The sequence below is a fragment of the Callithrix jacchus genome, chromosome 1 (assembly GCF_049354715.1).
Source record: "Callithrix jacchus isolate 240 chromosome 1, calJac240_pri, whole genome shotgun sequence".
Lineage (NCBI taxonomy): Eukaryota > Metazoa > Chordata > Mammalia > Primates > Cebidae > Callithrix > Callithrix jacchus.
Window position 1 is genome coordinate 92436686 of NC_133502.1, and position 123495 is coordinate 92560180.

General features: G+C 40.1%; 3 protein-coding genes and 1 pseudogene across 11 annotated transcripts; 2 read left to right on the forward strand and 2 right to left on the reverse strand.

The window, feature by feature from the left end:
• The first annotated feature begins 18005 nt into the window (after positions 1 to 18005).
• Positions 18006 to 38286, forward strand: LOC144578672 (uncharacterized). Its single transcript, XM_078345625.1, has 3 exons — positions 18006 to 18155; positions 36896 to 37281; positions 37554 to 38286. The coding sequence occupies exons 1-3, from the start codon at positions 18006 to 18008 to the stop codon at positions 37870 to 37872; spliced, it is 855 nt and encodes a 284-aa protein (XP_078201751.1). The 3' UTR covers positions 37873 to 38286.
• Positions 37774 to 48289, forward strand: ZFAND5 (zinc finger AN1-type containing 5). Of its 4 annotated transcripts, none has more exons than XM_017973033.4 (7): positions 37774 to 38286; positions 39375 to 39511; positions 42091 to 42250; positions 42662 to 42773; positions 43366 to 43469; positions 45694 to 45819; positions 46654 to 48289. In XM_017973033.4, exons 3-7 carry the CDS (start codon positions 42100 to 42102, stop codon positions 46800 to 46802), a joined length of 642 nt encoding a protein of 213 aa, XP_017828522.1. In that variant the 5' UTR covers positions 37774 to 38286; positions 39375 to 39511; positions 42091 to 42099; the 3' UTR covers positions 46803 to 48289. The 4 variants fall into 4 exon arrangements, with proteins under 4 accessions (XP_017828522.1, XP_017828528.1, XP_003732017.1 ...); XM_017973039.4 differs by having other exon boundaries at positions 39425 to 39511; XM_078366577.1 differs by lacking the exon at positions 37774 to 38286 and adding an exon at positions 38723 to 39137 and having other exon boundaries at positions 39425 to 39511.
• A 6880-nt stretch (positions 48290 to 55169) lies between these two features.
• On the reverse strand, positions 55170 to 111307 carry LOC144581763 (uncharacterized). 6 transcript variants are annotated; one of them, XR_013532980.1, is made up of 6 exons: positions 110804 to 111307; positions 110559 to 110650; positions 99473 to 99549; positions 93496 to 96323; positions 79019 to 79128; positions 55170 to 78647 (listed from the first exon to the last, which is right to left on the reverse strand). XR_013532980.1 is itself a non-coding variant. In XM_078366587.1 (4 exons), the coding sequence occupies exons 1-4, from the start codon at positions 110880 to 110882 to the stop codon at positions 59246 to 59248; spliced, it is 285 nt and encodes a 94-aa protein (XP_078222713.1). In that variant the 5' UTR covers positions 110883 to 111307; the 3' UTR covers positions 55170 to 59245. The 6 variants fall into 6 exon arrangements, 2 of the variants coding, with proteins under 2 accessions (XP_078222713.1, XP_078222709.1); XR_013532982.1 differs by having other exon boundaries at positions 110782 to 111307; XR_013532981.1 differs by lacking the exon at positions 93496 to 96323.
• Positions 111308 to 114343: 3036 nt separating this feature from the next.
• Positions 114344 to 117268, reverse strand: LOC100385392 (putative nucleoside diphosphate kinase pseudogene; annotated as a pseudogene).
• Between the last annotated feature and the right edge of the window lie 6227 nt (positions 117269 to 123495).

A 123495-nucleotide genomic window follows, 5' to 3' on the forward strand; every position in this document is an offset into this window, starting at 1 on the left:
GTCCTGCCTTGAACAACACTATTTCATTTGAAAGCTTAAAGAATATCATGTACTTTGTCATCCTTAATGTGCCCATTGTCTTCAAAAAGCTCAGCATCCAGCACAAGGAAGTGCTGAGATCAAGTCTAAACCCTACAAATGAGGAACTAAGCCAGAGAAGTGCCCAAAAGCCCAATAGCTAAATCTTATAAACACAATTTCTCTCATTTTGTGTCAATCATAGAAAGTTTCCTTGACCCCATCATAAGACTATTGTAGTACCCTGGAACTCCCACATGAAACCAAACTAAAATCATGTTGGAATGTATTGGCATCCCAGCCTGCATTGTATTCACAGAACTCTGGGGAGCATAATACTGGACTGGAGGAAGACCCAGACACACATCTGTGGTGCTGCACCTGGCAAAAATGGAGAGGTGGAGTGATGTCAGGGCGCTTAGAGGCACGCAGATTTAGGAGAAAGAAGCTTCTGCCTGTCATACACTGCCCAGGACTTAAAAAAAAAAAACATTAAAAATACTGATACTATACATTCACAGAGAGGTTCAGATGTGACATTGTGCAGCTGTTTGTTAATAAAGGGGTAACATTTGAAATAAAAGAAGGAAATGTAGGCTGGGCACTGTGGCTCACGTCTGTAATCCCAGCACGTTGGGTGGGCAAGGCAGGAGGATCACCTGAGGTCAGGAGATTGAGGCCAGCCTGACCAACATGGTGAAACCCCGTCTCTATTAAACATATAAAAATTAGCTGGGTGTGGTGGCACGTGCCTGTAATCCCAGCTACTCAGGAAGCTGAGGCAGGAGAATCACTTGAACCCGGGAGGCAGAGGTTGTGGTGAGCCAAGATCGTGCCACTGCACTCCAGCCTGGGCGACAGAGTGAGACTCCATCTCAAAAAAAAAAAAAAAAAAAGTAAATGCAATTCTGTAGTATATGAAGAACAGAGAACTTAAATGCAAGGCTTGGGTGAAGGAAAATATTCAGTCTAATATAATTAAAAAGGCTAATAGCTATAATTGATTGAGAACCTAGTACACATTTTACATAAACTATTGCCCCAAGTTTTCACCACAACCCACAAACCTTTGTTCTTCAATCAATATTGCTTCCCTATCAGGACAAGTCAGAGTGAAAAGCAAAGGCCTCAGACATCACATCACTGGAAGGCAATGGAGAAGAAAATGTTAAAGGGAAGGTTATTACTGTCAAGTGGTGCTCTGAAGCTTAGAAGGATGAAGACTGAAAAGCCATTGGATATGGTGTTTAGGACATTTTAAGTGTCCTTTCAGAGTTTTATTCTCCCTTTTGTCATGTTACCATGAAACCTGACCTGACTTGGCTAGCCAAATTTAATCACTGGGATTGAACTAAGCCTACAGTAAGTGTACTATTTTCTGGAAGCAAATGATTCATCTGTATGATGTAAAGGAAATTTTCCAGGAAAAAGAGTTGCTATTTAGCAAACGCTATTATACTTATTAGAGTATAGTAGTTATACTCATTTATTGACACATATTAACTCCTTCCTTTAGAGAAGCCAACTTGTAAGATCTATAAACATGCTTTGTAAATCATTCCCTGTTTCTTTCCCCTCTTCCATCCCTATCTTCTTGCCTAAATGAAGTACAGAAAGGCTTGGTTAAAAAGAATCAATCACCACAAACAAGGCATGACTCTGGCCTGTTTATCAGCAGACAGACTAGCTCTGAACTGCTTTTTGTCAATTGGAGGTTCATGTTCATATGTAGTTTGCAAACTTGTTGTTGTTATTCCCCTTCAAGTATTGTAGTCATTCCTATTTTCCTACCTTCTCTTATCTACTTAATATTTAAATTCCTGATGACACTCATTCTATTAAACCATTCTTATAATTGCAACATTTTCCACATCCATATAGAGATTATTCATTGCACATTTTCCCAAAGTGTACTCTCTTGCAATTAAGAGCCTAGATCAGTAGCATCCAATGGAAATAGAATACAAACCATATATGTAATTTAAAATGTTCTAGTTGCCACAGTAAAAATTTTTAAACAAGCAGGTAGGTCTGGGACCGTGGCTCATGCCTGTAATCCCAGCATTTTGGGGGGCCAAGGCAGGTGGATCGCTTGAGGTCAGGAGTTCGAGATCATCCTGGCCAACATGGTGAAAGAAACCCTATCTCTAATAAAAACACAAAATATAGCTGGGCATGGTGGCAGACACCTGTAATCCTAGCTACTCAGGAGGCTGAAGCATGAGAATTGCTTGAATCCGGGAGGCAGAGGTTGCAGTGAACCGGGATTGTGCCACTGCACTCCAACCTGGGTGATAGAGCAAGACCCCGTCTCAAAAAGAAAGCAGGTAAAATAAATTTTAATAATATGTTTTTTAAATCCAATATATCCAAAGAACTATTATTTTAGCATTTAACTAGTATCTTAAAATTGTTACAGATATATTTTAGATTTTTTGATACTATTTTAAAAATTCATTGTATATTTCACATTTATAGTAATCTCAATTCCAACAGTAGCCACATGTAGCTAGAGGCTGCCATATTGGGCAGCTTAGTTCTAGATCCTGAATAAAGGTGTTAAACAGGATCAGATTTTTAGCTGAGCCCTTTGCTAAGATTCTCTCTATTCTCATCTCCCTCATTTCCCCACCATCACCTCACTCCAGAAATATTGCTCAATATTGCTCTTTCTCAGGCCAATTTTTTCAACTAAATTTGTAGAAGCCATGTCTTAGACATTTCTACAATCTCTTTCCCACCTTAGACTTTTCCTTATCTCAACCCATTCATTTCATTAATGGGAAAACTGATGCTCAGAGATTGATAATTGGCCCTGGGTCACACAGTGGTTAGGAGCAATGATCTAAATTCAGTCTTACTCATGACCAGGTCAGAGCTCTTCTGATTACTTTAAGAACTGAAATCCTTTTCTTCCCCCTGTTCTTCCCTCAGGGCTTTAAGACTCTCCAACAAGAAAGAGTTGATCTTACCCTCCTACACAGACATTAAGTTTAACAGCCAGAACTAACTGATCTTTCAAGGACAACAGGTGGATTCAGGAATTGTTCACTGGTAGTTCATACCTGGCAACTTTTTATTTCCTTAAATATAAGGCTAATAATCCCTTCACCTAAGAAAAGAGGAAAGATCATTCACTAGCTAACTTATTCTGCTACAAGCATTCATTTATTGTAGTAATCTCCCCAGGTGCCACTGGTAATTTGCTAGTGTTATTTACTTGTGGAAATATGAAGGGCTTGCAATAAATTTAAGAACAAGTGCTTGGATTTTTTTTTATAATAAATACATGTATTTTAGTGCAAACAAATAATACATGTTGATAATAAATGAATGTGACTAATACATTTTATAAAGACACAGTCTGATCATCTACTCTGGTTTAATTCTCCCAGATCTCTTAATAGATGCCCTTTTTTTTTCTTAACCACTTTAGGTAATCATCAAAATATTTTCCAAAGGTAAAAATGAAGAGACAATGCAGTCTTGCACTTTGAGCCCCTACTATATAAAAATCACTTATTAATATAAAATGACCTAACAGTGACTCAGCTTGAGGACCCAGAGTACTCCACTTCGATTTCTATCAATGCAGAATGTGACAATACTTGATCAGTTTGGCAACGCTAAGAATAACTAACAATTTGTTGACTTGTCCTTCTTTCAGCTTAAAAAAAAAGTAAACAAGATGGCCTACAGTCAGATCCTAATATCATATGACTAAAGAAATTGGGAAGGAACATATTTCATGCATTTTTAATATAGGTAAATATATACATTATTTTGTCTTAGGTAACTTTAAAATCTTTTTATCAATCATTTCAACAGATTAAAAAAAGTAAGATTCCCACACATCTCATCAATCTGTCTTGAACAATTCATACTTCACCTTTCAATATACAATTGGCAATATGTTCACGTAGAGGTGGGAAAACAAGAACCATATATTTTCCTAAGAGTTTCAATTCACCTTCCACAGCATAAGAAAATGAAACCTGGGCAGGGCATGGTGGCTTATGGCTATAATCCCAGCACTTTGGGAGGCTGAGGTGGGTGGATCACGAGGTCAGGATCACGAGGTCGAAACTACCCTGACCAACATGGTGAAACCCTTTCTCTACTAAAAATACAAAACTTAGCCAGGTGTGGTGGTGCACACCTGTAATCCTAGCTACTCAGGAAGCGAGGCAGGTGAATTGCTTGAACCCAGGAGGTAGATGTTACAGTGAGCCAAGATCACACCACTGCACTCCAGCCTGGGTGACGGATGAGATTCTGTCTTCAAAGAAAAAGAAAAGAAAATGAAACCTGAATTTCCATAGCAGATCCTACTTATAATTTGTAATTTTTTTGGTAGAAATACACAGAGCTTTAAAATAGCTATGTTGATGTTTCAGTGAAATCAAATTTCATCACATTTTAAGTTCATTAATAGAGCTTACAATATAAAGGAATAAATGCTTTTACAATTAAAGTTGAAAAGACCAGGTTTACATTTTTATGTGTTCAGATGTCCATGTTATTTTTCTTTCAGTAGGGGAAAGAAACTTATGCCTATAGTTTGAAAGATACAGAAAAGATACCTAAAAAACATCCTTGCTAGCAATGGAATTTCAATAAACTGGTGTTTACAGGTGTATATTATGCTCTTTCTGTATCTCATAGAGGAAATATGAAGGGCTTGCAATAAATTTAAGAACAAGTGCTCCTGAGAAGAGGTTTTGGGGGCTCATCCAGTGCAACCCCCTTCTTCACTTTACAAAAAACAGCAAGCATTTTTATTTCAGTGCAGAATGACTGCCACATGACAGTATTCTGAAGTTTGCTAGGTGGTGAAAACTTAAGTCAATGCTTTTTTGTGGAAACCTATAAAATGCCGATATATTTATGTCTCCCCTGGAAATTAGAACTTTTACTAGCAGAAAATATTTTTCATATATATATATATATATACTCTACCTTAACTAAAAGGTTGTTAAACTAAATACAGTGAGTTATGTCAAATATTTTTCTATTAAAATTTGTATGCCATCTACTCATTTGATTTCTTGTGCTCAGGAAAAATCAAATTTGGGAGGCCGAGGCAGGTGGATCACCTAAGGTTAGGAGTTTGAGACCAGCCTAGCCAATGTGGAAAAACCCTGTTTCTACTAAAAACACAAAAACATTAGCCAGGCATGGTGGTGGGCGCCTGTAATCTCAGCTACTTGGGAGGCTGAGGCAGGAGAATTGCTTGAACTCGGGAGGCAGAAGTTGCAATGAGCCGAGATCGCACCATTGCACTCCAGCCTGGGTGACAGAGTGAGACTCTGTCTCAAAAAAAAAAGGAAAAGAAAAAGAAAAAATTAAAGGGAAGGTGAACCTTATGTAGAAATCCCAAGTTCTTTTATTTTTTTTCTAAAATTAAGATGATACCAACATCATTTCATATCAGCCGTCGCACCTCTGTGCTCCCTAGGAGCATAATTTGTTCTTTTCAAGAATGCTAAGTCCGTTCTTATTTGGTATAGGATAGATAAAACATTTGAGTAACTATTTTGGTTTTATTTTCAACCCATTGTGCCAAAATCATGTGGTTACTGCATGTATCTTATGTTCTTTAAAAGATGGTTTTAAATGAAGGTGTTTTGAGAATATATGCCTTTTTAAATGTTTTTGGACAACTACAACAATCAATGCTAATTTTGAAAAATACTCAATTAAAAAGCAATTCAATATGGGAAGCAATTTTCTTAAAGGCCATTTAAAAGTGGACATGTTGACTCTTCTTGATTTCAGAAGTGTTTTGTATGTAAAAGAATTATCCATGACATAATTCTGTGTGGGGGAAAAACACTTGCAGATTTTATTTCATATGCAAAATAAAGAAAAAAAGAGGTCTGAGGTAAAATCAAAGTTGTTAAGACAATTTACTCCAGGTGGTAAGAAAAGAACTTTCAGTTTTTATTTTATAGATTTCCATATCATTTCACTATTTTTCAACACGTTGGCACAACTTTTTCACTTGTTTTTTTTTGACACAGAGTATTTGCTCTGTCACCAGGCTGGAGTACTGTGGTGCTATCTCAGCTCACTTGCAACCTCCACCTCCCGGGTTCATGCAATTCTCTCCTGCCTCAGTCTCCCGAGTAACAGGAATTACAGGCATGTGCCACCATACCTGGCTAATTTTGTATTTTTAGTTGGCCAGAATGGTCTCAATCTCCTGGCCTCATGATCCATCCACCTGGGCCTCCCAAAGTGCTGGGATTACAAGCATGAGCCACCACACCTGGCCTTCACCTTTCAAACCTATAAATTTTAAGAAAATTTTTGCTGAATTTTTTGGGTCAGGTTAATTCACCACATGATTTACAAACGATTAATTTTTAAAAGTTAGGTGCCACATAAAACATTTGTTAACAAATAGAAAATTATACCCAGTCAATAAAAGTAAATCTTTGAAATTCACTTTTGATTCAACTGTTTGATATTCCCCCTTTAGATTTCTTTCTCCATATAATTGAACCTTTGCTTTGTATGTGGTACATGCTCAATAGTTCCTTATGAGATTGATCATTAGGTTGTCTTTTTTTTTTGGCCTATAAAAATAGCCATTTTAGGTTGGATGAGGTGGCTCAGGAATTTGAGATCAGCCTGGCCAACACGGTGAAACCCCATCTCTACTAAAAATACAAAAAAATTGGCTGGATGTGGTGGTGTACACCTATAATCCCAGCTACTCAGGAGGCTGAAGCAGGAGAATCATTTGAACCCAGGAGGCAGAGGTTGCAGTAAGCTGAGATCACACCATTGCACTCCAGCCTGGGTGACATAACGAGACTCTGTCCCAATAAATAAATTTTAAAAAATAGCTATTTTAGATGTCTAGCCTATTAGTAGCTACTCAGTGAATAAACGACAATGAGGAAAAGAACAATTGAACATGAAGAACCAGGATAGTAATGGCTGTGAACCATAAAGGCAGCACCTAAAATATTAAATGTCTCAACCAAAAGTAGATACAAGTTTGAGAACAAGCCAGACAGCTTCTTAAAATTACAGAGTATGAATTTCCAACTAAAAAACACTAGTTTTGAAATCTATGAAAGAAAAGATTTTCAAACCCCACCAGCTGAAGGAATCTAAATCTAGGCCAAATAACTGATTACAACAAAAAGAATGTTGGTTTTATATATCTATACATATATATGTGTGCGTGTGTATATTCTTTTCTACAAGGAAAAAACAAGAGGACCTATGCTAAATTTACAACATTACAAAAATTTTGTTTTTAGATTGTGAACCAAATAAGTTCTTGAAGAACAGATAGATTTTCAAGGAAAGTTGTGATTTTTTTTTTTTGACAGTGCTTTGAAAGTAAGACAAAAGTGCCTTTGTGTGTCATGGCTTAGGCACAGCCCTGCTTAGAAGCCAGCAGAAGAGATAACTGGTACTTTGAGGTTGTAGCTGCATTATGTGACAAGGAAGTTCAAGTGCATCCATGCTGATTTTTCCTTATGTAATCCAGTATTTTTTTTTTTTTTTTTTTTTTTGAGACGGAGTTTCGCTCTTGTTACCCAGGCTGGAGTGCAATGGCGTGATCTCGGCTCACCACAACCTCCGCCCCCTGGGTTCAGGCAATTCTCCTGTCTCAGCCTCCTGAGTAGCTGGGATTACAGGCACACGCCACCGTGCCCAGCTAATTTTTTGTAATTTTTAGTAGAGACGGGGTTTCACCATGTTGACCAGGATGGTCTCGATCTGCCTACCTCATGATCCACCCGCCTTGGCCTCCCAAAGTGCTGGGATTATAGGCTTGAGCCACCGCGCCCGGCCGTAATCCAGTATTTTTAAGTGAGACAGTCAGTGTCATTTTCACAAGCTTGAGCCACCCTATATGTAATCATCTCTATTATTATCAGTGCTCATAATTAAATCTAGAAAGAATGGTGGGGACACAACCTCTCAGAAGCATACACAATTGGACAGAGGATAAAGGTAAGAAGGGTTCCCTGGAAAATAAAAAGTGTTGGATTTTTTTTTTTTTTTTTTTTTTTTTTTTTTTTTTTTACCATTTCTGACATCTCAATAAGTTTCCAAGAAGAAAATGTATGAGGTAAACTCATAAGACATTCTGGTCTAGGTTTATTGATATAACACTAGGTTGACCTCTACAATAATAGTTATTAGAAATGTCATAATAATCATAGATATAATAACTGTTTAGAATGACAATTACAGGTTGGACCAGTGCATCCTACAGGCGCAGATTTTGGAGCAGCATGAGCCTCACTACAAGCTGACACCACATTTAACTGTTCAAATGGCTTGGAAACTTGGTTTTCAAAAGGCAATTTCAGGATCTAAAACTGTTTTCCTCCATTAAAAACAAAATGTGTTTGAGAGAGCCAATTAGAGATCTACTCACTAATCTATGTAGCTGCTATTTCCTTAAACATCTACTGGGTGCCTGGTATGGCATCCAGTGCAGAAACACAGAAATGAAAAAAACAAATATGGTTGGATGACTTATTTATGCCAGATCACATGTAAAACATATTATTTTTGTTTCTTCAACTTTTATTTTAAGTTCTGGGTTACACGTGCAGGATGTGCAAGTTTGTTACACAGTGTCATGTGCCAGGGTGGTTTGCTGCACAGATAAACCCATCACCAGGTATTAAGCCCAGCATCCATTAGCTATTCTTTCTGATGCTCTCCCTCCTCCCGCCACCCTCAACAGGCCCCAGTGTGTGTTGTTCCTCTCGGTATGTTCATGTTCTCCTTGTTTAGCTCACACTTATAAGTAAGAAGATGCGGTGTTTGGTTTTCTGTTCCTGCATTAGTTTGCTGAGGATAATATGGCTTCCAGCTCCATCCATGTCCCTGCAAAGGACATGATCTCATTCCTTTTTATGGCTGCATAGCATTCCATGGTGTATATGTATCACATTTTCTTTATCCAATCTATAATTGATGGGCATTTGGGTTGATTCCATGTCTTTGTTATTGTGAATAGTGTTATAAAGAAAATATGCATGCATGTGTCTTTATAATAATTTCTATTCCTTTGGGTATATAATCAGTAATGGGATTGCTGGGTCAAATGATATTTCTGCCTCTAGATCTTTGAGGAACTACCACACTGTCTTCCACAACAGTTGAACTAATTTACACTCCCACCAACAGTGTAAAAGTGTCCATTTTTCTCCACAACCTTGCTAGTATCTGTTGTATCTTGACTTTTTAATCACCATTCTGACTGGCGTGTGATGGTATACCATATCTCATTGTGGTTTTGATTTGCATTTCACTAATAATCAGTGATTTGTGCTTTTTTCTATAAGTTTGGAGGCCACATGAATGTCTTCTTTTGATAAGTGTCTGTTCATGTCCTTTGTGCACTTTTTAATGGAGTTGTTTGCATTTTTCTTGTAAATTTAAATGTCTTATAGACTGGATATTAGCCCTTTGTCAGATGGATAGGTTGCAAAAATTTTCTTTCATTCTATTGGTTGTCTGTTCACTCTAATGATAGTTTATTTTGCTGTGCAAAAGCTCTTTAGTTTAATTAGATCTCAGTTTTTAATTTTTACTTTTGTTGCTATTGCTTTGGGCATTTTCATCATGAATTCTTTGCCCATGCCTATGTCCTGAATCGTATTGCCTAAATTTTCTTCTAGGGTTTTTATAGTTTTGGGTTTTACATTTAAGTCTTTAATCTATCTTAAGTTAATTTTTGTATAAGGTGTAAAGAAGGGGTCCAGTTTCAATTTTCTGCATGTGGCTAGCCAGTTCTCATAACACCATTTATTAAATAGGGAATCCTTTCCCCATTGCTTGTTTTTGTCAGGTTTGTTGAATATCAGATGGGTGTAGGTGTTCAGTCTTATTTTTGAGTTCTCTATTCTAAAACATGTTCATTAATATGACACATTACATATGAAGTAATGCAAAATTTCTGCTTTGATCTAGCAGAAAGTACAGTTCTATACACACACACAAGTTCATAATGTATTTAATATGAGTGTAAGTAAAATATGGATATATTTTGGTCTTTCAAAGAGAAGTGTTATAATAATTATAATAATAATAATTATGTTAATTGAGCACATTATCAGACTTGTGTCTGATATTAACTCTCTCATCCTCAAAACAACCCTGAAAGTAGGTGTTACTTCCATTTTACAGAAGACTTGTCACAACATATGTGGTTCCATATTAACAACTGCCACCCATTCAAGGAGACAGGGTAACAGTGACCATTTACTGAATATCTATTATGTCCTTACATTGTGTCAGGCCCTTTATATTTATTTTTTCATTTAATTTTCACAACAACTTGCCAGGATAGGTAATAATGTCCCTATATTAAAGATGCAGAAACTGAGGTTCAGAGAGGTCAAGTAATGTATCCCAAATCACAGACCCAGTGAATGGCCACCTAGCTGGGTTATAACCTGAAGCTGCCTTACCCTCAAACACTTATCTCTTCTCTAAAATATTTCCCATAAACCAATGGCATCTATTTCTCCGTGCCTTTGTTCAAGCTGTACTCTCTTCTTAGGATGACTTCCCATGCCTAACCTCCACTCATTCTTCAAGGCCAAGGACAAATATTACTTCTTCAGTCCTAACCAGCCCAGGCAAAATTCATAATCTCGGCACAGGTTTTTGCCACTAGTCTAACACTTATGACAGAGTATTGTAATTATTTGTATGTATTTCTCTGCCATGAAAGGTTAAGAAGACCTTGAGAGCAAAAACTGTTTCTTATTCACTTTTTATCTTTTTTTTTTTTTTTAGACAGTCGCACTCTGTTGTCCAGGCTGGAGTACAGTAGCACAATCTAAGCTCACTGCAACCTCCACCTCCCAGGTTCTAGCAATTCTCCTGCCTCAGCATCCCAAGTAGCTGAGATTACAGGTGTCTGCCACCTCACCTGGCTAATTTTTTTTTTATTTTTAGTAGAGACAGGGTTTCACCATGCTGGCCAGGCTGGTCTTGAACCCTTGACTTCAAGTGATCTGCCTACCTCAGCCTCCCAAAGTGCTGGGATTATAGGCATGAGCCACTGCGCCTGGCCTCTTATTCACTTTTGAGTTCCCAATGCATAGTATGTAGCTTGGCATATATGTTGGCACTTCATATGCTAATTGGTGGCTCATGTAATAACCCATATCAGCATGTTATAAACTAAAAAGACCTCTAAAAAGTGACAAAACCAATTCCTTCTTCGTCTATTGGGGAATTACATTTTTGCTTATTTTTATTTTTCTATTTTTAAGACCCGCAGAAGAATGATTGCTACAACCTCTTCACCTTCTTTATTTCTGATTCTAGCCCCACTCATACATGTTTTCTCTCTCTGAGAAAATGCTCTTATATTTTCAAAAACATGAAATGCAATTTTCACAAAGTATGTCTTAACTTTGGCTGTTTCCTAGTTATCTGAACTCCACGTGGCACGAAAATTTATTTTTATCTCTGAATTCTCACCACAGATAGAGGGCTTTTTCTTGCCATAAAAAATGTGATGACCACAAGGGTGCACTTTGGTCTCATGAGGAAGGAGCAGATGAAGAGGATGCTTGGCTTGGTGTTTCAAACAGAACAAATGCATGTGCACTGATTCGTACCTTCTAATCAATTATCAATGTTTTATTTCTTTATAAGGAGAAAAGTACATAAATGCTTTGATTCTCATTTAACAGACTGGAAAACTAAGAAACAGAAAGAGTAAATGCTTTGACTCAAACTTTAATGTCCTAGAGTTTGAAATTCAATCCAAAATTTTCACCTTCCAGACTGCACTCAAATCCAAGGCCAGTTTTTCAGAAAATGGGTTGCAACTATATTTTCTTTATTAAGATAATCAGGTCATCCCTTTAAATAACTTCTTTCTGCTTTAGAAGTGACATTAATATACAATTATCCTGAAAACTTATATGCAAAATAGGCTAATAAAAAGATCTTTCTTTTTTAAGTCTTTACTGAATACAGATATTCACAGATAATTGGCAGTACTGTCTGGACAAAGAATTACAGCTTCGTAGTCTAAAAACATAGCCTACTTGTGCAAATTAGCTTAAGAAATTTCCCATTTCTAAGAGCATAGGCCAGCTGCCAGCTCTTTTAGAAAGAAAAACATACCCTCTTAGAACAGGAGTCATTAAATATTACATAAAAGGTACATGCACACACAAACACAGGCATTTTAAATAATTGCTCAACACTTTCCAAAACATCCCTTCTCCACACATAGGGTACATATTTTGTCAAGATTAAGTTTCACATTTTGTCAAGATCAAGTTGTTTTTTTCTTATGACTACCACTTACCAATATTATTGCTACATGAGAAGGCTAAAGATGTACTGTAAACAAAGTGCCAAACAGACAGAGCAGATGACTCAGACTGATTTTAAAATACAGTGTACACTTGTAGGTTGAACTTAGTGCCTGCAGCTGGTTACTTGTCAGCCCGGTTTTAAAAACAGATTGGCTGATCTTTATACCTATAGTTATTTTCTAAATCTCATACCTGAAATGCAACCTTTTAGAGAAAGAAGACTTAACCAGTGTTTTTAGCATAGGTGGACTAAAATGGCCATTCTTTGGAAATGTGGATTCAAAGGGTGAACAAGGAAAGAAGCAGCCCACCACACCAAAACACAAGACCAGAGGCAATGTCACTTGCCAGAACTGAGTGTGGACATGTGAGTGGCTCCTGTCCTGTCTGTGTCGTAAATGAGTGCAGTGGGTGTTCTTATTCTTTTTATCGTGAACACTCTACAAGCAGACAGATAGCTAACAATTGAAATAAGACCAAAATAGTTCCAAAATCTAAAGGCAAAGGAATTCAGATGTCTCAGCATACTTCCCTAAAAAGCAAGTTTAAAGTCTACAATAAAAAATAAAAAGAAAACTGCTTTGATTTACAAGAATAGTTGATGGATTTGCTTCTTAACTGCCTTGGGACAACAGATTCCTCAGAACAATGTCATATTTATTTTTCTAGGTTAGCCAGAAAAGTGAAAAAGAACTACTGAGTTGGAACAATAATTTTTCCCTTTATAAAATTTATGATTTCATCATAAATATTATGGTAACACTTTCCAAGAGTCTTAAAGTTTAATCCATCATATTTGTAGTAGTTGATTTAATAAAGTGGAACCTCAACTTTCAAATTCCTTTTATTTTATATTCGAAGAATATTTGCCTATTTCATACTACTTTTTTAAAGTTTTTTTTATTTTAACAAATCACTTTTGGACAGAAAATTTGCATATGTTTTTCAAGCTAAATCTACTTTTTAAAAACAAAAATGAATTTTAAGAAAGTAAATGCAGACAAGCAATTAAAAGACAGACACTTTTCCTTATTTGGAAAGCAACTTTTCTCTTGTATGGTTTATCAATGAGCTCAAATGGATCTAGATTCATAATTAAAATGATCTGTAGGTGTCTTGCCCTTGTTTTTTTATTTAAAACAAAAAAATTAAATTATTTATTTAATTTTAAAAGCCAAGTTAAAATGTGTTTCATATTAAAAGTTAAACTTCCACCTGAGTATAATGCACCATGAAATGGTGGGTGATGAAGACATTGTTTCCTTAGATTAATTCTTATGGAAGAAATCATACTGAGTTTTCGTAGAAGTATAGCAATTTCAGTTGGTTTATTTAGTTTTTGGGGGGTAATACGGGGCTGGGAGTGGGAGTGGTTTATGAAAGCTGTTTAACATTATGTTATTTATTAATAAAAATGCCTTTAAAATGCAATGGAGTCAGGAAAGGCAACATAAAAACTCTTCTATCACAGTTCTAAAAAACTGCACAATAAGTAAGATTTTGCTACTAAAACAAAAAAATTTTGCAATCTCCTATTTGGATGCTTCTCAACATTCTCACAAGTGATCTGAAAGTTACACAGAGAGAAGAGATAATTTTGGATATTTTATTGAATATATAAAATTGTTTCAATAAATATTTAGGGCACTACAAAACAACACAAAAAAAATAAAATCCCTCAAACTAAGTTAACTCAGCCAAAAAATTTGTTTCTAATCTGGTTGTTCAGTCATACAGATGTTTTAAAAATATAAAAATGTTAATATAACAGATTTTTTCTTGGTTATAAAATTAATAAGTATACATTATTTTAAAAAGGAAATTGCATAACATAGAACACTTTTACAGTTGGTTTTGGTTCTTATTTCATAATATGTGTATCAATTTGGAAATTTTCTTATTAACTTCCTGTGACTACAGTGAAGAAGTTAGCTTATTACATCGTTCTACATCTCTCAATTTTTAGCAGTTACAGCACTATTTTAGTTTCCTTATTGGTTACCTTTGTTATTTAAATAACTTTCTTAAAACACTAGTTCTTTTTATTTAAATCCTCTTTTCAGCTTGTGAAATAGGTCACATGGCAAAAAAACAAACAAACAAACAAACAAAAAACATAAAGGAGTCAGACCCCAGAAGGTTCCTGCATGTCTCTCCAAGGCATAACTCACTCCCTTTTCCTAAAACATAAAACTCTCCTGATTTCTGTACTAATAACTTCCTTGCTTTTCTTTATGTTTTTGCCATCCAGAGATGCATGACTCAACACTGTAGTTTCACTTGTTTTTTAATTTTAAGTAAACAGAATCATACACTATATATTCTTTTGTATTAGGCTTTTCTTAGCTCAATATTATATTCATGAGATTCACTCATATTGTAGCATTTAGCTGCAGTTGTTAATAATCACTGCTATATAGAATTCCATAATAGATCCTTACAATAATTTATTTATCCATACTCCCATGGATGAATATTTTGGTTGTTCCCAGGTTTAGGCTATTGTGAATAAAGCTATTATAAATTTTCTCATACATGTCTCCTGGCACACATGGACATATATTTCTTTTGGATATATACCTAAGAGAGAAATTGCTAGGCCATGAGATACGGTATCTTAATTTTCATAGATAATGCTGAACTGCTTTCCAAATTGGTTAAACTAGTTTCTCTTTTCACCAGCTGTAGATGAGAGTTCCAGGAGCAATCCTTGCTATTTTTCAGTCTTTTTAAATTTTAGCTATTCTAACAGGTGTGTAGTGATATCTCTTTACTGTTTTTATTTGCAGTTTTCAGCTGGCTGAGATTGAATATCTTATCGTATGTTTATTGATCAATTAATTATATGCTGTTTTGAAGTGGCTGTTTAGTCTGTTTGCTCATTTTTCTATTAAGATTTATTTTCTTATTGGGGTATATAAGTTCTTTATATACTCTAGATATGGGTCCTTTGTTGGCTATAGAAATATCTATTAAATATGTATTTAGATATTTTCAAGTCTGTGGCTTGCCTTTTTGCAACTTTTTTTTTTTTTTTTTTTTGAGAGGGGGTCTTGCTCTGTTACCCAGGCTGGAGTGCAATAGCACTATCTCGGCTCACTGCAACCTCCACTTTCTAGGTTCAAGCAGTTCTCCTACCTCAGCCTCCTGAGTAGCTGGGATTACAGGTATGTGCCACTATGACCAGCTAGTTTTTGTATACTTAGTAGAGATGGGGTTTCACCATGTTGGTCAGGCTGGTCTCGATCTCCTGACCTTGTGATCTACCTGCCTCAGCCTCCCACAGTGCTGGGATTACAGACTTGAGCCACAGCACCAGGCCAATTTTTCTTTTAACTTTAAGTTCTGGATACATGTGCACGTTTACGTAGGTATACGTGTGGCTTGCTACACCTATTGATCTATCCTGTAAGTTCCCTCCTATCGCCCCCCACCCACTGTTTTATTTTATTTATTTTATTTGTTAATTTATTTATTTTGAGATGGAGTCTCCCTCTCTCGCCCAGGCTAGAGTGCAGTGGTACGATCTCAGCTCACTGAAACCTTTGCCTTCTGGTGTCAAGCGATTTTCCTGCCTCAGTCTCCTGAGTAGCTGGAATTACAGGTGCAGCCATCAAACCTGGCTAATTTTTGTATTTTTAGTAGAGACGGGGTTTCACTATGTGAGTCATACTGGTCTTGAATTCCTGACCTTGTGATCCGCCCATCTAGGCCTCCCAAAGTGCTGGGATTACAGGCGTGAGCCACCATGCCCGGCCCCATTATTTTATTTTTAATATTCTAATTTCACTGTAATCAAATTCATCAATCTTTATCTTTAAGGTGGGGGCTTCTTAATGTTTAATATGTTTTAAAGTCATTCTCTCATATAGAAATCATGAATCTTTTTTTTTCTGTATTATCTTTTAAAGCCTTACTGTTTTGCCTTTGAAAGGGTCTATACTTTACCTGGAATCAATATTTTTGTTTACAGTGTGAAGTGGATTAAGTGTTTTCTATTTTTTCCAGAGAGAACATCCTCTTCTGCACTGCTCTCGGGATCATTTTTGTCATTACTATTTAATTTTTCCATCAATTTTCAACAGAATTCTCTTGATGCCTCATTTTATAAAATGAGAGTATTTGCATCCTTACTACTCCTTCCCTCTTCCCTATCTACTTTTCATCTTTTAAAGTCTGTCATCTGGAGCTTTACTTTAACATCGTCAAAGCTGAGAGTGTTTACATTCTGTTCTTAATCAGGATTAACTTCTCCATGCTTTGTGCAACGGTTTATTTTAAAAGCTGATAATCAATAAACAAATTTTACATTATTATGACTATTTATCACATTATTCATCACAGAGCCAGAGAGTGCTAATAATTACATTCCCTTGACTACATTTCTGATCCTATAATCATTGGGTCACTCAAAAGAAAATACACTAGCACCAAGGTTAAATAGATTATCCTCTCTAATATTTTAAGATTGCTGAAAAATATCATGTTTAAAATTATTTCATATTTGAAACATGACATTCTGGTAAATGTTTTGCTTTAGCTAGAGCTTCTGGCTATTCTTTTTTGCTTTGTTAAGACTCATAGGTTTTTTCCACCATATCCTAATATTTTGCAACTTTTCATTATCAATGGCTATTATCTGAAATATATTCCATTCATTTCCTTGAAAATAGACTTCTGTAAGTCTGGTGATCACTCTCCTAAATTGGACTAATTTTCTTCTTGGTCACACCACTGTTATACTTGAATGCTATTTTAATATTCCTCTAAGCTAGTACTGCCATTCATATAGCTTAAGACTTAAGACAATTGCAAAGTGAGAGGGAACACAGGCCACACAAGACCACCCCCAGGCCAGGTGCATAGCTCATACCTGTAATCCACACTTGAGAGGCGGACGTGGGAAGATCACTTGAGCCCAAGAGTTTGAGTCTTGCTTGAGCAATGTACTAAGACTCCATCTCTACAAAAGATAAAAAATTAGCTGGGTCTGGTGGCATGTGCCCGTAGTCCCTGCTACTCGGGAGGCTGAAGTAGGAGGATTGCCTAAGCCCAGGGATTTGAGACTGCAGTGAGCTATGATCCCACCACTACTGGACTCCAGCCTAAGTAACAGAGTGAGCCTCAGTCTCAAAAAAAAAAAAGACCACCCTCATTAAATTGCAAGTTTGAGGAGTTCTCCACACCACCTTTAGTTTCGATAATTTGCTAGGACTCACAGAACTTTTGAGTTATACTCACAGTTAAGATTTACCACAGAAAAAGGATATAGATTAAAATCAGTCAAAGGAGGAAGGGAATAGAGCAACGACAAGGGAAGAACCAAGTGCAGAGCTTCCATTGGCCTCTCCCCATGGACCAGGACACAGTACTTTTCCAGCATTGATGTATGACAGTAAGCACAGACTGTCATTAACCGGGGAAGCTCAGTAGAGCCTCTGTGTTCAGAGCTTTTATTGAGGCTCCATTACAAAGACATGATTGACAATTCACATGGCTAATTTTAGTTTCCAGTCTCCAGCCACTCAAGGTGTGACCCCAGGCTCTCATCCTAAATCATATTTTTGGCATGGATCAAAGCTCCACCCTAAATCACATTTGTTACTGTCTGGCTAGCCAAAGACCTCCAGGCAAACAAAGACACTCCTGTCCAACATGAGGAGGATCCAGGGGCTTAGAGATGACTCCCAGAAGCTCAAGGCAAAGGCCAGACTTCTTTTGGGACAGGTTAAAGTCATTACCACCAAACCATATGTCTTCTTCTTTCTTGGTTTTCACCCTCATTTTACAGACATACATCCACAAGTAAGGGTGAATGGATGTACACTTTCATTTTGAATCATTGGTGTTCTCAGGTTTCACAATGAGATCCCTAAATGTGGGTTTTATTCCCCCCTTTTTTTTAAACCCACATGGCTCTTGTGAATATTTTAATTTTTTTTTTTTTTTTAGACATTTTCTCAGTCTGTCACCTAGGCTACAGTACAGCGGTGCAATCTCAGCTTACTGCAACCTCTACCTCCTGGGTTCAAGCGATTTTCTTCCCTCAGTCACTCCAGTAGCTGAGATTACAGGCGTGCACCACTATACCCAGCTGATTTTTTTTTTTTCTGAGAAGGAGTTGTCCAGGCTGGAGTGCAGTGGCACAGTCTCAGCTTACTGCAATCTCTGTCTCCTGGGTTCAAGCAATTCTCCTGCCTTAGCCTCCCAAGTAGCTGGGATTACCAAACCCAGCTAATTTTTGTACTTTTAGTAGAGACAGGGCTTCACCATATTGGTCAGGTTGATCTCAAATCCTGGGATCAGGTGATCTGCCCACCTTGGCTTCCCAAAGTGCTGGGATTGCAGGCATGAACCATTGCACCTGACCAGGATCCTTTGATTTTGAAGATCTCCCTTTAGCTATGGCAGTGGTCTTTCTTTGACAGTTCCCTCCTCTCTGCCATGAGTGTTTTGTCTTTTCAGAACTCGTACTATGTTGCTATTGGACATCTTGGACTGAGGCTACAGCTCTGAGTCCAAAGCTTCTCCAGAGTTCTTCAGGGCAACTTGGTGACTTCTATCCTTATTGTTCCTTCTCTCATATTCTAGAGTGCAGGTGCCTCCCCTTCTTCCTGTCTGCTTTCTTATAAACCTCTTAAAGCATCTGTTTTCCCTCTTCTTATCTGCTCATTATCACCTGCAATTCTCTTCATTTCTATGGGCCATATCTTTTTTATTGTCCTGATATTATTTTAAATTAGTCCTGGGAGAGAGGAATAAATGAGTATGTTCATGTTGCTGTCTTGAACTAGGAGTCATCCCTAGTTCAAGGTATTTTAAAAGACATTTTAAAGACAGATGGCTTTTCCTATCAGAGTAGGTTTCCTGTGACTACATCAACTGGCACAGCAATGAATACATTCCCTGAGACTCAAAAACACAATTCAGGGTAAGAGCATCTTCGGAAAAATATACACATAGAGCCTTATATGAGACTCCTTCTTTAATCACATTATCTATACACAGTATCCAATTATGACACATTGAAAAGAAAAAAATAACCTAAGTGACTCAATTTTTTAAGTATATTTTCAGAGCTGTTCCTGCCTAAAGAGAAACAAAAGAAATAAAGTTAAAACTTTGCCAAGTTCCAACAGTTCTTAGAAGAAAGAACACTGGTTTTGGCATCCAGAGACCTGGGTTTGAGGCCTGGCTCTGTCTTTGTGGTCTCCAAAGCTTTGGTTGAGTCTCTAAACTTTTTTGAGTCAGAAGTTTCTCATTTACAAACAGAATAATAATACATGTGTCTCATTACTGCTGTGAGGTTGAAAAGAAATAACAGACAAAAACAGTACTTTGTAGATTAAAAAGTAAATAGAAAATAAAATACATTCTCCAAATGACTCCATTATCCAGGGAGATTTCGTGCAGAGTTTAACAGTATCCTTCAGGGGAAAGTTTATATCTCTATGACCATCTTTCCCAGAGAAGAAAAAAAAATTCACACAAAAATACCTGAATTTCCAATGGGCTCCACCAAATAGATTAACATGCCCATTGAAGATGACCATAAACATAGTTAGAGTATCTAGTTATAGCATCTAAAAAAGGTATTGCTATTGTTTGAATATTTGTCCCCTCCAAAACTAATGTTGAAATTTAATCCCCAATGTGGTAGTATTAAGATGTGGGGCCTTTAAGAGGTGACTTAGCCATGATGGCAGAGCCCTCTGGAATGGATTAATCCATTTGGGATTAATAAATTAATGGATTAATGGACTAACAAATTAATGGGTTATCATGGGAGTGGGAGTGGTGACTCTGTAACAAGAGGAAGAGAGGCCTGAGCTATCATGCCCATCTCCCTACCATGTGACTTCCTGTGCTGCTTGGGACTCAGCAGAGAATCCCTATAAGCAAGAACCCCTCAACCTTGGACTTTTCAGCCTCCATAACTATAAGAAATATATATATATATATATACACACACATATATATTATAGACAGAGTCTCACTCTTGTGCGGCTGGAGAGTAGTAGAACAATCTCAGCTCACTGCAACATCTGCCTTCAGGTTCAGGTGATGGTCCTGCCTCAGCCTCCCAAGTAGCTGGGATTACAGGTGTGTGCCACCATATCCAGCTAATTTTTGTATTTTTTTTTTTAGTAGAGACAGGGTTTCATCATGTTGGCCAGGCTGGTCTCGAACTCCTGACCTCCAATGATCCAATCACCTTGGCCTCCCAAAGTGCTGGGATTACAAGTGTGAGCCACGAGCCCAACCTAAATTTCCTTTCTTTATAAATTACCCAGTTTCAGGTATTCTGTTATAAGCAACAGAAAACAGATTAAGACAGGCATATAAAACAAATTTCTATTTCTGAGTTTGTTCATGTATTCTATCTGTTAGCCAATACACATTGAATGTCAAGGCTATTCAAAACACCTTAAAGAATCAAAGAAACATAGACCAGGCACAGTGGCTCATGCCTGTAATCCCATCACTTTGGGAGGCTGAAGCAGGTGGATTACCTAAGGTCAGGAGTTTGAGACCAGCCTGGCCAACATGGTGAAACCTTGTCTCTACTAAAAATACAACAATTAGCCAGGCCTGGTGGTGGGCACCTGTAATCCCAGCTACTTGTGAGGCTGAGGCAGGAGAATGGTTTGAGCCTGGGAGGCAGAGGCTGCAAGTGAGCAGAGAGTGCACCACTGCACTCCAGCCTGGGCAACAGGGTCAGACTCCGTCTCAAAAAAAACATTACAAAATATCAATTAGGCACAATGCTTTCACTTACTCAGAAAGCTTCCTGTTTGTAGGGAGATCATTCATGTACCCACATTTCCACAATACAGTATTGAGTATAACAAGTGACACATACCTGATACAAACTAATAAGAAATGGTACTTGAATTAAACCTTTAAAAATGAGTGGTTTCAATTTGGAAACCTAAATGAAAGGACATTCTAAGAAGAGGGAATTGCGTTCACATAGGTTATAGATATGTAAAAGTAATCCTTTCTTCAGGGGATTGTGAAATCTTGAACTATCTGAAGAATAGGTTTCATATAGAAGGTATGAGGAATGGGCCCTATTGCAGAGGACTTCTAACAGGCCATTGCATGTGGACTTTACTCTGTAGATAATCTTTACTATTGAGAGGGGTGCATAAGAAAATACAGCTTATACATTTTATTTTGTATAATCTTTACTGTTTACAAATTATTTTCACATACATGATCTCACTTGATCCCCAACACAATTCTATGGCGGTTGTGTTATTACTACAGATGGTCCCTGACTAACAATGGTTCTACTTAGGGTTTTCAGGCTTTATATGGTGCAAAAGCAATACACTTTCAATAGAAAGCAGTATGCTAAGTTATGCAATGCCAGGCAGTGCCAGAGAGCCAAAGCTCCCAGTCTGCCACATAATCACAAGAGTAAACAATCAATACTCAACAGTGTACTGTGTTGCCAGATGATTTTGTCCAACTGTAGACTAATTTAACAGTTCTGAACGCACTTAAGATAGGCTAGGTTAAGCAATGGTGTTTAGTAGCCATAGCTAGTTAGGTGTCTTAAATGTATCTTTCTTACTTTTTTATGTTGTTACATCAAATGCATCTTTGATATACAATATTTTCAACTCATGATGGGTTTATCAGGACATAACCCCACTGTAAGTCCAGGAACATTTGTATTTGTCAATAGATAAGCCTTAAATCAGACCTAGAGTCCACGTCTTCTTTTTTTTGAGTTGGAGTCTCACTCTGTCGCCCAGGCTGGAGTGCAGTGGCGCAATCTCGGCTCACTGCAACCTCTGCCAACCAGGTTCAAAGCAATTCTTCTGCCTCAGCCTCCTGAGTAGCTGGGACTACAGGCACATGCCACCACATCCAGCTAATTTTTGCTTTTTAGTAGAGACAGGGTTTCACCACATTGGCCAGGCTGGTCTCAAACTCCTGACCTCAAGTGATCCACCTGCTTTGGCCTCCCAAAGTGCAGGGATTACAGGCATGGGCCACTGCGCTCAGCTGGAGTGCAGGTCTTCTGACTCCAAATCCAATACTCTTCAAATTTACTTCTAGTGATTTGTTGAATATTTGTACAGAATACATAAAAATGAGTAGGTCCTGAAAACAACAGAGCAGCTCCTGAAGAACATAAAAACTACTAAGGCAGAGTTGGAGTTGAGGAGCCAGTATTTAGCAAAGTAATCCAAGAAATAAACAAACTTCTCTTATAGCAAATTTGACTGTACAAAGAAGGCAACAGGAATATATCTGATACTTCTTTAAAATCACCCCTCTCCCCAATGATGGTACTTAGCACTTGGTATGTTCAGAGAGTTCAGGTAGTAGATGCCAAGGACAGGGAGTACCTCTACTACTACAGTGCTCTGAACTTTACTAAATGCTCCCAATTGCCCAGTTCAAACCCAGGCTCACACTACCCTAACAGAATTAAATTAGATGCTTCTCCAAACATGACAAAGATATGTTTGTTTAAGTGACAACTGTAGGATTCCCCCAAGGACATGTAGACCATGTGAAAAGTATGAGCACAGAGCTCACAGCTGTTCACTTCAACAGTCAACAGTGGTAAGAAGCCAAACTGGTAAGAAGCCAAACAATTTTTTATTGTTTAAATCTTGGGTACTGTTGTTTTTCTAATAGCTTCCTTGCTAATGATGCCAGTTTGATCTCTAAACGTATTTTCAAGAAAGATCTTGAATATGTTAACAAGACTTGCATTTGATTCAACTTCTCTAATATTGAAATATAAAGTGATTAGAATGAAAATTTCCTAACTAAGTATTACCTTTAAAGGTTATTTTCTGAAATAGTTCAAACATAAACTCCTTCTTTCTTTTATGGTCCTCCTCAGATTCTATATTAGAGAAAGCTGAGTGTCTATGGCATCAGGGCTGACTCACTCACCTAGTTCAGACAGGTTACTTAGAAATAATAACAGAAGTAACAAAGCCAAGAATTAACTCCCTTTTCCCTAATTCTACCCCAAATACTGCTTTTCATTTTTCTGCTTTCTGGTATTTGGTTCCTGTTTCTAGCTTAGGAGACTATATCTTTTTTCTTTTTCTTTTTTTTTTTTTTTTTGATATGGAGCTTCGCTCTTGTTGCCCATGCTGGAGTACAATGGCGAGATCTCTGCTCAACACAACTTCTGCTTCCTGTGTTGAAGCAGCTCTCCTGCCTCAGCCTCCCGAGTAGCTGGGATTACGGGCATGCTCTACCAGGCCCGGCTAATTTTCTGTTTTTAGTAGAGATGAGGTTTCTGTATGTTGGTCAAGCTCGTCTTGAACTCCTGACCTCAGGTGATTTGTCCCCCTCAGCCTCCCAAAGTGCTGGGATTACAGGCATGAGCCACCACGCCAGGCCAGGGAACTATATCTTTACAAGAACTCTTGTGTAGAAGCCACTATATAAAACTGCTGTTAGGTGCAGGGTGGTTCATGCCTGTCATCCCAGCACTTTGGGAGATATAGGTGAACAGATCACATAAGCCCAGGAGTTCTAGACCACCCTGGGACAACATGGTGAAACCCCACCTCTACAAAATACAAAACTTAGTGGGGTGCAGTGTCAGGTGACTGTAGTCCCAGCTACTCAGGAGACTGAGGTGGGAGGATCACTTGAGTCCAGGAGTTTGAGGTTGCAGTGAGCAGTAATGGTGCCACTGTGCTCCAGCCTGGGCAACAGAGTAAGACCCTGTCAAAAACCAACAAACAAAAAACCCTGTTAAAAGCAGTTTGTAGTTGAAGGAGATGAGACTAAGAGAAGCAGGAGGGAAACGAAGACCTGATCATTTACCCTCACTCATGCTATGGCCATTTGCTGGACATAGAATGAAGCTTAACCTTGAGGATTCTGAGGGCACTTAGAATTTGATTCATGATCTTCAGGATTTAGGAACATAAAAATACTGAGTCAGACCAACCTTCCGTGAATAGTACAGCAGTCTATTTAGCCACTTCATTTCATTCATTCTTTCTACATTTATTCACTGAGTATCCATGAGATGCCAGATACTGTTCTACTCAGCAGGGATAGAGTAATAAACAATAAATTTTTGGAAACCCCGTATCTACCAAAAATACAAAAATTAGCCAGGAATGATGGCAGGTGCCTATAATCCTAGCTACATAGGAGGCTGAGGAGGGAGAATTGCTTGAACCCAGGAGGCGAAGGTTGCAGTGAGCTGAGATTGTGCCATTACACTCTAGCCTGAGCAAACGAGCAAGACTCTGTCTCAAAAAAAAAAAGAATGATATGAAGACAAGAAAAATAGTTTAAAAAAATATATAAAATATAATGAAAAGGTATATACACGTGGGTGTATGTGTATATGTGTTTATGCTTTTTTACATGGCTCTTAAAGAAGGTCTTCTTTGCAAAGGTGACCTTTAAGCAGGGAATAAATTAAGTGACATATGTGAGACAAGAGCTAGTCTGCAGAAAGAAACAGTAAGTTAAAAAGTTCTGGCCAGGCATGGTGGCTCACACCTGTAATCCTAACACTTTGGGAGGCCAAGGCTGGTAGATCAAAGGTCAGTAGTTCAAGACCAGCCTGGCCAATATGGTGAAACCTTGTCTCTACTAAAAATACAAAAATGAGCTGGGCATGGTGGCAGGTGACTATAGTCCCAGCTACTCTGGAGGCTGAGGCAGGAGAATTGCTTGAATCTGGGAAGCAGAGGTTGCAGTGAGCTGAAATCATGCCACTGCACTCCAGCCTGGGCAACAGAACAAGACTCTGTCAAAAAAAAAAAAAGAAAAAGAAAGGAAAGAGAAAGAAAGGAAGGAAGGGAAGAAGGGAGGGAGGGAGGGAGGAAGGGAGGGAGAAGAAAGAGAAAGAAAGAAAAAGTACTGAAGCAAGAGAGGGTTTGGCATGTTTGAGGATGCACAAAGAAGCCCAAATGGAAGGAATAAAGAGAGCAAGGGTGAGAGCAGTAGGAGGTCAATTCAGGAAGACATAAGCTCCTTTGGAGAAGAGGCCAGATCATTTTCAACCTTGGTCTCCAGGGTGCCCACAGCTAGTCCTGTTGTAGGTGTTCAATATGTACTGAAGAGAATCAGAAAGGCCATTGTTTCGGCAAACAAAAAGGCATCAAAGAGTACATCTAATTCCTTAGTTCTTTCATCAGAAAGTCTGAGGTGGTTAATTTTGCAATTTATTTGTCTGATTTTAGTTCAGAACATCCCCATCTCTTATGGAGAAGAACACTGTCTCTCTCCCCTGTGATCCTTGACTTGGAGACAATGTGTTTCCAGTGTTTTCAGGGCCACATCTCCCACAACATTCCCAATCAGTTTCTGATGTTCTTACTGCTCAGATTACATAGCATAACAACTTCCCAGAAAAATGCTGACTGGTAAAGGATGAACGTCATAATAGATTAGATCTCCTGGTGCGTAAAAATCACTTTTTTGTTTTAAATCAGAAAAGAAACAAATTGTTGCAAAATCAGTGGCCTTGCACTGTAGCCCTGAGCTTTGTAGGACTTCTGCCCTGTTGTTTTGGTCAATGATGTCACTTGCTCTGTCACTTCGTGCTATGTTAAGTGCAATATCAGAGCTAAACCAGTATTATAAGGTGAACACTGATTTACTCTTTGTATTTCAGAGAGCAAGGCATTTTTAACACCACTTCTTAGGTGGAACAATTTTCAAATGAGATCGTTTTTATGGCAGGCTTTATAAAATCTTAGTAAATAAACCTATGTCTTGTGCTTCCTTCTGTAAGGATGACCATGGTTCCACCCTTCCCACTCATGGCATCCACCATCTGCTAAGAAACATGACTGATTCCTGGTTTTCTGATCCCTTTACAATTTTTAACTTGAGTTGCTTTTTTTTTTTTAGTTGTTCTATTCACAACTCTATGTCAAGATTAGTCAGACAAAAATGCAATCTTTCCCTTTTAAAATTGTATCTTAAAGGGACATTTTGGCTGGGCACAGTGGCTCACATCTGTAATCCCAGCACTTTGGGAGGCCGAGGCGGGCAGATCACAAGGTCAGGAGTTCAAGCCTGGCCAACATAGTGAAACCTGGTCTTTACTAAAAATATAAGAATTAGTCAGGTGTGGTGGCACGTGCCTATAAGTCTCAGCTACTCAGGAGGCTGGGGCAGGAGAACTGCTTGAACCAACCAAGAGGCAGAGGTTGCAGTGAGCCGAGACCATGCCATTGCACTCCAGCCTGGGTGACAGAGTGAGATGCCATCTCAAAAAAAAGGGACATTTCATCTTTGGTGAAATGAGGTTAATTTCAGATCACTCACACACAAACACACAGGCATACACGACTTTAGATCGGTGCCAAGCTGATAATGCAGTAGCCTGGATTATTGACTAACTGAAACGTGGAAAGTCGGAGTATTTTGTAGGTCTATATATGCGGGACATTGCATTTAAATTATCTGATAATAAAAGCCAAAAAGGAAAGGTAGGAACTTTTGCTGTCATAAATTTTGTGAGATTAAAATAAATAAATAAATAAAACAGAGGAAAAAAGAAAGAAAAGCAGAAAAAAAGATCAAAAACAAAAGATAACAAAAAAGAAAAAACATTTGTGAGATTGCGTTCCTCTTCAGCACACTTAGCACCTCTGATATGTTAGAATGAAACCTAGGTATAGGTCTCATTTCCTTTTAATTTTTTCCTGTCTCACAGGGAGTATTCTAGTAATCCTGTGAAGGGAAGTCTGCAGCCTTGACAGTATTATTTATATGGATGGATTTATCAAAAGATATTCATTTTATTTTTTTTAATCTATTTATTTTTTTGAGACAGAGTCTCACTCTTTCTTGCCCAGGCTGGAGTGCAGTGGGGTGATCTCAGCTCACTGCAGCCTCCGCCTCCCAGGTTCAAGTGATTCTCCTGTCTCAGCTTCCCAAGCAGCTGGACCTACAGACATGTGCCACCACACCCAGCTAATTTTGTATTTCTCATAGAGATGGGGCTTCACCATGTTAGCCAGGCTGGTCTCAAACTCCTGACCTCAGATGATCTACCCACCTCAGTCTCTCAAAATGCTGGGATTAGAGGCATGACCCACTGCACCTGGCTGAAAAGATATTCACTTTAGTAAATGAAGGTCCTGTCAACTCTCTTTAATGACCATTAAATAGGGATACCACCCACCTGCTCCAGATAGGTTCCAACCCACCTTCCCTCAAAACAAACACTACTAGGACGGGTGCAGTGGCTCACACTTATAATTCCAGCAGGTGGGAACCCAAGGCAGGCGGATTACTTGAGGCCAGGAGTCTGAGACCAGCCTGGCCAACATGGCGAGGCCCTGTCTCTACTAAAAATACAAAAAAAAAAAAATTGCTGGGCATGGTGGTGAGCACCTGTAGTCCCAGCTGCTTGGAAGGCTGAGGCAGGACAACCACTTGAACCCCAGTGGTGGAGATTGCAGTGAGCAGAGATCATGCCATTGCACTCCAGCTGGGCAACAAGAATGAAACTCCATCTTGAAAAAAATAAACAAACACTACTTGGACTAGGATGATCAACCATCTTGGTTTGCCTGGGACTGAGAGGTTGACTGTGACATAGGACTTTGACTGCTAAAACTGGGAAAGTCCCAGGCAAAACAGAGGAGCTGATCACCCTAATTTGGACCCCCATAAGAATGGAGCAGTTCTTAATTGAGAAACATAGCTGCTGTGCCTTGATGGAGCTGCTCTGTTCCCTTTTATCACACAATGGGTAAGGCCTCAAGGTCCAGGCTTTTGAGGTATACCATATGAAGGTTCTTATAATTTCCAAATTAGCAAAATGGTGATAATAGATGCACCTACATCCTAATTATCTTTTGAAAATTGAATTTATATTAATATATAAAATGGTGACGACAAAGCCTGCCATATAATCAGTGCTTAGCAAATGTTACCTATTGCTATTTTATTTATTTATTTATTTTTGAGACAGAGTCTCACTCTGTCACCCAGGCTGGAGTGCAGTGGCACAATCTTGGGCCAGTGACCTCCACCAAGCCCAGCTAATTTTTTTGTATTTTTAGTAAAGATGGGTTTTTACCATGTTGGCCAGGCTAGTATTGAACTCCTCACCTCAAATAATCCACCCACCTCAGTCTCCCAGAGTGCTGGGATTATAGGCATGAGCCACCATGTCTGGTCACCTATTGTTAATAAAATCATTAGTTTATGGATAAGGAAGAAATGACACAGGACTTCACTCCTCTGTGGCTGATTCTCTTCTAGTTACTCTTGAATGTCTTGTATGTATTATATTTTCAAGAGTTAAATAAGAGAAAGAGAGAAAAAGAAAGAAAAGGAGGGAGAAAGGGTATAAGGGAAAGAGAGAAAGAAAAGAAAAGAAAGAGTGAGGCCGGGCTCAATGGCTCATGCTTGTAATTCCAGCACTTTGGGAGGCCAAGGCAGGCAGATTACTTGAGGCCAGGAGTTCAAGACCAGCCTGGCCAACATGGTGAAACCCTACTTCTACTAAAAATACAAAAATTAGCTGGGCATGGTGGCGCGTGTCTGTAATCCTAGCTACTCGGGAGGCTGAAGTATGAGAATCGCTTGAACCCAGGAGGTGGAGGTTGCAGTGAGCTGAGATGGCATCATTGCACTCCAGTCTGGTGACAGAGCGAGACTCCATTTCAAAAAAAAAAAGAAAAAAGAAATAGCAACACTGTTGAGCATGATCTCTCAGTAAGTCTTTTTAAAATAAAATTTATTCACTGTTTTTAACCAATGGTATCTTTTTTTTTGCTCATATAGCAACTATATGATTTTAAACATGTTACTTATCTCCTTGTGCCTCAGCTCTGCCTCTGTAAAAGAGGATGATCATCACTACTTCAAAGAATTATTTTAAGAATTAGAGATAAGGCATAGAAAACACAAAGTAAGCACAAAAGAAATACTAAACATTATGTGCACATAACTCATATAATTCCTTTAATCTTTACATAGTCACATTGCTTTATTGATTTTTATTTTCAAAATTAATTTACTGGCCAGGCATAGTGGCTCATGCCTGTAGTTTCAGCACTTTGGGAGGCTGAGGTGTGCAAATCATGAGGTCAAGAGATCAAGATCATCCTGATCAACATGGTGAAACCCCACCTCTACAAAAAATACAAAAACTAGCTGGGCGTGGTGGCACATGCCTGTAGTGTCAGCTACTCAGAAGGCTGAGGCAGGAGAATTGATTGAACCCAGGAGGCAGAGTTTGCAGTGAACCAAGATTGTGCCGCTGCACTACAGCCTGGCAACAGAGTGAGACTCTGTCTCAAAAAAAAAATATTTACTATAAAATGTTGTTTTTTTTTAACATATTTAAATATTCTAACTTAACTATAAGGTCAACTGACTATAAAAGAATGAAACTTTTTTAAAAAAAAACATTAAATTAACCATAAATTTGCCTATTTGAATAAGCACTGAAAGAAATCAGTCTTACAATAGCCAGGGACTTTAGAAGTCATCTGGCTGAATCTAACTCCTATTGCAGGAATCCTTTATTGCATTCTTTCCTCCTGAAGCCTGCTCAATCTCTTAGCTTCTAAACCTCTTGGCTAGAAAAGGGTGGAGGAAAAGAAATCTTTCTGAAAGCAAGGAACTGGACTAGAAGAGAAGCTCCAAGTGCACCTAGGGTGTCAGTGCCTCTTTCTATCAGACCCACTGCACAGGGTGGTCTTCATGTCTCCACAGGAAGCAATAAAGCAAACTTCTCTGCCTCTTTGATCTTGGGGAAAGCTGGAGGAGAGTGATATGGGCCATCCTTCTATATCCAGTGAAAAGTACAAGAGAGCATTGGATTTCAGGGAAGTTGTTTCCCCCAAAGGATCAATATTCTTCAAAAACAATGATAATGATGGATACTGAAGTCATTCTGAAGTTCCCCTGTGCCATTGTCAAGTACCTCATAGTCCACAGCTGTAGTCTAGCCCATAACCTAAGACTAATATTCTCGAATCTCTGAAATCTTCTGTGATGCCCATTGAACTCTACTCTTTAGTTCGCTGGACTCCTTCAATTGCATTCTTGAAGGCTTCAAAGACATCACCTTCTGCTATATAATTAGGAAGTTCAAGGAAGCATTCTCTCCAGCATCAAAAGCTTCAGGAAATCCCAATAATTTAGGCTTAGCCTTAGACACAGTTCAGCAATAGTATTATTAAGACCTAACAATCTGTGATTTTCTTTTCAAGTTTATATTATCCAAGCACTTAATAGACCTAATTTTTTTAAACTTTTTGTGGTGAAAATCAAAGCTTGTCTGAATCTGAGTGATCCCATTTATTTATTTATTTATTTATTTTTAATAATAGACTTTATTTTAAAGAGCCATTTTAGGTTCACAGCAAAATTGAGAGAAAGGTAGAGATTTCCCATATACACCTGCCCCCACACACGAATGGCCTTCCCCATTAACAACACCCTATAGAATGGTACATTTGTTACAACTGATGAACCTACACTGACCCATTATTATCACTCAAAGTCCATGGTTTAAAATAGGGTTCACTCTTGGTGCTGTACATTCTGTGATTTTGGATAAACTGATCATGACATGTAGCCACCATTATAGTATCACAGAGCAGTTTCTCTTCTATAAGAATCCTCTGTGCTCTGCATATTCATCCCTCTTTCCCCTCTATTCCCTGCCAATCACTTGATCTTTTTACTGTTTCCATAGTTTTGCCTTTATCAGGATGTCATATAGTTGAAATTAATAGTATGTACTTTTCAGACTGACTTGTTTCTGTTTTTTGTTTTTTTGTTTTGTGTGTGTGTGTGTGTTTTTTTTTGAGACAAGAGTTTTACTCTATTGCTAGGCGAGAGTGCAGTGGCACGATCTCAGCTCACTGCAACCTCCACCTCCCAGGTTTAAGTGATTCTCCTGCCTCAGCCTCCTGAGTAGCTGGGACTACAAGCACCTGCCACCACCTCCAGTTAATTTTTGTATTTTCAGTAGAGACGAGTTTTCACCATATTGGACAGGATGGTATGAATTTCTTGACCTCATGATCCACCCACCTCGGCCTCCCAAAGTGCTGGGATTACAGGCATGAGCCACCTTGACCGGCCCTCAGATTGGCTTCTTACACTTAGTAATATGCATTCGAATTTTCCGTGTCTTTTCATGGCTTAATAAATTCGTTTATTTTGGCACTGAATAATATTCTATTGTTTGGATGTACCACAGTTTATTTCTCCATTCACCTACTGAAGGACATTTTGGTTGCTTTCAAGTTTTGGCAGTTATGAATAAAGCTGCTATGAATATCTGTGAGCAGGTTTTTTTCTTTTTTTTTTGGACATGTCTTCAGGTCCTTTGGGTAAATACCAAGGAGTGTGATTGCTGGATCATATGGTAAGAATATGTTTAACTTTGTGAAAAATCAAACTACCTTCCAAAGTGGCTGTGTACCATTTTGTAGTTCTAACAACAATGAATGAGTTCCTGTTGCTCCACATCCTCACCAGTATTTGGTGTTGTTTGCATTCTGGATTTTGGCCATTCTAATAGGTACATAGTAGTATCTCATTGTTATTTTAATTTGCATTTCCCTGATGATATATAATGTGAAGCATCTTTCTATATGCTTATTTTCCATCTGTATATCTTCTTTGGGGAAACTAATGTTTTCATTTCTTTGTCCTGCTTCAGTTTATCACTTTTAATTTTTTAATAAAGAATTTCCCCTTACATATTTATATGCCTCACATTTAGAGTTGATCATGATGTTGTAAATTATAGTACAAAAACAACTTAAATCAGGTATATACCAGAAACTGAAGCACTGGCTCTGAAATTCTTAGGTTCAAACTTTATTTTGTTTACTCTAGAGCCATTGATTCACATGGAATTAATATAAATTCATATCTATTTCTAGATACTTATTCACTACTCCCACTTACTCACTACCTAACAATAATAGTGGTTAGCTACACATTTCTCTTCCAATGACAGTTGTTTTGCATAACTTCAGTATGCAAAAAAAAAAAAAGTTTTCTGGATTATGTTGAAAAATGTATGTAAAATTTTGAAAACAGATACATCTTTGTCAGCTGGCTCATGCCTGTAATCCCAGCACTTTGGAAGATTGAGGCGGGTGGATCACTTGAGGCCAGAAGTTCAAGAGTAGCTTGGCCAATGTAGTGAAACCTGGTCTCTACTAAAAATACAAAAATTAGCCAAGCATGGTGGTGCATGCCTATAATCCCAGCTACTGGGGAGGCTGAGGTATGAGAATCGCTTGAACCCGGGACAAGGAGGTTGGCTGCAGTAAGCTGAGACTGGTTGCAGTGAGCTGAGCCACTGCATTCCAGTCTGGATGACAGAATGAGACTCCGTCTCCAAATAAATAATAGCTACATCTTTGTAAGTGAAAAATTCATTAATAAATCATTTGTAAGCCAAGGAACGAGTACAGATACACATTCCTTTGGGAACTTAATTTGAATCTATGAAGGTGGGTAAAATCGCTCTGAGAGTATGAACAGTGAAAAAACAAGGAGTGCTCAGGACCTAGACCTAAAAAATTTCAACATTTAGGAGACAGACAGATAAGCTGGAGCTAGCAAAAGGGACAGCAGTTGCCTGTTAGCAAGTGCTGGGAGAGGTGAGCGATACAGATGAGAATGGTTAACTTTTTAGGCTGGGGGCAGTGGCTTACACCTGTAATCACACCAATCTAGATTGCTTGAGCTCAGGAGTTCAAGACCAGCCTGGGCAAAATGGTGAAACCCCATCTCTACCAAAAATACAAATAATTAGCTGGGCATGGTAGCATGTGTCTGTGTGGTCCCAGCTACTCCAGAGGCTAAGGTGGGAGGACTGCTTGAGCCTGGGAGGCAGAGGTTGCAGTGTGAGAGATCACACCACTGCACGCCAGCTTGGGTGACAAAGTGAGATTCCCTCTCAAAAAAAAAAAAAAGTTAGCATTCTAATGGGAAATATAATTTTGAAATAAATTTAAAGGGGGAAGTGATCCTGAAGAGGCAACAGAACACTGAGCTGAAGAACAGAAGGCTATACTCTCACTAGATATATGACAATGGACAGGATATATAACTTTGCCCTGAGCCTCAGTCAGTCAACCTCCAGCAAAAGGAGAGATGATAACACTTACCTCTATAGGCTGCTATGAGAATTTATCAAATTAAAGCATTTGAATATACATTGTAAGTGGAAAAACATTACACAAACTCATGAAACTTGCCTTGGCTCTCTGCTTAGAAATTACATTGCTCCAGGACAGAGGCCCAGCCCTACCTACCTTTCTCATGTTAGTCTGCTGCCTGAATCCTGACCTCCCTAACGGTTTCTACCTTTTTCTCTGCTGACTGATAGGGCCTTAGGGACAATTACCCACTGCCTAAGATTTATTCCAGCACAGTTGCTGGGTTCTAGCTGAATCACTGACACTATTCCTGTCGTCCTGGTAAGCCCCCACCCCCATGAACCCAGGTTATATGCTCCAAAGTATGATTTCTCTTTTTCTTTTCTTTTTTTTTTGAGTGAGAGTCTCGCTCTGTCACCCAGACTGGAGTGCAGTGGCACGCTCTCAGCTCACTGCAACCTATGCCTCCTAGGTTCAAGCGATTCTCATGCCTCAGCCTCCAGAGTTGGTGAAATTACAGGCACACACCACCACGCCCAGTTAATTTTATTTGTTTTGTTTTGTTTTGAAAGGGAGTCTTGCTCTGTCACCCAGGTTGGAGTGCAGTGGCATGATGTCAGCTCACTACAACCTCTGCCTCCCAGGTTCAAGCTATTCTCCTGCCTCAGTCTCCTAAGTAGCTGGGATTACAGGCACCCACCACCATGCCTGGCTAATTTTTGTTTGTTTGTTTTGAGACTGAGTCTCGCTCTGTTGCCAAGGCCGGAGTGCAGTGGCACAATTTCAGCTCACTGCAACCTCTGCCTCCTGAGTTCAAGCGATTCTTCTGCCTAAGCCTCCTGAATAACTGGGACAACAGGCACATGCCCGCACCTGGCTAATTTTTGCATTTTTAGTAGAGACAGGTGTCACCGTATTGTCCTGGTTTCAAACTCCTGACCTCGTGATCTGCCTGCCTCAGCCTCCCAAAGTGCTGGGGTTACACAGGCGTGAGCAACTGCACCCAGCCACACCAAAGTTTTTAAGAGCCTAGAAAAGGCTTTGTGCTTCACCAAGTTCTACTCAAGCACATACAGAAAATGAATAGTTATTCATGACAGAGTATTATAATAATGTCATAGAAGCAATTCTTGGCTCCATAATAGGAAGTTATATGTCAAGATAAAATAACTTCAGGTCTTTTATATTTTACATTGGACTAATAACTTATATTGCTTTTAAGGGATGTCAGTTTTCACTTTCTAAGAAATTTAATTACATTTGCTCTTCTCCCATCTTCAATCCCCTGTCCAGTCCAACCCTAGATTACAAAGAAAAATGTAAGTGAAACTGCAATGACTTTACCTAAGTTCTTAAGCAGACTACCAGGTAACCTACTTTAAGGAAATAGCCTGGCTCCTTTGGCCATGGGGATGGTTGGAACTCAGACCTGGATGAATTTACGGGATTCATTATGATGAGTTATATGCTCCCATAGCATTCTATACTTTTCTTTCAAAATATTTACCAGTTTATAACTATATATTATATTATAATATATTTCTCCCCACATGACAGCAAGATCCATGAGAACAGGGTAACATCTATTTTTCACACAAATGTATATCCCAGCACCAAGTTCAGTGGGTGCCTGGAAAGTAGCAAATATGCAAAACTTCCTTTTTTTTTTTTTTTTTTTTTGAGACAGTCTCTCTCTGTCATCCCAGGCTGGAGTGAAGTGGCACAATCTCCGCTCACTGCAACCTCCACCTCCCCAGCTCAACAATTCTTCTCCTCAGCCTCCCGAGTAGCTGGGATTACAGGCACCTGCCACCCACCAACTAATTTTTCTATTTTTAGTTGAGGTGGAGTTTCGCCATGTTTGCCAGGCTGGTCTTGAACTTCTGACCTCAGGTGACCCATCTGCCTGGGCCTCCCAAAGTGCTGGGATTACAGGTGTGAGCCACCACCTGTAATACCACATTTTGAGCACAACCAACTTTACTCATTATCTTTTTTACAGAGGTTTGTTTCAGGCCAAAATTGACCTTCTCTATTGACTAAAGAGTAAAGCCCTTTGGCATGTTATATTAGAAGCATTCTATTATATATTTTGTGTTTAACAATTCAGTTTGTCTTTGGAGTCCAAGTGAAAATTTGAAATATAAGAAAACAAAAACAAAAATCTTCTTAGAAGTATATCCCTTAATCTGTTACACCAGTAATATGAGACCATTTCTTTCTTTTCTTTTTTCTAAACCTTTCCCCTTCACAAGGTGTGAGCCATCTGAAAAAAAGAGGGGTCACCCCAATGCCATGGAAGGGGTAAATCAATGGTTTTCAATCTTGTGCATGCATCGGAATCACCTGGAGGATTATTAAACCACAGATGGCTGTGCTAACCCCCAGTTTGTGACTCCACAGGTTTGTTGTTGCGTCCTGAGAATTTGTATTTCTAGTAAGTTCCCAGGTGCTGCTGCTGCCGCTGGTCTGAAGACCACACTTTGAGAACCACTAGAAAATATCTGCTGAAAGGGAATCTTGCTATTTTTAGGTTCAATACCTGCAAGAGTCTTGGTTGAAACAGTCTCAGAGAAAATTATAAATGGGTAATAGAGAAGACGAATTATCAGAAGGTGACAAATTATGGAATACACTTCAGTAATGAGCTTGCCTTATTACCTTTAGACTTTTTTTCAATTCTAGAAGGCAAAAAAAAAAAAAAATTCAAGTTATTTTTGTTCTCAATAATAATCACCTTCATTGCCTCCCTGCCCTTCAGTGCCCTGAGCAAGCTCTTTAGTCATTGTTCCTTTATCTGCAGAATAGTACCTATCTCAGTGAATTGCTGTGAGGATTAAATGAGACTCTAAATGGAAAACAGTTGGCACTGAAAATGGCCTGTAAATAGGAGCTACTATGTTTTTTACTAATTTATCTACTAATTTAAGGAAATAAATTTTAATGATCGTGGGACCAAGGACCCAAACTACTTAAATCTCTAATACATTAATTGATCACATTAATAAGTCCGAATTTGTTCAAAATAAAAGGTTGTTATGCTCCAAGTACTCTGCTAACTGTGGCGGAGAACTGATTCGGCAATGTTGGTTCAAGGTATCAGCCTTCCCCCAAATACAGATTATAAACACGGGTCACCTGAAGCGCAACAAAAACCGTATCAAGGAGAGAGAGGCGTAGCAATCTTTAATCACCCAGTGATTTTTTTTGATTACGAACTTTGAGAAACACTAAAGGGACCTCTTCTCCATTCTATATGTGGCTAATATAAGCCCTAAAAGTCATTTCTATGTATTCGTTAGATCATTGTTTACTAGAAAATTTGGGAAGTCCTTTCGGACTTAGTAATTTCATTATTTTGAGTTGAACTGAAAGTCACTTGGATCAGTCAGTTGTAAATGGTTTGTGCTCTGAAACGGTTCCCAGTGTTTCGAGGTAAGTCATCCTTTCACCCAGGGGGGTACCGGTTCCTCGTGCCTGAACTGCCCGCCCAGTACCTCCCCCCTTGAACTTCCTCCCGCAAGCCTCCTCCTCCGCTTCATCTGGGCCTCAGGTCTAGCTTGTTTTGTCCCTTCGCTGCACTTGAGTAGAACATTTGGTGCTTTCCCAGGACACTACATTTTGCTGGAATGGTCAATTTCCAGGGATTTTACAGGCTGGCCAAAACAGTTTGTTCAGAACAGCGCCGCCGGGGCACTGGCAGCCCTAGGCACTAGTAGCCCTGAGAGGCAGCGCGTTTCCTCATCCGCACAGCCACTCGTGACCTTGGGCAAGCGAAGGCGCGCCGCCGGCCGCGTCAGGGCCACGCTCAGGTTGGACTTTGGAGCTGAAAATGGGGGTGGGGAGTGAGGAGGTTTCACAAACAGAAAAGACCCCAAAGCCATAAGGCGGTTCTCATTCTTTTTTGAGGGTTAATCCTTAAAATTCCTGGGGGAGGGAATGTCTACCCAGGGTTGGAGACAAAGCGTGAGAACCAGGATGGCGAAAAACGAGCCTGAATGAGAAAATCCGAAGGAGGGAGGCTGAGGGCGGACAATTGGGTTAAAAATAGAAACGCACCCTCCTCAGGACTCGCTCTTTCCAGCTCCACCCAGAGGCCGAACGCCCGGCCAGTGGCTGGCTCCGCGAGAACCGACAGCGACCCGGCTCAGCCCCGCCTCCCGGACCTACTGACTGAGCGCCGGGGGCGTGGCCTCGGGCCCTCGACGTCACCGCGGCCGCCGCTGTCGGGGTTTTCGCTGACGCACGGGTCCCGCCCCCTCCCCCTCTTTTCCCTCACAGCCCGGCCATCGGGCTGCGAGCCTGTTAGTCGGCCGGGAAGCGAAGCTGTGTGCATCCTCTACGCGGGCTTGTTTGCTCCCGGGAGCCGCGCAGCTTTCCCAGCAGTGGCAGAAGCGGCGTAGAGCGCCATCGACGGGCCCTTACGGCCCCAAGCCTCAGGGCGCGCGATTCGCTCCCCCTTGTCCGCCCAACGTGCCGTCTGTGGAGGCGTGAGGCGACGACGGGCGAGCGCCTAGTGAAGCGTTAGCCGCTGCGGCCTTCGGTCCTCCCTCTGCTCCTCTTCGCCCCCCCCGCTTCCCTCCTCCCACTTACCGAGCTCCGGCGTGTCCCGGCCACGCTCGTCGCCGCTGCAGGAACAAAAGAAGACCCCGCGGCGGCGGCGGCGGCGCCACCTCCGCCTGCGGCTCCGACCCGCTCCCGGCCCGCGGCGGCGGCGGCACCTGGGCGCCCGGCTCAGCCTTCCCGGAGGCCTCAGCCCGGCCTCACCGTGCCGGCTTCGCGCGCGAGCCCGGCTTTCGCATTTGGGGCCCCACAGGGTGAGTGGTACGGGGTTGGGGGCTGGAACCGGGTTCCTTAGGCCGTGCCGGGGGCGGGAGTGAGGGGACGGGCGGCGAACCCGGTGCAGGCCGCGGATGGCGGCGTCCGGGGGAGGGGAGCCCGCCCGCCAGCTCAGGAAGCACAAAGACGGAGGCGTCATCCTGTCGTCGTGGCCCGAGGCCTGGCTCCCCGCTTCCCTGGCTCGCTCCAGAGCGCTGTCGGGAAACAATGCCCGGCGTGCAGCCTCTGCGGGGCTGGTCTCTAGGCCGCTCGCCTCCCGCCCGGCCGCCCTCGGCGGCGGCGGCATCCGGCGTAGGCACCAGGACCCGGAGAAACAAAGAGGCCAAGGCGCCGGCCGCGCCCCCTGCCCGCTGCAAACCCCCCGTTCCCCCCCCCCCCCGCACCGGTTTTTTCTCTGAAGAGCCGTTCGGGGTCGGGGATCGGCGTGGGGCCTGCGGGCGAAGGGCGGGCCGGGCCTGCCGAGCTGCTGTTCTGCTGTTCTGCATGACTCAGTGGTTTTAGGAGAAGGCCCTACTGGGCTTTCCTGAGCGGGGCCTTTGCTTGGAGGGGGATGGGGGAGCAGTGGGACCCGAACTTATTCTAAAATCCATTGGAACATGGGGCCAGGGATTCTCGACGTCGCTGCATGTCTACCCTGAGATCCGTTTTCATGGAGGAAGTGGAGCACCTTCTCCTTTGTTTGATGCATTTAGGCTGGTGAACGTAAAAATTTTGATCGCTTTCCACGCACCTCGCGGAGCTGTGTTTTCGGGGAAGGGTCGGGCTATCTTTTATTGATTGAATGTCTATTAAAGATATAATTTATCATCCAATCCAAGGAGATACTAAGGTAAAGGAACATGTAGGTCACACATCCCGTTCTTAAACCTGGGATTTAGATACAGATTCCTAAAAACCTAAACGAATTCTATTTTATTCCTTATTAGGATTGTTTTTAAAGTAGGATTTCTTAACTCGGTAAAAATATTGCAATTTTATCTTTAAAGAGTTTTCTTAAAATGTTCCCCCACGCCTCCCTAAAAAATTAAGGATTCGTTGTAGTTCTCTCCTGTTTTCTATCTCCCAGGCCCTGAAAAGGAGCCTTTAAAAGTCAATCCTCCTCCATTTGACAAACAGGGAGCTGAAATCTGGAAAATAAGGACTTGCCCAAGGTCACTGGCTTAGTGGCAAACTAGAGACTTGAACTCAGTTCTCAATTCCCAGGTGAGTGGGAATTCATGCCGTCTCATAACGTCTTGTGCACCTGAAGTAACTATATTCCATGGGTGTAAAAGCTCTTTGTTCAGAATTGGAATTGATGAATTTTTCAGTTACACTCAGGTTTTTTTTTTAAGCTGTGAGTTAGAGGAAGCCATAAACTTTATAAAATAAGTGTTTTGGTTATACCTGATAGAGCTGACACGTGCATGCTTAAGTTTCTAATTACTTTAAAGGTGATAAATATAATGGTATTTTTTTTCTAAAATACTGACGAGAAGGGAAATGCAACCTGATGATAACACACATTCTCCACTTCATCCTCCAAATAATTGCCACTAAATGAGAATTCTTTCTTATACGCTCTCTCCACTGTGCTTAGTTTTTTTATAAACAACCTTGACCATTTTAGCTTTGAGTGATTTTTATGCCTTCATCTTCTAGATTGAGATTGTTCTGTAGTTCTTTCTCATTAGGAAAAAAACTAGCAGGCTCTTTTGTTTTCTTATGTTAGATATATGAACGCTGCATCCTTAGTTCTTGGGGTTGTGTAGGAGTTGGCAGGCTTTGAGATATAAATAGAAGCTGATTTCAGAGGCCCCTGTTGACTAGGCTTTATGTGAGAGCCTCCATCCAGCTCGGCTTGTCACATTGCAGCCTTGTGACAGGCTGAAGCGCCCTCCCATGTGATCTAAGCTTCTGAGAAATATTAAAGCAAGCTGTGCACATGTGATGGCATTTAAAAGCTGGCTTTCTAGGTGAAAAAAACCTAAAAGATGGGAACCCGTGTAGAAGACTCTCATGTCATGGTGCCCCTTGTGCGTCTCGCAGTTGAAGGTTATTTATAATGAAATGAAGGTAGACATCTTCTCTGAAGGGAAAGTGGAATACTTTATGTCAAAGTGTGTGAAATCTTTAAATGGAGTATCCTCCATTTTATTTATCTAAAAGATTTTAACAATCAGATTAAAATTACATATGTAGGTTGATTGCTTGGCCTTAAGCCAGTTTGTTTTTAAAGCCAACGTCAGATGACAGTGGACATTAGTGTAGAAAATGTGAGCTGGCATACTTAAACTGGTTTTAAGGAATGACCCAACTTTTATGCATAGGGCAAAGATTCACACATTTTGTGCATGGTGGGCATGCAAATATGTACATATTTATCTTTGAAAGCATTTTTTACCCCTGTCATACTCAACATTCAAAAACCCAGCTGAAAGTGTTTATTAATAAACTTCCTAAGTGATGTTGAAATGTTTACACTACCCTGCTCCAAAATGAGTCAGCTAAATTCCACTTACTATTTAAAGAGACAGTGTCACCTAAATTAATACTATTCAAAGTAAGTAATAACTCACTGAAAAGTGTATTCTAGTATGTAGTAGTTGGAAAAAATGACTGTGACCACAAGTCACAGCACACAAATTTCCCTTTAATCACATGCTCTCAAATATGCTTTTTGTACCCTTATACATATTTAAGATGATATGAAAACCCTCCACAACTTCATTGTAAAATAAATTTTCTTGAATATTTAATTTCTCTCATCCAGAGGAAAACTTAATAATTTAACACAGCATTTTAACAAGACTTTGAGAAAAGCAAACCCTTGCTTGCTTTCAAACAAATGCTTGCTATGTAAAGCTTTTTCTGGTAACCTAGCACTAATATTAACCTAGCAATACTAAAGAGTCGTGTGTTTATATTGCCTTACTTTACTATATTAAATTTGAGCTTGGAACGGTTTTATTATTTTCTGGTATGAGGAAGACAAGCACTTGTTAAAAATTAATAGTGCCTTTGGCTGAGAAATTTTGTTCATAATTTATACATTGCAGGTTCCTAGGCACTGGCTTTAAAGTACTCTGAAACAGATTTTCACACTTCAAATGGACAACATAAAAGGAGTTTCATAAACCAGCTGACCCTAAATTCTTAAACTTTACTTGTTGGTGCCAAGGTACCAGGAAGGGCTACCAGCTTTCTTTTCAGCCTTATATAAAGATGTTTCAGCATTTAAAAAGTACAGATGCCCTGCCTCAGCAGAAATGTCAAATTACTGATGAAGCCCAGATACGTATAGGTGTCAGTTTTAAGAATGCTTTATTTATCCAGTTTACAGAACTACCTATAAATATCAAGAGTCAGTGATAAATTGTGATTAGCCAAGTAAGTAAAAACATCATTTGAAATGGTCTACCTGTAGTGCAGGAGAGTCAAAAGTAACCAAAGAATAAAAGATACCAGTTTCCCAAATTGATTAAAACATAACCCTGAGAGCTAGCAGACCTTTTCATAAATTGAAATGAAGAATAGTGACAGGTAAAAATATCTTAATAATGATAGAATTGCTTTTAGGTTATTTGGTTTGGTTTGGTGTTTTTTGGTTTTTTGGGGCCCTAAAAAGTTTGCTTTTATAAAGGCAACAAAATATTGATAATTATCTCTGCCTACTCTTTTTAATGATTCACAGAATTTAGGCTTTTGTGAAACTTGTGTAGAAATAACAATGGTATACTGTTAATTATATCAGACTATATTCTGGTGATATGCTAATTTCTTAAATTTTGTTTCATCTATAGCAGAAAAATATGGCTCAGGAGACTAACCAGACCCCGGGGCCCATGCTGTGTAGCACAGGATGTGGCTTTTATGGAAATCCTAGGACAAATGGAATGTGTTCAGTTTGCTACAAAGAACATCTTCAGAGACAGCAGAATAGTGGCAGAATGAGCCCAATGGGTAAGTTGTTTTCAAGGAAAAACACATGTGAAGAACTGGAGGACAGAAAATATAGAACCAAAAATTGGGGCTGAGAATGCTGAAAGCCCATGGAGAGAACACTTAACAAGAGCTTGAAATTAAAGCAACAGCCCAAGTACTTGATGTGACTAATCAGGAATGAATATCTACAAGCATCTTCTAGCTTTTCAGTTTTCTTTTTTTGACGTTTTTCTGTTTCACACTTGTGTTCATTGGATATGACTTTTTAATATTTTGTGTTTGGATATTCAAGTGTAGGATTACAGCACAGTAAATGCTTATATCACTAACCTAATTAAATTGCAAGTATTCATTACTTACTAAGTCTTGATACTAAGTGAGTTTTTGTGTAGTGTTCATTGGTTCCTTACAAGTCCTTTTTTTAAATAGGGACAGCTAGTGGTTCCAACAGTCCTACCTCAGATTCTGCATCTGTACAAAGAGCAGACACTAGCTTAAACAACTGTGAAGGTGCTGCTGGCAGCACATCTGAAAAATCAAGGTAAGATTGAACATTTCAGAGTTTTTATATTATTACAAAGAGGAAACCAAGATGTCTGTACTAGTCCGATAATAAAAATGTTAATATGTCAGATATCCTTGGTTTTGCATTGTTGCATAATCGAGGATTTCAGTGTCTAACTTAAGTCATTGAGTAAAGATGTATATTAGAACAGACTCCCTACCCCCTCAAGGATTCTGTGTTGTAAATGCTGTGCTTTTTTATTTCTTTGTAATTGAGGTTCAGGGGTTGTCGAGTGAGACTATGGACTATATTATTGGACCAAACAAGGTATTTTGGCAGAGCTGCCCTTTTTGCCCTTAAACAAGTTACAGGCACAGCTAAAAATTCCTAGTTAGTTTTAGAATATGGCAACCTATACAAAATGCAGCCCCAAGTTGATGAGCCATTTATCAAACTTTTTTCTCAACCATTTATGCTGGGCATCCAATATTTCTTTAAATTTTAGGTTTTCTAGCTCCATTTGCTCATGTTGGAAATATTATATAATTTAAAGTTGAACTGACAACTATTCATTGTCTCAAGAAGTACCCTTAACACCTTTAAAAATTGTTTGCTTGAACTCAAATAGAAATGTGCCTGTGGCTGCCTTGCCTGTAACTCAGCAAATGACAGAAATGAGCATTTCAAGAGAGGACAAAATAACTACCCCGAAAACAGAGGTGTCAGAGCCAGGTATGCTTTTCATTTAATACTTGTTCAGTTCTGAATTAGATAGTGCAAGTAATGGTTGGTGGGGAGATTCTTTCCTTCCCATTGAAGGACCAAAGAGGAAGGAGAGCTATAAAATACAGGCCAAAGAACTGCTATCTTTAAAAGTTTCTTGACGTGTAAAATAGTCACTTTGTTTATTCTCAATTTCTTCTCTGCTCATCCCCTGCATTACCCTCATGTGCATAATGGGCAAAGTCTGTAATCTGGAGATGGGATGTCTTAAGAACTTGATGAAGTGAAGTTTCAAGGTCATAAAGAATAATTTTATGATCAAAAGCAGTAATACTCAGTTTTGATATTGTCAATGTTGTAGAAAACTTTAAAGCAAAACAACATACTGAACACTAAAACTTATTTGAAGAAGTGCAGTATTCCTATCCTATATTGTGTGGGAGTTTAAAACTCAGTGTGAAAAGTGTTTTTCATGACATTTGGTGAGTTTGGAGACTTTAGTTACTTACATAGCACAACCAGAAGTACCCTAATGGTGCAAGAAGACTGACTTGAATTACCTGTACTAGGCCCTAGAACAAAGATTTCTGTACTTTATGTTGTGTACATATTTGATCAATTTGTTCTTTTTTGGCAGAGTGCTAATTAAATGCAATATAAAACTTGTGAGAAAAGTGTCAGTGGTTATACAATCTGCTTTGGAGGCTTGCTTTTGCTAACAGCAGTCAAGTTTGTTTACTGTATTAATCTTACAACATTAAGGCCAAATTCTTAAGTTTGGCAGGTAAATCTATATTTGGTATTTTGAAATGAGCTCCATCCTTAAAACTGACCACATTAGTGTTCCCATGATGCCTTTTTTTTTTTTTTTTTAAATACTCTGACCTTGGAAAAATAGTCTTGGGTTAGAGCTGTAGCTAGTATGTATTTATTACTTAGTAGGCATTTTGTGGTTCACTGCTATTTGCCTTTTCTGTATAATTTTCTTCTTATTCCCTTGTCTCAGGAGCCACAGTTCATTTACAGGTGTGGCCAAAGAAATGACTGACATCCTATCTCTACCCCATACAACTATTCCCATAGATTATTCTTTATCCTCATGACATCCGAAAAAACAATAGTTTTGTCCCAGTAGCAGTAGGTAGAACTTTCTTCTTTTAGTCCAATTAATATTAGGCTATTTGTCCCAGTAGATACATTGCTAATGCAATTGAATTATAAATTGGCAGAGTTTTAGAGTAAATTGCCATTAAACCAATCAGCTTGCTGTAGGAGCTAATAGCATTGGTGCTGGCATAGTTGGGCAGTAATTTCAGCATTGGCATACATAAAGTTGCCATTTTTATGGTTTGGATTAATATTAAAACCCAAGTTTATAGCGTTTCAGGTGTAGTTATACTAAGTAAGTATATGTAAATTTTGGTATTTTGTTTTAAATAACTAGTGGCAATGTGGGCTTCAGTACAGTAATCTATTTTTTGTTCATTGTGAGAAATCTTATCGATGTCATGTACACTGAAACTTAAAGCCCTTTTAGGTGGAGAAATGGTGGTGGGACTGTTTGTAGATACTAACTCTAACTGTCCACTAAGATTCTTGTTCTGCCTGTGGAATCTTTGATAGTTTAAAATCAGAACTTCTCAAGTAGTTTCTAAAGACTGTGCTGATCTTTTTTAAAAACAAGCTTTTAAAAATCTTTTAAGTCTTCCTATAATGTTTAGTGCACCTTTGAAAATGGCAAAATGATTGTTTTGGAGTTTTTGGATCTGACATTGATTTAGGGATTAATGGTTTGGGTTATGTCAAAATTTGCTGTTTATCTCTACAGATTTTTTTTTTCTATAAGCAAAAAACTCAAAATGATTTATAGCTAACTGCTTCAAAGTCAGCTACTCTTATTTACTGAGATGTAATGAATTTGAACTGCCCTGATTGAGAGGTTTGCATTTAGGAAATTATAATGTGGAAAAACTGAGCATATGATTAACATCTCCCAGCTCTTTAAAACAGAATTAGGATTTTGTTTTTAGTACTAGTTAAGAGTGTTTTAAAGGAATTTCTTGAGTGAGTGATCATTTTACAGAATTAGAGAAGCAAAGTATGGTGATTGGCAGGAATTTTTCGATTTGAAAGGTTCTCATGTTAAAGTATTTTCAAGGAATGCTTCTTAAATACTTTTTTTTGACTTAAATGTTAGTGAATGCTTGACAAATTCTGTTTTTGTCCTTTTCAGTTGTCACTCAGCCCAGTCCATCAGTTTCTCAGCCCAGTACTTCTCAGAGTGAAGAAAAAGCTCCTGAATTGCCCAAACCAAAGAAAAACAGATGTTTCATGTGCAGAAAGAAAGTTGGTCTTACAGGTATTACAAAATATAAGACAATGTGTATTTTACTCCTGCAGTTAGGAAGGAGCTCTTGGTCACTCCCTAAGAGACCGATTGGTCTTACACATTTAAAAAAAAATGCCTGGCTAGCTGTAGTCTAGGAAAGGTGGGGGAGGTGGTATTGGAGTAAAAAGAAGTTGGATTTAATTTCCATCTATCTCCTAATAATATGAAATGTTTTAGCTCACACCCCCCTATTTTCTTTTATTAGATTGATAAAAAGTTTTTGTATACCTAGGGAAAATGTTGCTGATATTGCCACCGGCTTTGAGCTATGCACAGAATGTTCCAAGTGCTTTTTTTTCTTTTCCCTTTAAATCTCAGACCTTGATGGTTGTTGTCACTTGAGGAAACATTACCCACTTAACATAAGGTAGTACTATGTTTTGAATCCAGGTCAGCCTGACTCCAGAGCCTGTGTAAATTTTATTCTACTTCACATCTACAGGAGTTGATAGAGGGAGAGCACCTGGTAGAAATTAGCTGGCAGATAGCCCATTTTGTTTTCTCTATGTGGTTTGGCTTACCAGACACTTCCCTGTTGGCCCTTGCAAGGGAAGACTGAACATAGTTATTTGAATTTCTCACCATGTCAAAGGAAGTTAAAAGTTCCTTTTCCAGTGTAAAGTGATATAACTCTTTTGAAGAGTTGACTGTGTCTTATCACCAGAAAGTAGAAGAAAAGAGTTCACTGTCTTTTATGTTGCAAAGCAGTGAAAACCTGGTTCCCTTTCTATAGTGACTAAGCTTTTTTTTTTTTTTCTTTTAATTGCCTCAAGTTCTCAAGTGACTGCTTCTTTGTTTGTTCAGGGTTTGACTGCCGATGTGGAAATTTGTTTTGTGGACTTCACCGTTACTCTGACAAGCACAACTGTCCATATGATTACAAAGCAGAAGCTGCAGCAAAAATCAGAAAAGAGAATCCAGTTGTTGTGGCTGAAAAAATTCAGAGAATATAAATTACTACTTGTGAAGAGACTGAAACTTTGTTTTTATTTTAATATATCGTAGGAAAACATTAAAGAGCAGATGCATGGCCATTTTTCTTTGATGTTCTCCAGAGTTTTACTTTCCACTTGTCTGTCTTATAATTGATATTTTAGGATGTTTGAGTGTTTGTTACAGGCAGAATTGGATAGATACAGCCCTACAAAATGTATATGCCCTCCCCTGAATAAAATTGGATGAAAATCTGCACAGCAAAGTGAAATACACAGATAATAGGAACAAAATACAGTTCCCATGTGCCAAACAAAATAAATGAAATCTCTGCATGTTTGCAGCATATCTGCCTTTTGGGAATGTAATCAAGGTATAATCTTTGGCTAGTGTTATGTGCCTGTATTTTTTTAAAATGGTACACCAGAAAAGGACTGGCAGTCTACTTCTACCATAGTTAAACTTCACCCTCTTAATTTCACAACATGTTCTTTGGAAGCAGGAAGAAATGCTTATAAAGAGGATCAGACCTTCCCATGAAACCAGTATTTGGTGCCATATATAAGCCCAGTTAAATTGGTCATCTAAAGCTGTCAAATAAGACATTCTGTGAAAGGTAAACATCGAAACTGCTTATAAGTAAAACCATCAAGCCAACATCAGGGTCTTGAGATAATCTTTGAAGCTTATTGTGCTGGCCTGCACCAGAAGATGTCTGCATTACTCATTGCTAAAAATGTGTAGCACAGAACTGTACTAGGATTAATTTGTTTACAAGAAGAAATTTAAACTCTACGTTTGGTTTTCACATACAGCAGCTCTATTGAATAACATGCATCTGAATTTTAAGTTGCAAAGGTATCTGAATAATTTTTCATGTGCATCTTTTGTCGAATGTTTTGGTTCAAGAAAGAATGTTTAAAGCCTTTTAAAAGACTTCAGTTCTTAATGTAACTGTACCCTTCTGCATGGAAAATCATAACCAACATGGCTGCAGTAGACTTCTTAGTGGTATCCAGCACCACTTGCAGAGGGCTGCTTTATCATATTGTACTTGGGTGTAGGACTCTAGTGTTCTTGGGTGTATTGCATGGGCTGCATTATCTACAGCATTGTACAATAACAACTAGAAAAGGCAGTATACTTCACTGATGCTTGTCTGGTAATACCACTTCTGTGTTATAATGGAAGGTTTTTTGTGATGTATGAAACTTGTGTTTTTTATATATAAATGACTATAGTTAGTGTTGTGGTAATGCCTGTTTTCATCTGTAAATAGTTAAGTATGTACACGAGGCACTACTTCTGATTTATTGCAGTGTTCAGTCCTAGTTTTTACTTTTATTAAAGCATTCAGTTTTGCTTTCAATTTTATGTACCTTAGTTCTGAGTTAGACCTGCAGATGTGTACAGATAGTTCATATTTATGTATTGCACATAATCATGCTATTCAGCATTGATGCTATATTGTATTATGTAAATAATAAAAGCCATGTACAGAGGGAAACTTCACTTGTTCTTTGGGTTTTTAAGCCCCAGTTAGAATCTTAAAGGGGGGAAATGAGAAAATGTTATTTTGCATGGCTGTACTGTAATTTTTTCCTTTGCCATCCCTGAAGTTATTCAAGTGATAACCAAGAGATATTTGAAGCATTTTCAGGTATGATACCTGGTAAGGCAGTTTATTTTTTAAGAATTCAATAGGCACCTTTGGGATCAAAACGATTTTAAAATCTGAGGAGAAAAATGAAATTGGAACAATTATAGACTGTCCCCTTTCCCCATGTTGTAAAAGATGACTTTTTATAATTCTGAAGAAAGTAGGTATGACTTAGTTTACAAAAGTACGTGTTTCATTTCTGTTTTGGGTTTGGTTCTAATACAGAGATGCACCTGTGGTCTTTGCAAGAGTTTGCAAAACTTGGTCTTTGCAAAGTTTATGCCAGATCATGAAGAACAAGGGGTGACATGTACATGCTAACTTTGCCCGGGGTAAATAAATACCAGAGTGCAACCATTGCTTCTCTGTGATGCAGTTTGGGATGGAAATACCCTAGTTTTTATCTGTCAGTTCTTTGCATGCTGCTACTTTCACTTCAAGTTGGGGGTGGGGTTAACGTATATGTCAATGTTTCTATATTGACAGGGTATTTCCCTGAACATGAAAAAATCACAGTTGAGTTGGAAATTACAAGATTTTGAAGGGGAACTTAATTTTTTAAGTTAAAAATGAAATCAGTGATATACAGGAGCCCTCAGACTCCATCACTCTGAAGGTCTGAGTAGCAGCAAGAGATTGGTAGAGTTTTTTTGTTTTTTGACAGTTTCACTCATGTTTCCCAGGCTGGAGTGCAATGGCATGATCTGAGCACACCCAGATTCAAGCGATTCTCTTGCCTTCACCTCCTAAGTAGCTGGGATTACAGGCTTGTGCCTCCATGTCTGGCTAATTTTGTATTTTTAGTGGAGACGGGTTTCTCCATGTTAGGCTGGTCTGGAACTCCAGACCTGCCTCTACCTCCCAAAGTACTGCGATTAGGGGCATGATTCACATTTCCTGGCCAATTGGTAGTTTTTTACAAGAAATACTAATTTAGACCAGAACAAAGATTTGTCAGGGTTGTCCATTGATTGGGGAGAAAGGGATCTGTAAGGCACCTGAGAGGGTTCAATTCTAGATTCTTGCATTGAAACCTGAATGCAAGACCATGCAGTCCTTTAACTTGGAAATGCACTGACATAAGCACTTTAGTAATAAAACAGCCGGGTGCTCATGCTTACAATTTCAGCACTTTGGGAGGTCGAGGTGGGCGGATCACCTGAGGTCTGGAGTTTGAGACCAGCCTGGCTGACATGGTGAGAACCCGTATCTACTAAAAATAAAAAGCCAGGCATGGTGTAAGGTGCCCGTAGTCCCAGCTACTTGGGAGACTGCGGCAGAAGAATCACGAACCCGGAGAGGCAAAGATTGCAGTGAGTCAAGATTGCATCACTGCACTCCAGCCTGGGCAACAGAGTGAGAGACTCTGTCTCAAAACAAAAAGATTCCCTTACATAAGCAGACAAATCTTTACACCCCCACAACCTAAAGTTTTGTTAAGCTATGACCACATAAATTTGTGGAATAAATGGGTGAGTCCTTTTGAAAAACCTCATCTTCAGTGTGACTGATCTGTAAAACTAGAGCCTCAGGTTTGATCCTAGGTAGGCTTTCCACAACGTGGATTAGTTTACAAGAGAAAACTGTTTTTGAGCAGTATGGCATAGTCATTAAGATCAGGGACCCTGGAACCAGCCTGTGATTTGGGATCCACTTTGGGCTGCTTCGTCTGTTCAATGAGGACAGCAACCACCTACTTCAGGAGTGTGAAGCTGACAGCACTTAAAACTACCTGGCACATGATTTTTGCTATTAATGTCCTGGAGTAATGGTTTCCAGAACTTGGAAAGAAAACTCTTCGAGAACAAGATTGGTTACATCAAGTTGTATAGTGAAAAAATAAAGATCTGTTATTTAAACTTGCAGTTTAGAATGATTAGAATGATTCTTTTCAGTAGGCTTCCTTTGCAAGAGATCTGCATTAAATAAAGTTCCTAGGAAATAAAGTGAGCAAATAATCTACCAAGTAATGATAGCAAGATGTTAAGCATACTTTTGTTGTAACTATTTTGGATGTTGGTAATACCTTCACGTGGTTCACAAATAGATCTATCAATGCACACTGAGAAGCAAAGCCTCTCAACCTGTTCCATATCCTCCATTCCAAAAGGCACACATACATTTTAGATAACTCATAGGTTAGAAAGTTATTTAATCTCTTCCACATCATGTAAATATTTGAATATGTAACAAAGAATTTGACGCTTGTCTGTTTGAATGCAAAGTTCTCAACAGTGGTTTTTGTTCATAAGTATTAACTTGTAATTTTGGAGAGTAATGGGCATAATTGCTGGTTGATTAGCAATAAGATTATGTCACCTTCAACAACCTAGAAGAGTTTCCATGGGTGAGGCAACAGGTTAACAAAAAAAAGAAAACTGGAAATAAAGTTTCTCCTGTTTGTACAAACTGCTTTAAAAACAAGTGTACATATACAACAGAATACAAAAGTTCCTTTTAACACTTGAAAGGATAGCTATTTCCACGCACAACTGCTGGTTTTAAATTTACATAAAAGCAGACTTTGTGTTTCCAGAATATTTGTTACCGCTGTAGAAGTAAATTCCATTTTGTGCCATAAATGTAAGACTCCATTTTTTCTGCAATTGCTAAGTGCCACTTTCCTTTTATTATGGGTAGGAATGTTGCAAGGATTCTTAAGCACACAGCAAGAAGAAAGAAGTTACAGATTGTTTTCTAGTTGGCCAATCTGTGTTGAATATATTTTTTATGATGATTTTTATTGACACAACAGAACCTCAGACTGTATATGTCAAATGATTGATAATGTAATCAAAGCTACTCAGGAATTGGGGTAATTTTTCAGTCAACTCAGAAGTTAATAGGAAATCCTTATTACACTTTTTTTTTTTTTTGAGACGGAGTTTCGCTCTTGTTACCCAGGCTGGAGTGCAATGGCGCGATCTCGGCTCACCGCAACCTCCGCCTCCTGGGTTCAAGCAATTCTCCAGCCTCAGCATCCCGAGTAGCTAGGATTACAGGCACGCGCCACCATGCCCAGTTAATTTTTTGTATTTTTAGTAGAGACGGGGTTTCACCATGTTGACCAGGATGGTCTCGATCTCTTGATCTCGTGATCCACCCGCCTTGGCCTCCCAAAATGATGGGATTACAGGCTTGAGCCACCACGCCAGGCCCCACATTCTTAAATTTTAGATAAATGCAAGAACTATTCACAAAATAACATTTATTAAGCACCTACCTTGTAGAACTCAGGCCTTAGCCAGGAAAAAAAAAATACAAATAAATTAGCCTCATGACCTCAAATACTTGGGTCTGGGTAAATTTTTCAGCCTGCTCTTGTGAATATAATCCAGGATAAATTAAAAATGTTGGCTGGTCCTTGCTATGTAATATGCTTCTGCCCTTTTGTTCCTTCCCATCACTAAAAATGTATTCAAACATGCAACCTACAATACCAGTTGACAAATATAATTTAGATTTTCTTTTGTGTGTTACTAATCTACTATTATAGAACCTCAAGCATTTCTCTAAAGAAAACTGTCTTACACATCATGGTGTTGTGGTTTTAATGTCCACCCCAATGAGAAAAGTACTTACTTACTAGTCATGTTTCCTAAGGAACCCCACCCCTAGATTTATCCCATAGGAGGTCCTATAAATAATATCCACCTACTAAAATTATTTGGCTTCTAATGTTAAGTTTTGCACTAATTGCTATTGTAACAGTAACTCTACAGTTAAAAGTTGTAATATTTAAATAATAATCTGCCATCAGAGCCATTAACCTTTAGCATCTGTGATATATTTAAAAAATGCCTGCTAAAATTGTCTGTCTATGCGCAAACAAGTTTTGTTTTTCGCTACACTGTGGCTTATTTGGTTGGCATGAAAATTAGATTGCTTTGCATATCTGGGGTAGCATAACCAATTTTATCAGGGGCTAGATTATTTCAGATGACAAAAATAACGAGACTTCAGAGGTTTGATAAAGTTATGATTCGTATTAGAAGTGGGTACAATCTGAAAATATGATTTATATTCAGGCGTGGTCCTTTAGCATTCGAGTGATAGGTACGTTTGTTTGGATGAAAGATAGACTTTTAAAGTAGATTAAATGATAGCAGTTTTTACTTGATAAGTTGGGGCCCATGATAACAGCAAGCATTCCACTTATAATTGGTGTCCATTCAGGAAAAAACAGACATAACCATTATGTGACTCAATAGAAAGAAGAAAATTACACTGGTAAAAAATATTGTTAAAAAAAAATACCTAGTAAAAACTACTAAGAGGATTACATTAGTGAAGATTCAGGTTGTGAAGTAAAAGGAGAGATTAACAGAATAGGTTTACCTTTATTTGATCTCCTTACAGGAATCTATCTTTCATGGCAACTAACTCTCCTATTTTGATGAAACTTTTCAGGTTGATGGATTTAACAAGAATAATATAAATCCAAAATTTTCTATTTTAAGGTCATGATTTTATTTTTTACTCTGTGGTTCTTAAACACAATTTACTTCATTTCATATAACACCTGCCAATAATAACCTAATAAAATTAAACAAGCTCTGGTTTAGGTTTACCAAATTAAAATATGTTTAACAAAACCTAGAAATGGTGTGAAACGTTGAAAGCATGTGAAAGGAATAGCACTCTAATCCAGCAGTTTATTTTATTTGTGCTTTTTAATAATTGCTGTTTTAGATTATCTAAGGAGTTGATAATACATGGTTGTTTCTATCTGGCTTTGAAGTGATCCAAGTATGTATATGTGGTTTGTGTTATAAAACAACCAAAAAATACAGTCTCCCTATGAACATATGCAGAGTGGTTAGAAAGTATTCCCACTCTCTAGGCCAGAAACGTCATGAATGCTCTAATATCTGACTAAATGTCCAAACTGGAGAAGTTTTTGACAATTTTTCTGGACTGTGGAGGGTGTTTTTCAAAGATCCCTATTAAACTTTAGGAATTAGAAGGGAATCTAAGAAAATTGCTTATTTAATCTACAAACTGATAAACAGAACCTAAAGTATTGAAAATGATTAAATATTCTATAAAATCAATAATTTACCAAAAATAGAAAACTTTTAATTACCTGTTTATTTATTATTTATTTATTACTTGAGACGGAGTTTTGCTCTGTCACCCGGCTGGAGTGCAGTGGCACAATCTTGGCTCACTGCAACCTCCACCTCCCATGTTCAAGCAGTTCTCTGGCCTCAGCCTCCCAAGTACCTGGGATTATAGGCACGTGCCACCACACCTGGCTAATTGTTTCTTATTTTTAGTAGAGAGGGAGTTTCACCATGTTTGCCAGGTTGGTTTTGAATTCCTGACCTCAAGTGATCTGCCCACAGCAGCCTCCCAAAGTGTTAGGATTACAGGCATGAGCCACTGCGCCCGGCTACTTATTTATTTTTATTTATTTATTTATTTATTGAGATGGAGTCTCGCTCTGTTGCCCAGGCTGGAGTGCAATGGTGCAATATCAGCACACTGCAACCTGCACCTCCCAGGTTCAAGCAATTCTCCTGCCTCAGCCTCCCAAGAGCTGGGATTACAGGTGCAGGCCACCACACCTGCCTAATTTTTGTGTATTTTGGTAGAAACAAGGTTTCGCCATGTTGACCAGGCAAGTCTTGAACTCCTGACCTTAGGTGATCCACCTGCCTCAGCCTCCCAAAGTGCTGTGATTACAGGTGTAAGCCACTGCACCTGCCTATTTATTTTGAGATGGAGTCTCGCTCTATCACCCAGGCTAGAGCGTGGTGGTGTGATCTTGGGTCACTGCAACCTCCACCACCTGGGTTCGAGTGATTCGCCTGCCTCAACCTCCCGAGTAGCTGAGATTACAGGCATGGACCACCATGCACAGCTAATTTTTGTAATTTTAGTAAAGACAGGGTTTCACTATGTTGGCCAGGCTGGTCTCGAAGTTCTAACCTCAGGGGATCTGCCCACTGTGCTCCCAAAGTGCTGGAATTCCAAGCGTGAGCCATCACACCCAGCCTTAATTGCTTCTTTAAATGCTATCAATGGTTCTTGTGCCAACAGCTGTGCTTTAAATTCCCCACCACTGTTTTCCAATAGAATTTAATGTAGTCCAATATGTAATTTTAAAATTTCTAATAGTCACATTTTAAAATGTGCTGTATATACTATCTTCAATTTCTTAGAGCACATCTCAATTAAGACTAGTCACATTTCAAGTGCTCACTACTCATATGTGGCTATTATTCTGTAGTATATTATGCCATTCTTGTGTTCCTATAAAGAAATACCTGAGACTGAGTAATTTATAAAGAAAAGAGGTTTAGTTGGCTCACAGTTCCGCAGCTGTACAGGAAGCATCGCAGCATCTGCTTCTGGGGAGGCCTCAGGAAGTGTTACTCATGGTAGAAGGCAAAGCAGGAGCAGGAAGAATAGAGAGAAGGGGGAGGTGCCACACACTTTTAAATGATCAGATCTCATGAGAACTCATTATCGCAATGACAGCAGCAAGGGGATATGGTGTTAAATCATAAGAAACCGCTCCCATGATCCATTCACCTCCCACCAGTCCCCACCTCTAGCATTGGAGATTATAATTCAACATGAGATTTAGGTGGGAATGAATATCAAACTGTATCATATGGTACCGTCCTAGACCGTGCTTAAAGGCATCTTCAAGGACTCCAAACAAGTATCACAGCAAATCAAATCTGCCCAGTAATGTGCAGGCCCTCATACAGAAGCCACTCTCCCACCTCAGCCTCCTGAGCAGCTGGGACTACGGGAGCACACTATCATACCCAGTTAAATTTTAATTTTTTTGTGCATGGAGATGTGGTTCTTATTATGTGGCCCAGGCTGGTCTCAAACTCCTGACCTCAAATGATACTCCCACCTCAGCCTTCCAAAGCGCTAGGATTACAGATGTGAGCCACTGCACTCAGCCCTGTTTTTCTTTACATCAGAAAGTGATCTTCAAAATAAGTAATTTTTTTGGCCCATTATACTACTTGTAATGGAAACTCATTATTTGACATCATATTTTCTTCTTTTTTCTTTTTTGAAATGGAGTCTCGCTCTGTCTCCCAGGCTGGAGTACAGTGAGGTAATCTAGGCTCACTACAACCTCTGCCTCCTGGGTTCCAGCGATTCTCCTCCCTTAGCCACCAGAGTAGCTGGGATTAAAGGTGTGCTCACCCATACCTGGCTAATTTTTTGTATTTTTAGTAGAGATGGGGTGTCACCATGCCAGGCTGGTCTCAAACTCCTGACCTCAAGTGATCCACCCACCTCGGCCTCCCGAAGTGCTGGGATTACAGGCATGAGTCACCGTGCCCGACCCAGCATCTTATTTTCTTAAATACTTAAAAGAAAGAGAAAAATCAGTGACAGCAAAAACAAAAAGCAGTGAGTGACTGTGTCAAACCCTCTGGTATTAAACAGGCTGAACATATTTACTTTATATTTATTTATTTGTTTGTGTATTCATTTATTTATTTTTGAGACAGAGTTTCACTATTGTTGCCCAGGCTGAAGTGCCATGGCACAATCTTGGCTCAATGCAACCTCCGCCTCCCAGGTTCAAGTGATTTTCCTGTTCCACCCCCCTGAGTAGCTGGGATTACAAGCACGTGCCACCACACCTGACTAATTTTTGTATTTTTAGTAGAGACGGGTTTCCCCATGTTGGCCAGGCTGGTCTCAAACTCCTGACCTCAGGGGATCTGCCTGCCTTGGCCTCCCCAGATGCAGGATTATAGGCGTGAACCACTGCACCCAGCCTACTTTAGAGGCAAAAATCGTAACTACATACTCCAAATTTGGGAAACTAGCTAATAAAGTTAGCAAAACATCCTACATTGTCTACCAGGAACTATTGGTTATTTTATTCACAAAAAAATGTATCAACACATGGGGAAAATCACCTAGAAGAAACCTCATCAGTTCATATAACAGTCTTAAAAAAAGGAAAAAGGCTTCAGTGGCACCAGTCTAGGCGAACCTAGAGCAGTGTCCAGTTTGTGATGAGCCACATCCAGAATGAAGTGGGGGAGCTCACAACTGGACATCTTACTTAGCAAATACCAAATCCAGGCATGTCAGATGGGACAACTGGGGGAGGAGGTCTGGTGGGCTGTGCAGCTGGGGGAATCTTCACCAAAATGACTAGAGAAATAAGACGAACAATTATAACTGACAGATAGGAACAGCCTGCTCAGATACGCTAAAAATGAGTCAGGCCTTCAGGATGATGACAACTTTGACAAGGATTTTGGAGGTGACAACAAATGGAAAGCTTTATGTATCCAGTTCAATACAACTGTTATTAGAGCCCCCAAGGATTTGATGCATTTAGCAAATGACTATTTTATATGCTTTTTAATTTTCAAATGCTTTCATGAATTCATAGTCTTGAAAGGAAGACATGTCTTCCAAGCTCTGTGAATCTTACAAAGTCTGAGTCCTAAGGGAGTTGGTGGTGGTGGGAATAGCTTGTATTTGCTAAGCATGACAATAGTGTGGCAAAGATTTTAAGACTGTGCCCCAGCTGTGAACAAACTTCGCCAATTTCTTCCTTCAGAAAAATGAAAATACTTTTTTTTTTAAGATAGAGTCTTGTGCTGTCACTCAAGATGGAGTAAAGTGGCACCATCCTGGCTCAGTGCAATCTCTGCCTCCCAAGTTCAAGCGATTCTCCAGTGTCAGTCTCCCAAGTAGCTGGGATTACAGGCACCTGCCACCACACCTGAATAATTTTTGTGTTTTTAGTAGAGACAGGGTTTCACAACATGTTGCCCAGGATGGTCTTGAACTCCTGACCTCAAGTGATCTGCCTGCCTCGGCTTCCCAAAATGCTGGGATTACAGGCGTTAGCCACAGTGCTCAACCTGGAAAAATGATAATAATTCTTATGCTGATTCTTTTCGTTGTTGTTGTTGAGACAGAGTCCTGCTCTGTCGCCCAAGCTGGAGTGCAGTGGTGCGATCTCAGCTCACTGGGAACTCCACCTTCCCTATTCAAGCCATATTCCTGACTCAGCATCCCGAGTTACAGGCACATGCCACCACGCCTGGCTAATTTTTTTTTTTTTTTTTGTATTTTTAGTAGAGACAGGGTTTCACCATGTTAGCCAGGATGGTCTCAATCTCCTGACCTTGTGATCCACCTGCCTTGGCCTCCCAAAGTGCTGGGATTACAGATGTAAGCCACCGCACCCGGCACAGCTCATTCTTATCCAGCCACCCATTCTCAACATTTTTTTTTAATCTAGTAAACTGATTTGTTGCAATTAAGTCAATTAAATTTATTTCAAAAAATTCTATAATTCAGACTTGCCTGTATTTACCTGTTTTCTATTTAGAAATAAGATTGATAAAGTATTTAAATTTTACTTTTAGTTATAATTTGCTAAGTGGATACAGGAATTTAAAAAATGAATTTTCAGGCCAGGCGCAGTGGCTCACACCTGTAATCCCAGCACTTCATGAGGCGGAGATGAGTGGATCACTTGAGGTTGGGAATTCAAGACCAGCCTGACCAACATGGAGAAACCCCGTCTCTACTAAAAATATAAAATTAGCCAGGCGTGGTGGTGCATGCCTGTAATCTCAGCTAACTCAGGAGGCTGAGGCAGCAGAATCCCTGGAACCCGGAAGGCGGAGGTTGTGGTGAGTCGAGATCGTGCCATTGCACTCCAGCCTGGGCAACGAGCAAAACTCTGCCTCAAAAAAGAAAAAAAAAAGTTGAATTTGCATTCTCCTAACATTCAAAAGGAATATTACCAGAACTGGGAAATTTCAGAGGGCAACTGGAAATGGAGATGAGAATAATGTGATTTAATGGGTAGGTGGAGAGATGGACACACCAGGACAATTTTGAAAGTTTATGTATCAGGTCTGGCCATCCTCTAGAAATAATAAACAATTTCATTTAAACAAAAGTAACATTTCAGTCAATAATGAAGGTAATTTTTCTTATAAATCTAAATTTCGATTTATTTATTTATTTATTTTTAGAAAAGTATCTTGCTCTGTTGCCCAGGGTGGAATGCAGTGGTGTGATCACAGCAGACTATGGCCTTGAACTCCTCTGCTCAAGTGACTCTCCCTCTCACCTCAGCCTCCCTAGTAGCTGGGACTACAAGTACAAGGCCAGAAAACTAAACTCTACTTCATTTCTAGTTTAGGGTTTCAGTCTTTTCTTACTTCTTAATCAATTATTTGGACATATTTAAATGAAAAGAGAATAAAGAATCTTTTTCTTTTCTTCATGATGATTAGGAAATAAATTGTTCCCTGGGTGTGGTGGTGCATGCCTATAATCCCAGCATATTGGGAGGCTGAGGTCAGGAGTTCAAGACCAGCCTGGCCAACATGGTGAAACACCATCTCTACTAAAAATACAAAAATTAGCCAGATGTGGTGGCAGGCACCTGTAATCCCAGCTACTTGGGAGGCTGAGGCAGGGGAATCATTTGAACCCAGGAGGTGGAGGTTGCAGTGAGCAGAGATCGAGTCATTGCACTCCAGCCCAGTGACAGAGCAAAGCTTTGTCTCAAAAAAAAAAAAGAAAAGAAATTGTTCCTCCTTAATTAGCTTGATTTAATTATTCCATAATTAATACATATGTATGAAAATGTCACATTGTACCTCATAAATATATGCATTAAAAATAAAATAATTTTTAAAAAAGAATTAAAATAGAATGGCTCCTCAGACCAGAGAGACGTGAACTGAGCCTCAGGAAAATGGCAAGCTGCTTCTGGGTCTGTCGTGAAGCAGTTGTGTGACCACAAACAAGCGCCTTGACCTGCAGTTTTCTTCACCTGTAAAATGAAGGCTTTGCTTTAGGCAGTATTCAGGTTTGGTCCAGCTTTAACATTTTGGGATTCTAGACGAGGAGAAAGACTCTTATTCAGAACTTCATTTCCTCTTCAACAGGATAGAATGAGAACTCAGAGGGTGTGACCACTAAACTCTCTTTCCTGAGACTTTCCTGGTCTCATCTGGGCATTGACTGGTTTCCTTACATGTCACCATGAGGCATTCTTCCTGGCCACCAATGTTTTGTTTAGACATTCCCATACTATCTACCAAGAGTCTTGCAATTTGATTCGAGCTTAACTGTGGTCAGCTCTGAGTTGAAATTTAAGTGCACAACCTGACACCAACGTCTGTACCTTTGTTTCTGGAATAAATGGGTAACCTCTGAGGTGGAGGCGAGAAAAGTAATAGAGCCAACAGCCCGTCTACTTCATAAGACATCGATGAATTGAAAAAAGAAAACTCTTTGCGGACCCCATTTCTTTTTTTGTTTCTTCTTTTTTTGAGACAGAGTCTCACTCTGTCATCCAGGGTGGAGTGCAATAGCATGATACTGGTTCACTGCAACCTCCATCACCCAGGTTCAAGCAATTCTCCTGCCTCAGCCTCCCCAGTAGCTAGGATTACCGGTGTGCCATGATGCCTGGCTAGTTTTTGTACTTTTAGTAGAGACGGGAGTTTCACCATTTTGGCCAGGCTGGTCTCGAACTCCTGACCTCAAGTGATCCTCCTGCATCAGCCTCACGTAATGCTGAGATTACAGGTGTAAGCCACCATATCTGACCTGCAGACTCCATTTCTCAAGTGAAATTCTGTGGGGGACCTTCACTGAGATTCACTGAGGCTCAACACACCCATCAAATGAACTTCTGGTAAATGATTATAATGGAGTTCAAGGAATCATGTTTTGAGAAGGTTGAGAAGGTTGTTTCATTGACAAATGTTCTTTCTCCTCAGAACTGAGCCCCTAAAATGTGAGCAGACTCACAATTGCCCTTCTCGAGAATACCGTCTTGCCCACTTCACCTTTTCCCAAGAGCGCCATCTGCCTTTCCTTGGTTGGGTGCAGGATGCTGCCTCCACAGGGCCACAGAAGCCATTGTTCAAGAAGTGCCAGTTCTTGGGCTTTTAGCTTAATCCGTCTCCATGTTAGGACCTAGAGTTCTGTGTTCTCCTTATTTCCCCATCAATCCCCACAGCAGAATGCATTCCTTTTCCAAATATCTCCAGCACTTGACCATTCATCTTCCCATCAGATGTCAGTGAGAGTCTATTAAATGGCCCAATCTTGAAATCCTTCTAATGAAATCAAATGAGAAATCAACCTGTGAAACAAAACCTAGTTACATTTAAGTCTCTCCATTTTCTTTAGTTTCTCTCTGCTCCAAGTCTTGAATATAAAATGGAGAAAGGGTTTCAGCGACAGATGGCAGAGGATAATCTTTCATTTTGTCACAAAGTTAACCCTCGAAGGGGCCTGAAAAGACCTTTCTCTTGAAATTCAGTGGCTTCATATTTCCTTGCTTTTAACTGGGTGGAAAAAGCTCGTCTCTGATTTTCAGAGAACATGTCTTTCCTTTAGGCCAACCCACATCGCAAGACATTGGATGAGGCTGACCTCTCCATTCTGATTTATTTATTATGCTTGTGGGTGCCTTGCACATTTTAATTAATGATGATTTGACTGCTTGAGCCCTAGCGATAAATACAAAAACAGGGCTATTAAAGATGATCCAATAAACAAACCCAAGAAAAGCTGTCTTCCAATGTTATTTGTTGCCATTTTTAAAGGGGACAGATGACTAAATGAAATACAATACTGAAATTAATTTTTAAGGATGATAAACAGCAACTATAACCATGACTAAAAAATGCCCTTTAAATCTTATACTGGCTAAGAAATCACAATTCTATGTCCAGATAAAGCATTTGTTTTATTCCTTAAACAAGTTCAGCCAAAGAGGGTTATAATTTAATGAGTGGAGAATTCTTGTATTAGGTGTTTTAGTCTTAAGCCTGTCACTAAGACCAAATAGCTTCCAACCTTAATTAACAGATGACAAAGAAGCCAAGTGACAAATTATCTTTCGGGCAAAATCCTGAGCATTTTTTGATCATTTAAGTGAAAGGAGAATCTAGATGGCTCCAGGTAAGTAAGGAGACAGAACATTCACTCAGAGTTAAGGAAATGTTAAAGAAAGAAAAATCTTAAGCTGGGCCTGATGTCTGTGCTAAGTCACAATACATGAAGGTAAAAGCCTTCATGTTTGTATTTGGGGGCACAGCACATCAAGGAGGATGGGTCTCTATGTGGTTTTGCATAGTGGTAAGGATGGAGAATGTACACAGAATAGCAATGTAGGGACACTTGGATTGCATTAGAATCCTGAACAGAGACGAGCCATTTCTGCTCATGTTAGCAATCTCTCCCAAGCTGCTCTCCTACACCTAAAGGCTGACTCCAGAGACAGTGAGAAGCAAGAACAGTCTCTCTGTAAGGAACGAGGGGGTGGAGAATTGAAAGGAGAAAAGACCGATGTTGAAATCTGGTTCTCTCACATCACACACCATTTCCGTGATGGAGTAATTGCTTCTTCTGTTCCAAAAAAAAACGAGACATATATCCCAGGTGTGGGGAATATTGGAATCATTGTTTAAGAGGACAGTCAATTGAGGTAGCAAAGAATAACAGGAAAGGATTAGAAGAAAATAGAGGGGCTTTAAAACCTAAACATGGGATTTTCTTCTGTTGAATGCCTGAAGGCTTTCTAGCGTCCTCTCTGTTTCTGGGCAGTGACTCAAGACTGGGGACACCCAAACCTCCCACATAAGTTTTCATCATGTAGTTCCCCTTAAAGAAGGAAACTCTTCCTTGGAAAATGATTTTTTTTTTTTTTTTTTTGCCTCTAGCAAAATGCAACCAAGAGCTGCAATGAAGGACAACATATTAACATGTAAAAACCTTGAACACTCATCCACACATTCTTCAAATTCTAGAAATGAGTTTTCAGAAAAACTGTTTCAGATCTATAGTACCATAAATCAATTTTGTTATGAGGGAAACTATCTTTTGTGTGCCCCTGTAAAGACCACGCGACCATGTCCCACATTTTTCCTCCCAAAGTCAAAAAATCTCCAAATCTCTGATTTACAAATTTTGGAAAGGGGTTAACTATCTGTATTCAGATTTCACAAACTTTAGGGGCGGGTGACGGAGATGAAGCAAGCAGCAGCACAGATTAACATCGTAATAGAATGTGACACAAATCCAGCTCCCCAAAAATAATTAGGGAAGATGATTCTTGAACAATAGAAAGGCTGACCTTTAAATTACTTACGTAAAGTGTTTAATATGATGTCTGTTCTATAGTAATGCTTAATAAATCTTTACTAACAAAAAGGAGTTTTAGGAAGAACAGTCACAGGGCAGAGATCAGAACAGCTGAGCAAGGCTAAATAGCAAAAAACAATTTTGAAAAGGTGTCCATCTCCATCACCTCAGATATTACAGAATCAGTTAAGGACTGAGAAGCGGCCTCATGGAGATCTGGCAAGGAGTTCATTGCTGACTTTGACGATAACAATAGTTAGTAAGAGGCTGAAGATGGAATCAGATGCCAACAGGGTAAGGGAAAGAATGAAGGCATGAAGGGAAACCTTGCAGGGAGGACAAAGTGACAGAACAGACCAAGATAAATTTCTTTAGAATGGGGTAGATCAAGCAGATTAAGGAAAAATGGTAACTATGTTAAAGCCCCGTGATACTCTATGTTGCTTGGAAGGGCTAAGGCATATAGTTCTACCATAAGCTCAAGAGTTCAGAAACAGGACTTCTGAGGAGTCCAAATCTAGTTATGGACTCAAGGTTTTATAGTAAGTTCACTGCATCCATTGGGCAATTATTTAATGATCCCTGGGACTCAATCCTTCAACAAAGAATACCAAATATGAAGAGTATAAAATACTATATTCCATAAGCATTACTATAAAAAATCCGTAAGTATGTTATCTGTATCAAGCAGATAGAAAATGCTTTGAAAGTAATGGTGATAGAAAACAGTGATAAGAAAGTGTTAAGTGTTATCAGCAAAATGGTTGTTGCAATGACTGCTACATTATGCTATTTTCTCCTAAGGATATTATACATTATTGTTTTTCAAATTTCAGAGGCTGGGGCTACCGGACCTGGTTAATACAAGAGTAGGGGAAAATTAGTATTCCTACCAGTGTGTCATCTTTGAAGCAAAGGAGTGATTTCAGAAATGAAGAGGTCACAGTAGAAGTGGCAGAATAATAATGCCTCAATAATCAGTGAAATTATCTTGAGATAATGAATGCTTCTAAGAGGCAGCAGGAGTGGGGGATGAGAGGAATTAAGTGATGAAAACGGCCCTACCTAAATTTTCCCATAATGGGGTTATACAATAACCTGTATCTGTTGGGTTAGAATAAACTATCTTAATATTAATTTTGGTAATATAAAATTTCTTTTTTCTGAAAGCATCTTTTATTTTTGTAATTATTTTTAAAGGAAAGTTTGAATAAGCTTTGTGCATTCTTGTTTTTATTCTTGCTAACTTACTTTTTGTGTCCATATGGCTACTCAAAAGTTAATGAAGTGATAATTTTTTTTTTTTGGAGATGTAGTTTCACTCTTTTCCCCCAGGCTGGAGTGCAATGGCATGATCTCGGCTCACTGCAACCTCTACCTCCGGAGTTCAAACAGTTCTCCTGCCTCAGCCTCCCAAGTAGCTGGAATTACAGGCATGAACCACCAGATCCAGCTAATTTTTTGTATTTTTAGTAGAGACGGGGTTTCAGAAGGTCTTAAATTCCTGATCTCAAGTGATCCACCCACCTCGGCCTTCCAAAGTGCTGGGATTACAGGCATGAGCCATCGTGCCTTGCTGAAGTGGCAAAATTATACTCAGTAAAAGAGAAAGGAGTAAGGGAGGTGGTGAGAAAAAGAGCACTGAGTGAAAGCCTTCATTCAAGACTTTCATACAGAGTTTAACAGCTAACACTTTGATAATATTGAGTGTTTACATGTACAAGTGTGCTACATAAATATTACCTATAAAGTAGATATTTTTATTCCCCACTTTGCAGATGAGAAAACTGAGACTCGAGGTTATTTGCTCGGGTCACAGAGCTAGTAAGTGATAATGCCAGTATATTAAAACTTAGACCTAAGTGCATCCCTGCTCTTAACCACTGTGCTATCTTGCTTCCCTAAAAACTCTAACTGCAGATCACTTTGTGTTACCAGCATTTGGACCTTAGAACCTATTCCCATGACAGGATTTCAATGGCTCTTGAGCACTTTGCTCTCCATGACTTATCCAGGAACATGCTGATATTTCCATTGTTGACATCATCCCAGTGCTGCCTGCAGTTGTGTTTCCTCTTATTTATTTTCCTTATTGGAAACCAGATGTTACAATTATTAAATGCAAACAGAACTGCTCAGGAAAACAGACCTTCATGAAGGCCATACGCTTTAAAGACTAACATAAAACTTCCCCCACTGCCTTAGGAATCACAAAAGGATGAAGGGCAGGAGACCCAGAGAGAGATTCTGTTGTCCTGACCTGAGCAGTAGACTATTCTATACTTGTTCACCAAGAATGAGTAGCTGGGATAGTAGAAATCTAGTTTAGGAAATATCATCCCTGTGTGTTAAGGTATGTAAAATGTGAGGAGAATAATTAAGAACCTAACAGGTAACACAGTGATTAAGAGAAGAGGACTCAAATGAGATTGCTTGTGTTCAATTCTGGTTTCATCACTTACTAGCCAAGTGAATCTTTGCGCAAATTACTTCAATTTCTCCAGATGTTAGTTTCCTCATCTGTACAAGAAATAATAACAGTGCCTATTTTATAAGATTGCTGTGAAAGTTTAATATAATATTCTATGAAAAGCTGTACATAATAAGTGCTAAATAAATATTAGCTATTTGTTAACACAACTTGGGAAAGGGGGTGGTGAGGGCTGTATTGGCTTCCTAGGGCTTCTGTAACAAATGACCACAAACTGAGTGGCTTAAAACAATAGAAATTTATTCTCTCATAGTCTGGAGCCCAGAAGTCTGAAATTTATGTGTTGGCAGGAATTCACTCCCTCTGCATTCTAAGTGTCTATATCTTTCCAATCTCTGCTTCCATTTTCACTTGGCCTTCTCTGTGTTCCTGCTCTTCTGCCTCTTTTAAGGACACTCATCATTGGATTTTAGGCTCATTTTGGCAGTCTAGGATGATCTCATCTCAAGATCCTTAACTTACATTTTTCCAAATAAGGTCACATTTACAGGGTTCAGGTTTTAGCACAAGGACCTATCTTTTGGGAGGCTGTCATTCAACCCACTATAGGTATTCAGGAACTTTCTCACTTCTCTTTTAACTACCTTCATTTGACCCTTGACCAGGTACAATCCTTATGCTGTTTCCTAAATGCTGACGGTCCTTTCTTGACTTAGTACACGTTTATGAGTGCTAACTCTATTAGGCTTGGTGCCATGGAGGATATAAAAATAAAACATCATACTGTCTGGGCATGGTGACTCATGCCTGTAATTACAGCATTTTGGGAGGCCAAGGTGGGCAGATCATGAGGTCAGGAGTTCGAGACCAGCTTGGCCAACATAGTGAAACCCCATCTCTACTAAAGTACAAAATTTAGCTGGGTGTGGTAGTAGTCCCAGCTACTTGGGAAGCTGAGGCAGGAGAATTGTTTGAACTTGAGAGGCAGAGGATGCAGTAAGCTGAGATTGCACCACTGCCTATGCAACGGAGTGAGACTCCATCTCAAAAATAAATAAATAAAATAAAAATAAAACATCACAAACCACAAAGTAATACAAATCTGCTGTGATCAAGACCATCAGAGAAGTGCAGATGAAACCACTTAGAGGATGAGAGTTAACTTTGAAAATAAGCTAGTAATTGAACCAGGTGATGGGTACATATAGGCATGTAGGTTTGGGGTGCGTAGGGTTCCTTCTACACAAGTGGGAGGAATGACGGGAGCAAATGCAAAGAAGTAGGATAGCATGGAGTATTTATTGAAAATAGCAAATTGATTTTGCTTTGGAACAGGGATCAGTAAACTGACCCATCCAGCCCACCATCTGTTTTTATATGCATCCTGAACTAAGAATAATTTTTATATTTTTAAATAGTTGAGGAAAAAAACAAAAGATAATTAAAAATTTATGACATGAATATTATATTAAATTCAAATATTAGGATTCATAACTAAATGCAGCCATACTCTTTTGTTTATATATTGTTTATGGCTGCTTTCACACAGCAATGGCAGAGTTGAGCAGTTGCAACAGGGACCACATGACTGAAAAACTTAAATATTTTCTATCTGGTTTTTATAGAAAAACTTTGCAGCCTGGTATGGTGGCTCATGCCTATAATCCCGGAACTTTGGGAGGCCAAGGCAAATAGATTGCTTGAGTTCATGAGTCTGAGACCAGCCTGGGAAACCTTGTCTCTACCAAAAATACAAAAAATTAGCCAGGTGTGGTGGTGCACACCTGTGGTCCCACCCACTTGGGTGGCTGAGGCGGGAGGATCACTTGAGCCCTGGAAGCAGAGGTTGCAGTGAGCCGAGATCGTGCCACTGCACTGCAGCCTGGGTGACAGAGTGAGACTCCGTCTCAAAAGAAAAAGAAAAAGTCCTAGCAAACTAATATACTATGTTTTTGCCTTTACATATAAGTGGGCAATTATCATGTTTTCTCTTACCAACTTCAATACCTTCTCTCCCTTTATACATTCATTTTGGCTTATTCATTGTCTACCAACTCTTCTTTTTAAATATGTTTTCCAGGCCGAGCGCACTGGCCCACACCTGTAATCCCAGCACTTTGGGAGGCTGAGGTGGGTGAATCACAAGGTCAGGAGTTTGAGACCAGCCTGGCCAACATAGTGAAACCCAGTTTCTACTAAAAATACAAAAAACTTAGTTGAGTGTGGTGGCAGGCACCTGTAATCCCAGTTACTCAGGAGGCTGAAGCAGGAGAATCACTTGAACCTTGGAGGCAGAGGTTGCAGTGAGCCAAGATCACACCGTTGCACTCCAGCCTAGGCGACAGACAGAGACTCTGTCTCAAAAAAAAATATGTTTTCAAAATATTGTATCCATTGGTTCAGCAATTCTACCTCTAGGAAACTTTGATACTAAGGAAATCATCCTAAAGAAGCACAAAGCTTTATATTATACAGAAAAATTTGCATCCCCGTGATGCATATCATTTTCTCCAGTTTTAAAAAATGTTATACTATACATAATTTATTTTACAAAAAAGTCAACCCAACATAATACATTTATGATAAAAATTTCAAATAATGTGAAAAATTATAAGCAAAAAGTAAGACTTTCTCTTACATTTACCCAGAAACCCACTTCCCAAAGAGTGGTATAAGAGCATATTATCTGCACATATGATTATAAATATAAATAAACTCATGTATATATTTCTAAAAACAGAAATGGGGAAACAATTATATATAATAGAATAGTTTCACTTATGATATCATGCATATCTTTCTACGTTAATTCAATTCCTTATCCTTCCTTCCTTCACTGCCTTTGTAACTCCTGCCCAGCTTAAGAGAGCCAGGTTGTCATCTTGCTGACATTAACTGTCCTTCCCTATCTCTCTCTTCAGTGTTCTTTCTCCAGGTTCACATAGCACCCTGAACATAGCTAATAACTTCATATATGACCACAGTTAAGAGCAATGGCACTAGGGTCACACTGCCTGGGTTTTAATCCTTGTGTATTTATTTCCTGTTGCTGATATGACAAATTGCCACAAACCTAATAGCTTAAAACAACAAATTTAGAAGTCAAAAGTCCTAAAATCAAGGTGTCAGCAGGACTCTTCTTTCTGGAGGCTCCACAGGAGAATTCACTTCCGGCTTCTAGAGGCTGCCTATATTCCTTGGCTCATGGTCCTTTTCTCAGTCTTCAAGGAGGTTAGCAGTGTGCCATCCAGAGAGCAAAGAAGCCTCTCTTTCCTTCCCTTCCACCCTTCCTCTCTCTTTGTGTTTTCATTATCACAGTTTCTTCTCTGACTCTGACATTGCTATTTCCCTCTTATAAGGACTCTTCTTGACATTGGGCCCACCCAGATCATCCAGGATAATCTTCCTATATCAAGACCCTTAACTTAGGCTAAGCACAGTGACTCACACCTGTAATCCCAGTACTTTGGGAGGCCAAGGCAGGCAGACCACTTGAGGTCAGGAGTTCAAGACAGGCCTGGCCAACATAGTGAAATCCCATCAGTACTAAAAATATAAAAAGTAGCCAGACATGGTGGCATGCACCTGCAGTCCCAGCTACTCGGGGGGCTGAGGCAGGAGAATCACTTGAACCCAGAAGGTGGAGGTTGCAGTGAGCAGAGATTGTGCCACTGCACTCTAGTCTGGGTGACAGTGTGAGATTCCATCTTTAAAAAAAAAAAAAAAAAAATCCTTAACTTAATCATACCTGCAAAGTCTCTTTTTTCCGTGTAAGATAATATTCCATTTTTACCATCTTACTTTAAGGGTAATTTCCATGCAAGATAATATTTGCAAGTGCTGGGGATTAGAAGGTGGTCATCTTCAGGGATCCATTACTCTACCTGCCACACTGGGCAATGCCATCTTATTAGCAAGGCTTGCCTCAGTCTCAACAGCTATCAAAAAGTACAGAGTAATCATCCCTACTCATAGGTTGCTCTGAGGATTCAGTAAGTCCATACATGTGAATGGTGCCTGGAACATCATGTATGTTCAATAGTGGTAGCTATTATTATTACCATCATTATTTTAGATGGAATCTGACTGTGTTACCCAGGCTGGAGTGCAGTGGTACAATCTCGGCTCACTGCAACCTCCACCTTCTGGGTTCAAGTGATTTTCCTGCCTCAGCCTCCTGAGTAGCTGGGATTAGAGGCATTCACCATTACACCTGGCTAGTTTTTGTACTTTAGTAGAGATGGGGTTTCACCATGTTGGCTGGGCTGGTCTTGGACTCCTAACCTCTGACGATCTGCCTGCCTCAGCCTCCCAAAGTGCTGGGATTACAGGCATGAGCCACCATGCCCAGCCAGTGGTAGCTATTATTATAACTACATAATTAACGACTTACCTCTTTGCTCTACACTAGACTGCTAGTTCTCAAAGGAAAAAATCAGAATTTTATATATCCATGTGTTCCCAGGGTAGAGCACAGGATCGAGGATGTATTAGATGCTCAATAAATTTTTGTCAAACTGATTACTCCACTTAAAAGACTATTATTTAGCCAGCAAAAATTATAGAGAATTTGAAATATTATGAAAAACATCGTCATACATTATATTGTCATACAAAGTCAGAGCTGCTTTAAATATGCAGGGCTACAAATTATACATAAAAATAGACTGGGAGGAAATGTCCAAATATTAACACATTAACAGTTGGTGCTCTTGGAATTGGGAAATGATGGATAATTTTTTCTTCCTGATTTTTTTTAACTTCAGATTTTCACTATTGAGCATATTCCTTTTCAATTTCTGAAACTAATTTACATCTCATTTACACACACATATCTCTTGTTCACTAAACATCAGAGGTGACATTATACATCAAGTCAACTTAACCTCTGAGTTACTGCCTGGCTTGCAGTTCTGAGTCCAGCACTTACCAGCTAAATGAACTGAAGAAGTTGCTGTTGCTGTTTTTGCTTCATGTGAGAGCTGAAGAGAGAGACCATCCACTCACAGGGCTATAGCAGAGTCCAGTAGGCTAATGGCACATAAGGTGCCCAGCATGTGACAAGGCACACACAACAGGCATGGAATAAATGTTAGCTGTTCTTCTCATGGTTACTGTTACACAGAGAACAATGCTGTCAAACACACACAGAAAGAGCTTTAAGGAGCCATTAGTTCAGAGAGAAGAAGCAGAGAAAATTGGAAATAAAACCAGCTCACTGTATGTCAGGAGCTGTAAGATATTTCACTTTAGCTCTTTTCAGGGAAAGATGTACCAAATTCAACTGTACAAGGGAGTTTATTTTTTTAAACATTCTAAGTTTTTAGGAAGGGAAGTGGTCCTCCTCCCTTGAAATCTCATGCATATCTCCCAGATATAAGACAGATCAAAACAACTGCTCCAGTAAAAACAGGGTTTTGGCTATGTGTTCCGAGCTCCACATCGCCCTCACGGATCTGAGACTTCTCAGAATAATGTGGCAAGCACTGCTCCAACACTAACCAGTTAATGAGTTGTAACTTTCTCAGTTTCTTCTGGGAGCAGGGGCACAGTGTCATCCACACCCTATTGTGCTTTGAAGAGGCAACAGAAGGTAAAGGGCACATTGGGAACAGCTGTACCAGGCTCCTGAACTACTTCACACAGCACTAATGTGTGTCTCAAGCCTGTTCCTTAGGAGCCGTGCCCTTATTTGAGCTGAAGCAACACGCAGGAATTGTCCTCAGAGGCAGGTCCTCCTCAGTCTTGACTGCCCCTTTGTTTACGCATTCATCGGCAGGTGGTGGCTGAATGTTCCCTTTTGATTTCTGTGGCTCAGGAGCAGAGGGCTAAGACATGAGCTGAATAAACATCATATCATTTGGCACTGGCAGGATTCCTGGTAACCCGGGTCAGGCAAGGTTTAAGGAGGATTAGGTTTAGATTAGAAACGGGGTTGAGTTCTTTTTTTTCCCCTGTGGTCTCTTAAGTGCCTGGGGGTTTTGTAAGAGGAGAGTGGGCTGACAGCCTGGGCTCAGTTGCTCCAGAAATAAAAGTGGTGGGTTTGGTGTTCTTTTCTAGCAGACCCGCGCAGCGTGAGTTAATCCTGAGTTTCGTTTCTGCTGTAAGGATGGTGGGCTCTTGGGAATTTGGTGAAAGCTCTAGATCCTTTCTGTAGAGAATTGCATGCACGTGTGCGTACACACCCACACACACACACACACACACACACAGACAATTTTATTTACTTATGGAGCTTCCTGAAACAGTCTGGGCAACTTGTAACAGCTCACACAGCTCACTAATGGGAGGTTGCACTCTTCCCCAAGGTGAGCCTGGGGGGTACCCCACCTGGCTGTCCTCCCCATGGTCGCTCCTCAGTGACCACCCGCCACACTGAATGAACCCTGCTGTCACATCGCCAGGTTTTCTTGGCAGTCTCGCCTTGGAGAGGCTCGCTGGGGGCTCTGGCAGTTGCTCTTGTTTATTACAAAGTCTTGCTCCACTCCCTGGCAACAGCTTGCAAACCAAAACTATTTCATTTCCCAGTTACAAACAGGTTAGAGGAGAGAGGGTTAAAAAAAAAAATGGCAAACACCTTTTGAAGCCACAACTTCGTGGCTTCCCTGGAAGACAGTTTTGTCCTCCAGTGTTCCGCAGCTCTGGATTTGCTTCTAGGGTAACCGTGGGTGTTTCTGTCCTTGAGTGAACAAAATTGCTGGTTGAATTTTTCCTTCTTGTTCTCCGTCTTAGTGGAGGTTTTTCCCCCACCACTTAGAAAAACGGGTGAGGGTGATACTCCCCCTCCCCGCAACTAAATGGACGTTTGGCAGAAACTACAATGTGGATGAAAGGGGGATGGATGCGGGTACCAAGGAAGGATAGAAGTATTTTCCAGTTCTGTAAACAGCTGTCTGCCTCTCATCTTTACCACATAAAAATCATGGCTCAGAACCCCTGCAAAGGAGCGATTAGGCACTGGAAGTGCCCAGTCCACCATCTACTTGTTATGTGACAGTGAGCAAGTTTATTAACATCTCCAAGCCCCAGTTTTCTCCCAGGATTAAAACAGCGCCTGCTGCATAAGGCGGTAGTGAGAATTCAGCGAGAACGTGGGCCAAGTTACTAGTAGCTCTTTGACTCCAAGTGAACATGCAGGAACTATGAATATTATAAACAGATTTTTATGCCCCAGTGGAGCATTATTTTTCCTCTAAAGCACCATCTACCACTGCTATGGTCTGAATGTTTGTGTCCCCCCAAAATTCATAGGTTGAAACCTAATCACTCATGTGATGGTAACAGAAGGTGGGGCCTTTAGGGAATGATTAAATCACAGGGGCATATCTTTCATGAATGGGATTAGTGTTCTTATAAAGGAGGTCCCTGAGAGCTGCCTTCCCCCTTCTGCCCCGTGGGGATGCAGCAAGAACGTGCCATCTATAAACCAGGAAGCACAGTCCTCACCAGACACTGAATCTGCCAGCTCCTTGAACTTGGCCTTTCTAACCTCCAGAACTGTGAGAAATAAATTTCTGTTGTTAATAAGCTACCCAGTGTATGGTATGTTGCTGTAACAACCCAAAGAGACTAAGACAGGTGTCTTAAACACAAACATGGGCTCTCTCCAATTTGTACTAGAAGTTCTACTTGCCACACCTAACTAATTAGGTGACAGCATTTTAGGACCTGGTTCTAATCCTAAATCATCATACCCTTAGCACAAAGGTAAGGGCACTTGATATGTCTAACCTACTATGTCATATAGTAAATGAATTTAAAACATTCAGGCTGGACACGATGGCTCAGGCCTATAATCCCAGCACTTTGGGGGCCAAGGTGGGTGGATCAACTGAGGTCAGGAGTTTGAGACCCACCTGACCTATATGGTGAAACCTCGTCTCTACTAAACATGCAATATTAGCCAGCTGTTAATCCCAGCTACTTGGGAGGCTGAGGGAGAAGAATCACTTGAACCCGGGAGGCAGAGGTTGCAGGGAGCTGATATCGCACCATTGCACCCCAGCCTGGGCAACAAAAGTGAAACTCCATCTCATAAATAAATAAATCAATAAATAATAATAGTAAATTCAGACTCTGCTATTCATGTAACACCACCATCAAGTCAGCAGCGAAGACAGTACAGGCTTTTATAAGAGTAAATATTTATTGGAGCACTTTGCTTGTGCTAATAGATGTCCTAAGCCATTTATCTAGTTTCATCCTTTCAATAACCTTCTGAATAGGTACTATTATTATCATCATCATTTTAAAAATGAAAACAGAGTCTCAGAGAGGTTACGTGAATGTTTCAGAGTCACAGAGCTTGTGTGGATGACAGCTGGCACTAAACTGCAGCCTACTGCAATATGTGGCTTTGGTCTCTTCTAATTTTTATAAAACTGTGTTGCTTATCTTTAAACTCCCTAAAATAACATTGTTCAGTTGAGAAGTTCATCCTCACTCACTTTAACAGGACTGAACATCTCCCCCTAGCAGAATTCTCAGATGGCTTAACACTGTCCAGAGCAAACTCAGCTTCAGATTTATGTAAAGTAACTCACATTGTTTGTAAAACTGACAGATAATTTATTTGTTAACCACCATGCAGAAGAAAACTATGTAAGAGCACACATCCTTCAGTGCTCACAAATAAAAAGGGAGAAGTAACAGTGTTCATTTACATCACTTACAATGTTTGCTATAAAACATAAGAGACAGTTCTTAAAGCCATATACAGACTCATGTGGTAAGGCTTCTGAATAAATTTACACCATGAACTCTAGTCTATTCTCTCATTTCTTTTTTTAAGACAAGAGTCTCACTCAGTTGTCCACTCTGGAGTACAATGGCATGATCTCAGTTCACAGCAACCTCCACCTCCTGGGCTTATGGGATTCTGGTGCCTCAGACTCCTGAGTAGCTGGGATTACAGGTGTGTGCCACCACACCCAGCTTTTTATTTATTTATTTATGTATTTATTTTTGTAGAGATGGGGTTTCACCATCTTGGCCAGGCTGGTCTTGAACTTCTGGTCTCAAGTGATCCACCTGCCTCAGCCTCCCAAAGTGCTGGGATTACAGGCATGAGCCACCGCACCCGGCTTATCCTCTCATTTCTATTGGTCCTGAGCAAGTTTGAGATCTGAACTAAACTTCTTTATGTAATGTTGGTTTTGTTTTGTTTTTTACTCTGATTGTAAAAGTGGTATATGTCCATTATAGGAAATTTAGAAAATGCAGATGTGTAAAAAGAAGCCACTCAAATGAACCAAATTTCTTAGTGTTTGATTTGGACTCAGATTCAAAGCTCATTTAGCTCTGAATTTTATTCAGAGTTATATTTGTGAGGTACTACAAGGACAAACCTTTTGATTCTAGGGTAATTTAGGATATTTTACTGGCCAGGCATGGTGGTCACACCTGTAGTCCCAGCATTTTGGGAGGCCAAGGCTGGCAGATGACCTGAGATCAGGAGTTCAAGACCAGCCTGACCAACACGGTGAAACCCCATTTCTAGTAAAAATACAAAATTAACTGGACATGGTGGTGCATGCTTGTAATCCTAGCTACACAGGAGGCTGAGGGAGGAGAATCACTTGAACCCAGGAAGCAGAGGTTGCAGTGAGCCAACATCATAGTACTGTACTCCAGCCTAGGCAAACAAGAGCAAAACTCCATCTCAAAAGAAAAAGAAAAAAGATATCTTACCATAAGTCATTTTAAAGAAGTCAAGTTAGAAACGAATTTTTTTTATCTGCTCCTAATTGTTATGGGTGAGTATCTAGAGAACTGTTGAATGGGGTAAAAGTAGGCCTGAGACATTCTTCAGTGCTTTCTATTGTATAGCAAACTGGATTCTTGCCTTCTCTGAGCTTTCAAACTGATCTGGGATCTGAAGCTTTCAAAGCTATGATTTAAAAAGACAACTAGAAATGTGATTTCCTACATCTCATTGTTTTTCCATTTTTTTTCTTCCTATTTATAAAGGATTCAAATGCTATACCTAAAAAAAGAAAATTGCAAAAATCAGGTCGTATCTATATCATTTTTGGATATTTGCAGTGTTTAATATTTGCATCTTATCTGAATATGATTCCAAGAACAAATTATCTCCACATACATTTCTTTCTTCTGATAATGGCCATTAGACACTTTAAATCTACTTAAAAGTTATTTTCATTTATGGCTGCATATGAATATGTAATGGAAAAAGATCAGACCATTTAATTTTCCATGTTCTTAAATCAACCATGTTGAACTGACATTGCATGTTCAGAATGTCTCCAATCATATGTTAAAAAAAATAGGTAGACATTAACCTTATATTTTTCTTTCTCTTTCACTTGATTTCAAAGTCAAATTAGAGGGAAGTTGATTTCATTTCACACAGTGCTACTTCCCATGTTATATGTCAGCTAAAGTTTCATAAAGCAATTAGTATTTTCAAATTTACAATCCACAATTTGAGGGGCATTAATTGCTTGGGTAATTATTTGTATGTATATTATTTTATGTATTATTGTTTATGTAATTATTTGTATGTATATTATTTTATGTATTATTGTTTATGTAATTATTTATGTAATATTTATTTACTTGCCTATCACTTCACTTCATCTGAGAACCTCAATGTGGCCCATAAATATTAACTTACTGTAATTATGTTTTATTGCAAGAAAAATAAAATACATAGTTTTTAGTATGTTTTAAATCATTATTAGCTGTGTCGTTGACAAGAAAACTGACATTTAGATTTGTGGCTCTCCTTCCACACTCTCTCATGGAAGCCTGTCTTCCCCTCCTAAACTCCATCTCTCTCTCTCTCTCTCTCTCTCTCTCTATTCCCTTCCACTCAGTGTGGAAGCTGCTTTTCTCTCCTGGATTCCATCTTTCTGGATTCTCTCACTCAGTGTGAGAGTTAGCTGTTTCTTTCTCTCTCCTTCTCTAGTTTCTCTCTCTCTAAATAAATAAATCACTTTCTACAAAAAAAAAAAAAAGATTTGTGGTTATAACTTATCTCTAACTTATAGTTAAATCATTCTTTTTGGTGCCAGTGATGTGCTATCATATGTTGAAAGACTTCTGGCCAGGCACAGTAGTTCACGCCTGTAATCCCAGCATTTTGTGAGGCTGAGGCAGGCGGATCACAAGATCAAGAGATCGAGACCATCTTGGCCAATATGGAGAAACCTCATCTCTACTATAAGTACAAAAATTAGCTGGGCGTGGTGGCACCTACCTGTAACCCCAGCTACTGGGGAGGCTGAGGCAGGAGAATCACTTGAACCCAGGAGGCAGAGGTTGCAGTGAGCTGAGATCATGTCACTGAACTCCAGCCTTGGTGACAGAGTGAGACTCCATCTCTAAAAAAAATAAAAATAAAAAAAGAATACTGGATGATATTTCAGCATTGTGAAGTGATAGCAGAAGAGCCTGATGTAAGTTTATTCTTGCCTTCTTTAAGATTTCCAGTATTTTATCTCTAATATAGTAGGAATGGCTAAATTAAGCATGTAGGATTTTATTTTTCCTACATGCTTAGGGTCCTCCAAATAACTCATTCTCTCACTTCCTAGAATGACCTTCAGTAATCTATCAAACAAGAAAAAAGTCTAATAATTATAATATAGTGCTTACCAAGATTAAAAATAAACAAGTAAACAAACATTCATATGATACCTAGTAGTCTGTCTAGGTTTGTAACCTTTTCCACTGAAATCAACATGTCTGGCTTTTTCCGCCAAATCACAGATCTCTGACCTGTGTTGTTCGTGGTCATCATCTTTGCTATTGCTGTTGCTTTTAAGTTAATTCTTTTAGGGTTGTGGAGTTCCATGCTGTTAATTATAATATGTAATCTCTTGTGTTTATGACATTCTACTTCTTTCCAACATGATTTATAGGTGACCTTATTTTTAACATTTGCACACAATGCTTTTATATTTCAAAGCTGACCTTGAATCTTTGTGTATTCTGTTTGGTAAATCTTAGGTGATGGATCTGGGAGCCACAGGTGAGAGGGACTAAAAAACGGTCCCAGAAATGTGATGGTGGCTGCCATGATTCAACAGCAGGGACATGAAAGCTGAGGCAGAGAGGTGCTCAGACTAGGGATGACGTTGGACTGTAAATCTGAGTCACTGCCTGATCCAGCAAGCTCCTGCGGTGCCTCTGAGTCTAGGATCAAGGTCATCTTTGACTTAAGAGTGAATAACAAGGTCTGCTTTCCCAAAGGAATAAAGATGGGATAAGCCCTCTTTTCCATTTTTAATCATATATTTTTTCTAGCAACATGCTAATTTAATACATCAGTACCTGTATGTCTCTCAACATGTCGATAATCTTAGTCATGTTAACATGCTGATAACTGTGCCATTTTAGTCATTTGGGTTTACAGACTTATAAAACACATGTGCCCCCATGAGGACATATTTAGATGGCTTTCTCATAGTTTCCAACTTGACTACATTTAAATTAATATTAAGAGAAGTAATTACATTATAAAATCATAGTTTCCCAAAGGATTTCTGAGTCCAGATCCCTATTGTCCAAAAAGGTAGCAATTATTTGTCTTCGGGTAGACTGTTAACTTCCTAATTTTCGTTAAGATTAATTCTATTAATTCCTTGGTGGTCCATTCCTATATTGAGTAACCCATTTCCTAGATATCGTCCTAAAAAGCAATGGAACTTCTTACTGAAGCAATGTAAGACTTGTGTTATTATTCTTCAGCAATCCTCAAGAGAAACAGAAAAGTGACCATTTTCCTTCCTTTGCTCTATCCTTCATTTCCTCCTTCATTTTTTTCTTCCTACTTTGTTTTATTTTTATTTATTTACTAGAGAAAGGGCTTGCTCTGTTGCTCAGGGGTAAGTGCAGTGGCACTATCACAGTTCACTGCAGCCTTGACCTCCTGGACTTAAGTAGCTGAGGTCACAGGTGTGTACCACCACAGCTGGCTAATTTTTTTTTTTTTTTGGTAGAGTCACAGTCTACTTATATTGTCCAGACTGATCTCAAACTCCTGAACTCAAGCAATCCTCTTACCTCAGCCTACCAAAGCACTGGGATTATAGGCCTGAGCCATGTGTTCAACCCCTCTTTCTTCCTAATTTATATTCTAGTTAAGGGGAAGTATATAAATCCTGAGCACAAGCCACGTGGCTAACAAGCCAATATTCTACCACCAAGGCTTAAGACTTTTATCTTTACCTGGTTGGAGATTCATCCAAACTCTATAAAATGAAGTGCATAGAAGAATATCTCATGGAAAATGCCCCAGCTTTGGATTTTTTTTTTTTTTTTTTTTTTTTGAGATGGAGTCTCACTCTGTCCCTCAGGCTGGAATGCAGTGGCACTATCTCAGCTCACTGCAGCCTCCCTCTCCTGGGTTCAATCGATTCTCCTGTCTCAGCCTCCCAAGTAGCTGAGATTACAGGCATGCGCCATGACGCCTGGCTAATTTTTGTATTTTCAGTAGAGACAGGATTTGGCCAGGCTGGTCTCAAACTCCTGATCTCAAGTGATCCATCTGCTTTAGCCTCCCAAAGTGCAGGAATTACAGGCATGAGCCACCGCCTCTGGCCTGGATTCAAATGCATTTTTATTCCAGTACGGCTCTTCCATTTTACCTACTTTGACCTTGGACAAGCAAACCTGTTTCAACACGTGTAGAAGAAAGAAAACAATAATTAACTAATGTAAAGATGACGAAGATTAAATTAGATAAGAAATGCAAGTAATGTGCCTAAAATAGTGACTTTCACCTAATAGACACCCTCTATATAAACCAAACTGTTTTAGGTTTATGTAGAGAGTATCTACCAGGTGAAAGTTAATTTCTCAAATATTTGAACAATTTCCATTAAATTTCCCCTTTTATCATTTTCTTCATTAACTTTATGAAAAAGTAAGTTTTCTGTATATAAGAATAATCTCACCTTTCAAAAAGAAAATTGCCATTTATCTGTAACATCAATAGTTACTCCTTATCTATTTTACTAGTACAGTCAAAGAAGAACACAAACCTTGAAACAGATGAAAAGACATCAAGAAACTGCCTCTGCTTAGGTTGGCAACAGTTGATGATGAGATTCCAAAGGGGAATGCTGTAAGCAGGGCGAATTAAGAGATCAAACTGCAAAAGATTCAGAAAGACAAGATGAAGTTAGTTATATAAAGATTGCATCTAAAAAATGATGAACAATGAAATTCAGGCAAGGTGTTCTGATGCAAACATGCAAAATGCTGCTGGACAAACTCCTAGGAATCACTTAACCTTACAGGTAATTAGGGAGTGAAAAATCCATTCAGGAGATTGCCTAAAAAGATAAATGCAAAAGAGGCACTAAAAAAAAATGGTATTAATTCTCTGAAAGGCAATGGGCAGTGGGGATCAGGATAATAATGAGACTTTACCCTTTCATGAAAGACCTTTGCATGTGTCATCTCTGTAACTCAGAGCACCCCTGAAAGACAAGAACCTCCCACATCATCATTTTATAGATGAGGAACTGAAGCTCAGGCACAATTAAGTGACTCACCCAAAGCCACACAGCCGGTAAAGGACAAGGCCAGGACTTAAATGTAGATCTTCCAATTCTAAATCCATTATAATCTGCTCTAAAGGACTGTCAAATGTGGTACTTCACTGAGGAATAATGACTTTGATTAGCACCATTTTATGGTAGAAGGCTAACTATCTTTCTGCCTTGAATACAATAGTTATCCATTACCTGAGGCCAACCGTGGTCCAAAAATTGGTGAGTACAGTACAATAAGATATTTTGAAAGTGACATACACACACACACACACACACACACACACATATATATATGAGAGAGAGAGACAGGGTCTCACTCTGTTGTTCATGGTAGAGTGCAGTGGCACAAACACAGCTCACTGCAGCCTCAACCCCTGGGTTTAAGCAATTCTTCTGCCTCAGCTTCTGAGTAACTGGGACCACAGGCATGCATCACCATGTCTGGCTAAGTGTTTTATTTTTTGTAGAGATGCAGTTTTGCCAAATTGCCCAGGCTCCTGGGCTCAAGGGATCCTCCCACCTCTGCCTCCCAAAGTGTTGGGATTCATAGGCATGAGCCACCGTGCCAGCCTTACATAACTTTTTTTTAAATTGCATTTTAGGTTTTGGGGTTCATGTGCAGAACATGCAAGACAGTTGCATAGGTACACATGTGGCAGTGTGTTTTGCTGCCTTCCTCCCCTTCACCCACATTTGGCATTTCTCCCCATGCTATCCCTCCCCAGCTCCCCGCTGCGCTGTCCCTCCCCTATTCCCCCCAATAGATCCCAGTGTGTAGTGCTCCCTTCCCTGTGTCCATGTGTTCTCATTGTTCATCACCCACCTATGAGTGAGAATATGCAGTATTTCATTTTCTGTTCTTGTGTCAGTTTGCTGACAATGATGTTCTCCAGATTCAACCATGTCCCTACAAAGGACATGAACTCATCATTTTTGATTGCTGCATAATATTCCATGGTGTATATGTGCCACATTTTCCCAGTCCAGTCTATCATTGATGGACATTTGGGTTGGTTCCAGGTCTTTGTTATTGTAAACAGTGCGGCAATGAACATTCGTGTGCATGTGTCCTTACAGTAAAACGATTTATAGTCCTTTGGATATACACCCAGTAATGGGATTGCTGGGTCAAATGGAATTTCTATTTCTAGGTCCTTGAGGAATCGCCACAATGTCTTCCACAATGGTTGAACTAATTTACACTCCCACCAGCAGTGTAGAAGTGTTCCTATTTCTCCACATCCTCTCCAGCATCTGTTGTCTCCAGATTTTTTAATGATCACCATTCTAACTGGCGTGAGATGGTATCTCAATGTAGTTTTGATTTGCATCTCTCTAATGACCAGTGATAATGAGCATTTTTTCATATGTTTGTTGGCCTCATGTATGTCTTCTTTTGTAAAGTGTCTGTTCATATCCTTTGCCCATTTTTGAATGGGCTTGTTTGTTTTTTTTCTTGTAAATCTGTTTGAGTTCTTTGTAAATTCTGGATATCAGCCCTTTGTCAGATGGGTAAACTGCAAAATTTTTTCCCATTCTTTTGGTTGCCGATTCACTCTAGTGACTGTTTCTTTTGCCGTGCAGAAGCTGTGGAGTTTCATTAGGTCCCATTTGTCTATTTTGGCTTTTGTTGCCAATGCTTTTGGTGTTTTGGTCATGAAGTCCTTGCCTACTCCTATGTCCTGAATGGTTTTGCCTAGATTTTCTTCTAGGGTTTTTATGGTGCCAGGTCTTATGTTTAAGTCTTTAATCCATCTGGAGTTAATTTTAGTGTAAGGTGTCAGGAAGGGGTCCAGTTTCTGCTTTCCGCACATGGCTAGCCAGTTTTCCCAACACCATTTATTAAATAGGGAGTCCTTTCCCCATTGCTTGTTTTTGTCAGGTTTATCAAAGATTATATGGTTGTAGATATGTTGTGTTGACTCCGATGCCTCTGTTCTGTTCAATTGGTCTATATCTCTGTTTTGGTACCAGTACCATGCTGTTTTAATTACTGTAGGCTTGTAGTATAGTTTGAAGTCTGGTAGTGTGATGCCTCCTGCTGTGTTCTTTTTGCTTAGAATTGACTTGGCTATGTGGGCTCTCTTTTGGATCCATATGAAGTTCAAGGTGGTTTTTTCCAGTTCTGTGAAGAAAGTCAATGGTAGCTTGATGGGGATAGTGTTGAGTCTGTAAATTGCTTTGGGCAGTATGGCCATTTTCACAATATTGATTCTTCCTAACCATGAACATGGAATGTTTCTCCATCTGTTTGTGTCCTCTCTTAATTCATTGAGAAGTGGTTTGTAGTTTTCCTTGAAGAGGTCCCTTACGTTCCTTGTAAGTTGTATTCCTAGGTATTTTATTCTCTTTGTAGCAATTGTGAATTGGCAGTTCGTTCTTGATTTGGCTCTCTTTAAGTCTGTTATTGGTGTATAGGAATGCTTGTGATTTTTGCACATTGATTTTATATCCTGAGACTTTGCTGAAGTTGCTTATCCATTTCAGGAGTTTTTGGGCTGAGGCGATGGGGTCTTCTAGATATACTATCATGTCGTCTGCAAATAGAGACAATTTGGCTTCCTCCTTTCCTATGTGAATACCCTTTATTTCTTTTTCTTGCCTGATTGCTCTGGCTAGAACTTCCAGTACTGTATTGAAAAGGAGTGGTGAGAGAGGGCATCCTTATCTAGTGCCTGATTTCAAAGGGAATGCTTCCAGTTTTTGCCCATTCAGTATGATATTGGCTGTTGGTTTGTCATAAATAGCTTTTATTATTTTGAGATACGTTCCATCAATACCGAGTTTATTGAGGGTTTTTAGCATAAAGGGCTGTTGAATTTTGTCAAAGGCCTTCTCTGCGTCAATTCAGATAGCCATGTGGTTTTTGTTTTTGGTTGTGTTTATATGGTGAATTACGTTTATAGACTTGCATATGTTGAACCAGCATTGCATCCCCGGGATGAATCCTACTTGATCATGATGGATAAGCTTTTAGATGTGCTGTTGCAATCGGCTTGCCAGTATTTTATTGAAGATTTTTGCATCTATGTTCATCATGGATATTGGCCTGAAGTTTTCTTTTCTTGTTGGATCTCTGCCGGGTTTTGTTATCAGGATGATGTTGGTCTCATAAAATGATTTGGGAAGGATTCCCTCTTTTTGGATTATTTGGAATAGTTTCAGAAGGAATGGTACCAGCTCCTCTTTGTGTGTCTGGTAGAATTCGGCTGTGATCCCATCTGGACCTGGGCTTTTTTTTGGGTGGTAGGCTCTTAATTGCGGCCTCAACTTCAGACCTTGTTATTGGTCTGTTCATAGTTTCAGCTTCCTCCTGGTTTAGGCTTGGGAGGACACAAATGTCCAGGAATGTATCCATTTCTTCCAGGTTTACTAGTTTATGTGCATAGAGTTGTTTGTAATATTCTCTGATGATGGTTTGAATTTCTGTGGAATCTGTGGTGATTTCACCTTTATCGTTTTTTATTGCATCTATTTGGTTGTTCTCTCTTTTCTTTTTTATCAGTCTGGCTCATGGTCTGTCTATTTTGTTGATCTTTTCAAAAAACCAGCTCTTGGATTTATTGATTTTTTGAAGGGTTTTTCGTGTCTCTATCTCCTTCAGTTCTGCTCTGATCTTAGTTATTTCTTTTCTTCTGCTAGGTTTGAGTTTTTTTTATCTTGCTCCTCTAGCTCTTTCAATTTTGACGATAGGGTGTTAATTTTGGATCTCTCCACTCTTCTCATATGGGCACTTATTGCTATATATTTTCCTCTGGAGACTGCTTTAAATGTGTCCCAGAGATTCTGGTATGTTGTGTCTTCGTTCTCGTTGGTTTCAAAAAACTTCTTTATTTCTGCCTTTATTTCATTGTTTATCCAATCAACATTCAGGAGCCAGTTGTTCAGTTTCCATGAAGCTGTGTGGTTCTGAGTTAGCTTCTGAATTCTGAGTTCTAACTTGATTGCACTATGGTCTGAGAGACTGTTTGTTATGATTTCAGTTGTTTTGCATTTGCTGAGGAGTGCTTTACTTCCAATTATGTGGTCAATTTTAGAGTAGGTGTGATGTGGTGCTGAGAAGAATGTATATTCTGTGGATTTGGGGTGGAGAGTTCTGTAAATGTCTATCAGGGTTGCTTGTTCCAGGTCTGAGTTCAAGTCCCGGATATCCTTGTTAATTTTCTGTCTCGTTGATCTGTCTAATATTGACAGTGGAGTGTTAAAGTCTCCCACTATTATTGTGTGGGAGTCTAAGTCTCTTTGTAAGTTGTTAAGAACTTGCCTTATATATCTGGGTGCTCCTGTATTGGGTCCATATATAGTTAGGATCATTAGCTCCTCTTGTTGTATCGATCCCTTTACCATTATGTAATGTCCTTCTTTGTCTCTTTTGATCTTTGTTGCTTTAAAGTCTATTTTATCAGAGATAAGAATTGCAAAATTGCAACTCCTGCTTTTTTTTTTTTTTTTTTTTTTTTTTTTGCTCTCCATTTGCTTGGTAAATCTTCTCCATCCCTTTATTTTGAGCCTGTGTGTATCCTTGCCTGTGAGACAGGTTTCCTGGATACAGCACACCAATGGGTTTTGGCTTTTTATCCAATTTGCCAGTCTGTGTCTTTTGATTGGTGAATTTAGCCCATTTACATTTAGGGTTAATATTGTTATGTGTGAATTTGATACTATCATTTTGATGCTAGCTGGCTGTTTTGCCCGTTAGTTGATGCTGATTCTTCCTTTTGTTGATGCTCTTTAGCATTTGGTATGTTTTTGGAATGGCTGGTACTGGTTGTTCCTTTCTATGTGTAGTGCCTCTTTCAGGAGCACTAGTAAAGCAGGCCTGGTGGTGACAAAATCTCTGAGTACTTGCTTGTTTGCAAAAGATTTTATTTTTCCTTCACTTATGAAGCTCAGTTTGGCTGGATATGAAATTCTGGGTTGAAAGTTCTTTAAAGTTTTCTTTAAGGATGTTGAATATTGGCCCCCACTCTCTTCTGGCTTGTGGGGTTTATGCCGAGAGATCTGCTGTGAGTCTGATGGGCTTCCCTTTGTGGGTGACCTGACCTTTCTCTTTGGCTGCCCTTAGCATTTTCTCCTTCATTTCAACCTGGTGAATCTGACGATTATGTGCCTTGGGGTTGCTCTTCTTGTGGAATATCTTTGTGGTGTTCTCTGTATTTCCTGGACTTGAATATTGGCCTGCTTTGCTAGGCTGGAGAAATTTTCCTGGATAATATCCTGAAGAGTATTTTCCAGCTTGGATTTATTCTCTTTGTCACAGTAAGGTACACCTATCAAACATAGATTAGGTCTCTTCACACAGTCCCACATTTCTTGGAGACTTTGTTCTTTTCCTTTTTGCGCTTTTTTCTCTAATCTTGGCTTCTGATTTTATTTCATTGAGTTGATCTTCGACTTCTGATATCCTTTCTTCTGCTTGGTCAATTTGGCTGTTGAAACTTGTGTATGCTTCGCAAAGTTCTCATGTTGTGTTTTTTAGCTCCTTCAATTCACTCATATTCCTCTCTAAGTTGTCCATTCTTGTTATCATTTCCTCAAATCTTTTTTCAAGGTTCTTAGTTCTTTGCATTGATTTAGAACATGTTCTTTTAGCTCACGGAAGTTTCTCATTACCCACCTTCTGAAGTCTGATTCTGTCATTTCATCACACTCATTCTCCATCCAGCTTTGTTCCCTTGCTGGTGAGGAGTTTTGGTCCTTTGTAGGAGGCGAGTTGTTCTGGTTTCAGGTGTTTTCCTCCTTTTTGCGCTGGTTTCTTCCCATCTTTGTGGATTTATCCACCTGTCGTCTGAGTGGTTGCTGATTTTCCAATTGGGTCTCTGAGTGAACGTCCAGATTGTTGATGATGAAGTATTTCTCTTTCTTAGTTTTCCTTCTAACAGTCTGGCTCCACTGCTGTAGGACTGCTGAGGTCCATTCCAGGCCCTGTTTGCCTGGGGAACTCCTGTAGCAGCTGCGGAACCATGAGGTTTGCTACCAGATTCTTCTTCTGCTATCTTTGTCCCTGAATGATGCCTGCCAAATGTCAGTCTGATCAGTCCTTTTTGAGGTGACTCTTTGGATATACGGGGGTCAGGGAGCTGCTTGAGGAGACTGTCTGTACTTTATAGGAGCTCAAGTGCTGAGCTGTGAGCTCCATTGTTCATTCAGGGCTATTAGGCAGGTACGTTTAAGTCTGCTGCAGCAGAACTCATAAAGCCCCTTTTTTTTCCTCAGGTGCTCTGTCCCGGGGAGTTAGGGCTCCATTTATAAGTATCCTTTGCACTGTCCTGCCCAGGAAGGGGGCAGTCTAATCACTGCTTGCCTGCAGTGGCTATGCTGAGCTGCTGTGGGCTCCACCCTGCTGCCATGGGCTCCGCCCTGCTGTCGTGGGCTCCACCCTGTTGCTGTGGGCTCCACCCTGCCGCCGTGTGTAATTCCCTGTAGTCCTGTTTATATGGGTGTGCTCGCCTCTGTAGTGGCAGACTCTCTCTGTTATTGCGGGTTACCCCAGCAACGGCGGGTTGCCTTGGCAACGGCAGGCTGCGTCAGCAATGGCAGTGTAGCTCCATAGGGGTTGAGTGCCTCAGTAGTGGTGGACGCCCCTCCCCCTCCGAGCTGCACAGCTGTCCAGGGTTCCGCTGTGCTTGCCGTGAAACTCTCAACCCCGAGTGTTTCCAGTTGCTGTTTTGTTTGTTTTTGTTGGGGTGGGACCTGCCGAGCCTGATCACCTGGCTCCCTGCCTCAGAGCCCTTTTTTTTTCTTTAAGTTGAGTGGTTGACTCTCTCCCAGGTGTTCCAGTCGCCTGCTGCAAGGGTGCCGGGATCTGTGTGATTTCCCATGCAGCGACCCACTGCACCGGCTCAAACCACGTTGCTGCCCGGGAATCTCCTGGGCTGGCTTTCTGTTTAAGTCTCGTTTAATCAGATGAATGTGCTCATCTGCCTTCCGAAATCTCCAATTGCTGGTTTAACAGGGCAACCAAACCAGCGTATTTTGTACTGAGTGTCGCTGCGCTGCGGCCTCGGCCCAAGCAGCCACACCAGCCCAAACAGCTGCACCGGCCCAAACTGCCATGCAGCCCATGGGGCTCTTACACCTGGGAATCTCCTAGTCTGTGGACAATAAAGATCTGTATGGAAATGCGGCATCCACTCACCCTCTGTGGATTGACTGGGAGCTGCAATCCTGAGTTGGTCCTACAGTGCCATCTTCCTAAGTCCATCAATCTCGCCTTACATAACTTTTATTGCAGTATATTGTTGTAACTTTTCATTTCTTTATTATTAGTTATTGTTGTGAATCTCTTCCTGTGCTTAATTTATAAATTAAATTTTATAATTATGTATATAGGAAAAAACACAGTACATATAAGGGATTTCAGGCATCTAAAGGGGCTTGGAAGGTATTCCCCCAGATAAGAGGGGACTAAGATATGTTCACCTGAATAATTTAGGGGAATGTTTAGAAGCCTTTATTATAGACATGGACTCTCAGGTTATCCCCAGTCTCTAAATGTTTCCTGTGTCAATATACTCAAGTATATTAAATGTATGTTCCAGAAGACACTTTAGGCAAATATACCCATATTAATACAAAATAGGACTTAACCTCAAACCCATATGTGTTTCTAACCTGGTGAACTCAGCTGGGCTATTTCTTGGCTTCTGGCTGAATAAGGCTTAGTATGAAGGCAAATCAAAGATTATGGGCTTGAGTATTGCACTTGAAATCACATACACTTTTGCTGCTAATCTTGCAGGAAATTACAAAATAAAATTAACTGAGGTACAGCTTATACACTAAACTACATATGTGGTAAAGAACACACACCTTAACTGTACAGCTTGATGAATTTTAACATATGTATACACCAAGTAACCCCTACCGTCAAGATAGAGACCATTTCTGGTAGCTGCAAGGCATTTTAGAACATCTATAAAAATGGACTTTCCCACTCTAAACGGTCAGTGGGTAGGAGGATGGCCTTTGCCTATGGTCTTACAAGAACAGGCAAATACAAGCACTAATTTTTAAATTTCAGAACTTAGCTCCTCAGAGGGAGACCCTATGCTTAGTGAATCAGGCGTGAGCTGGCCAGTACTGTTTCTGGCTGTGTCTCTGCAGCATTTCCCCTTTCTGTAGTACTGTAGCTAGTTTTCCTCAGAGAAGCCACTCCTTTCCACGTGTTTGAGTCACACTAATCCCATCCTTCTGGCAACAGGGTTGGACAATGGGAACAAAGCCTAAGCCAATAAGCACACTGCATTCCCAGCCACACTGACAGGCCTAGGCCCAATGTAAAGCAAGGAGAGTTTCACTGAGACAGGAAGCCAGGATCAGGAAGGGTGGAGCCAACACACTGAGACAGAATGCTGATCTGCTGACATGGCCCAGCGCCCTTATCTACCCACACCCTCGGACTTTTAAGCTATCAGGCTCAGTAGATTCTCTTAGGACAAGCAGTTTGAACTTTGTTTTCTGTCACTTGCAGTCAAAATGATCTAATAAGTTTCTGGGAGGGCTAAGTTGTCACCTGTAAGAAAATGAGAGGAATTTTTTCTTCTTTTAAAAGAGAGTGGGCATAGAAAGGAGGGGAAAAGGAAGAGGAGGAGGCTAGAGCCTGAATGTGGCAGAAAAGGAATGAAAGATTTGTTTTTTAAGAACAAGGACAAGGATGATGAATATTGTATGTTTTTGAACATACTGAAGCTGGCACGGCCTTTCAGAGTTGTTCTGAGTCAGGAAGAGACTTCTAGACCTTTAAACTTCACATGGACCAATCATGGGATGCTGACTGCCCCAGAGAGGGGTGTGATTCTGCTGGGAGAGCTCTGAGGACTGTCAGCGGACATCCCAGAAACACCTGGAGGAATAAATCCTTCAGTCCTGAAAAAGAGATCTGGGTGCAAAGTGCACAGCACAAACTACTTTCATCTTTCCCAAACTCTGGCAAAGTTGACTACATGTAAAAATGCCCGTGTGTGTGTGTGTGTGTGTGTGTGTGTGTGAGAGAGAGAGAGAGAGAGAGAGAGAGAGAGAGAGAGAGAGAGGAGAGGAGAGGAGAGGAGAGGAGAGGAGAGGAAAAAGGATGAGGAGGAGAGGAAGGCATGCTGGCTGGCTGGCCGGCCAGGATCTACATTGTATTGGGGTGATACAGAATAAGGAACACAAGAGGCAATGAAAGGATTATCTCTAAACTTAACAAATTCAGCAAAATAGGAGCTTGAAGCCAGAACTGACCATGGGAATGTAAGCCCTCTGGCAATGCATGGAATTGTTGAAGAACGACTTGGACTTCCACAAGTCTTGGTATGGGGGATTGAATCTATCTTCTCTACATCTTAAGGGGCAGGGTGACCCCAACTAACTAGGGCTGACATTATCCATAAGTCTATTTATTTGACAATAACATTACTTGCTAGTAAGAGTGTTCTCAGCCAGTTCTAACTTTGGGTTGGTTAAACAGGAACCAAAAGGGCAAACAAATAAAAATCTACATAGGGAATGAAAAACAGATAATGGTAAAATATTTTTCAAGAATGTCTTGAAATAAGGAACCGCAAAATTAACAAATTCTTTCACTTTACTGATTTGCAAGAAATCTGATTCCCAAAGACCAAACATACCCAAAGGAAAACAAAATGCATGTACTTCGCTTTAATGCAGTTGCCTGTGCATTTGCTAGGCCTCCGTGGACTTAACTCTTGCAGTTCTCTGATGTTACCAGTTAACCCCAAATTAGACATTTACCACTTAATGAGGAAATCATGTGCTTTCTCTACTCCCATCACTGCGCCCTACCTTGGAACTTTTTCCATTCAGTTAACATATATTAAATTCTAATGGCACTAGATGATACATAGGATACAGATTATAAAGTAGGCAAGATCTATGCCCTCAGAAATTACATAAGAAATGATCAGGGCTGGGCGCGGTGGCTCACGCCTATAATCCCAGCACTTTGGGAGGCCAAGGCGGGTGGATCACGAGGTCAACAGATCGAGACCATCCTGGTCAACATGGTGAAACCTCGTCTCTACTAAAAATACAAAAATTAGCTGGGCCTGGTGGCGCGCTCCTGTAGTCCTAGCTACTCGGGAGGCTGAGGCAGGAGAATTGCTTGAAATCAGGAGGCGGAGGTTGCGGTGAGCCGAGATCACGCCATTGCACTCCAGCCTGGGTAACGAGAGCGAAACGCCGTCTCAAAGAAAAAAAAAAAATGATCAACACATGCTCCACTGCCTAATTCCAATGTCAAGAAAGCTAAGTATAGGTATGTATAAGCCAAGGAAAAGGAGAAGCCAGATATTGTAGGTTGGGTTCCCAGGGAAATAAACTCCAGCATGGAGATTAGTATGCAAATAGTGTATCAGAGAGTATTCCCAGGATTGAAACCCGTGGGAGGGAAGGGAAGAAGCCAGGACTGGGAAGGAAAATAAGTAGTGCCTGAGGCAGACTGAATTCAGACCTGAGGTCACTCCTCAGGGAACACTGAAGCTGGCACAGCCTTTCAGAGTTGTTCTGAGGCAGGAAGAGACTTCTAGACCTTTAAACTCCACATGGATCAATCATGAGATGGTGACTGCCCCAGAGAGGGGTATGATTCTGCTGGGGAGCTCTGAGGACTGTCAGCTGACATCCAGAAACACCTGGAGGAATAAATCCTTCAGTCCTGAAAAAGAGATCTGGGTGCACAGTGCACAGCATCTACACCACCTGAAATTATTTAAGGGTTTGGAATTCAATTAATCTGGTGATACCCTAACATATTCCCCATTTCTTTTTGAGGGGCGGGAGTAGCTTTCCTGGGTAGTTTCTCCTTGAGCAAGAACCCATCTGATAAAGTTTTCCCAGAAAGAGAAGCATTTTAGCCCAAAGATAACAATCGGCATGTTGCTCGGGCTGATAATGAAAATACTGACATTAGAGGGAAGTAGTCCAGCGTTGGAGTTACACAGAATAGTTGTGTTTTCACCGCAGCGGAATAAGCGCTTTGCATATTGTTGACTCACTTATATCTTTGGGTATATAGGGGCACCAGATAGTTGATAATACCTGTCAGAGGAAGGCAACTGAAATGCTGCTCAATCCCAGCTATTTGCAATTTGAACATCTACTATCAATGAAGACAGCAAGTGCCCTCGCTTGTGAAGGTACCCTGAGTTCAGAGCTGTTAGCTCTAGCTAACAGAGCTGTTCCCAGCTCCAACTCTGCAACATACTTTCAAGTATATTATTAATGTTCAGGAACACAGGGCAGTCAAGTTAGGACTTTCTTTCAACAAAAAGTAAATGATAAAATTATCTTCCAGCCAGGAGCAGTGGTTCACACCTGTAATCCGAGCACTTTGGGAGGCCAAGGCAGGCAGATCACCTGAGGTTGGAAGTTTGAGACCAGCCTGACCAACATGGAGAAACCCCGTCTCTACTAAAAATGCAAAATTAGCCAGGCGTGGTGGTGCATGCCTGTAATCCAAGCTACTTAGGAGGCTGAGGCAGGAGAATTGCTTGAACCTGGTAGGCAGAGGTTGCAGTGAGCCGAGATCACGCCATTGCACTCCAGCCTGGGCAACAAGAGTAAAACTCTTGTCTCAAAAAAAAAAGTTAACTTCCAAGAACCTGAAAATTCTGTCCTAACATATAGTGTTCCCCAAGAATCCCAAAGATACATTTTTGCTGTGTTGATTGTTGTTCATAGCATGAAAGAAAAAAAATCCAAATTCTTATTTTTATTCTTCTCCTAGAACTACCTGCAGTCACTCAATAAACATGAAAATAACTGCAACATCCACTTATGGTTGGAAAGTGCTGCATTTCAGACAATGGAAATGAGCTTTCTGCATTATTACTCAATTAATTAATTTAATGGTCCCCATCACATTATAAAGGCCAGCACCTCACAAATTTTTTCTTTGTGTAGGAGAAGCAAGGGAAAATAATATAGAACAGACAGCTGTGAACAGGCCCTGTGTTAATTTGATTTATAATCACCTAAAAAATAAACATCAGATGCTCTTAATTAGAAATTTTCTCCTCATTAGAGAAATATGCCTTGCCATATTTTTATCTAAGAACAATTGTGGAGTTTGTAGAGAGTTTGGGGATGGCTCTGTGGAAAGTTAATCATAGCCTGCTCAATTGATTATAGTATGCATTCTGTTTGCTTGTCATGTGAGTAGAGGGAGGCTTCAACTGCATGACATGAAAGGGCTGGACATGCCAGAGAATTATGTATTGTGTTATTTGTTAAACTTCAGAACCAGGACCAATGCTTAATGCTGAAAACCTCTAATCAGCATTGGATTGTTCAGACTTAAAGCTGTGTTTATAATAATAACAGATAGTAGGATGAATGTATCTTCCATTTGCAAATTACATAGAAATGTACATTATAATTGAAAGCCCTTTAAAATTTCCCCAGATGGGGTTAAAAAGTAATCACTTGATGAGTTTTTATTGGGAAAAAATGGAAAAATATTTATTAAAATTATTCAATTACTAGAACCTGCTCTGTACGTAAGGAACAATGGGGGATATCAACACAAAGTAACTCATTGAAAGGTATTATAGGCTGGGTGCAGTGGCTCATGCCTGTAATCCCAGCAGTTTGAGAGGCCAAGGTAGGTGGATCACTTGAGGTCAGGAGTTTGAGACCAGCCTGGCCAACATGGTGAAAACTTGCCTCTCCTAAAAATACAAAGATTAGCTGGGTGTGGTTGTGCGTGCCTGTCATCCCAGCTACTCGGGAGGCTGAGGCACGAGAATCGCTTGAAACTGGGAGACAGAGGTTACAGTGAGCCAAGATCGCACCATTGCACTCCAGCCTAAGTGATAGAGCAAGATTCAGTTTCAAAAAACATGAAAAAAAAGGATATTATATTCTTCATACTAATTGATAAGTAACTTCTAAGAAAAACAAGATATTATTGCTACTACACTAATTAATAATTATAATAAGCCAAGGTAGAGACAGAAAACACTTCCTTCTTCCTGCAGTATGATATCAAAGTCTAGGTAGACTGCCCATGAATATTTGCATTTTATTATAGTAAAGGATTTTCAAGTGTTTACTTAAGTAAAGTCCTGAAAATTTTAAGGACATCTTGCTTTGTTTTGCCCTGTTTATAACCTTACTAGTCACTTTTCTTGGTTGAGGTAGGGACAAGGGCTCTGTTGCATTTTTTTCAGTAGATAATTATTTTTTGCCTAATTTAAATAATAGAGAAGCTCTGAAGACAGTTCTTGAAAGTCATCAGCCTGAAAAAAATCACGTTTGGCTTACAATATTTATATTACTTCTGCCCGTGTTTACTATCGTTGTATTGCATCTTCTGAGCCATTAGTGTCTCTGTAGTTCACCATATATGGGCCAAGAACACCTGCCTGAAACAAATACATTCTACACTCAGCTGAGGCAGTGGGGTGGAGCTGATTTTTCGGATGACTGTAGAGGGTTACAAAGAGACACATTCCCATTAGCACCATATTAGTCTCTTCTTGTGATGCTATAAAGGAATACCTGAGATTGGCTAATTTATAAGTATAAGAGATCTAATTGGCTCATGGTTCTGCAGGCTGTACAGGAAGGATGGTGCTGGCATCCGTTCCTGGGTAGAACCTCAGCAAGCTTACAATCTTGGTGAAAGGCAAAAGGGAAGCCAGCATCTCACATGGAAGAAGCGGGTAAAGGAGAAAGAGAGAGACAGAGACAGAGACAGAGAAAGTGCCATACTCTTTTCAACAAGCAGCTCTTGTGTGAACTCAGCCGGGAACTCACTCATCACCAATGGGATAGCTGTAAGCTATTTATGAGGGATCCACCCCCATGAGCCAAACACCTCCTACCAAGCCCCACCTCCCAACCTTGGAGTTTACATTTCAACATGAGATTTGGAGGGGACAAATACCAACCTATATCAAATACTATTGAGACAGAAAGGCAAGAATGGCTCTTCTGCCCAGCTGCAGTCTATGGCTTACCTGTTCAGTTGACTCTTTACTTCCCCTGAAGTTCTCTCTCACTTGATAAATGAAACAGAAAGTAAATTAGGAAAGTCCAAAATCCTTTGATGAATTTAGGTCATTGAAGGCCTAAGCATTTTTTTCCTTCTCATTAGAAGATTGAATTCATTCATTTGCTTGTTCATTTGTTCAATTGCTCAATCTACAAGTATACATAGAAAGAGCATACATTCTGAGACCCTCTGGAATGTGACAGTAATAAGGACATGGTCTCTTACATTGAGGAGTGTGGAGGAATCCCGACATCCCCTCCTCCCTTGCCCCATGCCCTTTTTTTCCCCTGCTTGCCCAGTACATATATACCCAGGAATGACCTATTTATGTATTTCCTTCCTCAAGCTCCACTCTGCATCATTTTTGTAAGATCATCTTATGGCACTAAACAGTGATTGCTTATGGGTACTAAAAAGTGTTTTTAAGAAAGTAAATATCCCTTTGCTAACACATATTGCTGGATTTTATGTTACCTCACGGTCAACTGTAGTCAATTTATAAATGAAGAACCAGTTTTCTTTGTATTCTCAGAACAATATGAGATGTACCAGTTCTGTTATCATGCCGTGATTAGTATGTGGGTAAATTACATCTCTGTTGACGGTGTGGGAGATAATAAATAGGCAGTGTCATGTGGAATTTGGGAGTATGAATTTGGGAGTCACAAAGACCTGGATTTGAAACCAGGCTTTATCATGTAGAAGCTGTGTGACCTTGGACAAGTTATTTACCTTCTCTGAATCTTGATTTCCTACTCTGTAAAAGAGTGATACTACCGGCTCAAATACATATGGTGAGACTTACAAATGGTGTTAGCCCAAGTTGTTCTCACTATGCTTTCATGCCCGGGCCTCACCAGGCTCAGAGCATGAAACAGATCTTCTTGGGGATAGTGTATTAGTTTGCTAGGGCTGCCATCACAAAATATCATAGTCTGGGTGACTTAAACAACAGAAATTAACTTTCTCACACTTCTGGAAGCTGGAAATCCAAGATCAAGGGGCTGGCAGGTTTGCTTTCTCCTGAGGCTTCTCTCCTTGGCTTGCCAGCTGCCTGTGTTCTTGCTGTGTTTTTTCTATGTGTGCACACATCTCTGGTGTCTTGCTCTTTTCTTATAAGGACACCAGTCATACTATATCATGGCTTCACCATAATGGCCTAATTTTACCTTAATCACCTCTGTTGAAGCCTTAGCTCCAAATTTTGAAGTACTGGGAGTTGGAACTTCAACATACCTCCTGTCCATATCACCCCGAACACACCTGATCTCATCTGATCTCAGACGCTAAGTTGGGTTGGGCCTGTTTTATACTTCGATGGGAACTGCAACATATAAATTGAGGGGGTGGACACAATTCAGCCCATGACGGAGAGTAATGCAGATTTCACATTCATCCGCATAACTCAGGGCTCAGTATCAATCCCAGGAAGTATCTTTCAGGTGCCCAGGACTTTCAAGTTTTTCCACTCTTGCTCTACCAGGAAATCACTTTGGAATCCAACTCCACCATCAGCCCTGCCTGAGACCCCAATGGACACCTGATGCCCAGGGTGCTCTGCCTAGTGCCTAGGATGCCCCCTTTGCAGCCTGCACTGCAGCATAGCCAGGCCCTGGCAGTGAAGAAGAACACCACTCATTCCACGCCATGTCACATCCAGTCACCAGGCTTCCAGACAGGCTGCCGGTACCTCTGTGCTTCAGAGGCCCATGTGAAAACAGCTGATTCATCATCTGTCTACAGCCCCTTTTCCTATAGAATTTGGACAGGGTGGAACCAAATGACACGCTCTGTTCCCTCCCCTCATCCCTCAACATCAGGGCCTAGGGCGTGTTATCCCTCCCCACTCCAGTTTCAGCCAAAAATTTCATTAATTCTGACTTCTGGCCATAACCTTCTTTCACGTCATTCACATGCTCAGACAAATTGGAATTCCAATTCCAGTTTAGGGCAGGATTCTTTTACATATAAACCATGGCACTCTCTTGACATATATGTTCAATGGGCACCTTGAAGGGAACAATGAAATGTGTGCTAGTTTTGCTGTTGCGCTTCAAACTATAATCGGGTTTTGTACTGTCCATGATTTCAGGCATCCACCGAGGGTCTTGGAACATATGCCCTGCAGATAAGGAGGGACTACTGTTTATGTAAAGGGTTTGTCTCCTTACCTGGGATGTTAGGATTATTGTCATTTTCATCAAACATTCTAACTCTTCTAGGTATTTCTTTCAGGTATGATGTCATTTAGTTCTCAAACAATCCCATGAGGGAGACACGATCCTGATCTCTATTTTACAGATGAGCAAACAGTTAAGTCAGTAGCCCAAGACTGCATGGTTATCAAGAGGCACTGTCAGCATTGAGATGGGTTCCATCTGATCCCACAGGCTGTGCTCTTAACCACTGTGCTCAGCAAGTGATATTTATCAGTCACGATCAATTAGTCAACTGATTTTATATAGATGCTAAATACACTTTAGTAGGTGGAGTGAGAAATACAAAGATGTATATGAAGTAGTGTTTTTTCCCCGAGAATCTCATAGCTTTATTGGGAAGATGTTTATACATGTGGAAACAGAATTGAAATTACAAGGCACTGAGTGCAAATAAATAGTGGAAATGAAATGCCTTATGCATTCCAAAGAGGGAGTGGGAGAGCCCATGGTGAACCAGCATGGTCAAGGAAGGCATCATGTAGAAGATAGTCATGAGCCTGGAACACAGGAGCTTTGTGTCTGATGATTGAATACATTAGGCAGGCATTGAAGAATAAATAGAATCAGGAAAAACCTGAGAAGGAGGGAGAAAAGGCATTTCAGAAGATTGAGATAAGCAAATAAGTGCTGAATTGGAGGAAATATCAATATTCTTTATATTACTAATTTAGAGTGGCCTTAAATATACAGATTACCAGATAAATGCCAAGCAAACCTATTTTTGCAAAGCTCCTTAACCTCTTTAACTTCACTGAACATTCAAAAACAGATTTTGATGGTGACTGGGGTAAATGAATGAGACTTTTAGAAGGTAGAAGGCACTAGGCACATATCTGTAACCAACCCAGGTCTCACCAGCTGCCCGAGCTGAAAGGAATGAATATCTTGACACACAGCCCAAGGATGTCTGTTCAAAACAACTCAAGAATACTTCGGGAGAATAGAAATAGACCACTATTTCTCAGTGTGCTTTTACATATTATCACCTGAAAGTGTCTAAAAACAATAGGCTACATGTTACCAGAGCAAACAGAAACTGTGCAATTAATTTTACATTAACCCAATGCTGAAGCTAGTTCAAAGGTTTAAAAACGAGACAAAAGAAAGCCAGCCATGATGACTGAAAACAAACACTCTACCAGCAAAAGTCAAGCAATAATAATGACAATATAAAGCAGTTTTACCAGGTGATATCTGACCACATAGGATGCTGGGAATTGGGTTTTGTTGATTGAATGCTGTACTAGCAGCATCCATCTGAAACAGCAGCACAGCCCATGCGTGGTAGCATATTGTGCATGGCAGCACATAAGCTCCTGCCTTCAGAGTTGTTTGAAACCGAACGGTCTATGCATTTTGTGTGATTTGAAATTTAAGTGGACACCAGGACATAGCAGTACCACTTTTAGAGCCAGGCAAAGAAGGTTCCTCTCCTGGGCCACATAACTTAGAGAGTTCTGCTCTGGCTCTCCCCAAGCCATATCTCTCCTAATGGAACAAGGAATTCATAAGGCCAAATGGATGTGCCCACCTGGAATTGAGCAATCCCCTCCCAATCTTGGCCAAATATCTTGAGGCCACGTACAGGACCTCTGAAGACCTGGTCCCCACATCTATGCGTTGGAGAGGAGACTGTACCACTGGTGCGCAAACCCCTAGCCATAGAGTAACCAAGGTGCTGCTGCCTGTGTGGTGCAGACAGAGCTTGAATGCGTGGTCCAGGGTATCCATGCCATTCACATAGGGTCCTTCTCCTTCATGATTGATTCAGGACAGAGGGTTCAGGAGTGGGGAGGTAAGCATTATACCTTAGCAAGGCTCAGGGCCAGCTCTCCCTATGTTACCATGCTGCAACATAAAACTTTGGGAAGTCCAATAATTCTAAATTCAAACCTGACCTGCTAGTTCATTATAAAGGTGCATTTTTCATGATATGCAATTTGTCAGGTGTTCACTTGATTTATACATTTTATATATGTAGACATAACATATTTAGCCATATATGGTTCCCCTTTGTATTCTTGCCCTGGGCCCCATAAATGTTTGCTGTGGGGCCGGGAAACATAAGAGTCTGACAGAAGCAAAAAGGACAAGGATATAATATTTTCAATCCCATCTCCTCTTAATCCAGGGCTAGGACATCCATAGCAGGGATGGGGAGCTGTGCAGGCTGAGTGCACAACTAATGTTACGTCTTTCTGTTCTCTTTCTTCTTTCTCTAATTTCCTTACTCACTATCTGATTTCTCCAAAGACTGGAAGACCAGCCAATGTCCACCTTGGGCATTGCTCAGGTGGTCACCACTCGGTACATGAAGATCACTCATAGTCACTCAGTTTCTTTTTTTTCCTCTCTCTTTCAATTCACTCTGTTGCCCAGGCTGGAGTGCCGTAGCACGATCATGGCTCACTGCAATCTTGACTTTCCAGGCTCAGGTGATCCTCCCACCTCAGTTACCTAAGTATCTGGGACTACAGGCATGTGCCACCATGCCCGGCTATTTCTTTTTGTTTGTTTTTTAATTTTTTTGTAGAGAGAGGGTTTCACCATGTTGCTGAGGCTGGTCTCAAACCTCTGGGCTCAAGCAATCTGCCCACCTTGGCCTCCCAAAGTGCTGGAATTCCAGGATTCCAGGCATGATCCACCATACCCAGCCAGTCACTCAGAATTTCAAAAATGTGAATTACCTACACAATGACATACTTCCCAAAGTGGGTGAATGCCCAGCTCTGCCTCACATTCTAAACCAGCTCAGTTGTTTTCCTATACTTTTTTCTGGTTTTCTGAGTCTTTTCCTAAAGTTGGCCATTACTATCCTTGGAGTACAGTGTGCTCGAAACGTGATTTTAGTGGATGATCAGTGCCCTTCCTTGCTCCTAGATCTGCATCCGCTGCTTCATTGAGTATCCATACATCTTACTTTAAATAGAAATTAAACCAGAGTCAGTTTGAAAAGTTCTTCCACTTAAAAGTAGCTTTCATTCAGAGTAGCTGGAAGAAATTTCCTTTCCTAGTCTTCTTACATTGATGCGTTTTGCAGTATGGATTGGAGAGGAGGGTAAATAAGGAAGCAGACTTTGGGCATAGTTTGTACCAGCAGTTGTACTGATTTCATTAACCCTGAGACTCTTGGATTGAGGAGCTCACTCAAACTTAAAGGAGAAAATACTTTAAAACTTGCTCATAACTTTTAAATAACAATAACAAATTTCTTGACAATCTGACCTTGGGCATGCCTGGAAAGGAGCTGAAACACCTGACTCTGGTGATGTGTTTACTTTCTAAAGCGACAGGAAAAGAGGTGGATTTGAGAAAGGGTCTTGAAATCTGGATACAGAAAATGCATGTTGAATTCGAGCAATGCTTCTCATTAGCTATGCACCTTTGAGTAGGTTGCTTACTATCCCTGAACTCTAGTTTCTTCAAGCGCAAAATGGAAATACTGTCTAGTACTCCTGTCTAGGAAGAGGATTGTTGTACATCTCAAATGAGATTATGAATGAAAAAATACCTTGTGAACTAAAAGCCCTGTGCAAATTGTTTGTTTTTGGGTTTGTTGGTTTTTGCGTTTGTTGGCTTTTTAAGACAAAGTTTCTCTCTATTGCCCAAGCTGGAGTGTAGTTGCACAATCATAGCTTACTGCAGCCTCAAATTCCTGGCTTCAAGTAATCCTCCTGCCTTAGCCCCACAAAGTGCTGGGATTCTAGGCATGAGCCACTATACCTGGTGTTAGTTGTTATTAAGTGCTGATTTCAAGGCCATTTATTCTCCGGTCCTTGGAAGAAGGCGATAGAGAAGAACTGTCAGAAAAAAAGAGAAACAATCTTGGAAAACGGTGAAGATGCAGATTAAACCAGAAGCTACTCTATTTAACATTCACCTTTTAGACCTCCGTAATGGGTGCTGAATAACTAGCATTGAGCATAGATGAAACTGACTTCTTAATGAAACTCTGCCCGAGTCAGATAAATTTTTAAAAATCAATATTTGTATTTAAGGATTCAGAAATGTCCTCATCATATCTAAGTAAATATGAAAGTAAAGAAACTGCAAACTTCCCTAAAGTATGCGGAAGTTTTAAATGAGCAAACAAGAAACCTCATAAACATTTAATTTTCATCTGTTTTGTTCACTGAAGTATTCCCTGTGACTAAACCCAGGGCCTGACAGAGCAAGAAGCGCTCATGAATTACAGTGTATATATAAGTACTGCCATAATTTGGGGGACTAGTTTCTGACTCCTACACGGTTCACTAACAAGACCTGCACTTGCTATTCCAGTGAGAAAAAGTCTTTGGTTAGCTGAGACCTTGTGCCTCAGTGATAAATGTTTTTTTACATGAAAGTGTTGAGTGCAACTGGCTTCCCTCCAAGAAATGTAAGGCTATGCAATGCACTCATACTTGTGGCCTTTGGGAATATGGTCTCCTACCAGCAGGAGGATGGTTGCAACATCAAGTGTTTCTTGTTTCAGAAATGACTTTCATGTATGCAACTTAATTATTTTAAAAGCCTCTTCGATATATGTTATCTCACTTGATTAGCTCAACAACCCAGTGAGGTCGGCAAATGACCAAAATCTCCATTTTGTGCTTGAGAAAAGTGAGACGCAGTGAAGGGAAGTTATGAATGAAGAGTAATGAGAAAGAAGAGAAAAATCTAAACTGAGTTCCTTAAATTCCTGTCTAATGATCTCATCCCACCATGATGTATGCGCATAGTCATAATTAATACACCGCTCATTAGTTGTTTATCTATGGAAAGATATCTAAATGCAAAAAATTTAAGCAATTACTGTATTTGGTCTAAGTTAAACCAAACTTCACTTGAACATAAATGGTCCAAAAATTCTTTCAAAGGCAATTCTGTTTTCTAGTTTTTCTGAGTCATTGCCTTATCTCCACTTTCCCCTTCATACCTGGACACAGCTTTTGTGGATAGTGCCTTACTGCTAAGCATTCCTCACTACCTATTTTCATTCTGTTGGGGAACATGTTCTCTGACTTCTTGCTCTTTATGATTTAAGAAATAACCTTCTTTTACATAATTTCTACTTCCTGCACCCTAAGTAAGTTATGACAGTGATAAATACACAAAAATTAAAATCCATGAAAAAGGACATGAAATCCCATTTATGAAGGAACTTCATGTAAAAAGTGCGCCCTCTGTTGGAATAGTGGTGACATGACAAATAAAATTGGAAAGAACTGTGTCGTTCTGCTAATGACCAACCTGACACCCATAAGGCTTTATTATCATTTAAAGAGCCGCCCCCGCAGCGCCCCCCCCCCCCCCCCCCCGCTTTACCAACAATTAGGCTGTACTGGGTGGCTCACTCCTGTAATCCTAGTACTTTGGGAGGCCAAGGTAGGAGGATCAGTTTAGTTCAGGAGTTCAAGACCAGCCCGGGCAATATGGTGAGACCCCCATCTTGAAAAACAGAGAATTATAAATTAAATGAAGGCCACCTCCCCCAAAATTATATGTCTCACTTCCTGATATAGTTTGGCTCTGTGTACCCACCCAAATCTCATTTTGCAGCTCCCATAATTCCCATGTGTTGTGGGAGCCTGGGTGGGAGATGATGGAATCATGGGGGCAGCTCTTCTCTATGCTGTTCTCCTGATAGTGACTGGGTCGCACAAGATCTGATGGTTTTAAAAACAGGAGTTTCTCTGCACAAGCTCTCTCTTTTTGCCTGCTGCCATCCAAGTAAGATGTGACTTGCTCCTCCTTTCCTTCTGCCTTCCGCCATGATTGTGAGGCCTCCCCAGCCATGTGGAACTGTAAGTCCAATAAACCTCTTTCTTTTGTAAATTGCCCAGTCTTGGGCAAATTTATGTCTTTTTCAGTAGCCTGAAAACTAATTCAGTGAATTGGTACCAGTAGACTGAGCACTGCTGAAAAGATACCCGAAAATGTGGAAGTGATTATGGACCTAAGTAACAAGCAGCGGTTGGAACAGTTTGGAGGTCTCAGAAGAAGATAGGAAAATGTGGAGAAGTTTGAAACTCCCTAGAGACTTGTTGTCCAGGCAAAAGTTTGCTGCAGGAGTGGGGCACTCATGGAGAATCTCGGCAAGGGAAGTGAGAAAGGGAAATGTGGGGCTTGAGCCCCCACACGGAGTCCCTACTGGGAAACTACCTAGTCAAGCTGTGAGAAGAGGGCCACCGTCCTCCAGACCCCAGAATGGCAGATCCACTAACAGCTTGCACAGTTTACCTGGAAAAGCCACAGACACTCAACACCAGCCCTTGAAAGCAGTTAAAAGGGAAACTGTACCCCACAAAGCCACAGGGTAGAGCTGTCCAACACCATGGGAACCCACCTCTTGCATCAGCGTTACCCATATATGAGACATGGAATCAAAGGAGATCATTCTGGAGCTTTAAGATTTGACTGTCTTGCTGGATTTTGGACTTGCATGGGGCCTGTAGCCCCTTTGTTTTGGCCAATTTTTGGCCATTCGGGATGGCTATATTTACCCAATGCCTGTACCTTCATTGTATCTAGGAAGTAACTAGCTTACTTTTGATTTTACAGACTCATAGGTGAAAGGGACTTGCCTTGTCTTGGATGAGACATTGGACTGTGGACTTTTGAGTTAATGCTGAAATGAGTTGAGACTTTGGGGACTGTTGGGAAGGCATGACTGGTTTTGAAATGTGAAGATATGAGATTTGGGGCCAGGGGCAGAATGTTATGGTTGGGCTTTGTGTCTTCACCCAAATCTCAAATTGTAGCTCCCTTAATTCCCATATGTTGGGGGAGGGACCTGGTGGGAGGTAACTGAATCATGGGGGTGGGTCTTTCCCATGCTGTTCTTGTGATAGTGAATGGGCCTTACGAGATCTGATGGTTTTTAAAACCATGACTTTCCCTACACAAGCTCTCTCTTTGCTGCCATCCATGTAAGACATGACTTGCTCCTCCTTGCCTTCCACCATGATTGTGAGGCCTTCCCAGCCATGTAGAACTGTAAGTCCAATAAACCAAGACTGGGCAATGTACAAAAAAAGAGGTTTATTGGACTTACAGTATGTATGACTTTATCAGCAGCATGAAAATGGACTAATACACTGCCTGTTCAAATTTACTTCCATCACATACCCAGTCCAGAAAATTCAGACTTCAACAGCAAGATAAGAATACACTATTGAGTTCTCTGTAGATACAAAATTCCTTTCTACACCAAAGGATTATCTTTCACAAAGTATTTATGAAAACATTTCAGTAGCAAGTAAAATATTTACCTCTTAACAATTTTTAAATAAGAACTTAGAAGATCTGGTAGCAGAAACACAAAAAAAATATCCTCTCTCTACCTTGCCTTCTCTAGCTGGTAAATTCCTATTCATGTCTCAGGACCCAACTCAAGTGCCATTTTTGTTTTCATTTTAATTATACTCCCTTAAAGAGCACTAGCCTCTTTCTTTTCTGAGCTCCTGTAAATAATAGGCTTTGCATTTTTATACTGTGTTAAAATCATTTATGCATCTTTCTCCCCATAACTACTCCAGAGGCATTAAATGAGAACTACAAAAACATATAAAATGTTCTCCTTAAAACTGAGTTTCACATGGCATTTTATTTTTATTTTTTGACATGCATCATAAGCTTTTTAAAAAAATTATTAGTAGTAGTATAAGTTTCAGGGGTACAAGTGCAGTTTTGTGACATGGACATATTGCATAGTGCAGTCCAGGTTTTTAGTGTAACTGTCACCCAAAGAGTGTACATTGTACTCATTAAATAATTTCCCACTCCTCATCCACCTCACCCTCCCACCATTCTGAGTCTTCAATGTCAATTATTCTGCACTCTTATGTCCATGAGTGCACATTACTCAGCTTTCACTTGTCAGTGAGAACATGCAGTAATTGACTTCCTGTTTCTGAGTTATTTCATCTAAGGTAATAGCCTCCAGTTCCATCCACGTTGTGGCAAAAGACATGATTTCATTCATTCTTATGGCTGCATTGTATTCCATTATGTATATCTACCACATTTTCTTTAACCAGTCATCCACTGATAAACATTTAGGTTAATTCCATACCTTTGCTATTGTGAACAGTGCTATGATAAACATATGTGTACAGGTATCTTTTGACATAATGTTTGTTTTTCTCTGAGTAGATACCCTGTAGTTGGATTGCTGGATTGAATGGTAGTTTTATTTTCAGTCCTTTGGGAAATCCCTGTACAGTTTTCCGTAGAGGTTATACTAATTTACATTTCCACCAAAAGTGCATAAGTGTTCTCCTTTCTCCACATCCTCACCAATATTTGTTATTTTTTCACATGGTATTTTAGATAATTATAAATTATTAGAGCTAGAATATATTTGCAAGATTAAATCAAATATAACTCTTCCCTAAGCTTACCCCCAACATGTCACCCCCATTTGATAGATAAAGAAACAGAGCTTGTTAAAATAAGTTAAATACATAAGGTTTTCTTAAGTAGGAATTGGCAAAGTAAGGCTATCATCCCCATCTTTTGAGTTTTATCACTGTTCTGTCTGCCTCAACATAACCACCTCCTTCCCGCATGGTAATTCTGCAATAATATATCTTGCTAAGCTCTTCAGGGATACTTAATCTGATGTCCTTGGATTTCCCAAAATGATGTGCAAAACTTGTGTGCATGTAGTGTAGATCCTGCCTTTATGAGTAAGGTCTTCCTTCTCTCAACACTCATTTATTCATTCAACAAATATGTATCAAAGACTCCATGTGCAATCCTCAACAAAACACTAGCAAACCCAAACAAGCAACATATATAAATGTATACCATGACATGTGATTTTTTTCCACAAATGTTCAACATCTGAAAATCAGTCATGTAATAATCTGTATTAATAGAATATGGTATGAAAATTACATAATCATCAAAGTAGGTACAGAAAAAAAATCTGATGAAATGCAACACTATTTAAATAGAAGAGAACTTCTTAAGCCTGACAAAGGACATCTATGAAAAACTTCAATTAACGTCATACCCAATGGTGAAGGACTAGCTGCTCCACCCTAAGACCAGGAGCACACAAGGATGTCTTCTCTCACCACTTCTGTTCAGCATTATACTTTCAATTCTAGCCAGAGCAATTATGAAAGAAAAAAAAGCATCCAGATTGGAAAGGAAGAAATAAAACTGTCTCTATTCGCAGATGACATTATGTTATATATAAAAAAATGATAAGGAATACACACACACACACACACACACACACACACACAACAAACTATTAGAACCAGTCAACAAGTTCAGTGAGGTTGCAAGATGTACAATCAATATACAAAATACACATATTTATGTACATTAGCAATGAACAATGTGAAAAATAAATTTAAAGAATAATTCCATTTATAGTAGCACAAAAAAGAATAAAATATATAGCAATGAATTTAATAAAAGAAGGGCAAGACTTGTACACTGTAAACTAGAAAGTATTGTGTCCAGTGTGGATGGTATAGTGGTGAGCATAGCTGCCTTTCCAAACCTTGCTGAAAAAAATGGAAGAAGATGGAAATAAACGGAAACACATCTCTTGTTCACAGATTTGAAGATTTAATATTGTTAAGATGAAAATATTTTCCAAATTGATGTACTAATTTAATGCAATCCCTATCAAAATTCCAGCTGCCTATTTTACAGAAATTGACAAACTGATCCTAATATTCACATGGAAATTCAAAGAATCCAGAATAGCCAAAACAACCTTGAAAAAGAACAAAGCTAGAGAACTCAGCTGTCATGATTTCAAAACCTACTAGGAAGCTAATGAAGATAGTATAGTTCTAGCATAAAGGTAGACAGAAAAATGAATGGAATAGGATCAAGAGTTTAGAAGTACTCTCACATTTATAGTCAGTCGATTGTCAACAGGGCTGCAAGGACAGCAAATGGTACTGAGACCCCTAGGTAGCCACATGCAGAAGAGTGAAGTTAGATTTCTACACCACATAAAAAATTAACTCAATGTATCATAGACTGAAATAAAAGTGCTAAAGCTATAAAAGCATTAAAAAATAGAAATAAATCCTTGTGACCTTGGATTAGGCAATGGTTTCTTGAACACAAAACCAAAAGCACAAGTAATTAATTAATTAATTAATTACATTTTACTTCATCAAAATTAAATTTTTTTTGAGATAGACTCTTCCTCTGTTGCCCAGGATGGAGTGCAGTGGCACAATCTCAGCTCACTGCAGCCTCCGCCTCCCAGGCTCAAGAGACTCTCCTTCCTTAACCTCCAGAGTAGCTGGGACTACAGGTGCCAGCCATCAGGCTTGACTAATTTCTTATTTTTACTAGAGACAGGCTTTCACCATATTAGCCAGGCTGGTTTCGACCTCCTGACCTAAGGTGATCCACCTGCCTTGGCCTCCCAAAATGCTGGGATTATTGGCATGAGCCACCATGCCTGGCCAAAATTAAAATTTTTGTGCTTCAAAGGACACCATCAAAACTGAAAAGACAACCAACATGGTAAGAAAGAATATTTGCAGATAATATTTATGATAAGAGATTTGTAAAGAATATATAAAGAACACTTACAATTCAACAATAAGAAGATAAATCAAATCACTAATTTTAAAATAGGCACAGGCTAGAGTTTCTCTAAACTCTGCAGGTGGTGATTTTGGATGCCACATTGGAAATTCACAATTATATCCTGAGGAACTTCAACTTTAACTTCCCGTTACATACACAGGTCTGAAATACAATTGTGGAGAAGTTGATATTCTTCCCTTCGGACTGTTGGATGCCAGACAAGTTAGGGTATTTAAGTAATCTTCTCAGGATAAGATGGGCAAGAGAAGGAGTGGAAAAATACTGAATAGGAAAGGTTATCCTCGAACTAGGACTGCATTTGAAGGAGGAGTTGAGAATTTCCTGAAAGTTAAGAAGGTTTTGTCAACACGAGGTACACATAAACTGTGGGAGAGCTGGGAATGGGAATAGAGTAGTGCCACCTTTTCCGAGATTCGGTTCTGACTCTGAGGCCAGAGAATCGTTTGAGGCCAAGAGTTCAAGACCAACCTGGTCAATATAATGAGACCCCATCTCCACGAAAAATATATATGTAACAGGACATTAAGATTGAAGTTCTGATAGATCTCAAGATAAAATTGTGAATTTCCAATGTGTGGTGCCAAATCACCATGTACAGAGTTTACAAAAAATGAATGAGAATTTGTCACCTGATTCTTACAATCTCACACCACTTTGAGAACAGGAATATCCAAGACTCCAGAATAGAGGGGAAAGCATTAGATGCAGAGGCTGTCTTCAAAGAAAGCTGGACTCTTTGCCACATGCCCTCTTCTGACAAATCTAGCATGTGATGGATTCTTCAGTTGAAAATCTTAGAAGACCCAAGATGTTTCTCTTGGGAGTCCGTGGGTGCTCTGGACTTGGGTCTGACTCCTGCCAGAATATTAATGAGTGAAAAAAATTTGCTCAACTGCTTTGGTGGCCATACCAGGAAAGGGTTGTAGCCTTCCTTGAAGATGGCAGAAGCCTTCAAAGTTTATTGAGCTCATGGATAAAAGTGTTTTCTGTGGGGCAGAGGTGGGCCACACAAGATTCAGGGATGGCAAGGGGTCATCTTGGTTTCTTTCTAATTGAGTTGCCATAAGGAGGGCAGGATCCATGGCATTGAAAAGCTGGGGCAAATGCCAGGGACTAGAGAAACCATGAGTAATATACAGAATAGAGTAATATCTGCTCAGCCTAGCAAACTCAGGAAAGCAGAGTCCAGCCAAGGCCTTGCAGAAAGCCTTCAAAACCACTCTGCCAAAGAAGCCATCTTTAAACATTGCTAGGTCCAGAAAGCAGCATGCTAGCTATCTATGGTTCTAGTTCAAGCAAGACCTTTTCCTTTCCTTTTCTAATCTTTTTCTCCATCAACTGTAAAAGACATTCAAAATGGCTAGCAAGTTAGAATAGGGGGTTGGGGAAAGGAGAGAGAAAGTTACTTGGCTATTGACCCTCAGTATCATTTCTGCCCTTCTTCCATGCTGAATTCTGCAAACCACATTCCGCAGATCCCCTTGCTAGGAGCCTGGAGTGAGGATTTGTCAATTGAGGCATTGGTGGAACATGGAAAAGGGAAAGAAGCCAGTTTTTTCCTCCTCTAGCAATGCCTGCAATAGCAGCAGCAACAGCAGTGGACAACTCCAGGCTTTGGTGTTAACTATGACCTTGAGCAGCATTGGTAGTGGTTTCGGCAGCACCGCTGGGAGTGCAGCCTTCTGTATTTCTGCTCAGCAGAACCAGCAGGTCCCACAGCAGAGTCCCATCTCTAGCAGTTGAGCAGCAACTGTGGGGTTATGAGCTCCAGCTCACAGCTTCCTCATCACTTTCCTTCTTTTGCTCCTTCAGCCTTTTCCCGTTGGAGCCAATGTGCTGCATTAAATCCCTCTCTCTTGACATGTCTACAGCAGTGTCTATTTTTCTGACCAGCCATTGTATGATATACTTCTCTTTTTTTTTAGACGGAGTTTCACCCTGTTGCCCAGGCTGGAGTGCAATGGGGTGACCTCCACTTTCAGGGTTCAAGTGATTCTCCTGCCTCAGTCTCCTCAATAGCTGGCATTACAGGCATGCACCACCATGCCTGACTGGCTAATTTTTTGTATTTTTAGTAGAAACAGGGTTTCACCATGTTGGCCAGGCTGGTCTCAAACTCCTGATCTCGTGATCCACCCACCTCAACTTCCAAAAGTGCTGGGATTACAGGAGTGAGCCACCACACCTGGCCCGTTTCCTTTTTAGATTATAAGTTTCAGCCTAAAGCAGGACCAGATGACATCTGGCGAAAAGCAAAGTTGAATCAAGTTCAACATTTAAATTTGTTTTGGAGTACATATTCTAATTTCTGAAAAACTGTTTGCCTTGTAAAGTGACAGAAGGTCTCAATGTTGCGTAAGAGTGAGATGTTAAGTCATAAGCCTACCAAGGGCTAGGAAGATCACCTTTATGGAATAACTTTATAGGAATAGTAGGAGGCTAAAATAAAACTGTGTTTTGATTGTGTCATGAGCCATGTTTGTATAACAAACTGCTTATATATGTAGACATGTGTGTTGAAGAAGTGGTCTGTCTTAATGACCAAAATGAAAGAGCAGAGTCTAAGAGTGTGTAGTCACCAGGCTCCAAGGCGGCCCCCAGTGGCCTTTCTATTCATGAGCTTGTAAAATGCCCTCCTACATTGAATTGGGCTGACTTGTGTAATTCATAGGATATTCTGGGGGAAAAAAAGTCACTACAGCTTCTGTCTTGCTCTCTGGTGGATCCCTGACTCTGAAGTTCAGCTGCCTCATCATGAAGACTTTCAAGTAGCTTATGGAGATGTCCCCTTGATAACAAAGTGAGGCCTCCTGCCAATAGCCATGTGAGTGAGATCCTCCAGCTTCTGTAAAGACAATGACAGCCTTGGCAGACATCTTGAGATCTCAAACCAAAATCACCCAGCTAAGTTGCCCTTGGATTCCTATTCCACAGATAGTATGTGAGATAATAAATAATTATTGTTTAAGGTCTCTGAATTTCGAGCTAATTTGTTACGCAGAGGTAGCTAACTAATACAGGATAAGAGAAGCGTTGGTTCTAGGTATAGGAGACAGAGCAGAGAGCACAAGGACTAGGTCCTGGCCCTGCCACATGGTGGCTATTGATTCAATTCACATCCACTCAAACTAGTAAAGTGAGTGTGCCTGGTGAGCCCTATGGAACAGCCTACCACAAGTAATAATGTCAAGTGGAGACCTTGATGCACTCTAGACAAATAGAGAATTGGACCAAGTTTGTATCAGAGACTATCTTTAGAGTCCTTCTACTACTTTGTAATTCCCCCCAGACTCCCATGAGACATTTCAACTTACCCTCTCCTGGTGCACTGCTACCCCTCCTTTCTTTATCTAGCTTGATAAACCACTTCACATCAACACACTTTAAGAGTTGGCTATGAGCAAGGCCCTCAAAGATCAACAAAACACTATTCTCCTAAAGGAGCCTTCCATTTATAGACTACTTTGTGTTGGGAATATACTGCATTTGCCTCTAATCTCAAAGGTAGAGGTTAATTGTAGTCTGTTTCAGTGGGACCTGAGATTCTGCATTTCCAGGAAGCTCTCAGGTGATGTTGCCCTCCTGGTCCTTAGACCACACTATGAGTACAGACAACTAAGGAACTCTGCAGGTGTAGGGATAAAAGATAGAAAAGGGTACCTAACAAATACATGCACTCTCAGGATGAAAGAAATTCAGTGACTCAGACCAAACCACGTGTATAGATTATGGTTCAACTTAGGTCCAAGATCTGTCCCAGTCACCATGACTGAAACCTGCAGGATGGCTTGGTCTTGTGTGTCCCTTGCCTGTGAGGCTTTCACAGAGGAATAGGCAGGATAACAAGGGGGAAAGAAGTTCCATTTTGTTCAGTACATAGATTAAATATTCTAGGTTGGAAAAGACTTTCAAAGTCTTCTTCAGTCACCTAACCTGTGGTTGAATCACCCCCATGTCATCCCTGCCAAGTCATTGTCCAAGCTGTGTTCAGATACTTCCATTGATGATAAGCTCACCACTTTCCAAGATAGTCCATTTTTGTTTGGGCAGTTGTGATTGCAGAAAATTCTAAAGAATAAATCACCTTTTTTTTTGTCTCCAAGTTTCCAATGACTTCCTGTATGTTAGAGTCATTTAAAACAAATCTGTAGGTGTTTATATATTTAAAGATGCTTCCCTAATTTGTATCAAATTTTCCTTTCTACACGTTAAACATCACTGGTTTCTTTACCTGGTGCTGCTTTGTCATGTAGCTTGGTCTCAGATGATTCTTAGATTGTCCCACTGAACATATCCCAGTGTTTCCATCCGAAAGAAGAGACTCTAGATGAAGCAGGGAGAAAAACCAAACTTTAAAGGCAATTTTCTAGCCATAATAAGAAATATGGGTTTAAAATTCAGAATGCTGAGTTCTAGAGGGTTCTAGCCACACTGGGTGAGAGGACCATGCTTACTCTACATTCCTGTGAAGCATACTTAGCTTTAGGCTCCTTTTCACTTGAAATATGCAGGCGCAGGTGGTCTCTTCTGTCAGGTCACTGTTTCTCAAAGCCATGTCCTCAGAACACGTGGATTAGAATCACCTGGAATCCTTTTTAGCTAGAAATGCTGATTTCTGTGTCTCAGCTTGGTCCTATGAAATCAACAGCTTTTGTGGTAGGGACAGCAGAAGCTACATTTAAACCAACTGTCCAGGTGGCTCTGCTGAATATGAAGGGAGAACCACGGCTCTAGCCTATAGTTAGATCTCTACTTGTCTTGCTCTTTATTGCACCAAATGAACGGGAGTAATAGGAAAGTTCAACAAAGAAAAACGTCAAATGCTTTAGGAATTCTAAGAGGGAGAGCGAGGAAGAGGAAAAAGAAGAAGAACAAAAAGGAGAAGGAAAAGAAATTAAAACTTGCATTCCTTTCCTTATAACCCAAGATTCGCCTTCCGTAATCCTGTGACTCCTGCGGGTACTTAAATTTGACGTCAGCACCAGCAGCCTGTGGGTGCTGGAGGAAAGGACCTCTCGCTCCCTCTAGAGGCCGATAGTAATAAGGGCGGGAAGAGCGGAAGCGTAATTGAAAGTGAGGGGAAAAGGGAGCTTGTTAATTAACTCACTTGGTATCATTCACTCTATAGCCTTCTAGAGCATCAGTTCTCAAAGTGTGGCCTGGGGAACCCAAAGAGGGGGACATAAAATCAAAACTATTTTCATGATAATACGAAAATTTGCCTTTTTTATGCTCACCATGAATATACAGAGATTTTGGAGACCACACAACATGTTGAACTCCCAATAGATGGAATATAGAAGCAGATATGAGAAGCCAATTTTCTTTTTAATTAAACCATACATTAAAGTTATTTAAAAACAATGTGGCCAGACCCGGTGGCTTACACCTGTAATCCCAGCACTTTGGGGGGCCAAGGCAGGTGGATCATCTGAGGTCAGGAGTTTGAGACCAGCCTGACCAACATGTAATCAGACAAAAAGTTTTTCTTCTGCCATAAATGTTGGGTTTATTCATACATCACTGTTTCACCAGATAGGAAAAAGGAGTCTAGATTAAAATGCCACCTAGATGAGGATTTGAGCAGTTTAGGAGACATAAAGTTAGTCCATTACTACATAAAGTAATTCCATTATGTAGTAATGGACTACAATGCATTTTATGATGTCCTGTGTCTACACAGATAGATCTCAAATACAGGAATGAAACCAAAGAAACAGGCGGAATGCACTTCTGGTTCCAAAGAGTCCAGGTGAAAGCTAAGGATGTAGGTTAGGGAGGGGGATTGAGGCCCATCAGGAAACACAGCTGGGTGTGAGGGACACAGGTGAATTTTTATAGCCTCCAGCTTCTCTCAGAGGATCAATTCTTAGCATGACAAGCAGGTGCCAGGGGAGGAGGAAATATAGCTAAGTCCTTGGGCTTCAACTGCATCTAGAGCTACAAAAGTGAAAAGGGTGATGATCAGTCAACAGCTTTCAAGCTGAAAGAACTCTCAGGCTTTCAGATAACCTGCTGCCCTTCAAAAACTTAAATGTTGCATTGGGTTTTTCTACTCAGATATTATGTTCAGTGTTCCTGACAGAACTGAGCCCACACCATCCATGGCAGTAACCTTGATAATGTACCATTCCTTATATTGATTTTCTGCTTCCCTGCTCATTCTTCCAGTTCCCTTTCTCCTATTTCCCAGGATTGCCTCCCATGTTCTACACTCAAGTTCTTTTCTCAGGCTCTGTTTTTAGGGAGAACCCAAACTAACACAAACGTCACGAGAAGCATGCCTTTTTAAACAGACCCAGATGTCCCATTAAAAGCATATTAAGCAAGGAGTTTAAAGTTAAAGAACAAGTTCATTCCCATAAGGTTTTGTTGCTGCTGCTGTTGTTTTTTCTGGCCACCAAGAAAATACATTTAGAGATTCCTGAACGCTTCACCCAAATTGATGTGCATGACTCGGTTTAATTTTATTAGTTTTTGTTACAATTTTATTTTTGTTTTTTAGAGTCAGGGTCTCACTGTGTTGCCCAGCTGGTCAGGAACTCTTAAATGCAAGTGATCCTCCCACCTCAGCCTCCCGAGTCACCGGGATTTCAGGCACAGGCCACTTAACTTGTCTTTTATTGGAAATTTTCAACCATAAGTTTTTCCCACCTGCAGGTTCTGACCTTGGAAGTTTATTGTTAATAAAATTTCCCCCAACTTCAAGGGCAGCTTCTCTGACAACTGGGCTTTTGGCCAGCATGGCCCGTCTAGTCATCCTGGAGTACATTTTGACCAGAAACCAGAAATAATCAAGTTTTTAAAGAAAACTTTCTAAGGAAAGACTCTATTTCTTGGCTCTTTTCTTGGGCCACTATAAAACCTTTCTTTGACTTTTAGCCAAGTCAGGAATATTCTCTTGGTGTCTTGGTATCTTAGTTTTGGTCTCTGTAAAATATTACTGAACATAAAGATTTCCAGAGGAAGCTTTCAGAAAAATCATATTACGATATCCATATCTGGCCCTACTTAAAAGCTGAATTGCATTGAGTAAAGTGAGCACAGACACTTTCCAATAGTCTGTCTCCAAAGGTTCTCACTAAGCTGACTTGAAATCAATCATTGGAGGTGCACAATGTATTTTTCCTTAGAAACAGTTATTCCTGGGGTGACGGATTCATTGTGCTTTGCTTGCGCCCCTTCCCAGTTTTGGTACTAAAATTTCCATGTCCCCAAATACCCTGAGCCCTGGGAAACCAGGACAGTTGATGGCATTACATTTTTCTGATGATTATGTTTCCAGATTATGTTTCTTAATTAACCCTTGATATAGCTGAAATTTAGTCCTGGATCATGGTTAAGATAAGGTAGGTACTGTGGTACGTCTGTGAATTTCAGGACTGATTAAGTAAAAGATGAGATGGCAATATTGCACAACAAGCTTATTCGATAGTGCTGCGACAGGGTTGCATAAGAAAGGAAGGAAGTTCCTCCTAGAAGAGAGCTGGTCTAGAGACTGCTGCGGGCATGAAGCCACCACCCGGAAGGGAAGAGGGCAAGGGAGTTCTGAATGGAAAGGGAGATGGGAGAGAGCTTACATGGGTCTAGGCAATGTCACTCAGCAGCAAGGTGGAGAGTCTCTGTTTCAGAGAGTTCTGAAGAGCAGCAGCTCTGGTGGGGTTTTTGGTAGCTAAGTAGGATTTATCTTATATATGGCTAGCAGGTGTTGGGTGCAGTTTTGTGGGTGTGCAAAGAAGTCAGGCTCTAATTGTCTAAAAATAGCTAATTGGGGCTATATTTAAGGCAATATGTGTAAAAATTTGAACTGGTGCTGGCGGGCTTTGAGTTCCTGGTCCTAGCCTGCTGTTAAGAGGTGAACGCATGAGGACCAAGAAACAGGGCGTGTCTTTGACCCATTTACATCACACATGCATTCAGATTCCTTTTTGTTTGTTTGTTTCCAGTTTCCAGTTTCCAAAGGCTTTATTGGTAAGTATACTTCAGAAAAGAATGATCAATGCTGTTCCTTCCAAGTCAGTGGAATGAAGAGCTGTGTCCAGGGACACTCCAAGCAGTGCTGAAGGAGATCACTGCTATGTTTACCTCTATTCCATAAGCCCAGTCATAAGCACAAGACTTGTGATCAACCAGCACTGCAGGTTGAGTTTTTCCCACCTGCAGACTCTGACCTTGGAAATATATAGTGCCATCAGCTGTCTTGGTTTCCCAGGGCTCAGGGTATTTGGGGACATGGAACTATGAACCGTAGGCTGATTTCTTTTTCAGCACTTTTTACCGTGTCACTGCCATGAATGACGTCCCTGCCAACCTGAATACAGAAGTCCCCGCCAGTGGTGCCTGGCTTAGAATCCACTGGATTAGTCTCCCCACGCATCACTCGGCCTGTCTCCACTACACTCAGCCCCTCCGCCATGGCCATGACTGGCCCTGAGTTCATGTACTTCACCAGCCCAGGGAGGAATGGATAGTCTTTCAGGTCAGGGTATACCATGCTGCTTCAGGTGTTCCTCAGAGGCCCGAAGGTGGAATTCCTTTAGCTCAAAGTGCCTCATGATATTGCACAGCAGGCCCACTGCATGCTGTGTAGCTTTATGGCGATGAAGGTGCACTCGAGGTTGGATGTGGTCTGGGAAGCTGGGGGGCAGGCAGTGGCTGCACTGCAGGAGTTGAGAGCTGCAGTGACCTGCACCCAGATTTCCTACCAGGGGCATTAGAACACATTGCTCCTGCTGCAGCCTTGCCAGTGAGAACAAGAACTGTCCTCTGCAGATAGCCCCTGCTTCACTCTTTCCCATTCTTGTGCTTCCTTCCTCATACACCAAGGATGAGTCTCCCATGACTTGGGGAGAAGGATCCAACTGGAAGTGAAGGAGGCAGTAGTGGTAGAGGGTGGAAAGGAAGAGTTAGTCATGAGTCATGAATACTTAGGGAATATAACGGGACAGGCTTGGGCAGGAAGAAACAATGGGGGCAGGACAGTTGATACGAAGAAGGAAAATGTTGTTCTGGGAGACGTAGGTCAGAGCAGGACCCGTAAGAACCACTGTCACTGTAGAGATGAATACTGGAAACAGCTTTTGTTTTAATTCAGACTATTCCCACATCCAACCCTCATTTTGTAATTTGTAGGAACCCTCCACCTTGTGTGGTATCAGTGGGACGTGGTACCTCAACTCTTACCAAGGAATATCAGGATAAAGTCTTCCTCCTTCATGCCCATCATAAAGGCAGGAGCACATGACCTAAGCTGGCTAATCCAATGCCCAGGGACCAGCGTTGAAGGGCTGTTAGTTAGCATCTTTCACCACGTGCCACATAGTGATGGTCCCCAGTGCTAACAGAGACATTCAGCAGTGGCCTGTCCTCTGGAAGTGGACAGCTGATTTTAGATAGCCCCTGTCAGTTGCTGTTACTTGCATCAAAGAGTCCTGATTATGTCATGACCTCTCTCTGATGCAGAAGCTGTAAATTTCTACATGTCTTCAGGCAAACTCAGCTCTGTCTTCAAATAAAACAGAGGCAAATCAGGTACCTTTTTTCCCCTTAAAGACAAATTCCTTCCAAGGATTATCAATAATTTATCAATCTCTGCTCTCGATGGTCAGAAAAAAGCCCCCATGAATTTAAAATGTGAAAATATTTTATTGACCTAAAGACAATAATTTTAGGAAAGCAAAAGAGTTGTTTTCAATTATTGTCACAGCAAGATGCCCGCGAAATTTATATAATTGGATTGAAAGGCACTGTTAATGACTCTTCAGATATGTACAAATCTAGTCATACACTCTAACATTTGAAGAGACAAATCAATTTAATATGCTTTATTCCCTTGCTAAGTTTAACATCAGGATATATCCCGACTGAATAAAACATTCAGATGTGCCCCAATTTACATTTTGGCCAGAAAATAATTTCAATTCTGCTTCATTCATACCATTGTTTAGTATTGTGGTTGTGTTGGTCATTTCTTAGAGAAGAGGACATAGTTTCATCTATTGCCAGCTGAATGACTTGACTCAAAAGGCAATTAAAAATCACACTTGACCTGGACAATGTAACCAGTTGAGGCACAGGTGAAGCCCAGGTTTAATATGTAAGAACCACACTGGGAGTAGGCATGAATACTCAGAGTCATGGTTCATGAAACGGCATCTTTGAATGACTAGCCTGGCCACTTGTTTTTTTATTTTCTTTATTAAATGGATTAACTATTCCCTGACTCTCTATCAGTATCACTTTCAAGATATCATCACTTAATAACAGGTTGTTATAAGGATTAAATAAAGCATGGGAAAATTCTAGTGACTGCTCCCTATGGATAAACAGAGACAGACTCAAACTTGAAATAATATGAACTAATGGGCTTAGGAAATTCTGGATCCAAAGACTTCAGCAGGTTAAAAGGATGGACTTACTCTAGCAATGTGCAATTCAACAGAGGTAGAAGAAAACGCCAACAATTGATCTATAAATACTAATGAAAAAATTGATGACTTAATAGACCAATGTGGAAAGGAATGAAAGGTTTAAGTAGATAGTAAAACAGTGAGATATGAAGAACTAAAAATGCTTCATCCAGATTTTTTTAAAAAATGCTTTAGTGGGACATAGTACTTATCTTAAAATATATGAAGACTTTCATAAGCAGACATGGTAGACTGTTCTTGAAAGGTGAACCAGTGGTTAGAGGTGAAAGGCTGCAAAAACAGTTCTGGCTGTTCGAGAGATTTTACAACTTGGCAAGAATGGAAAGAAACTTGGGACATAATCTTGAGCTGCCATCACTCTCAGGACTTAAAAGAGATTGAATATTAATTGCTGGAAATGTCAAAAAAGGGATTCAAAGATCAATCATCTGGCCAAGCAAGGTGATCCATAGAGTGCCCTTCCAAACCTGAGATTCTTGATTTCCAAGCTTTGACTCTTAACATCTGTCATGGGACCATTACAGCATCATCTGCCCAATTTCCCTGCTGATAATTTCACCTGACTATGTAATCCTGGAAGAGGAGGTAATGCCCATTAACTTGTAGTTGGTTTATATAAGCTACAGCAAGCTGTATGGTTTAAATCATGTATGTGTACATAGGAATCTAAACTAATTGGCCAACTGTAAGCAGAGTTGTTGAATTTCATATTTGGTGAATATGTAAAGTGGTTTGAATTACGTTCATACTTCCTAGGTTAAACTTAATATGTTCATGGACATTCATTATTTTCTCCTAGTTCCACAAGTTAGAGATTTCCAATGGACAAATCTTTGCATTTTATCTTCTAAGGAGCTGAAGTGATTCAAGCAAGCCATTTGGAATTTCATAATTTTGTGTTTTTTTCCTTGTGAAATTGTCCTCACTTAGGACATTAAGTAAGTGATATTTGTTTACATTGAAAATATAATTTTATTTATGACTGATCTATTATAGAATTTGGTTTAAATCTAGGAAATTATTTTCTTCACAGAAGACAAAACATGTCCAGTTTCTCGCTATAAAAATAATTATCTACTTTTTTGTACACTTAAAATCATGAATTTCTATTCTGCTAGTTGTCCAAATAAAGTTAACTAATTTTTTCCTCTGCCCTTGGGCCTTTTGGAGGGAGACTTTGGTCGTTCCACAGTTATTCATTCAAGTTTTGACCACTAGGTGGAGCACTGGTTAAACATTGGCTCCACCTCGCCGGCCTGCTTGCAATCTCATCTTACACCTGAAAAAACGCCCATTTTTAATGTTATCAAAAGGCCAATTTCATTCACTTTAAAATAATTGCATTCATTCTAGCATTTGTCTCATATAGAAGTATATATATATATTATGATAAATAATTTTCTATGTTGTCCTGTAGGAAAATAAGCCACTTATTAATAAAATGAGTTCCTCATCAAGGGAGCTGTACAAGCAGAGACTCACAAGACAAGTTGGAAACAGGATAACGTTTTCACTCTAAATACTTTCATGTATAGTATTTTCTGAAAACAAGGGCATTCTCTTACATAACCAGAGTGCAATGATCAATACCGTTATCTTACCCAGGGGTTGGCAAATTTTGTCCTGAGACTCAGTCAAATCCAGCCCACCATCTGTTTTTGTAGGGACCCCCTAGATAAAAATGCTTTTAGATAGTTAAGCACTTTTTTTTTTTTTTTTTTTTTTTTGAGACGGTGTCTCTCTCTGTTGCCCAGGCTGGAGTACAATGGCTTAATCTCAGCTCACTGCAATCTCCATCTTCTGGGTTGAAATGATTCTCATGCCTCAGCCTCCTGAGTAGCTGGGATTACAGGCACATGACACCATGCCCGGCTAATTTTTGCATTTTTAGTAGAGATGGGATTTCATCACATTGGCCAGGCTGATCTTGAACTCCTGACCTTAAGGGATCCACCGGTCTCAGCCTCCCGGTGTGCTGGGATTACAGGCATGAGCCACCACACCCGGCCAGTTAAGCACTATGTAACACATGAAAGTTATATGACATTCATTTTTCAGTGTTCATACATTAAATTTATCAGAACGCAGCATGCTCATTTGTTCACACGTCTGTGCCTGCTTTTGTGCTGCATATGCAGAATTTGCTGCTTGTGACAGAGAACTGCTGAGGTTCTCTCATTGTTTGGTCTGCAGAGCCTAAAATATTTGCTCTCTGGTCCTTTACAAAGAAAAGATCTAATCTACAAACATTATTCATATCTTTCCAATTGTCCCACTAATGTCCTTTATTTGGCCTGGAATCCAACCTAGTTATTTAACTTCTATGGACCTCGGTTTCTTTGTGCAGTTAAAATAGTAATAGTTCTTTCCCATTTAATTTTTGTGAAAATTTAATGAGTTGATTCAGTAAATCTGTTGGAATGATGTCTGGCCTGTAGAATAACCACCACACTAAGTGTTGGCAGTTGTTACTACTTCAATCTTAGTTTTACTTCTCATTTTTAAAAATTTATATATTTGGGCCAGGCACAGTGGCTAACACCTGTAATCCCAGCACTTTGGGAGGCCAAGGCAGGTGGATCACAGGGTCAGGAGATTGAGACCATCCTGGCTAACACGGTGAACTCCACATCTACTAAAAACACAAAAAATTAGCTGGGCATGGTGACACGCACCTATAGTTCCAGCTACTCAGGAGGCTGAGGCAGGAGAATCACTTGAACCTGGGAGGCGGAGGTTGCAGTGAGCTGAGATCATGCTACTGAACTCCAGACTCTGTCTAAAAAGCAAATAAATCATACATTTGGCCAGGCTCAGTGGCTCATGCCTGTAACCCCAGCACTTTGAGAGACTGAGGCAGGAAGATCACTTGAGCACAGGAATGTGTCAGTAACCTGGGCAACACAGCAAGATCTCATTTCTACAAAAAAATAAAAAAAGAGAAACAATTATGTGGGCATGGTGACATATGTCTGTAATCCTAGCTAGTCAGTAGGCTGAGATAGGAGGATTGCTTGAGCACAGGAGGTTGAGGCTGCAGTGAGTCGTGATTGCACCACTGCATTCCAGCCTGGGCAACACAGTAAGACCCTGCCTCAAAAAATAAATAAAATAATATATTGTATTTTTAAAATTAAGCAATACATACATTCAGCATAAAAGTTAAATGGTACACATACAAAAGAGAATGCTGTGAAATATAAGTTTCTCTGCTACTCTCTCCAAAGGCTACTGCTTTGGGAAATTTTAAATAGCTACATAGTACTACATGGTATTTTTTTTTAAAAAAACTTTTAAAAATCAATTATTATTATTGTTTTTTAAATCAAAGTCTCCCGCTGTCACTCAGGCTGGAGTGCAGTAACATGATCTTAGCTGACTGCAAACTCTATCTCCTAGGTTCAAGCAATTCTCCTACCTCAGCCCCCCAAATAGCTGGAATTACAGGCCTGCGCCACCACACCCAGCTAATTTTTGTATTTTTAGTAGAGATGGAGTTTCACCACATTGACCAGGCTGGTCTTGAACACTTGACCTCAAGTGATCCGCCCGCCTTGGCTTCCCAAAGTGCTGGGATTACAGGCATGAGCCACATGCTCAGCCACTACATAGTATTTAACCAGTGCCTTGTTGATGTACTTGTAGGTTGCTCCCAATCTTTTGCTATTACAGTTACAAAAATGTTCTTGTGTTTGTATATATAATAAATTCCTCAGTGTGGAAATCTAGGGTTAAAGTGATATGGAAGTGCTGGGAAGGAAAGAGCATGTCTCTTTAAATTATATGAAACAGGGGAAGAAAAATGCTGGGTAGAGGAGGGCATGGTCCCTGGCTAGGGCTCCACCTCCATTGGCCTAGGTGAGGATAAACATTTTCTGCCCAAATGTTGCATTTCCCAGGACCACTCTGGCCTGTCATGCCCCCATCCTCTGCCTATAAAAACCTGAGACCCCTAGCAAGACGGGCCCACAAGCTGCTGGACATTGAGAGGAGCACATCAGCAGAGGAACACAGGGTGACTGGATGTCAAGAGGAATGCACCAACACTCACCAGCGAAACAACGCGAAGTTTGGCTGGGGCAGTTGGAGAGCCCAGGCTGCTGAGCAGGCTGACTCTAGGGGAAAACCTTCCCACTATGTCCCTTTCTTACTTCCCCCTAGCTACCCCCACTCAATAAAACCTGGCACTCATTCTCCAAGCCGAGGTGTGATACAATTCTTCTTGTACACCAAGGCAAGAACCCAGGATACAGAAAGCCCATTGTCCTTGTGACAAGATAGAAGGTCTAATTGAGCTGGTTAATACAAGCCACCTATAGATGGTGAAATTAAAAGAGCATTCTGTAACACACACCCACTGGGACTTCAGGAGCTATAAACATTCATCCCTAGACATTGCGGTGGGAGCCCCACAGCCTGCCCATCTGTATGCTCCCGTAGAGGTTTGAGCAGCAGGGCACTGAAGAAGCTAGACGAGCCACATCAGCAGAGCCACAACCCCATCACATACCCTGCGAGGTGGACAAGGGAACTTTTCCCATTTCTACTGGGGGGGCTTGTCCAGGCCATGACTATCTTTATTTTTGAGACTTGTTACCAGATTTCCCCTTTGATTGTTCCAATTTACAATTCTCTTCATTAGCTCCCACACCTGATCACACCTGGTCCTTGTCATACCCAGGAAGGCTCTCCTCACTATACCTACTCCCTGACCATACCAAGGTATTTGTTGATAATACAGATTACTGGACCCCTGGCCAGACCTACTGAATCAGAATGTATAGGGAGAAGGTCCTGGAAACCTTCATTTTGAACCAACACCCATGATGACTCTTAAAAAGACTGGATTCATCCACTTCATCCTTATCTTACTTTTTCAGAAGTCAAGTCTTATTTATTTATTTATTTATTTGAGACAGAGTTTTGCTGTTGTTACCCAGACTGGAGTGCAATGGCATGATCTCGGCTCACTGCAACCTCCGCCTTCTGGGTTCAAGCAATTCTCCTGCCTCAGCCTCCCAAGTAGCTGGGACTACAGGCACGCACCACCATGCCCAGCTAATTTTTGTATTTTTAGTAGAGACGGGGTTTCACCTTGTTGACCAGGATGGTCTCGATCTTTTGACCTCGTGATCCACCCACCTTGGCCTCCCAAAGTGCTGGGATTATAAGCGTGAGCCACCACGCCTGGCCCAGAAGTCAAGTCTTTATGATGAGCTGCTATTGCTCATGCTGAATGCTCTGCTTGGAATAAGTTTTGAGTTCTCCCATGGAAAATAAATTCCTATTCTTCTTCCAAGCTTAGATGTCACTTCTGTGAAAGATTCACCACCACAGTTAGCCCTCTGTAATCTCTGGGCGCCATATACCTAACACAACCCAGTTTCCCCCTGAAGCACCCTTAGCACTCTGTACAGCTGTCATAAACTTAATATATTGTCTGTGTATTCCCTCTCACCGACCATCCCAGACTGTGAGTTCTTCAAAGAGATGAATGTTATTTCTAACCCTCAGAACTGACCTGTACCTGGTATCTAGTATGCATTTGATGAAATGTTGCTTAAATGAATGTTGATTAAAATTTACCAACTTCATGATTAGTAAATTAAATATTATTTAATAGGCCATTGTTTTATGTTTTCTGAATGTAAAGATTTCTATTTTTAAACCAACTAACAATTTTTAAGTATGAAATTTACCAAGACATAAAAAGCATAACAACCAAGTACATTTAAGAGAAAACTGATTAATTACAATATCTTTTGGATTAAATTATGCCATGTTAAATGGTCTACAGTACTACAAACATTAAATGAATATTTTATATGCATTTATACTGATTTCTTATTTAATCAGGGCAATAATTTTCTAGGGAAAGCAAAAATTTTGTTTGAGTCTCATCATGAGTTTTCCCCATAAGTTACAATAAATAATACATTCATAAGAGATTGCAAAATTGTCCTGGATGACATAAAAAGCCTATTACCCAGCTTTAATAAATACATAAACAACGAAACCCCATAGCTTCTCTTTTACCCTCGTATTTCTGAGTCACTACCATGAGATTTTACAGGATGGATAGCACGCCATTGCATTATGCCACGACACGTTTATGATGCTGGAGGGTTTGTTGTAGTTATTATAAATTAGTCCAAAATACATAAGTTGCCAAGCCCGATTCATCTTTTATAGTTCTGCTAAGAAAGTGTTAATGAATTGAAAGAAGTGTCGCACTTGTATTTTTGAGCCCCTTAATTTATCCTTTTGAAGTAGGAGACAGGCAGGATTTGTTTTCTGGTCACAATCTTGCTGACCAAAAAAGGATCTAGTCTAAATAGGAATAAAGTGAAGAAACTATTAGGAACCAGCAGACGGCTACCAAAGCGATCCACGGCTGCCCTCATTGCTCATTAGCATAAGACACTCCCACTAGCACCATGCCAATTTCCAAAAGCTATGACAATGATCTGGAAGTTATTACCCTTTTCCTAGAAAGTTCTAAACAAACTGTCCCTCAATTTGCATTGACCCACCCCTTCATTTGCATGTAATTGAAAGTGGGTTTAAATGAATATAAATATAGTTGCCAAGAACCCATATGTTTTCAACTTTAGTTGCACTGCCTTTGAGTTAGCCCTGCTCCGTAGGGAGCAGTACTGTTCAATAAAAGATTGCTAACGCTGAATTCTTTCCTGGATAACCTTCCTGGGCAAAGCTCCAATTTGGGGGCTCGTCTGT

Coding starts and splice junctions, on each gene's coding strand:
- LOC144578672 (XM_078345625.1), top strand. CDS start 18,006: ATGAGGAGGATCCAGGGGCTTAGAGATGACTCCCAGAAGCTCAAGGCA. Junction 18,156..36,895: donor TTACAGACATACATCCACAA/GTAAGGGTGAAT, acceptor AACGGTTCCCAG/TGTTTCGAGGTAAGTCATCC. Junction 37,282..37,553: donor CGCGTCAGGGCCACGCTCAG/GTTGGACTTTGG, acceptor CGCTCTTTCCAG/CTCCACCCAGAGGCCGAACG.
- ZFAND5 (XM_017973033.4), top strand. CDS start 42,100: ATGGCTCAGGAGACTAACCAGACCCCGGGGCCCATGCTGTGTAGCACA. Junction 43,470..45,693: donor AACAGAGGTGTCAGAGCCAG/GTATGCTTTTCA, acceptor TGTCCTTTTCAG/TTGTCACTCAGCCCAGTCCA. Junction 45,820..46,653: donor AAAGAAAGTTGGTCTTACAG/GTATTACAAAAT, acceptor TTGTTTGTTCAG/GGTTTGACTGCCGATGTGGA.
- LOC144581763 (XM_078366583.1), bottom strand. CDS start 110,882: ATGGCTTTGAGAAACAGTGACCTGACAGAAGAGACCACCTGCGCCTGC. Junction 110,651..110,803: donor GAAAAGGAGCCTAAAGCTAA/GTATGCTTCACA, acceptor TGCTTCATCTAG/AGTCTCTTCTTTCGGATGGA. Junction 78,648..79,018: donor GTCTTTTCATCTGTTTCAAG/GTTTGTGTTCTT, acceptor GTGTTGAAACAG/GTTTGCTTGTCCAAGGTCAA.